General features: G+C 41.7%; 9 protein-coding genes across 10 annotated transcripts; 2 read left to right on the top strand and 7 right to left on the bottom strand.

The window, feature by feature from the left end:
- Positions 1-13,488: 13,488 nt before the first annotated feature.
- LOC306695682 (dnaJ homolog subfamily B member 1-like) lies at positions 13,489-16,022 on the bottom strand. The gene is made up of 3 exons (XM_079158985.1): positions 15,677-16,022; positions 14,352-14,959; positions 13,489-14,230 (listed from the first exon to the last, which is right to left on the bottom strand). The coding sequence occupies exons 1-3, from the start codon at positions 15,894-15,896 to the stop codon at positions 13,997-13,999; spliced, it is 1,062 nt and encodes a 353-aa protein (XP_079015111.1). The 5' UTR covers positions 15,897-16,022; the 3' UTR covers positions 13,489-13,996.
- A 1,806-nt stretch (positions 16,023-17,828) lies between these two features.
- tecrb (trans-2,3-enoyl-CoA reductase b) lies at positions 17,829-29,161 on the top strand. 2 transcript variants are annotated; one of them, XM_079159612.1, is made up of 12 exons: positions 17,829-18,686; positions 21,893-21,943; positions 25,369-25,420; positions 25,531-25,575; positions 25,694-25,797; positions 26,123-26,238; positions 27,084-27,189; positions 27,342-27,414; positions 27,495-27,538; positions 27,748-27,805; positions 28,164-28,252; positions 28,506-29,161. In XM_079159612.1, exons 1-12 carry the CDS (start codon positions 18,672-18,674, stop codon positions 28,677-28,679), a joined length of 927 nt encoding a protein of 308 aa, XP_079015738.1. In that variant the 5' UTR covers positions 17,829-18,671; the 3' UTR covers positions 28,680-29,161. The 2 variants fall into 2 exon arrangements, with proteins under 2 accessions (XP_079015738.1, XP_079015737.1); XM_079159611.1 differs by lacking the exon at positions 17,829-18,686 and having other exon boundaries at positions 21,588-21,943.
- On the bottom strand, positions 29,114-33,015 carry ndufb7 (NADH:ubiquinone oxidoreductase subunit B7). Its single transcript, XM_079159613.1, has 4 exons — positions 32,974-33,015; positions 32,750-32,882; positions 30,714-30,882; positions 29,114-29,711 (listed from the first exon to the last, which is right to left on the bottom strand). The coding sequence occupies exons 2-4, from the start codon at positions 32,859-32,861 to the stop codon at positions 29,624-29,626; spliced, it is 369 nt and encodes a 122-aa protein (XP_079015739.1). The 5' UTR covers positions 32,862-32,882; positions 32,974-33,015; the 3' UTR covers positions 29,114-29,623.
- A 582-nt stretch (positions 33,016-33,597) lies between these two features.
- Positions 33,598-40,658, bottom strand: LOC306696418 (transitional endoplasmic reticulum ATPase-like). Its single transcript, XM_079160022.1, has 18 exons — positions 40,310-40,658; positions 39,816-39,927; positions 39,551-39,723; positions 39,313-39,455; positions 39,050-39,180; positions 38,360-38,491; positions 38,139-38,241; positions 37,788-37,921; positions 37,449-37,584; positions 37,244-37,356; positions 36,173-36,337; positions 35,827-35,949; positions 35,520-35,732; positions 35,246-35,424; positions 35,013-35,142; positions 34,615-34,773; positions 34,090-34,241; positions 33,598-33,996 (listed from the first exon to the last, which is right to left on the bottom strand). The coding sequence occupies exons 1-18, from the start codon at positions 40,330-40,332 to the stop codon at positions 33,903-33,905; spliced, it is 2,415 nt and encodes an 804-aa protein (XP_079016148.1). The 5' UTR covers positions 40,333-40,658; the 3' UTR covers positions 33,598-33,902.
- Positions 40,659-42,948: 2,290 nt separating this feature from the next.
- Positions 42,949-50,177, bottom strand: samd1b (sterile alpha motif domain containing 1b; the record flags this gene model as incomplete). The annotated part of the gene is made up of 7 exons (XM_079159986.1): positions 42,949-43,092; positions 43,217-43,331; positions 44,365-44,473; positions 44,575-44,617; positions 46,956-47,086; positions 47,735-47,975; positions 48,996-50,177. The coding sequence occupies 7 exons, from the start codon at positions 50,175-50,177 to the stop codon at positions 42,949-42,951; spliced, it is 1,965 nt and encodes a 654-aa protein (XP_079016112.1).
- Positions 50,178-53,986: 3,809 nt separating this feature from the next.
- LOC306695678 (cAMP-dependent protein kinase catalytic subunit alpha) lies at positions 53,987-64,089 on the bottom strand. Its single transcript, XM_079158981.1, has 11 exons — positions 63,715-64,089; positions 62,216-62,277; positions 61,153-61,281; positions 59,908-60,006; positions 58,519-58,601; positions 58,186-58,312; positions 56,330-56,425; positions 55,204-55,326; positions 54,453-54,512; positions 54,249-54,353; positions 53,987-54,163 (listed from the first exon to the last, which is right to left on the bottom strand). The coding sequence occupies exons 1-11, from the start codon at positions 63,758-63,760 to the stop codon at positions 54,038-54,040; spliced, it is 1,056 nt and encodes a 351-aa protein (XP_079015107.1). The 5' UTR covers positions 63,761-64,089; the 3' UTR covers positions 53,987-54,037.
- Positions 64,090-65,643: 1,554 nt separating this feature from the next.
- LOC306696631 (histone chaperone asf1b-B-like) lies at positions 65,644-69,661 on the bottom strand. Its single transcript, XM_079160291.1, has 4 exons — positions 69,352-69,661; positions 68,361-68,476; positions 68,043-68,219; positions 65,644-66,738 (listed from the first exon to the last, which is right to left on the bottom strand). Exons 1-4 carry the CDS (start codon positions 69,458-69,460, stop codon positions 66,541-66,543), a joined length of 600 nt encoding a protein of 199 aa, XP_079016417.1. The 5' UTR covers positions 69,461-69,661; the 3' UTR covers positions 65,644-66,540.
- Positions 69,662-73,787: 4,126 nt separating this feature from the next.
- Positions 73,788-105,473, bottom strand: LOC306696526 (complement C3-like; the record flags this gene model as incomplete). The annotated part of the gene is made up of 44 exons (XM_079160177.1): positions 73,788-73,792; positions 73,929-74,059; positions 74,322-74,466; positions 75,320-75,403; positions 75,951-76,043; positions 77,242-77,331; positions 77,516-77,618; positions 77,705-77,794; positions 77,962-78,052; positions 78,197-78,245; positions 78,361-78,436; positions 78,610-78,672; positions 78,789-78,944; positions 79,058-79,135; positions 80,460-80,545; positions 82,138-82,288; positions 83,275-83,370; positions 83,482-83,641; positions 83,773-83,848; positions 84,142-84,348; positions 84,512-84,601; positions 84,705-84,768; positions 84,885-85,097; positions 85,500-85,639; positions 85,788-85,876; positions 85,991-86,111; positions 86,208-86,405; positions 86,724-86,792; positions 88,862-88,991; positions 89,238-89,393; positions 89,553-89,744; positions 89,868-89,962; positions 90,079-90,178; positions 90,455-90,601; positions 93,724-93,839; positions 94,078-94,198; positions 94,433-94,535; positions 94,738-94,825; positions 94,934-95,016; positions 101,835-101,923; positions 102,563-102,657; positions 103,429-103,591; positions 103,749-103,944; positions 105,397-105,473. The coding sequence occupies 44 exons, from the start codon at positions 105,471-105,473 to the stop codon at positions 73,788-73,790; spliced, it is 4,965 nt and encodes a 1,654-aa protein (XP_079016303.1).
- Positions 105,474-106,788: 1,315 nt separating this feature from the next.
- Positions 106,789-142,535, top strand: LOC306695986 (complement C3-like; the record flags this gene model as incomplete). The annotated part of the gene is made up of 43 exons (XM_079159453.1): positions 106,789-106,865; positions 108,323-108,518; positions 108,676-108,838; positions 108,932-109,026; positions 109,338-109,426; positions 116,053-116,135; positions 116,244-116,331; positions 116,532-116,634; positions 116,869-116,989; positions 117,237-117,352; positions 118,616-118,762; positions 119,039-119,138; positions 119,255-119,349; positions 119,473-119,664; positions 119,833-119,988; positions 120,261-120,390; positions 121,093-121,161; positions 121,610-121,807; positions 121,898-122,018; positions 122,133-122,221; positions 122,356-122,495; positions 122,898-123,110; positions 123,294-123,357; positions 123,461-123,550; positions 123,714-123,920; positions 131,136-131,211; positions 131,343-131,502; positions 131,614-131,709; positions 136,657-136,807; positions 137,376-137,461; positions 137,842-137,919; positions 138,024-138,179; positions 138,297-138,359; positions 138,527-138,608; positions 138,724-138,775; positions 138,920-139,010; positions 139,152-139,241; positions 139,328-139,430; positions 139,615-139,704; positions 140,775-140,867; positions 140,976-141,059; positions 141,913-142,057; positions 142,300-142,535. The coding sequence occupies 43 exons, from the start codon at positions 106,789-106,791 to the stop codon at positions 142,442-142,444; spliced, it is 4,983 nt and encodes a 1,660-aa protein (XP_079015579.1). The 3' UTR covers positions 142,445-142,535.
- Positions 142,536-143,033: the final 498 nt, after the last annotated feature.

The following is a 143,033-nucleotide window of genomic DNA, read 5'->3' as shown; positions in this document are numbered from 1 at the left end:
GAGGTGAGGCTGTCCACCCTGACGATGAAGAAGGCTCCGCTGGTGTTGTCGTACAGAGAGAAACGTCCTTCTTTATCCCACTGGTCGTGTTTTTGTGTCCGTATCAGGGAGGACATATTGTCGTCATTTTCATAGCAGAAGTACTTAGCATTGTTCTGCTGGCCGTCTTTATATTTACATGTGAAGTCAAATCCCTGGCCTTCCACACCGTGAACAGCCGTGGTTTTGACACTGATCCGAGCTGTCATTTAGAAAAAAAGCTGTTAGTCATGTAATCATGTATTTTAACAAATGGTTGAAGTAAAGTCTATTACGTCAGCTTTAATGCGTAGCATGTGGCCCACCTTGGATTTGTAGTATCATAATGATGACAGTTGTAGTGGTTCTCCATGAGATCCAGGTTGCTCCCATCACTCCCAGTTTACCTTCGGTTTGCAACACACAGATTCCTCCCCAGCTGCACAATGAGGCAGCAACCTGGACGAAAGACTGTGTCCGTGTGTTCAATCTGGTGCTTTCATGTCCCTGTGTTTAAACCTCTTCCTCTTTCAGGAACAAACCAGTCCACACATAACCTTCAACCTATGAAAGTGAAATCATGGCGGCTTAGGTGACTCAAAAAGTTACCGTCACAAACTTTCTTTTAAAATCAGCACATCTGGAGTTCACCGTTTTCTTAAATTAAGAAAATAATTCTGGGTTTAATTCACTGCATCCTTCAAGGCAATCTCATGGTCCTCTGTAATCCTCCTGAGTCGTCACACTGTACTTGTTCTTGACTCCAGTGTTGCTATCTGGTACTGTACCACTTCCTATAAGTAGCTGTGATGAGGTTCAGCTCCAGTTCAATAGAGTTTTCGTGCTGTGCTAACACATGTTATTACTGTATAAAGGATACATAAATGAGTTGTGAAAATCAATCTGCACCAATCAATGTTTTTTATTAATAATGGATCAAATGATAACTTATAATGTGAATGGTTTCATTCGTAGTGACGGACCCACAGAGAATTATCACCAGACTGAAGTTAACAGCAACAATTGAGCGTCCCAGCTGATTGTCTTGGTTTTATGGCCCACAGCTTTACTGTTGCCAATTATTCTCACAGCTCACATGAGATTTGTTTCCAGCAGCCGCAGGAAGCCGTTTCAGTTCTCTTTAATAACTTAACTGTTCCCTAACTGTCGAGAGCTCAACATGCAAACAGACACAGTTAGTGACTACGTGGTGAACATAGTTGAGCATAAAGCAGCTAAAGAGCCAAGTGTTGTCGTCAGGAGATGAGAGAGATTTTAAAAAAGAGCTGAAGTGAATATTGGACTTATATTCGTCGGGTGGACACAACTACAACTGGATGATAGTGTTGCTCTGTGTTTGCTGGATGTGTAATTAAATAGCTGATACTTTCGCCACACCGATTGTTCCCTCAAGTGATCCAAAAAAGAATGATAACACTTGCATTGTACAAACCATTTATAAAGTATGCTTTATTAAAAAAAGGCCACCTGTTATCTATATGTTGACACATATTATTATTATTAATAACACTGATCTGTGTGACAACAGGCTGCAATACTTGTTTTTAGCTTCCACTGAAAAGCTCATGAAGAGTGATATTAAATTAGAAAATGTTGAATGAAATAAAACATTAAAGATAAGTTCAAGGCTGACGCCAAAAAACATATTATGTATCCAATTGACAAATGTCGTACTTTCTCCCTAATCTATCAGATGAAAATTCATTACATTATTCATGAAAGTAAGCCTTAAACATCCTTTCTTTCCACTTCATTATGAATTATTCATCCATTAGATAATGCCCAACAGTGCACACACACTAATAAGTTTAAAGGTTTCACAGTAATGTGCTGGAAGTTATAACTTTGTGGGTTGTTTAAATTTTCAGGCCACAGTGTCTTTATTAATATGACCACTAGGAATCGCCAAAGGCAGAAGCTTTATCATACAACACATAGAGGCATCTGTGTTTATTTTATTTTAAGGTACAGACATGTCTTAATACTTCCACTGACTTATAAAACGTTATCCCCCGATCCATAATTACACGCTCTCACTAACTGTAAAACACATTCATATATGTATTTGTGTCCTGACATAATCCGACACAAACAGTCACACCAACACACACTTATTTGTATCACTGGTGAAGACTACATGTTGACTAAAGTCCACTGGCGTACCTTAATCATAACCTTACCCAACGATTAGCCAAACATTAACCAAAAACCAAGTGCTAACCTTAAAATGGTCGTTAGTTGACCTTGTGTGGACCAGCTTTTAGTCCTCAGTTTGGAGGTAAGTGAGATTCACACACACAAACACACACAGACAGTGACCTACATACTTAGGGTGGACACAATGAAAGAAACAGTATTCTGCCCTACTAGTGATGTCGTTAATTCACGATAACCTACAATAAGAATTTTGATCGATTAACTGCTGAAAAACAATTGAATTGTTTTTTTTAAAGACGAGAAAATCTGAGTGGCTAACCCCTCTTCTCTCCTCTTCCCTCATTTTGATCAGCAGGTATAGCAAGCAAGACACGGGGACTTGGCTTGGGTCTTCAGGAGTTGTAGCATTTATTCACCAACAAATAAACTGTACACACACTGCACTGCTATGTTCATAGCTATAAAGTTGCCGTTAACTTCATACTCGCAGTCACACACACCTTTGGGCTTGCATTACACACAGCTGACAACCTCGTAGCTAAACTAATTGATGCGGTGGAGATTTACTGAGAAAATAGCTGCATGTGTCCACGTCAAATCACGCAACATTGTGGCCACTATCTCTCCCTGACAGGTGGCGCCACATTATGGCTAGTCAGGGCTAGCTGGTGAGATAACTTCTAATTTAATTTACCCAGTTCCCTGTAATTGAAAAAGTACTTTTGATACTTAATAAAAAAGGCAGAATTCAAATCTAATCACAATGAAAAAAAGAAACTTTTCCTGTTTAAAGGTAACAAGCTTAGCTTAGCAGAGTAGCATTAACTGGTTGAGCCTTTAAATCACTAATGTATTTTAGTAAATAGTTATTATTCACGTAGCTTGTTAATTCAAATGAACAAGAAAGCTGAAGAAACAAAGATATTTTGTTTGTACATACTGCGTTTCCTTGCGCCCTTTACATTGTTTGGTATTTAAACTCTCCTTTTTATCTTAAGTCTGGGATGATTAATAATCATCCTAAAAAGACACAAAGGTTTTACCATCTATATACATATATATGTTACACAGTTTGGTTGAGAGCCTTCGAACTTCAATCCCCTTTTTTCACAACATCACTGTTTCTGTTATTACTGCTCTCTGCCTTTGTAAGGCAGAACAATGTGGAATAACAGTGCTACAAGTACCACTCCTGTGAACTTTATAATGAAAACTTATTGTTGACACTGTCATAGAGGTTTCTTTTGTGTATACAGGTCATATTCCAGTTACAATCTTAAGTCTCTCCTCTTTCAACAATAGCAATTTCAGCTTTTTATGAATACATTCTAGGACTGTAGATCAGATTTAATTTTATTAATCTATCTGAGATTGGACTGTCAACACCCTCACCCAGCCGTCCTTTCTCACTCTACTCAGTCGTGTGCTATCAAGGAACAAATATTCAAAAGTATGGAAAGTAACTCAGTGAATCTAGGAAAACATATTCCTTTGTTTGCTTTTTCCAGTTAAAAGTAAGATTGTCTTTTCTGTTGGCACACAAATAATGACTCTAAATCAATGCAAAGACAGAACATGTCTACAACCCTCAGCATACCTTTGTAGAGGATAAAAATGTAGTTAAAGTGAAAACGTTGGATTAACTGAGGAAGCATCGTAGGAGGTACAGTTCAGTTGTACGTCAGTGTCCATACAAATCCCACCAATCATACTTTGATACATAACTCACACTGTTTCTGATACATCCAAACCAAACCAAAGTGATCTTGGCCTCACTCCTGTGGAATCACTGAAAGATCTGCAGTGACAGGCGGATGCATTGCTTGTACAGCTCTCTGTTGGTTTGCTTGTTGCATCTTTAGTTGCCGCCGGTTTATTTGTGTGTTTTCCAAGACGGCCTTTGCCAGTTCTTTCACATAAAGGTGGCAAAGGTTTGATGTAGATCACAGAGCTGGTGTCATGTTTGTCTTGGACATTTGCAGCTGAGTGTCTTGAATGTTCGGTGCCTTTGGCGCAACAGATGTTTTCATAAATGTGAAGAGGTACGCTACATTCGACGGCTGTGGTCGCATCTGTCGGTGGATTCTGCTCTGGGTAGTGAGAACCAGAGTAAAGCTCAGATCTTTCTTTCATCGACTGCACGTCCTCGCCAATGTCATCGTACTCGCAGTCAGCCTGTTGAAAAGTGGCGAAGGAAAAACAAATCAGCATTTATTAGTTCAAGTATGTTCTTCATTTCACTGGGCTGAATTTAAAGTGTACCTCTGAACTGAATCTACTCAGTAACACATATCTAGATACCACGTTAAGTTTACTGATGTAGTTCAATATTATAAAAAATTTGCATTGTAAATATGATGTACTGCAGACTCAAATATGAAAAAGTCGCGAAATCCTTTAACCCCACCTTTAAGGCTCACCAAGGTGTCATATTTAACAGAGAAATGGCATCTATATTCTCATCTAACTCTCAGCATGTATGCAAATAAGCATCTTTCCTAAAATTACAAATTACAAATGGAAACACCGATTAGGTGTGGGTTTTATAGCAGCTTAAAGAGAAATATGAACTGACGGACTTTTGGGAAAACCCTCTTTGTAAATTGACCTCTGAAACCAGGAAAGGAAACTTAATCGTCGTCGGCTTCATTTGATTCGCTGCCAAGACGATCGTCATGTTTCTCCAGGAAGACAATTTCTGTGTCGTGAAGAGACTCGTACCTCCGTTTCATCTGCACTGACGCGGTCTGTGCTGTTGGAGCAAACCTGTGGTTGAGGTTTGAAGTTTACTCTGCGTTTCCTGATGATTACTGCCAGTATCAAAATAGTGAGCATGGCAACAGCCCCGACTGTAGCGTACAACACGGTGCCTGACCAAAAACAGGAGACATGGCTCAACAATTTGACATATCCACAAGCGACTGATATTCATGCACCAACTGCACACACCAAATGATAAGAAACTAACCTGTGCGGTTCTGTTTTACACCATTGGTGTTGTTTGAAGCTGTGAGGTTGGAAGGAATATTACTTGTACATTGTGTTTTTATAATCTCCTTTATATTTATAAGGATTCCATTTTGATGATATTTTTCTTCCTACCTGTCAAAAGGTTTGCAGGCCTTCTGGTGTCCATTCCAGGTGTTAATTCTGTTGAGTTGGAAATATTCGGATACGTCCATGTGGGAGAAAGTTCAGGTATGGTGATCGTTTTCTCATTTGCAAGAGCTTTAAGGGAACAGTAATGGAAAAAGTATTTAGTCTTTACTTAAATAAAAGTACCAAAACAACTATGCAAAAATACTCGTAAACGTCTTCTTTAAAAAAAAAAACCTACTTGAAGTACCAGTGTGTATTATTTAGGGGGGTCATTAGTGTTTAATCACCTGAATTGTTTTCGTATTTTTGTTACATTAGAATGAGCCCTTCATATCTATATCTTCTCCGACATGCGTTATTATGAATCCCACTGCTTTTCTTGACAAGACCCGCCCTGTGCAGCATTCAAGCCCTAGGATTGGCCAGGTGTCCATGCTCGCCGAGGTACTGGTAACCTGATTTGTTCAGGTCCTATGCTCTGACCAATGAGCTATACTGACTCTTACTACTTGAGGTTAATATCTAATAATCATCCTTGCTTCAACCAGCTACACAGGGCGGGTCTTGCCAAGGGAAGCAGTAGGATTCAGAATAACGCTTGGAGATTGAGGGGTGAGTAGAGAGGTATTCAGTCGATTATTACATTTTCATACATTAATGTCTAAAGAGTATTTTACTGTTGTAGCGGGTCGAGGTGGAGCTAGTTTAAATTACTTTTTGTACAGTGAGGTAGTTTAGTGCAGTGGATTCAAAAACCTAGGGGTCACAAGATGAGTCTGAGGTTCATGAGATCATGAATAGGGATGGAAAGAAGAAAAAATAAGATGAGCACATTTGTATTCATTTTTTGGACATTTATCTCATCTTCTTTTTTTTTTAAGTAAAATATATTCTCATCTTTGAGCATTGAACAGTTATTTCAATAAAGTCTTCCGAGAAGTTTAAAGAGGAAATCATTCTTTGATGGAACTCAAGGTTTTGTGAAACATGTGACAAAGGGCCCCAAAAAACACAGCTTTTTTTTCTAAGGCGTCGCAAGCGCAAAAAGATTGGGAACCACTGGCATATAATACATTATTTATTTTAAAAACTTAAAAAGTCACTATTTTGTAAAGAACTCCAGCTGCCAGATAAATGAGTAAATGTACTTCGTTACATTCCACCACTGATGGGGAAATGTGTATACACATATGTAGAGACAAAAATAAAAGCAGTCAGTGTAAAGATGCATCCAATTCAAGGAGTAATAAGATCATGCACGTACCTTCCTTTACAGTAACATGTACTACAGTGAATGTATCCAAACCAAGCCTGTCCACTGCACACCAGTATTTCCCCAAGTCTGACAGCTGGAGGTGGCTGAAGGTCACAGTGAAGACTCCGTTCCCCGAGTCCACCAGAGTTATCATCCCTGACGCGGCTCGTCCACCAGCTTGTACTGTAACCAGTATATCTCCTCTGTCTCTACATGGATCCTTGCAGAGGTATTTATTGTTTTTCATCGCTAATCTGTGTGAACACTGGAACGAGACCTCTCCCCCCTCGAATCCCTCTACTGTGATGCCTGAAACCTCTATCCCAGCAGCTGCCAAAATGAAATCACGTGACAAGAGTTACAGCATCTTTGAGTTGTTTAGATTGTTTGCATGTAATTAATTAACACACTTACCATAGAGAAGACAGCAGAAGATATAAATGGTCTTCATTCTGATTGATAAAGTGCCAGCTCTGTAGTAGTTTCCTCCCTCCGGGCTCTGTACTTTAATTTACAATCTGTCTCTTTAAAAACCTAAAAAGTAGTTCAATATTTCATCAGGCTCTGCCGCTGCACAACCTTGTGCAAATGAAGTAACATCGAGGTGAGCTCTCAACTATCGACCTTCTTCCTGTGGTTTTGACTGTATGAGAGCGGAAAACGATGAGCGTAGACTGGCATTAACCTAAGAGAAGAGAAACATGCGTGGGCAAAGGTGAAGTGAGAAGACCCGTATTTCCAATGCAAGCCCACACGTCGTTTCAATTTCTGGTATCATAATGTGGAGCCTGTTCTTGAATTGAAAGCAAAGATCTGAAACTCGATACAGACGCTTTTCCTCATGTCTACTACAAAAACCTTGACAAACAACTCAAATTAAGCATATGTCAATTTAAAATAAAGATTCAGTTCACTTTGGTACGACAGCAGGCCTGCTAATGAAACGTTCCAGTTGCTTTGGCACAGCTGTTTTAAAGTGGCTATAATTTCCATTTATATAATAATGTATTGAATGACGATGTGAAAGGGCTCACTCGTAATGATGAACCCAGAGAGAGTTATCACCTAAAGCCGTAGCTCCCCCTCAGCTGTATGGAGTTGTATAGTGAGTGTCAGCTAGCTGTTCATCTGTCCAGCCCATAACTGTTTGGGATCACTCTCACACCTCTTATAGCGTCATTTTCAGCCACAGCAGGCACCTGTAATCAGTGGGAAAGGCTCTAAAACCTGATGTACACTACCTGCAATTAGCTGGTGAACATAGTGGAGCGTTTAGTAACTAAAAAGCCAAATATTTCCCACAGGAGTCAGTAAAGAACAAAAACGGAGCTAAAAGAGACTAAATATTGACGTGGACAGAAATAGGACTCTAAATAATGTTGCTCTTTTAATAAAAAAAAAAAGTCCCATTGTTTGGCAAGGAATTATAGATTTTGCTTTTAGAAATAGACAAGATGGTTTATGACACATGTCTCTCTGTTAAATATGAAGCTACAGTCAGCAGCTGGTTAGCTTTGCTTAGCATAAAGACTGTAAACATGGGGGAATTGCTAGCATGGCTCTGTCTGAAAGTAACTAGGAATTTCTGTTTTATATTTAGTTACTCACTTTAGATGACTTTAGGTGGATTTGGTTACTTTTCAACAGAGACGGTAAGCATGTTGCTCCCTGGTTCCTGTCTATATGCTAAGCTAACGGGCTGCTGGCTGCAGACTTACACGTATCAACTGTCTGCCAAAAAAGCGATCCCCAACTACTGCTTCAGTAGTTCATTCACAAACACCTACAAGCAATTCTAAGCACAAGTCTTGACCCAAAGGACACCACAACATTGCAATGTTCTATTTTAGTGCTAACATTTGGGAACATCTAAAGGTGAGTCATTGTTTTTTGATGCTGTGTCTATAAATGTTTGTGGCCAAAACACTCACCGAGTGGGCCTTCAGTGACACGAAGGCTACGTGTGAAAGGCAAAAAATGACTCTATAGTTATTAAAAGAACAGGTGGCAGACGAAGAGACTTTCACACAGTTTGTAGTTATAAGACTTGAGCTTGAATGTCTCTGGGTTGTCCACTAGTGGGTGAAGGTGTTAAAACCATATGTTGTAAATGTGACGATAGAATGTTTATTTCTCTCACTTCTCCCTGACCGTCTCACACCCTCCATGGAAAGTTAGTGACTCAGAGTGACACTACACAGGCAGCAGCATACTGCAAGCTTGTGCATGTGCAAAGGAAATAGAGGTGTGATTAATAATTGTTAATGTGGTCACTGCATAAACTCACTGCCCTCGTTTGAACATGAAACTAGATCTTCTAAACCGACACTGGTGGAGCTAATAAAAGCAAGATATTATCAACACCATTTAATTCTATATTTATGCTTTTAATTGCCTCCTATGGGGTCCAATTCCAAAGTGAGATCAAATGTGTGTAGCACCCTCTGCAGGTCTAACTGCACCACTACCTTGAATTTTATGAAGCTCAGCATCCCAGAAATCTACGGATGTAGCAAGTCCAGTAGGGCTTTCTGTGCAGTGTACTTTATTTAGTTGTATTTCTGTTCTTGTACCATTTTCTTATTTATTTAATAGATACTAATATATGCTTTTTATTTTTTTTATTTTTTTCACAAGGGTCAACACTGAAATGCATTACACCTTTTCAATTTCAATACATCACAATGAAAGATATTTATAAGGAGAAAAAGCGAAGTTATTGTCATTTTTACATGTGCTTTTCATCTAATTATGATACATTAAATGCATATATTGTGTTTTTTTTCTAATTTGTTTTAGGCATTCTAAATCTTCCATACATGCGTGCGCTACATATCAGCCTTGTCCTGCAAATCGACTGACCCCGTTAACAACACCTTATTCACTTTCATCAGGCCGCACCAGATGTATCTCACTGAGTTGTGTTCAATAGGTTAAAATCGTACTGACCGCATTCCTATTCTGGAAGATGACGTCACCGATGATTATCATCGCAATGAAACAGAGAATTAACTTTACAGACATCCAAAGGAAGAATATGAACATGCTATACAAAGATGTGTCCTTTATTTGATTCATAATACAGGGAAAAACAAAGACCGAATGTACCCTGTTCAGTCCAGAGTTTTGGGATTGAGTGCCTGGTAGACTGAAGCGTACTGGGAGGAATTGTGAATACTGGACTCTGGATCGGCATCTAAAGACTGCAGCCTCACTGCAGCCTGAGTAGAGGCAACATCTGCATTTTCCTCACAGTATTCAGGCTGTAAGTAAATAAGAATTGTCATTTAGAATGATTTTATATGAGCAGTAAACGTATTGTTTGAAACAGTCATAAGAGATGAACATTTAATCAACACTAAAGCCGATTAATGACAAAATGGTCACTCACCTCACCCTTGTTCTGACCTTCGGAAACAAACGAGCAACAGGATTCATTAAAACACACGTGAATGCTCTGCTTTGGTTTCAGATCACACTATGGAATGAGAGTTGTGTGTGTGTTTGTGTGCGTGTCACTTTACCTGCATTGCTCCACCAGTGTCTGTAGAATATAAGAGGTATGATGGCACACACCAGAAGAGCCAGGCTCACCGAAATAATGATGACCACTGTGGTGTCTGCAGAGTCAGACATGCGTTTGTGACAATACAGTTTACTTTACAACAACAGGTCATCCAAACAAAATGACAATATAGTCCTTGATATTTATATTCTTAATAGTTTTGACTAATTTTCACTTGATTTTCTGCATAAAAATACAAAATCCTGATATGTTCTTCAAGGGAACATGTGGGTTAGGGCGAGAGCAAGACGGAAACACATTTCTTCCAGTTGAAACTGCACTGGAAACTCTGCCTCTTCTACAAATGGAAAGTTTCCACATCACACATTGGCTTCCAGGCAGATCTATCTAAAAATCAACGCTCAAATTTAAGAAATACATTTAGAAACAGCCCTCTATTGTCACTCACAGTGAAGATCAAACATCAAAGTGAAGTAACAATAAGTAAAACACATTTTGGGGTGCAGAGGGGGCCTTTTAAGTTCTTCTCCAAACTGATCACAGCACTATTAGTTCCAATAGTTTATTGGGAGTTCGAAGCTTGCGAGAAAGGAACAGCTTCTGACTGTGGCTGTAAATACCTTTGAGGTTGGTTGCTGCTGTCTGGTTTGTCTGGTTTGTCTTGTCCTCTGTGGCGGGCAGCGTTGATGCTGCTGCTGATGGCTCAGTGCCGGTTGCAAAGCTACCTCGGGGCAGAGTTTTGGCTTCAGTGTGAAGGGGGGTGGTGGAGGGAGGAGATCCGAGAGAAACAGTGGAAGCTTTGGATATAATAACAGGACAAACTTGAGTGGCAATGAATTCTGTGTGCTCATGTGACATTGCTGAATCACAAGATACACTACATAGAATATTTTAAGACTTTCCAACGCAAAGCAACACCCGGCTGTCAGCTTCATACAACTGTGGTTGATTTTATTCTGAAGGCAGAATCAGTATGAGACACTGTTTGGTTTATTAACAGTCCGTCCTGACAACATGACCCAATAATCGTAGAGTAACCTACAGTCAACACGAAGAGATTAGTTTCATAAAAAATCCTAAATAGAAGATTTATTGTTCATTATCCCAAAACGTCCCATTTCCTGCAAGAACTTTAATGCTATAGCCATACATTTACCATCTAAAACTACGAGATTGACCTCCTGGTGCAACACATTAAGAGTTTCCTCCACTCCACAGTGATATGTCCCTGCGTCTGTCCTCTTCAGCCCTTTTATGGTCACACTGAAGGCTCCATCTCCTCCGCTGGCCTCCATGCCGTATCTCCCTCGCCACGTGGCGTCCGACCTCTTGCTCGCAGTTTGAATGAGAATGCTTTCTTTGGAGCAGACTCCTTTGCAGAAGTACATGTTGTGGTGTTCGGAGCTGTTGTTTGTGGTCCAGCTACCAGAACAGTGGATGGAGACCTCTGCGCCGACATGGCCGGTCACCTCCAGCACTGCTGAAGCCTCCGCACGCGCAACTGCAGCATAAAGCAAGTGCCTGGTTACAGCTGCTGACCACAGTATCTACTGAACTTAATGTGGAGATGTGGATGAATTGCTGAACAGGGAAGCACATTAAAATGAATGAACACATTACTACTGTACCTCTGCTTGCATGTATGTATGTTTCTGTGAAGTGATGCACACAGTACAAATCGTATCTCCTGTGTTCATCGTTTTTGGTTGATTTGATTTGAGGCCGTTCACCTTTTGGGTTCACCCAATATGCAATGAGCAATTTATACAAGTGATTTGTATTGTTGTTTTTTTAGATATTTTTGGCATTTTGCCTTGATTTTGAATAGTAGAGACACAGACAGGGAATGCAGGGAGAGAGGAGGATGACATGCAACAAGCCCCGGCCGGAGTTCACCAAGAACGTTTCAATGTTTTTGTTAGGCTACAACTCTCTGTGTAGGCTATTACACATTTTAAAAAAAATCTGTAGCCACTAATACTACCACGCAAAAAAACGCACTTTGAGTCAATACATTCTGAAACAACATCATAGTCTACTTGTATAATTCAATAGACATGTTTTCTGTCAATAAAACAGGTGTTGGTGACAATTAGAAACACCAAATTTCTCCTTTTGAATATTGTCCGTGCAGCTCATCAATATAATTACATTTAAACAAAGTTATCATCAATAACGAATTAACCATTGAGGGGTTGAAGATTTCCTCTCATTCACATCTAAGTTAATACGTTCAGAATGTAAATTTGACAAATAAAACCTGTCTATATGAATGTTGATGAAAAAAAGATGCATCAAAACTCACCGGAGAAGCAGCAAAACATGACGACGTGAAGAATCCTCATTCTTTATCCAGGTTAAAAACCAAGTAGATGAAAAGTTTAGTCCAGCAGTGTTGGGGGAAAAATGCAGCGGGCTGCTCCGAATAAGTCTTCTGATTCAATGCGATGAAACATGAGTGCCTTAATGCCTTAAAGATGCAGAAAAGCTACAAAGCTGTGATTGTGCAGCTGGGTTGTACTTGAGCCATTTGTTTACATTTATTGTTCTCTGGCATCTGGCTCTGTGTGCAACAGTGCAACCAGAGTGCAACCACAGCACATGAAGCTGGAGGGCATCAAACGCAACAAGCTAGATGTCTATTGACGGTGTCACGGGGACGAGAGCCTGAGGGTCAATCAGGGTTATTTCCAGGGAATGTTGAAGCAGGTTTGAGCTTGCTCTAAGCTGCCATGGCAACACATCGCTCCTGTAAATTTCCCCACTATGGGAATAATAAAGGATTATCTTGTCTTGTCTTATCTTATCTTAGCATTTAGCTTGGCGTCAGACAATATTCCAGCCAGACAGTTCAGTGCTCGGGGACAGTACAGGAATTATTTGCGTGAGAAGGGGGACTGAATTTGATATTTTGTTTTATTAAAAAGCATTATTAAGACTTTTCTGTGTTGCTTCACTTGGATGTTTGAACTTCATGGAGCAGAGGGCAGTGTTCACACTCAACAACTGAAGGGGGAAGGTCTCTCTGTGCTCAGCTTAGAGCCAGTTGACACTCATTCCACAAAATCTTCTTTCTGGCAGAAATTTAGAAAACATTGACACCACTCATATCTCACTGTTACAAAGCTGTAGCTAGCAGACTGTTGGCTTAGCATTGAGACTGAAATCTGCCTACGAGCATCTTTAAAGCTCACTAATTAACATGTTAGATCTGGTTTCTTTAATTCAGATATGAGAGAGGCTTGTCGTCTTGTGTCGTACGATGTTTTGAGACATCAAGTCAATCACGGTCCATTCTGCACAAGTTAATGTGTCGACATGGTTCAGCTTTCCAGCACCAGTTTCCATTTCTTCTTTCATAGCAGTGCTTGAAAATTCAGTGCAACAATAAGTACTGCCTGTTGTCGCATCATTAGTTTACAAACATTTTTATTTGAATGTAAAGTTGAATTTGAGCTGTGACGCTGGTCATTCAAACAAACATAACATCTTTCATGGTTTCTCAGTACAGAAATCTTTTCCTCTTAAGTTGAACAATTCAATCTTTATGTTGCAACTTCATACAATGTGTTCTTTTAGGGAGAACCTTGAATACAAACAAACAGAATATATGCACATGTATTTTTTTTACAATACAGTACACGGTGTACTTATTTCCATCAAAATAGAATCTTATTCAGTATCAAACACAAAACAACAGTCATATTTACATGTTACCCTGTCAAATGCTGCAGTCATTCTCAAAAAGCATTTTTCCAAGGTGCTGTGTTTTTTTTCATCTGTCTCACAAGTCTGTCCGTTATGGTCTCGTGTGATTTATAAAGCCACATGAATGTAAATGCGATGACTGACAAAAGAAAATAAAAAGTTGGCAGCTTAGTGTGATAGTTCTGACAGTCCTGGATGTCCGTTGGTCGTGTTTAGGAGCGCGGGAGGACCTGAGCGATGGTGTCCCGGGCGCTCTGGCTGAGCCGCTCTGGGAACTTGACCTCATACTCCACTAATAGGTCGCCTCGACGATCGGGGCGTTTTGGATGAGGCAGCCCCTCGCCATTGATGCGCCGCTTCGTCCCCGGCTGCACGATATCTGTCGTTGACACGGTCAGCGATCTGCCGTCCAGTGTAGGCGCCTTGATCGTACAGCCACACAAGGCCTGATGGGACAGAAGGGGAAATAACAGAGAAAGAAAACAAAAAAAAAAGCATGAATTAAGATCCTGAAAAGGCAGCGACAGGAACTTTATTCTACTCATGATTTTCACAATCTTAACTTACATCTCTGAGTGAAATCGTTGCCGTGTAAACGATGTTCGAGCCGTCGCGTTTGAATTTCGGATGAGTCTTGTCCTTTAAAACAAAGACCACGTCCGCTGGAATGTTTGTGGGAGTCTCGTCCCCCTCTTTGGGAAACGTGATTTTTGTGCCCTCTTTCCACCCTTTTTTGATCTGCACCTCCAGGATCTTATCCTCAATCCGTATCGTTCGCCCATCGGGGTTCAGCCTTTTACGAGAGACCTTCATCTTCTTTAAGCAACCCGACAGAACTTCCTCCAGGGTCACGTTGAGATCGTGAACCAAGGGGGGGTCTTGAGGCTTCTTCACAACACTGCTGTGAGGGCCCATTCCTCCCATACCAGAGCCGAAGGAGCGAGGGAACCCACCCATTCCACTTCCCCCCATCCCAAAGCGAGCAAAAGGGTCGTCAGTGTCCATTTCCTCTTCCATGCCTCCATTGCGGGCACCGAAGAACTGCTCGAAGGGGTTACGTCCACCGAAGAACTCTGAAAAAATGACGTGAGGGTCGCCCTGGAAGCTGTAGCTGAAGTTACCAGGACCACCACTACCACCGCCACCACCTGGGGGGCCTCCTCCGCCTTTCAGACCTGAGTGAGAAAAACAACCAATTAATACAGTTATCACTAAAAAGAAGAGACTTTTTACAGGTGTGTGTGTGTGTGTGTGTGTGTGTGTGTGTGTGTGTGTGTGTGTGTGTGTGTGTGTGTGTGTGTGTGTGTGTGTGTGTGTGAATACTGATTGCTGCCCAATACAAGAACAAGTCTTTAACTATGATCTCAAGTTTAATTTTCTAATGCAGATGTAATGTTGTAAGACGTTCACAAATGGGGGTTGCTTCCATTCATCTACAAGTCTACGTCATTGCTAAAGTTACCACGGTTACTAAACAGGTAAGAACACTAAAGATAAAGTATTTCTGTCACGCGGCCCCACCTCTCTGGTTTCCATGCACCAAAATCAAACACTGACAACACCATTCAAACATGCTCACACAAGCACACTGTACACTGAGCCCCGCCCCCTCCTCGTGACGTCAGATACCAACCTCCCAGATCCTCTCCTGAACTCACGTTCACATATTTTCAGTTATACTTTTTCAGGTCTTGTACAAACATGAAATGTGTGATATCCTGTATGCAGAGCAACGCCTTTCTTTCTTGGCTCACAAACAAGGCGTTACTGAGGCGAAGAGCGCCATGACATTGAACAGTTTGGTCCCATGCATGTCAGACACTGTCACCCGTTTAATTAATGTTGACAGCCATAGAACCAGCTTCACTGTCAACTGTCATGTGAATTCTTACCTTCTTCTCCATAACGATCATAAATGTCCCTTTTCTGTGGGTCGCTCAGAACGTCGTAGGCCTCAGCGATTTCTTTGAATTTGTCCTCGGCTCCCGGTGACTTGTTTTTGTCGGGATGAAAGCGCAGCGCCTGTTTACGATACGCTTTCTTTATATCGTCCTCGGACGCTCCTTTCTGAATTCCCAAACTGTCGTAGTAGTCTTTACCCATTTTGACCATGGAGAGGGCTGTTCAGTAAACGGCTGTTTATATGTTTATAACGCTCCTCCTCGGTCCGCCCTCTGGATCTACTCAGACGGCTGCGCCTCGAGTGTTGTCTTTATAAACCGCGTGGAAACTTCCAGAGTTTTCCATACACAGCCCGAACAAGCTCAACTGTCACAGTAAGTCCAGGACACGCCCATCAGGACGTCACGTTGTGCTGCCTTCAGGGGCTGTCGGAAATGATCATGCACAGTAACATACCATGCCTTATCAGTCTTTTTAAACTAGCTTGCCTATGTAGGGATGTATGGCTATGAACATTGGTGGAATACGTTTTCAGATCTTTCCTAACTTTCTTTACAAAAAAGTACCAATACTACAGTGTAAAAGTACTCCATTACAAGTAAACGCCCTTCATTCAACATCCTATAAAGTACAGATGTTTTATCAGTCAAATGAAGCTACTTGTTTTGCCCCTCTGGGTGATATATTATTTTAATAGGACATTAATAGATTGTTGTTACCGTTGTAACTGGTGGAGTGTGAGCTAGTTTTAACTGTTTGTTTAACTATGTACGATGTTGAGAGTGAAGACCACTCTTTGGTGGAACTTCTTATAACTCCCCACCCTTATTGTAAGGAGTTACAAGTGCAAACAAGTTTGAAACGGCTGTTTTAATCTTTAACAGTGTATTACATTATATAAATTGATCGTGTTTGTTATGTAACATCTCAATCTATAGTCTAAAGTAATTAATAGCTTTATATGTCCATTTCATTCCTAAATGTACATGTTCCATGGACATTACCGAGATGCCAGACCATATCACAAGCAGCTAATCCCATGAACAATACACAACAACAGTAGCCTAGAAATACTTGTGCAAGTCTTTTTGCAAGATTAAAACAATAATAAAAAATACATCCCTCATGGATCCCTATCATAACAAAATGAAATATTATGGCACTTTACTTATAGGCTACTATGCGCATAGATACGCTGTAGGAACATTACCATTAGCTATAGAGACCAGTAGGTTGAATTCCACTCTAGAAGAGGACAGAATCTGTTTATGTGAGCTAGGTGAAATTGAGAATGAAGTGCACTTTTTGTTTTACTGTCCTATCCACGAGGACATAAGGGATGTATTTTTTCGTAAAATGACTTCCATTTATGTTGATTTCTTTTGCCTGGATGATTATGAAAAGCTTGAGTTGTGCTTCAGGAAAGGAACCTCTTTTTTAGGCAGAATGTTTTGTTTAAGATTGAGCGGTGAAGTAACCTGTAATTGAATGAAACTTAATGAAATGTTTGTCCACTGCAGCTGTATTTTTAGTGTCTTATAAACCCATGAGGGCTGGGCACATTAAGTTCATGACACAAGGAGCATTTGTAGATGTTTAAACAGATGTGAGCATGCAGTGCAGTGCAGTACAGTAGTTGGACCAATATATTGCATGAGATGATCTCATTTATGCAACCAGTCGGACATAATATCACTAAATTAAGACTCAGGAGGCAATACTTCCACACCTCGGGAAGGGTGATACATTCAGATGTGTTGAAAATGGTTTTATTAAAAGAAATCCTATTTGATTTGCTTTATGTCCTGTAACAAGGCTTTGCGTGACTTACAAAAGGTGACAAGAGTAGCACTTGAAGGCAGCATTTCAGATTCAATGCACAACACAATAGACTTCATGCTTCAGCTCTTACTATGGATTTTACACAAAGATGTCACTCTGAGATTTGATTGGGCAGGTAACAATGTGCCATCATTATCAGTGTTCTCATTAAAAATAGTGCAGCTCAGTCTCTGTCTGACAAGTGAAACGAAACCGTTGTGTCAGGGATGAGAGAGGGGTTGCCAGTTTTTATATTTAAAATAACTCTGCAGGTGTTAAGACTTCCACAGACCCACATACACTACAGCGGATTTTGAAGGTGGAGCTCACACAATATTCTTTTGGAAAGGCTATAATTCCTAGTTATGCTTTTGTATATTAGGGTATCCATTCAAAGTATTTACTTACACATGTCCCTGTGTATGTAAGTGTGTTGGACAACAAGGCTTGAGACAATTATGGTGCCTTCAGCACAAGAACAATATTTTGGGTCAGTGTGCCTGACGAATACAAGCATTTCATAGTTTGACAGTTTCCCTTAGAATAAGTGTTGCCTTTGGTTTGAGATTACAAAGTGACAACATACCAGGCAAATGGAAAACTTTATTTTTGCAGGACAATTTATGCACAAGGAAAACACAATCTACACATAAATGCATTCAAACAAGAGAAAGCAAATAAAGATATTATATATTGTGCAGTGGAGGGGGAAATGCATACTGTAGGAGCATAACATTGAGTAAGACTGCAAAAAGAAATTGGAAAAATAATAGCATTTAGTCTGCAAATTAAATTGGGAAAAGTCAACAGATTGATAAATCATTTTCGAAACGGTCTAAGAGATTGGATGGTTGGTGCTGGTTGGATCAGTAAGCCTGCATACAAACAGAGAGAGCTGCTACTCAAAGAGCAATTCATCCCAACACTAAATCCAATTACGTTAGCATCGTCGTATGAACATAAGACGGTTAGCATAGCCGCGACCTCGCCATCTGCTCAAATCTCATTGGCTACGTCGCTGACAGTGTCGCCAGTTTTGATTGGCTGCGGGACGGACGTCGGGCCCGCCTACGGTGGCCTCAGCAGTCACACTTCACTCCGCTGATTGGAGACGGCTCTGTCACTCATCTGGGATATTAAGGAAAGCGGGTGCTAACTGCCAAGATGAAGCACTACGAGGTAAGTAGTGTCTGTGGATCTCCAAATTATCAATGGAGCGATGTATGGGGCCAGAATGGTCTTAATCAGACTAATTCGGATTTGTTCTGTGGTTTCTGTGAGGATGAACTCCACCAGAAACAGTCACGTTTAGAGCTTTAAAACATGAGCAGAGAGGATCGCATTCTGCAGCAACGCCGCCTGTCATGGGCTGGCTGCTATTACCGGGGATTTAACGGCCTCGTGCACGGAAATGAACGCTTCTATCGGCACACGAAAGTCAAGCAGCTGCCACATGTACGACGAATTAGACCTGCGTTGTGTATTTGTTGAGTTTTCGATGTACGCTGAACGTCTCTGTTGGCTTAACACGGAGTCCTCTGTTTGGGATAATGCTCGACATCATCGCCATCTGTGGCTGGAGCGACGCATGGCGCTTCTTATCTTGTTATTTCCCAATAATGCAGGTGAACAGTCGAGCGTTCAAGACTTGTTAAACTTGCTCAGAAAGAAAAAAACAGAAACAATGTGTTGGCTAACTGTCACCAGAAACATCCATACTCCTGACACAGGCCTGTTTCACTCTTTTACCATTAATGTGAGAGGTGTCAACTGCCACTTAACAATGGTTAAGCCTTCTGCTGCAGCTACTGAAAGCTTCTCTAAATGTAACAGATGAGCACCAAAACCCATCAGACAGGATTTGAAGTCGTCTCGACAGAAACTGACCCAACCAGTGGCTGCTCCAGTTCTCCTTCCTTCTGTTGCTCACAGATGAGGCTGTTGCAACCTATGAGGGGGTGAAAAAACACTTCAGATATGAAAGATGTTTGCCATGTTTTCATTCAGTAGTTGCATAGTTATACAATTTAATGTCCAATGTGACAGTAATAGTGATCCCCAATCCATCAGCTTGACTCATCCTTCCATGGCCATTGAAACACATGATAAGGCTCTAAATAAGCATTTTTGCAGCATTAGCTCCGACAGGTATCTTCAATTATCAGCCATCCTCTTGGCTGCATTTCAATACCACTAGCTTGCACATTTTGGAAGTCTGTGTAAAGCCACTATGAGGCCAATGACGTGCGCACATTCTAACTATAGTGTACACTTGGAAGAGTGCCAACATAATCTGTGTCACATAAACGGACAGGTTAGCCACGTATTGGCAGATGATGGGGGGCTGCACGGACAGTAGCCACTGCTGGCCACTATTCCTTAACGCTATTACAACTATGAAGAGTTGTGATCATCACAAAATACCATGAAGTCACAATTTGCATGAGCAATTACCAAGTTTCGCAGTTGCAAAACACCTAAAGTGCTCGGGTCAGAGAATGGTATGCAACCATTTGGGTGCAAAGGTGTTTGTGTATGTGGCCAATGAAAGTGAATTCCAATAAATAGGCATTGGTACAACATTATCTACTGTGCTGGGTCATTGCTGGGTGTGGACTATACCTGACATATGTATTACTTTAATGTTTGTAACAAATGAAGTTAAAATGTAAAAGCAAGTTTATGGATTAAATCACAGTGTATTTTATTATTTATTTACCTTGTGCATGCTTTATAGGGCACCAAATATCAATCTAAACAGATAAACTAAAAGAGTAGAGTCGAGATTGTTGCATTTCTTTCATCCTGGGACATAAATCAAACTGTAAATGTTTTCCATTAGTGTCAACAGAAAGTCATTAGTCAGCATTGATCCGTCTTACTTCCAAAGAGACTGTCCATGAGTATCTGGAATGGAGCAACGAAACATTTCCAGATTGTCTGTTAATCTGCCTAAAAAGAAAAATCCGTTCCAGATCTCAGAAGTGGTGTCTTACCTTGCGATGGGAGGTACAGGAAAACCCAGCAAAGAGCAGCAGAAGTCCACCGGCACAACTAAAGCCTAGCTCTCCCCGCTTCACCCTCACCCCAGAGAGCCCTACCGGGACAGAGAGTCACTGCCAGACAGAAGCTTTATATAGATGAGATGGGGGAGGTACAGTGGCAGAGGGTATGCCTGCCGTGGGCTTATTTACCCCTAAGTCTCAACTGCAGTGTCCTGTGTCCTGCTTTTGTTTAAGCTTACATGCATGTTTACGTTTGTACAGTAACACGGCAGCAAGTAAAAAGCACGCATTACAGTTTTAGAAAGTCGAGGTGGGGGGTAGGGGGGGGGGGGGGGGGGTTTCGCCTAGGGGAATGCCCCGACTAAGCCCTCTGAATCTGGAGTATTATCACCCCTCGGTGGCAGGAAAAGGCGGCTCCCCATGTGAGTGACTGAGAAACCGGCCTGCTCGTGTAAAACGTCATGTGGTTTGGTTTGTGCGCGTGAGACCCTGAACTGGTCGGATCAAAGGTTGGTGCTGCACATCGGGGGGGCTGGACAGATGGACAGTACTGCAAAGGGCTTTAAAGAGCGAGCCCATGACTTCACCGCATAGGCGTAGACGGGTGGGGTCTGTAGGGAGAGGGCTGGTCGTGCAGAATTAGCAGTAGACATTTATATTTAGCCGTGGAGGGGAAGACAGGGGGACAAACTATAAAAGGGGGGGGGTTGCTTTTTTCATAATAACCCTCCTCCATCCTCCCACTTAGCCAGGGGTTGAGAGGTGCCAGGGGGCCATCAGGTGTCCTTTTTTAGGGAGGAGTTATGTTTCAAATCCAAGTCCCCGCAGCACTAAAATATAGCTCTCCGCTCTAGAAGTTTCCTTCATGAGGTACAACACAGATGATCTACTGCAGACAGTTTGCCAGGGGGATGCTGGGCATTCCTGTGTATGCAACTGTGCACACACAATGTGGTATATGTCCACGCTCCACGGGTCGGTTAGCAGTTAAATAAAGCAACGCACCAGAAGTGAAGGAATGACAAGAGGGGCAAAAGAGGGAGGGAGAATGAGGTGGAGAAGGGGAGGGCCGGAGACAGATTTATTTGCACAGCTGAGTGCTGCCCCTCTCCTCTGTGGTTTGGCATGGGTCTTGGATAGACAGCTGAGAGGTGAAGAGTGACAGGAGAACCGAGAGGAAGAGTGAAGGGGGTGAAAAAAGGAAGATAAACCGAGTGCAGGAGGAGGACTGTGGACATGGATGCCCTAGCACTAGAGGCCACCGGCACTAAAAAGCCAGCAAACGGGGCGGCGGCGACGGTGGCCGTCCCATTGCTGGCTCAAGCCCCGGTCAAACGCAAACCTGCTAAAAAAACTAAAAAGGCTGTTGTTTTCTTTGAGGTGGAGATACTGGATGCCAAGACCAAGGACAAGCTCTGCTTCCTGGACAAGGTGAGGACGCATTTCTTTTGTATCACTTTCCGTCTCGGTTTTAGTTAACTTTTTTTTTTTTTCTAATATCATCTCTGCAAAAACATGTTTTTAATCTCTATATGTGCACATGCAACTGTCCTTGTGCCTGTATGTTTACTAAATGCAACAGGTGCAGTGTGTCCGGTCCTGTTTCACAGTAAAAAGTGTGTGTGTGTGTGTGTGTGTGTGTGTGTGTGTGTGTGTGTGTGTGTGTGTGTGTGTGTGTGTGTGTGTGTGTGTGTGTGTGTGTGTGTGTGTGTGTGTGTGTGTGTGTGTGTGTGTGTGTGTGTGTGTGTGTGTGTGTGTGTGTGTGTGTGTGTGTGTGTGTCAGGCGTGTTCTAGAACATTGTCGAGCTGCTGTGTTCCTCGCTGTCAGTGCGTGAGCGTGTAAATGAGCCTCTTCATGCAGGCGACGCGACTGTGTTCTGGTATCTGGGTAATAAAGCTTTTTTTTTTTGGAGCACGCCCATACAATATAAACACTAGTCTAACTAAGTACAGTTCAACACCACCACAACCTCTGAAGATGAGACGTCCTACATGATGTTCCTGGTACATCACTTTACATCGATATTGATATACTAGATGTGTCGTCATTTTGGATATCGTTTGTCTCCATACCTTTCCCATGTAGGTTCCTGGTACCTTTTTTCGTTATAGCCTGAATAGATGACACTACTGTAGTCATGCTAGCTGATCTGTTTTAGATGGTTGCCCCCCCCCCCCCCCCCCTACATTGTTTCTGATTGTGCGTAGCATGTTGCTATTTCAAATCCCTTGTCAGGCGTTCTTTGATTTATTTGGTTGGAGCGATTCTGGGGCTGTGATGGGAGCGTGTGATGAGGAGGAGGAGCTCATGTGCCTACAATGAGTACGGTTGTTGTAGAAACAGATGTGAGGTGCTTGTCTGGAAAACCCCCTCTCTTAAGTTCAATCACACTTCATCTTACTTTAATGTATAACCTGCTTGTATGAATGCAACACATGGTCTTATATATTGTTGTGTAGAAGTCCCTCATAGCAGTGCTAGAGAGAATGTTTCTTTATGTAAATAAGATTGAATTCTCTGTTTTGGAAGTAGAAATGAAATGTGACATTCTTACTCATTTTCCTTGATGGTTTGCAGGATATTTAACTAGAAGTATTCTCCTTGAGGTTGAACCATGTTGTGTTTTTACAGATGTAATACGACAACAGGCTCTGGATCACAGTATAACAGAGATAACACAAGCCAGCGTGTTACTGATGAATGGACTTTACTCGTGCTTACAGTTGGGATTTAAGAGTATCACTGCTGTATTTGTATGGGACGTTTAAGCTCATTGGTTTAGGTATATTGACAGTACTTTGTACTTGGCCTGCACTTTGTTATTATTGTGTTTAGATGGCTTTCATGTGTTACTGACAGGCCTGTGAGTCAGTGCTGCTGCATTAGGAGGGTTCAGCATGTTGTTGCTGTGTGCATTAGTGGTGTTAGACTCTTATCAAAGGCTGCTCCTCAAGATCACAGAGTGTGAAGTTCTGCCCTTGTTGGATTACACCCTGTCGTCAGCTTAGCAGAGTTTCTATGGCGATAGCGTGCAGGATCTTAACACCTATTGGAGAGGAAGCTTCACTGGTTTGACAGATCTGGATCTGGATCTGGATCTGGATCTGGATCTGGACAGAGAGCCCTTTCGGTGGACTGGTTTCTTTAGTATGCTGACAGAGCTAAACGAACACACTGAGTTGGATATAAAACTCAAGTCCTGCATCATCTCGGGGTTTATGAAACACACTCTGAATACAGCCTGTAGAAAGAGAGGGCGGGGCAACGGGGGGTCACAGAGGGTTGTTTCTCAGTGATGTCATCCTGCTGAAAATGGCCTTGTGAATAGAAGCCAAGTCTATAACAGCAGCAGCAGACCTCTTCAGTCTGCTTCAGATGGGTCACATGGTGTTTGAGCAACCTTTCCTCACAGCTAAATACCAGTTCTCTGAGTTCTAGAGTTGCTCAAATAATCTGGCACTACCACACTGTTTTATACTGAACGGTGCTGGCCTTGGTAATCAGATGTATCTCTTGGCCTTAGATTGTTTCAGACAAGCTTGAACACTTTTGTGCGTGTGTGTGTCCTTCCTTCCTTCCTTCCTTCCTTCCTTGTGGCTCAGGTTCCGATGCGGTTCAAAGGTCGAAGCACATGATCGTAATTTGCAATTGCGCGTTTGTGACAGGAACTCGCTGAAGGTTAACAGTCTGTGTTATTTTGCTCAGTGCCATCTTGGCGTTCACACAGCGACATAACGGCTTCTTGCAGCACACATGAAGAAGAATATGCTTTCACACTCGTTCTGTGTCACACCTGTGCTTGGGGACGGTGTGATTGCATTCAGGCGTACATTTCACAGAAGCATCTCAGCTCCCATATTCCAGGCCAGCGGGGGAACACAGGCTTACTGCTCAAATGTTTTTGAGAAGCCCGTCACCAACTTCATAAACGTCAGAGAGAAGCCTGATGTGGACGGCCGAGATGTTCTAGTGATGTAATGTGCAGATGGTGTTGCGGAGTTTGTTTTCCGACCAAAATGAAATTGTCAAAATGTTCGGTTTCTATTCATTTTCAGTTCAATAACTTAAGACAGACAATCTGTCACTTACTAAATAATGAAGGAAGGGATAATATTCAATAAGCTCAGTACCCTCATACTGCGTCCCTAGAGTCACTGAGCTGAATCCTCAAAGAGGTTCACTAAAAACTATTTCATTTCACAGTGCTTCCTGTCGACTCAGTATTCAAGTCCAATCTCAGGGCTCAGATGTACAACATTTCAAACGAATCAATAAGAGGTCGAGATCCTCCACCTTTAAACAGTGGCTTTCTTAGTCCATTAGAGAAAGGGTCTGATGCACACAACTCCATGTGGAGTGGAAGCTGCTTCAACTCAAACCGACAAAGACGTTTCATCAGATATTTAAAATGTGGCTTTAAGTTCGCTGACCCCTCCTCAGACCAGGAGGTTTCACTGCTCCATCATCACGCCTGGAACAACTGTGCGTGTCCACATCTTCATGTTTCTGTTGTGTTGTCATTGTGTTTATATTTGGGCTAGTTGTTTGGGACCATTGCTGGCAGCCTGACACAAGGTTGTGTACTTTGGCTGTGGTTATGTGTGTGTGTGTGTGTGTGCGTGCGCCTAGTACCAGCTGTTAATAAACCACATCCGTGGGGTATGTGAGCTAAATTTACCACTAATCACCATCATGAATGGAAAACAATGTGTGTGTGTGTGTGTGTGTGTGTGTGTGTGTGTGTGTGTGTGTGTGTGTGTGTGTGTGTGTGTGTGTGTGTGTGTGTGTGTGTGTGTGTGTGTGTGTGTGTGTCACAAGTCCCTCCACTTACTTATTGTGGCGTCATTTATTGTAGGTCGAGCCAAATGCCACTATCGGAGAGATCAAGTCTATGTTCCACAAGAGCCGTGAGTGCCGTCTCTCTGCAGCCTCATGCATGTGATCATCAAGCTGCACATACAAATACTCACTCGATGTCCCGTCTGAAGATGCCTGTGTCGTATCTTATCTGTTTCAGATCCTCAGTGGTACCCGGCCAGACAGTCCATTCGCCTCGACCCCAGTAAGTCAGCCACAGTGTGATCGTCTATCCGTCTACTCAAAGTGAATGTAGTACTACCTCCCAACTCATGATTCACTGTGCATCTCATTCAGTAAACGTGTGTGTGTGTGTGTTTCAGAGGGGAAGTCTCTGAAGGATGAGGATGTTCTGCAGCATCTCCCTGTGGGAACCACGGCGACCTTCTACTTCAGAGACCTGGGAGCCCAGATCAGCTGGGTCACGGTGAGTGCAACCCGGGTGCCGTCTAAAGACAGACGTGCTGTCAGTCTAACGGTCCTGACGAGCCCACATGCACCAGATTACAAGTGGGATCAAGAGCAGCTATATTGAGATTTCCCGCTGGGTAAAAAGGGCGGGTGTGTTTCTGGGTAAGGTGTGTGTGTGTGTGTGTGTGTGTGTGTGTGGGGAGAGACAGAACAAAGCGAGGGAAGATCATATATTTATCTTTCAACACGGCACCAAACCGATATATCAATGATATGACACTATGGCTATAGTGTAACTGAGTTTCCGAGGCTCTAATAATGCTCTTAATTTTTTTTTTCAGGTCTTCCTGACCGAGTACATGGGTCCACTGGTCCTCTATCTGATGTTCTACTTCAGAGTTCCCTTCATCTACGCACCCAAATATGACTTTACCACCAGTAAACACTGGGTCGTACAGTGAGTGTCTCCTACACGCCTTCACACACTTTATATAGTCGGAGCCTTCTTGAGAGGACCAGCGTGTCCTCTTGGAGTCGAACATGTCTCAACTTTAAGGAAGAGTGTGGACGTTTTCTGTCTTGCCATGAGTGAGATGATAGAAGATCCAGACCGCTGTCGTGTCTGAAGGTAGAACATGAAGCTCCTGGACTGGATGTCTTCCCTGCTGAAGTTCTTTAAGACACTTCAATCATATTCCTGCTGCTCAGTGGAATGAAATTCACTCTCACCGCTGAACTCGTTAGCAAGGCTCTTGCTGCCGTGCATCCAGAACAGACCGGTTTTATTAAAGGAAGGCGTTGATTCACACAAAAAGCATTTGTTGAGGTTAACGTGTGTGATTCCTATTTGCAGCCCTTTAGAAACTTAGCAGTCGCATATTAAATGGTGTTAAAGCCCGATACATGTCCTCTATGGCCTCTTCTAATGGTACTAATCACAGTCTCACTTTACACAGAGGGGGACTGGGAAGAGGGGAGAAAGGTGTCTTTAGCTTGTAACAACAAAGGATGAGGCAAGTTGCTGCACTAGATCTATTACATTTCTTTTAATCAAAGATGTAATAATAATAATAATAGTAGTAGTGTGTGTATATAGCGTCATGTTTATCATACAGACACAAGTATTATTCTACTTCTCTAACTCTCAGCAAGAATGCCAACTATCAGTTCCCCTAACTATTCCTTTAAACCAGACTCTTTCCTTATCAATGTGGAAATGACCCTTCAAGTCCTATGAGATGATAGAACATAGAAATATAGATAACATAGAAAAGCTAACGCAAGCGTCTGTGCTTTCTCCAGTCTCGCCTGTATGTGTCACTCTTTCCACTTCGTGAAGAGGCTGCTGGAGACGCTGTTCGTCCATCGCTTCTCTCACGGTACGATGCCGCTACGTAACATCTTCAAGGTGAGATGCATTCCACCACTCGCGCTCTGACCTGTTCTTCCTCACATTAGCGAAGGCAAAGGAGTCCTGGAGGTCTTTCATGGAGTAAAAGGTCAATTGATCAACTGTCAAGTCTCAAAGTGACAATGTGCCGGTCTTATTCCCCATTTCAGAACTGTACCTACTACTGGGGCTTTGCAGCATGGATGGCCTATTACATCAACCACCCGCTGTACACACCACCCAGTGAGTATGCATGCACCGTACACTCAACACCCATCTACCAGTGTGTCACTGTAACTCCTGTTACTTGTTTCTTCTTGCAGTCTACGGCGAGCAACAAATCAGACTAGCCCTCATCATATTCCTGGTAAGAATATTTCTACCTTCACACTTCTGTAATTTATCGTGCACCATTTGATTTTGTCTAATAAATAGAATAAAACATCATTTAAATTGTATTTCTTTTACAACTCTGTGTCATCCTCAGAAGTGTACAATACGTTTATTTTCCAGAGACAGGCCCTGCTCTTCATACTCTCTCTATTAAATCACTTGTGTGACTGTTTTCTTCCTTAGTTCTGTCAGATCGGCAACTTTTCCATCCACATTGCTCTTCGGAACCTCCGTCCGCCAGGTACACACACAGCAATACGTTGCTTCTATGTAATTGATTTAAAGGATGCAATATTTGATGTGGTTCCTGGGTTGTCTGCACATGGCTCGTGAACCACAAAGAGAGATTCAAATCAGTTCGTATTGAAATATATTTGAATGCTTTTCAATTAAAGAAAACAACATTTCACGCCCCTATAACAGTAACTGTGAATAAACAAGCCACAGTCCAATTTAATTTCAAGAAAAGACACTGAAGATAATTAAGATTATTGGTTTTCACAGCATTTAAGGCCAAAATGTAACCATAGGAACAAGTAGATGGTTGAAAATAAAATACATTTCTTTGACATGCCCTTTGTTTTGCTTCCTTCATCCAGGGTCTAAGACCAGGAAGATTCCTTATCCAACCAAGAACCCCTTCACCTGGATCTTCCTGCTGGTCTCCTGCCCCAACTACACCTACGAGGTAACATGTTTCATTCCGCCTCCGCTCATCAATTCATATGATCATTTTTACACAAATGTCTAATAGGACAAATTGATGAAGTGATGACACTTTGGACAGAAACATTTGTGGAACATTTATGACATACTATAATGTGATTTTTAGGACATACTATACACTATATTGTACTATTGCACTGCACCTTTTGTAAGTTAATCTCTGCTGCCCTCTTGTGGTATGAATGTGTGTAACGTCCCTCTTCTTCCTCGTTCAGCTGGGCGCCTGGTTCGGCTTCACCCTGATGACTCAGTGCCTGCCGGTGGCCTTCTTCACCTTGGTGGGTTTCATCCAGATGACCGTGTGGGCAAAGGGGAAACACCGCAGCTACCTGAAGGAGTTCCGCGACTACCCTCCTCTGCGCTCACCCATCCTGCCCTTCATCCTCTAGAGGACTCCTTGACCGCTCCCTCGCCCATTCAGCTCTCCTCGCTTGCAGGAGTTAAATAACCCCCCGCCCCTAAATGAGAGGGTGCTCTCCTGTTTTCCCCCCTCCAAACTCTACACTGGAACTGACTGACTCTAACCATGTCCCTTCTCCCCTCCACAACCAAATCTTCTTTCACCTCCTGTCTGTGATCCCTGTAATATTAATATTGAGTGCAAATTTCTTTTTATCGCCCACATTCATTGACTTAAGTGTGTTTGAGCTGCTCAGTGGAAACTGAATGACAAACTGTACATACATGTTAAGATGCCCAACCACTCTGCCATCTAATACTGCTGTTTGGAGGCTGAATCTGCAGTTTAGTTTTTATATCCATTCATCTAAATTTCAAATCATGACAGCATGTCATTTTGTTGATGTCGGAAGTAATTTATTAAAAAAAAAAAAAAGGTAAACCAAACTGTTGTTGCTTTGCTCCATTATTACAGATCACCTGTTTGTTTGTAAGACTTTGGGGCGACCACTCCAGAAATATTGGAGCTTTGTACGAGGATGTATCGTGTGAAGTGTCACCAATAGAATAAACGACATTTTACTGGCTCAACAAGGGTTGAAATGAGCACTTTGTTTAAATTTGTTTGCAAATACACATTTTGTCGGACACACCTGCAAGAATTTCGCAACCAAATAAACTACCAGAAGTGAATAAACCTTTTAGACTTCCAAATACTAATACAAATGCGTTTTAAACAAAATGGGGATGGAAGAAATCTTTAGCCAAACACTGAAAATGTTGGATGAAGATCACACGTTTTTGGTGAAGTTATCCAGAGGACTACCATTTGTGTGGACATTAATAAGACGGAGGGTTGTAGAGCTTAAACCATATTGTTTATTGTGAACAGAAGCACATATATACAGAGAAGGAGTATCCGAGGATACACTGATCATGCAGCTTCAGCCTGAACCTCGACCCTCTTTTTCCTCAGCTGGAGCCTCCTCTCTCTCTCGTACTCCTTCATACGCATCACGTAGCTGGAGGCAGGAAAAGACAAGTTCATACTCAATGACGAGCTGGATACAAGATTAAAGTCCATTTGTCGAATCTGAAATCGAGGATCTTGAATATACTCGTGTGCCATTAAAAGTCAACAGTGATTCCATCCTAACGTTATGAGATAACTTGGTCCTGTTTTTAAATACGTCAAGGTTCCTTTGTGGAGTCCTAACATTCAAAAAGAAAATCTAGCAACTTAGTTGATGCAATTTTAGAATATTGACTAAACTACGACACTTCTGACATTTCTGAGCTTTTGGCCACTAGATTTCATTTCAACTTTATTTTTCATGATTATTATTATGAACTAATTACGCAGTGTTCGAGTTAGAGCTGCTTACACGTCTGATAGTGCTGCAGGTCTTCCAATACCAGTGGTTTTAAAAAGGTGAACCAATCATGTATTAGCAACTGCAGACTGCAGGAAGCTTAAAGTTTTCCATCTTACTTTCATCCAGAGCACTTTCTCTACCGTCGGCCGACATTTTTGCTTCTGCAACCACTTGGTTTACCCAACCGGTAAAGAAGGCAGCGCCTAAATACCCTTCTTTTAACATTTAACAATGAACATGTATTTAATTAGTTAATAAAAAAAAGAGAGACATCTTTGTCATTTAAAAAGCAAGAATATACCTAATAATAATTTGACAAATAAGCATATTTATATGGCAGTAAAATCAGGGTAAATGAAGTAATTTGGCAAACAAAATTTGTGTCGCTGCATCTGAGGGACTGTTAGCTCGCAAACTGGAAAAACATGCAAGTCTACCTGATGATGTGTCGTGATGATTTTCAAATATAAATTAATTAAAATGATGCATTTCCAATAAACAATATTGTATTGATCTGAATTCTTCAGCACATTTAGATATAAAAGTAACTATCTTGATTTTTTTTTTATTTGATCTCAGTAAATGGTGCTCTGAGGGCCACGGCGGGAGGACCTGGTCTAGGAGAGTCCATCCTACATAAATACTCACTCCTGGTGTTCGCAGTAGTCCCAGCCGTGTCTCTCATGTTTGCAAGCCAGGAAGTTGGGCCAGTTGTCCCTCTTGCACTTCATGAGTTTCAGGAGGTGCTGGGCACAGTAGTCCCTCTGCTCCAAAGGCAGCTGGGCCAAGTTCATCTGCTCCTGAGTTGCTACCATCTCTGAAAAATAAATACAAATTATTATTGTCATCTTTGCACATAACAGGACCTCATGAAGGATGCATCGACACCAATATCTGCCTGATACGGACTCAAATAGCTGGATGAGGTATCGTGACACCGGAGCCTATCTATTCTATGTATACTGGAATTTTAATTCCTGTTTACATTTTCATTTAATTAAATGTCTGTTAAGTCACTATCGCAGGTAACACAACTGAGGCAACGGCCCACTGACTTCTGTATTTATATATTTGCAGTATTATCAACAGGGTGTCTGTGGTAATTATGTATTACAGCTTTTCTCCACTGTAACCACACAAGAGTGGGAGTATGCAGCACACAATTCTGAAAAACAGCAAACGCTAAACTGCTAAACTCGGAGCACAACTCCTTTGTTTTCACTCAAATAGAAATTCTATATGAACTAGGACTGAAAGGGTTTCTACTTTTATTACACTAGGTTTTAAAATGCTTTACTAAGTGGAGGATTGTTACATTATGCTTTACAGAGTTATAAAAGCATTGTTTAAGTTAAGCCTGATGTTGCCACACACATAAAACAATGATCCCAGTCACTTTCACACAGTTTATTAAACACTGGTATCGGATCATACTCGGTAACAGCCGATACCCAGAGACCAGGTATCTGGACTGAAGAGTCAGTAAATGGTTGGGCTGTGGGAGTCCTAAGGAGTGGACAAATACTCTGTTATGCAAATCCTGTACAGGGTACATGGTAGAGGTTCTGTATATAAAATGTTCTAATTCTTCTACACAGACAATGACAATGTTTTTCATGACAGAGTGTAATTTGAATCTGCTTCACTAACTTCCATGCATGCACCATACTTCCCCACGGGTTCTCTAACGTGTATACTGAGTTGCTGCATCATTAATTGCATATGATTTATCTAAACTGTTCAGACTTTAAACTTGATTACATGTTCCACAGTAAAATTAGTTTCCAGCAGAGACATAACGTATGTGAATTGTAGTTTTAAGGTGGATTTCAACTTTAACCTTTACATGCATCAGAGGTCTCTGCGGCCGGTCGACCCGGTCACGGCTGTTTTCTGTCTTGGCCCCACAGTGGTGGAATGAACTCCCCACTGACGTCAGGACAGCGGAGTCGCTGCCCATCTTTCATCAGGCTGAAAACCCATCTCTTCAAGAAGTACTACCCTGAGCCTTCCACTTAGCACTTATTGTATTCATACTAGTTTGTTGCACTTATTGTATTCGTATTAGTTTGTTGCACTTATTGTATTCGTATTAGTTTGTTGCACTTATTGTATGTGTTTGTTTCTGCACTGTACGTTTGCTCTGGTTCATGCTCTTAGATGCTTGTTTAACAAGGGAGATGCACTTATGACTTCTGGTGACTAGTAGTTCTCTTGAATATATGTTGAATACGCTTATTGTAAGTTGCTTTGGATAAAAGTGTCTGCTAAATGACTGTAATGTAATGTAATGCATCTATTCTGCACAATGTACTGCCTCAACATACTACAGAAACACACCTGTGCAGTAATGTCATATCTACATAGTGTGTATTGCATATTAGCATAAACATATATAATGTTTTGTCTGCAAACTGTGCTACAAATCAGGTGTCTCCCTAAATAATTGAGAAAGTCATCTTAAAAGGCAGATTATGAAGTGACAGGGCAAACTGCAGCAGCTCACTTGACACTGAACTCCTCTAACAGCAGCTAGTTAGCTGGTGAGCTAACCGGTGTATTCTGCCAGTAGAGCAGAGCTAGCTCGGCTAACGTCATAGCATGGCCGAGAGGGGAATCCGTTTCACTGGAGGTGATTATAAACATATGGTAGTATTCCGTTAGAAGTGTGTCTGATGACAAACCTCGCTCGTTCCTCTCTGGAAAGCCCAACTGAGGGTCGAACTCGTACTTCCTCGCTGGGTCCGGCTCGGTGTCCGTCTCCGTGACATACCGTCTGACCAGGTGAGCTCCCATGGCAGCGACGATGTTCAGGCTCTGTTACAGAAAAATGTATATGTTTAGTTTGCTGCTGAACCGTGCTACTGTAATATTTCCAAAAGGAATCTGCTGCCTGCCATTCGGTCACCTCCACAAGCCCCTTGATGCCACTTCCGCTTCTCAACGGAAATAAACAGCCTAGCGGTACGTCAGAGAAACACCTTCTTTCTAGCCAACTAACAAAGGTTCCGAGGCTGCGGTTGTTTCCGATAACTTAGCGTTTACTAAATACTGGTAAAAACTACTTATTCAGTTTTAAGTATTGAATAATGTTAACCGTACAAAAACATTACTGTTTAGCTCAATATTCAATATTTTCTAGCAAAGCTGGCTCACCAAGCCAAGTGGGCAACCGCACCAGAGCCCCAGACCCTCAGTGGCCATGAAGGCCTCAGAACTAAATTGTCCACAGTTAGATTACAAAAAGGACAAAATGCATTGCTTTCACACTACTAATATATATATATATATATATATATATATATATATATATATTGATTTATTTTGTTGGGGTGTATTGGTACCTTTAAAACTTTAGCAGATCAAACTGAGACTATTTAAAGCTGTAGTAGTGTTATTTACTAATAAAATGAACACGAGTTGTATTCAAGTGTCCCATTAAGCCATGACAGTGTGACAGCGAGCCACGTACCTGTAAAAAAAAACTGCAGTCAGTATCCCAAGATAAACCTAAGAGGCATGGCATTTTAATGTATTTTTATTCATCACATTTTAAACACAACTTACATAACTTTCATATTGCAAACAGATTACAGTGTGAAAACCCAAAGCTCTGATGTTTTGTTTGACACATTTATTCTTTCATCACTGGCTCACATTGGTTTTTACAGTGACTATAAAGATTCTTTATGATTATTATAACTGTGATTTCCCCAAGTTTCCCTTTGTATCTTGTTATTTCCACTCCCATTATGCATCACTCCTATAAGGAAGCCAGGCTCAGCAGGGGAAAAGGAAAACATTTAGAAGCTGTTCAACTATATGATGAGTTTTCTGTCACTGGTAGAGATCGTCATTGCCTTCCTCACTGGACACATCTGGCCCGCCTGACCCCTGACCTCCAGACTGGGCGCCAGTAGCAGAGGGGAACCTAGGTGGGGGGGAAAGGGTTGAGTCTTGAATGTATCTTGAAGAATCCAAGACTACATCTTCTGTGACACAGTTGTTCTATCATAATATGTACCTGAAGTTTCCAAAACCTCGGCTCTGCTGCAGAGTTTGAGCGAACATTTCATACTTGCGGATGTCATTGTCACTGACAGAGCGACGAGCAAATCGCATCGCCTCTTCAAAGTGGTCCTTTCTGAGCTCTGGGACTGGATCATATTCCTCATCCTGCAGGAAGAGAAAAACATGATGTGGACCTCATATCGAAACAGTACACCGTGTGTGTGTGTGTGTGTGTGTGTGTGTGTGTGTGTGTGTGTGTGTGTGTGTGTGTGTGTGTGTGTGTGTGTGTGTGTTCCCAGTCTAAGGGCTGAGAATCACAAAACCCACAGCCGCCCATTGGGGAACTTTTTTATCTTCCACAGTCTCTTTATGTACCAAGCACACACACAGCCTGGTACTGCTTTGAGGAGTGATGCGTGTGTGTGTGTGTGTGTTTAGAAAAAGCCAGAGAGACACAACTATCAGTCTCCTGTTGAATACATTATAGTACAGTGTAAATAAGCATGTATGCAGCGCCGTAACAGCCCGGCAGTCTGACCATGGGGATGTCTGGTTTGTTCTGCCTCTGACGCTCAGCCTCGATCTCGGCCTCGATGGCCTCACGGATGGCCAGCTTACAGGCCCGCTGGCAGATCTCTGTCAGGTCAGCTCCGGAGAAACCCTCTGTGATGCCAGACAGGTAGTCCAGGTTCACGTCCTACAGGAAGAAGAGAAAGGAGGAGCAAAGGCAAAGAGAAAGAGCAACACTCCTCACAATGAATACTTACATACATTTTACCACCATCATCTAAGATAAGATATAGACTTTATTGTCCCAAATTAAATTTGTATAAAGGGGCAGACCAACGTTTCATTTTCTGTTCTCTCTCTCTTGCGTACATGAGGAAGATATGTTACAGAGAAATTCATCTCCATATATGTGTGTGTTTCACCAACTTGTGCGACAGGGGACTTGCGCAGGTTGGCGTTCAGGATCGCTGTGCGAGATAGTTTGTCTGGGAGCGGGATGTAGATGAGCTGGTCTAAGCGGCCCGGCCGCAGGATGGCAGAGTCGATGATGTCTGGTCTGGTGTGGCAAGAGGAGTAAAGGAAGTGAGATGAGAATCATTACTTCCAGCGTGCTGCCCTCTCAAACCACAGTCATTAAATACAAATTCCCACATGTGCACCTGTTTGTGGCACCAATGATGAAAACATTTTTTTTGTCCGACATGCCGTCCATCTCTGTGAGTATCTGGTTGATGACTCTGTCAGCTGCACCACTTCCATCCCCACCTCCGCCTCCCCTGGATTTGGCAATGGAGTCTAACTCGTCGAAAAACAAGATGCAGGGGGCTGCCTGTCTGGCCTGGAGACAGAGAAGGTCAGCAAGGTTACAGTGAGAAACAAATGTCTATCCTCCAACAATCATCCTTTTTTCTTTTTTCATTTCTCTGCTCTCACCTTATCAAACACGTCTCTGACATTTGCCTCTGATTCTCCAAACCACATGGTGAGCATCTCGGGTCCTTTGATGGAGATAAAGTTTGCCTGGCACTCGTTGGCGATGGCCTTAGCCAGCAGGGTTTTCCCGCAGCCCGGAGGGCCGTAGAACAATACTCCACGAGATGGAGTCATACCGAACTTCAGGAACTTGTCCGGATACTCAACAGGGTACTGAGGAGAGTGAAGAGATGGGATTGTTGACGGGGCTTGTGTTTGGAGGTACGTGCAGAGTCTGGTGGTGTGAGTGTGCGAGTGTTTCTTCCACCTGAACAAGCTCTTGCAGTTCTCTCTTGACCTCGTCCAGTCCTCCGACGTCCGCCCAGTTCACCTGAGGCACCTCTACAAGGGTTTCTCTCAGAGCTGAAGGGTTGCTCTGACTCAGAGCCCACTGAGGGTGGACACGATGAGTGATAAGGAAAGGACACGAGGAGTGATGAGGAAAGGACATGGATCTCTCTTTAATCATTTAGAAATATTCACGTCTAGCTTTTATTGTTTGGTTACAAATGACGAGATGCACAGTTGTGTTCTTTGAGGAATTAATACACCCACATACGGTCTGGAAGAACAAAAGTCAGGATGTGTGTATTTGCGTGCATGTGTGTGCGTACCTGGAAGTCATCCATGGTGACAGCCATTGAGTTGAGCAGGTCAGCATCGATGGAGTCGTCCTCCAGGTCTATGAGGGTCATCTTCTTGCGGATCGTTTGCAGAGCAGCTTCTGAGCACAAAGCAGCCATGTCGGCGCCTACATGGCCGTGGGTGTCTTTGGCAATCTGAGATATGTTAAATAGCACTGATATAAATGCATTAAACAGCACACATGCATATCAAGATTGGGATGGACGCCATCAAAAGGTAGTGTGATTGCTGAAGGTAACGTTTTTGTTTATAGCTCCTTTGTTCAACACTGAAACCAGATACAGTGATGTTAACGGGACTGTGCTGTTAAACGGCAACGCCACCAACATGAGAGTGAAGTCAGTTAAACTCAATTGAATCGGTTTGCACTAAAAGGTGAACATTTGCATTTTTACATATAGTTATATTAAGAATAAGTCACAATTCCCATCTTACCTTTTCACAGAGTGGTTTTATTTTCTCACATTTTTTTGTAATTTAGGTTATACTATTTACTGTCTAATTATATAATGCGCAAAATACAGAAATATAGTGGATTTAATTTTTTACTAAAATCATTTTTCACTAGAAGAAAATACTAATTTCAAATTCCCTCTCACTTTATCTCAGTGAAGACAGTAGTACAGTTACTATAAAAACATTATCATGGGGAACATATATTACAATAATAATATTCTCGTCTTTGGCCAAAAGCTAATCCTGTTACACGAGGATATCTCAGCACACCTCATTATTTCTATTTTCATTAAAGCTGCAAATAACGATTATTTTCATGATCGATTAATCCGTCAACTATGTTCTCAATTAATAATAAAAAAAATGTTAAAATCCCTTCACAACACAAAAACAAAGGTGGCAAAAGCACTATCGCATAAGACAAAGAAAAAAGAGCTGGAACTACGTTATGTTTGGTGTTTTTGCTTAAAAAATACTCTCAAAAATAACTTTTTCTTGACTAACTAATTGTTACAGCTTGTTATTAGACAATGAAAAAGTAGTTATTTCTGTTGCTTTTGGCCCAGGCTGTTACACTTCCTCACCCTCTCCAGGTCGACGTCGTCAGACAATTTCATGTTTTTGGTGTGAATCTCCAGAATCTCCAGTCTCCCCGTCGAATCAGGGATTCCAATGTCAATCTCCCGGTCAAACCTGCCTGGAAAGAGACATCACCATTTGTATGTGATTGCTTTTGTGTGTGTGTGTGTGTGTGTGTGTGTGTGTGTGTGTGTGTGTGTGTGTCCTGACCAAAACGTCTCAGAGCGGGGTCCACGCTATTTGGTCGGTTTGTAGCTGCCATGACAACTACATGAGCTCTTTGCTTCAGTCCATCCATCAGGGTCAGGAGCTGAGAGACTATACGTCTCTCCACTTCACCATGGGTCTACACACACACACACACACACACACACACACACACACACACACACACACACACACAAAGTTAAAGACAAATGTTTTTCATTTTTCCTTGCATTTGTTTGCATTCAGAGAAAAGAAGCGCACACTTGATTGTACAGTTGTTACAGAGAGTTTATGCACATACAGATCTGTACATGCATTTTGTAGCCATTCTCCAATGTTTACCTTCTCTCTCTTGGGAGCGATGGCATCCAGCTCATCAATAAAGATGATGGCTGGAGCGTTTTTCTCTGCCTCCTCAAACGCCTTTCTTAGGTTGCTCTCTGACTCTCCCGCCAGCTTACTCATGATCTCAGGACCTTGTCACAGAATAATGCACAGCATGTACGACATATTTCCTCCCACACAGATCTATAAATAAGAACACCGATGAGGGAATTGGAATTTCCAATCAGTAACTCTGTAAGCCTTTTTTTCAAAGTTTTTTCACTTTGCAAGAGCATGATCAGCACCTTTTTCCTCCCTTCGTGTGTACAAAGGATCTCACCGTGTCACTGCGTGAAAACAAAGCCTTACCATTGATGAGGAAGAAGAAGGCACCAGTTTCATTGGCTACAGCCCGGGCCACCAGGGTCTTCCCTGTGCCCGCAGGGCCGTACAGCAGGATACCTCTGGGGGGCTGAAAGAGGGAACAACACACTGAGACATTATAAGATAATGTAAGAAATAAAAGAAGCAGCAATAAGAGTGGATGGGGTCGGTGTTTCTGTGTGTTTCTGTGTGTATCTGTATGACACCTTAACTCCTATAGCCTTGAAAAGGCCAGGGTGTCTCAGAGGAAGCTCCACCATCTCTTTGATCTGGGCAAGCTGTTTCCGACAGCCTCCGATGTCGTCGTAGCCGATGTCATTTAGGCTCTCCTCCTCATCCTGTCACAAGGCAATATGCAAGAATCAGACCTGGTTGAGTTCATTCTCAGTCCCGAATGTGGTGTACACTCAGCGGTTCCCGATGCCAATAAGGTTACATGAAATCACAAGATAACCAGCTTTAGTTTACTTCATTAGCCTGCAGATGAGATTCTAGTTTTCAATATGTAGATCTTTCACAATAGAAACATGACATGAATTAAGTACCATTTAAAAGACCATCACACAAATGGAAATTCCCACATTTTTGAGTGTGGTGTTCATGCAGTCGTTCTGCAATGTAATGTACTATGGATAAGAGAGGAGTGATTGATAGTTGGGGAAAAAGTGACAAAATATAGATGATCATGCAGCGAATTTAGCTATTAAATACTAAATACTTTTTCAAATTTCAAATGAATGTCTGTAGGTATGTGCCTCGGATCATTTCCTGTTATAACAAACAGCACGTTACATTTCTTCCACTTTAACTACCAAAATAGTGCATTTAGTACATTTGTTTGATGAAATTAGTGTTGTAGTATAGAGCTGGCACACAATCTTAAATCTCTCACAGACCTCTCTTTTGATTGGCTCCCCCTCGCAGTAGATGACAGTGTCCGGAGCAACGATGCAGTGAGGGCTGGGGTCAGTCTCCACCACCTTGAACTCCACCGCCCGCATGCTCCCCCTCACCAAGAAGATGTCATCTGGCAACACGGGTAAAAACAAAAGTCACCACACAAAGGGACATGTAAGGGTGCTCTAGATGACGGTGAGGTGATGACCCGATCATAGTAGGAACAGAGCTGTTTTACTGTGGTATGATGGAGTTGCAGTACCTATATGTATGGGCCGGTAAGCCTCCAGAAAATACGGTTTGAGGAAAACGTCATAGAGGTTTCCTGTCAGGCCCTGGATGGTGTCATCTATAGGGAGGACATGGATCCTTTTCCCGTACTTGATGTCAGGGCAGGCATGAATACTGTGATAACACACACACACATCTCGGTCACTTCATGTTGTCAAACCTCACATGCAACTCCATACCGCACACAAAGGCACAGGTGCGAAATCCACCTGATGACATCACCGAGCCGGACACGCAGGTTGCTGCGCGTCACACGAGTCATGCGTATTCTTTCTGGTCCACAGGAGTCATCATTCAGGACAATGCACACCGTCTCGCGGCGCTTCCTCCCTCTCAACACCACCGTGTCCCCCCGGAAGAGCTGCAGCTCCTCTGTCTTATTCTAGTGCAAAAACAAAATTCTCAGAAGAAATACAAACATACCAGGATATATATGTTTGTAACCCCCCCCCTCCACAACACACACACACAGACCTGTGACAGGCTGACAATGCTGCTGTCTTCATTGAGAGCTTCGTCCACAATGAGTCTGTTCGGTCTGTGTTTCTGCTTTAGGATGGCAGTGGAGAAATCTTCTCCCTTTGAGCTTCGAAAACAAGAGACATATTATGACTCTCTGAACATGCAGTCTTTGCACTTGTAGCTCTTATTTCCTCATGTGACACTGAGCTGTATTTAGACCCTCTTTGGCTCAGCACGTAGCAACTCTATGGGCCTCTACACGTAAACAAAATAGTGTTAACTTATCAATAGTTTTGAGGCGATGTCAAAAATATTCTGTAGTTTTAAAAACCTGTTCAACTGCAGATGCAATTTGCATAGTTTATAAGTTGGAACCAGATTTGTGAAGCAAACATATACTGGATAAAATATGCTAATGCTAAATATTGTAACGTATGTTTAAATATGCATATGGACACACACATCCACGCACACACACAAACTGTACACATGCAGCTGTCACTCACTCTGCTCCTCCTGAGCCTGGCATGACTGCTCTCCTTTGTCCCGTCAGATATCCTCCTTCACACCAAGATCTGCTCCCTTACTGTCGTTTGCTGTGTTGTATTCAGGAGCCGATCTTGTGTGGTCTGATTCCGGCTGTGATGGGCGTCAGCGGTTTCAGGTTCTGCCAGATCTGAACTGCCCTGGTGGGGTTTTGGTCTTCCTGGAGCCCTGAAGTTCCCAGCAGAGTCTCAAGTCTTTTTCTTTCTCGTCTGTTGCCTATACAACCACCATGTTTGTGGGAGCTGCAGTCTATCTGTTTATCAGTGGCGGTATAAATATGCCCGTCTTATTTGTAACCCCATCGTGTGCACACACAAACTTTCATACACTCACACACACACACACATATCCCAAGCACTTACCTTGGAGAGTGTCCCAGGACAGATATAGAGTGATATTTCCTCCTCCCCCTGCTTCTTACCAGCAAATGAACACCTTCCGACTTACTGTGAATTATTTACTGTCAAACTAAGTGGTGTATGGAGCCTATTTTCCAAAAGAACAGACTCATAGTCTGTCTCGTCTGTTCTCTTCTGAAACACAGTATGGTCTTTCCTCCTTCGACTTCTTGTCGTTGTGACTGAGGGGAACCCGGCTGCTGTGTTGTTGGATTCCCTCCCTCACACATATGCACATTTGTGTCTGGTACACAGAGACACACACAGCCCCCAAATGAGCACAATCATACACAAACACTGTTTATACAGTACGTGCAACACTTGTTCACACACACACACACACACTCAGAATGGACACATCGTGGTGTTTTGATTCAAACTTTTATTACTGAAATTGTCCTTTCACATATAACTTCAGACACGCAACAAGCGCGTAGACGCACTGTACATTCCCCTTGTGAGAATCCGGACTCAAACACAGCTGTCCCCCTCCTACAGATTTAACTAATGACAATGAAATTATCTGAATGCTAACAGGGGCAGCAAACACTGAAACATGCGCCGTAGACTAAGTGTAATAACCTGAAAATAATGTTCATGGAAGTTGCAAAGAAAATGAAGGGACAAACGAGAGGAGAGAGGTAGAGGAGGTCAGTGTGTGGAGAGTGGATTGAAAACATTCACAAAATGAAACCAATATGCTGAACACAGAAATATAAACATAGAAATATGAGGGGGAAAAGTCATTTGATAATGCATGCACAAAAGAGATGCCGAACCTGGAATGTATGACGTTACAGTGGAGGTGGGAATGAGATGTGTGATCATTGGACAGCATTTGGTTTTTTAAAGTTTGACCGGTAAAAACTGTTCAAAACTGCTGGTGGGATGAGATGAGTTGATTGATTGACTCAGCTTTACCCTGCGACAGCATCTTTCAGTTAGATAATTGTTTTTAATAATTTACTGATGGAGGCTGATTAAATTGACTTACTTTCAATATATTTACACTCAGATGAGAGTTGATTGTTCTGCTGATTTCAGACCAGTTAGCTGGCGTGTCTGATAGAAATTCCTGCACCAGACTCTGAGGCCAGTTTCACAAAGATATTTCAGACCTGTAGTGTTAGACTTTACATTAATGCATATTTTAAGCCTAAAATCTTAGCCACGCTAACCTCAGGCCATTTTTACATGGTAACAACCAGTGAAACCTGCTGACCAGTGGCACCAAACGACAGAAAAATGTACCCATAAAATGTACCCACAATTCATTGCAAATGCATCCCTACTTAAGCTTCGTGCAGCGGATGAATTGTGATGTCCTTCTGGAGTCTGACTGGTTTGATCGCAGCCACCGTCAAAGTCTGTCTTTGTGAAACCGGCCCCCCTATGGCGATGCATAGGCCGGAACAGATCACGGCTAGCTCTGCTTAAAAACATTTTTAAAAACTGAATGTCACTCAGATACACAAAAACAACCTGTCGATCTGAGAGCTTACAAGATTCAACAACCTCTCAAACATCTAGGAGGAGCTATCAACTTATTGCGTTGACCAACAACCTGCACAGGATTTTATCTCGATATATACAGGACGACTATGACGGGTCCATCCAGCTAGAATGTATTTAATCTGGTCAATTTCTAATACGTTTCTGCTCAATCCAACGTGCTCCGTGATGCCTCCACACACATACAGTCTGTGTTCAATGATAAACCCTAACCCACAAGCGAGAAACCCTTGAATTAAAGCCTCAAAAAAAGGAAATGTATTCTTCCACACAGAATAACCACGACCTCTTTCAAAATGTGCATCAAGGTCCGCACAAGACAACAGTCGAAAAACAAACCATTTTGCACAGTTTAGTCAAGAAATGGCAAAGTGCTTGATCATTGTAAATAAAAAAAGAGAAATTGCATTACTTTTCTAGTTTTTTTAACCTCTGCATCTTAAGATTGTATGAGTCTGCTTTCTCCCTCCGACTTTTGTGCTCTGTGGTGGTAGAAAATCCTCGTTGTCCATCCAGTCTCATTTCTGTGTCGTTTCTGGACCAGAACAGTTTAGAGGGCCAGAGGAAGAGAAACAGAGCTGTGTGTGTGTGTGTGCTGGTTGACATGAGATGAAAAGTGAAGCGTATATATCATACATGCATTTTTATAGGATTACTTGAGCTATATGTGGATACAGACATAGCAGTCATTAACAGTCGTCTTCCTCAAAGTGCGTTTTCTGCAGAACCTTTACATGACGCTCATAGATCTTGAGGGCGGGCCCGAGTCTGATTGACAGGCCAGTCAAAACATCGTTACGCTGCATGAGGAGAAGAGACTTGCCATCGATTTCCTAATGAAGAGAGCAAAGCAATGTGGTAGGTAGATGAAGGTTACAACTGATAAAAGGTTCAAGTACAGCCATTAACGCTGTCTCTGGTGGCCTCTAGTGTTTGTTAAAGGGATTACAGGCTCACCTGGGTCCTGAAGGCAGCAGCCTGTTCAGGGAAACCTGCTGCTGTGAAATAACTGACCACATCAGACACTGTCCAGTCCACTGGGCCCCCACTGGCCCCCTCAGACTTCATAAACCTAGGGAGGTGAGGAAGAGGTGCGGTTGGCCCATTACAAAACCTGCAGGGGATGTTGAAATCGTGAACTCGTAACGTCATGTCAGAGCTGACATTTTAATTAGGAAACGTTGTTTTTTTTTATGTCGGGTTTAATGGCTGTTCATTCCCTTTTTTATGGTATTTAGTGCTGGTCTATTAGAATGGGACACTGTGATTTCCTTGTTTTCACTGATGGATAAATCAAACCATGAACCTTGAGTTTACACTGCATCATTGTTAGTGTAAACAGGAGGTATTAAGTTCTAAATATTATTGAATGGCCGGACTTTGTTTCACTTCATTTAAAAACGGCTATAATCAATATTTTCACATTACGCTCGTAGAAATGAACTTACAGAATCTGCAGCTCCCCTCATCTTTACAGAGCGTTATAGAGAGTTTCAGCTCACTGTTTTGCTGCAACTTTACTATTTTGGTTCACTGTCAGCACTTCATAGCATAAAAAACAATCTCTTAAAGACCCACCGGACACTACCCGCTGAGCACCAAACTGCAGACAGACACAGTTAGAGACGAGATGCTGAACATAGTGGAGAATGAACAGCTAAAGAGACAGATATTTCCCTCAGGAGTCGAATCAGAGGGATTACTGTACTTCATCAAGTGGACACACACACACGACTCCAAATAAATGGTGATGTTGCTCTGTAACTGCAGGGTGAGAAAATAAGCAACTCTTTGCTAACAACTTCGCCATATCAATTGTAAAGGTGATGAGATGTCAATGATGTGTTCCCGACTTGTTTCTTGCAGGTTGAAGGTTATACAGTCAGGGAAAGAGTTTTCTTGGATTTCACGATACGGAGAAAACATGAAATGCCTGATGGTGATTTATTGGATGTTAAGATGGAAATTAACCTCACAGAGCCAGACTACAGCGAAGTGAGAACCTCTCTTTACTAAAACAGACATTGTAACAGACCCAAAAAGGCAAGCAAGCCAACTCAATGAACCTGCGTCTCCAGTGTCTCCAGCGTCTCTGCTGTACTCACCCTCCTCCTCCGTCCATCCCTCGTTCCTCAGACATGCCGGAGTCTCTCGGCGACGCGGTGGGTGTGAGCAGGCAGGACGACACGCCGACTTCCGTTTTAGACTCCAAGCCTATACGGTGGGAACAACAAAGCACAGTCTGATTACCTGTCGCCACCGCTAGCCGGCAAAACACACAGACATTTTGAGCTGATCTGTAAAGCAGCACTCACTATTGAAGTCTGAGGAGATGTGGTTGATTCTGTCATGCTGCATCTGGCTCTGTATGTAGAGAGAAGAGAGAAGGGGGGGGGGGGGGGGGGGGGGGGGGGGGATTTCAGATCGTCACTTAAACACAAAAAACCTGGGAAATGAAGGTCCAGGTTGAAAAGTACAGAAGTTACCCTTTAAGGGGAGAAACTGCAGGCAAAATCCTCATTTTCTGTTGCACTGATTCATTTTGAGATTTTGTTCTATTTTGCTTTCATAAGATGTCTTCTTTCAGACTAGTGGGAGAAAAAAAACATCCAAAATACACATTCAGGGGTTTATTTTATTAATTTGTCTTTTTGCGTCTGTAGATTTCCCAAAAAGTCACCAACAGTTAGCATTGGATAATGACTCAATTGCATTTTTAAATATAAAATGGAGAAAGTGGGGAAGTTTCATTTTCTAGTTTCATTTAATTGATCAGTTATTTTACACTATTCAGCATAGTGGACTGCAATGTATGACATGTTACAACACGTGTCTTTAAAGGCTGATACATCTCCACTTCAGTAGCACTTACATACACAACAATGTTCCAGTTTTTACAGAAGTGTTTGTTCGTATTTCAATTAATTCATAGTCGGATTAATGAAACATTTTATTCCCAATAAATAAATGTTTTTTTTAATGGCTTTTGACAGTATTTTCTGATTTATGGAGTGGTAAAAAGAGATATCCCAAATTCTCTCAAGCATATCAACAAACCATTGAACCTATCCAATGCTCAGATTTTTTATTTTGGAAATGTATGTAAATTAACACATATTTGATAAGATAATGCCTCACTTGCATATTAAACCTACAATTTCAGAAAATGTGTAATACAAAAAAGATTTGCCCGGTTTCATTTCTTACAGTATTCACCTGTGGTGTCTCCCGTTAAGTTAACACACATGTACTAATTTTCATGAGCTGGGGATTTAAAACAAAATAGTATCACACAGAACACTGCATTTTAATTACTTAAAGATAACCTTGTAAAATTCTGACGGCTAGTAGCGCTGTCCCTGTTTTGTTTGTATTGTGCACACGTGGGGGATTCTATTCACAGTTCTGGTTTCACACGATTGATCGACAGTTGGTGGAAGTAAATGTAGCAATGCAGCAACAAAAGCAGGGAGGAAAATGACTGCTAGTAAACGTGGATGTAAACAAAAACAAAGAAAGGCTTGGCATGTGCTTTATGTGTAAGGAAATGCAACCAACGGAGTGGTAGGCCTCATGAATACACACAATGCATTTTGGTGGGAAACAGTTAAAGTCAGCATAACTACGTTTTTTTTTGTTGTTATCTTTTTGTAAACTCCACTGGGTACCTGTCAATATCCCAAGATGCATTTTGCTCACATTTAGTTCCACACAACATTTGAGAGTGAAACTGTCACGGATTACTGACAACAAGAACAATATTGACCTTTGGCATTAATTGAAATGCATTTCTAACATTCACAAGCCCAATCTGTGCTTATGGATTCAGTTTTAAAGTGTGCATGTGAATGAGGTTCAGGCATGCTGTGTATGCTCACACTATAGAGGGAACCCTTTGATCCTGGTTATAGCTAATGCGAGCTAAGTGTACCACTGCAAGTGTGCAGAAAATCATAATCAAAATATCAATGATGTTTTGAAAAGAGCCCTTTGAAAATCATGTCATTTACACAAAATACATCTTCCAAGGCTCACTTTGCCAACAGCGGTGGAAAATAACTAAATACATTCACTCAAATATTGTGCTTCAGTACAAACTCACAGAAGCGACAATTCATTTGAGTATTTCTCTACATTTCATGCTACTTTGTATTCCTACTTTACTACAATTTTGGAGAAAATATTATACAAATAGTATAAAGGTAAAATAAAATACTTGGCACTGCCTTGACCAGCTACAATATCATACACATTAATGCATAATTAATAACAATATAGTATGTAGCATATAATTATACAATATTAAAAGGGCTATTCCGCATAATAAGTACTTTTTTATACTACCAAGGAACATTTTTCTGTTAGTACTTCTCTACTTCTACTTGAATGCAGGCATTTTACTTGTAATGGAGAATGTTTTCATCGTGGCATTAATTAATAAGGTCAATGGTCTCACTACCTCTTTCCTCACTAAAGGAATTGAGATGAGACATGGTTTAGCGTATTTTGGGAGAGTTTTTAGCCTTTATTAAAGACAGAAGTATTGAGATGACAGGAGAGATGCAACAAAGGCCAGTCAGACTCTAACATGATGGTGCATTTCATGGTTGGCTTCTGACTAATTTTGATGTGAGTTTTGATAATGCATCATCCAACAATAAAAAACATCAGGACAGATGCACATTCTCGCACTTACTTGTGCCTCCAGATGTAGCTGATCAGAGACGACAGCTCTGTCCTCCAAGTGTGCGCTGTTACATTGTGACAGCGCAGCTCCCTGAACAGGTAGACGTGGCGTCCTGGTGACGGAATCAAGTCCGCACATCCCTGTGAGACCAGCAGCCAAACCAAGATGGAAGAGGGAAAAGATTAAAGACTATCACTTTCATTATTGTTATTGTCATTATTATCGTCGTTATTAATATCATTATTACTATTATTATTATTAGTAGTGTTGTTGTTGTTGGTAGCAACAGCAGTAGTAGTAGTACATTTGTAGTTTATAATAGAATTAATGTCAAAATTATTTAGGTCAATTATTTAGGTTTTCTCCTCAGAAATAGATGATAAAAACAACAGTGATATAAAAAAGCATTAATAAAGTTAGTGACAATAGTAAACTCATTATTTATATAAAAATCGAATATATTAGTTAACGTTATTAATAATGTTCTTACAAAAGAGCTTAATTCCAATTAATAGGCAACAAATAAACAAAAGCACTCGTAGTACTTGTAGGTAAAGCAGCAGTAAGCTGTCATGATAGTGGCCTTGTGATCACCAGCGGAAGGTTACCAGCGATAATTAGGGCCTTTAATCAACCATTCCCAGCCGCAAGTTCACACACGCGTTCACACACACGCACGCGCACACACACACACACACACACACACACACACACACACACACACACACACACACACACACACACACACACACACACACACACACACACACACACACACACACACACACCTTTTCCCCCGTGCTGCTGCTGCTGAGGGCTCTCGTGCTTCGATGCTGTCTGGATCTCAACTTCTTCTGTGGTTTTCTCAATGAGCTCTGGTTCGGTAGTCATGGCTACCGGGGATAGTCCTCCCGCCTCCTCATCAGAACTCCGGGGATCCTCCTCCTCTTCCTCCTCCTCCTCTTCCTCATTCTCTTCTTCACTGGCTGTTTCCATCGGCTCATTCTCCCGGAGAGAGGGGGACGGCGGCTGCAATGACAGATAAAGTTGTATGAGGGCAATTAAAGCACACCTTGTTCCCCCACCGGACAGTGGGCAACACCTGAGTCAGGCTCTGAGTTTAACACAGAGAGAGTGGGCTAGAGGACAAACACCGCCCACTTGGGGAAACAGAAATCTGAAATAACGATAGCTGACTACTGTAGCCTACTCAAGTCTGCACCCACCATGTGAGGGAGGAGAGTATCAGAAATGATACAAAGGATTTAATGAGGCACGAAACGAGAGATGCGGGTATGACGAGGGGTGGAGAAACACAAAGCTCCGGGGTTACAGGAGTGGTATGAGGCTAACAAACACGGTGCTCAGCTGTTTGGGCTGAGTCCTCCGCCGGCCTGCGCGACAGAGCAGAGCAGCGCCCACATGAGAGCGGCAGCGGCACGTCTCAAGTTTAGACAGACACCGCCTATACCGCGCGGCAGGCCCGGACACCCCGCGCTCTGTTCCGCGCAGCTAAAGTTCCTGAGAGCAGAGATGAAATGTAATGAACCCTCGTATAGTGATGTGGCAACGGCAACTCAACCAGCTCGCGCCACGCAGAAGACGCTCTTTTATGGTGTGTGCGCGCGCTCATCCTGGGTGCCAGGGGGGAAGCCGCTCCGGAGCCGTCTGCTCCGGCAGCCCTGTGTAACCCGCACCTTTTGTGCAGGAAGCGGAGCCACGCGTACACGCGCGCACACACACACACACACACACACACACACACAACACAAACGCAACACAGGCACGGCCACATCCCGCCGACAAATTGCAGAAACAACAATTAATCTTCATTAATGTGATCTCCTCAAACACTTTTGTATGTCGCCTAAAATATCGTGGTTGACCAAGAAACAAAACAAAAAAATGTGGTAAAGGAAGCCGAGCGCGTCCTGGTGCCGTGCGTGCGATTTGAACAGCTCATGATGTCTCAGCAAGCCGAGACGCCGGCGCCGTTCGGCGCCCTGTATAACCGGGACGTGTTGGACATATTAAGTTAGCGGTGCCCACCTTTCTCCCTGCGTGCTCGTCCTGCAGTGCGCTCTTTACAAGTCTGTCAGCGGACGCATTCTTCGGCTCCTCCGCCACCATCCCCCTCAGAGGAAGAGTAATGTTCCCGCAGCGGGTCCTGCGCAGTCTGCCCCTCGCCACCTCTCTCTCCATGACCACTTTGACTTTGCCTCGGGTCAGCTTCTCCTCCGACAGCCGTTCCTGGCTGCTCAGATAGCCCAAAATCTCCTTCCGCCCGAGCGGCTTCGTGTGGCCTCTGGTCGCGGCGGCGGAGCCCCCTCGGGTGCTTTTCTCGGACAGGCTGCGAACTGAAGCCACCAATCTGTCGCCCAGGTCGGAGTTGGCGTGGTTCCCCGCTGTTGTGGTTCCCCCTCCTCCGACTCGAAGTTTGGGCTTGAGGGGCATAGTCTGCTTCTGTCTCTGCTGTTGTTGCTGCTGAGGGAGGTTGCTGACGCTCCCAGAGCAAGTTTTGTCCTGGGTGTCATCTCTTGACAAACGCGGCTCCGTCTCTCCAGGAGCTGCCTCCGCGGTGCTCGGTGTTATCCCGCTTGCATCACCGCCGTCGCGTGCGTTTGTTCTGTGACTGACAGCGGGCGACGGGCAGTCCCCCGCTCCCTGCGGTCCTAATCCCTTGTCTCTCGGTGCACTTGCTTTCTCCCCTTTACAGCCGCTCCCGACAGCGCAGCCCGTTGTTGCGCCACAAATGAGGCACCCGTTTCCGCTACTCGGGCTGGAGGCAGGCTTGAGCTTGTTCTCGGTGGTGCTGGCTGATGTTTGGGTGTGGGGGTCCGGGCTGGGCTCCGAGTCCTCCTCGCCCTCCTCCTGGTCGGTGAAGCTGTGCGCACTGTCGCCGTTGTTGTTCAGATGGTCGTGTTTGGTCCGCTCCCTCGCTGCCTCCGCGCTGCTGCTGCTGCTGCCAGCGGCCGTAAACTCACTCTTCTTTCTGCTTTTCCTCTGCACCTTCGCCGCATTCCGGTACGATATGGACCCCTTGTAGCTAACTTTGAGCACCGTCTGCTCTTGAATCAGTTTTTCCAGTTCTGTCCTGGTTCGGTCCGGGTCTGACCCGTGTCGTCTCCGGACCATTCGACAAATCCTCTCCAGATCCGGACGGGCTTTCCTCGAGCGGAGAGAGTCGATTGTTTCCAGGATCCACTCTCGGTACTTATTGGGCTCGGACATCTTCTCTTGCTGGTGGGGTTTGGCCCGAGTGCGTCTTTTTTCTCTTTTTTCTTCTCCCCACTCTGCTGTTTCTCAAGTGACGCTGTGTCAAAGCTGGGAAGCCAGAGTGCGATCCCCCGGCTGGAGAATGAGGACGGAAGCCTGGCTGGTACGCTTTCGTTCGTTGGCCACATTGTGCGCTTAAGGTGGACCGAAGATGGCGCCTAGGTCTCCGCCACAGACGCAAATGACATTTAAGGTGGAATCGGCTGGTTTTTACTCCATCGGAGCTCTGTTCTTTGTTCGCAGTCTCGATTTGATCAGCCCGCAGATTATAACATCTGATTTCAACACAAAGAAACAACGATACACAGTTCAGACAGGGTGCGGAGGAGACGATTTTGCTATTGAATGTCGTGTTTTTAAGCGTTTTGGTGAATCACATTGAGCCGGGCGGTCAACAGATGGGTTGGTGACGGCTCCATTGCGCATCAGGCGGCAGTGATGGATGTCTGACCTCCAGGCAACACTCACGCTGCCTACATTTAAAATATGTCATCATCTACAATTCACTCTTTCCCAAACTTGCAGCCGCTGAACAGTCAAATGAACAGACATCCAGGAGGCACACATAAGTTCAGTCGAATTTTACAAGTAAAACTTTATTGGAATGATACTCATGTTGCAAAATATTACACTTCGTGTTTTTATGTCACTGTTCCCGTGACTTTAGACGCTTCCCCTTGCAGTGTGTCTGTGTGTATGTATGTATGTGTGTGTGTGTTGCGGGGGTTAACATGGTTTACATCGGGGTCTCGTTTCCCTAAAAAGTGCGACAGTATGTACCAGCATTGTGCCTGCATCGAGAGGAAGTTGTATCACTGCAAAAAACATCGAGGAGACGGGGATAATATTGTATCATAACTTCAATTTTTGTCCATATAGTCAACATTAAACTCGACATGGAGAAAATACAGCGAATGTGAAGTCTCAACAAGTGGTTTACAACAATGTAATAATAATAATAATAATAATATTAATAATAATAATAATAATAAAAGGTTGGAAAAATAGTCCATCATATCCAATAAGCCAGTATAACTACAAGTGGGTGTGCATCCACCTTGTAGCTCTTGCCACCATCTATCTGCCGATATGACTTCAGATTGATCAATGAAATGTTTTCGCCTCTCTCAATGAGAAAGAATACGAAAAGTAGGGGTGTAGAGGAGAGGGGGGGAACCCTTTTGGTCACGAGGTGGTTGCCTTGTGTGTGTGTGTGACTCTTTCTTTGATAGAAAACCAATCAGTCTAAAAACAATTTTTTACTGGACATTGCCGAGGCTGGATTATCAACCGGGCAAAGAGGCCAACTGACAACTCCCAATTGATTGTACATGCCAGTGTCAGTTTACTACTCAAGTGGACTACTCCTCAGCCTGTGAAGTTGTCAAACCATCCATCCCACCTGACGTGAACATGGCATAATCTTTAGGATATCTAGGCCTCTAAGTCTCTTGCAGGTGCTATACTGAATCACTGGCCCTTTAAGGCCATAAGTCTGCTAATGCTGTGCTTACATGGTGCATATTCCTCAATTAATTTGTTTAAATCAAATTAGCACACAGTACACCTGGGGCCATGTTATATTCCAGCATGGTGATACTGTACATACTGTACAGACAGAGGGAGGAATGGTGGGGTACTAGGGGCTTGTGGCCCCCTAGCTGGTTAATCCTGCTATGGACGTTGGGCCACATGGATCTAAAAATGATCTGAAACAGGTCATTTAAGCCCACCTTAGATATTCCTGGATGGTAGGTCATTTTAAATTCCATGAGACTATAAATTGAATTGTGTGTGTATCATTTGATTTATACACACACACACACACACACACACACACACACACACACACACACACACAATAACACATGTGTAATTTTGAGAAAAAGCTTGTTACCGTTCCCAGTATCTGAACTTTGTTTGGACAGGAAGGACTCGTTCCAATAAAACCAGAGAAAAACCAGAGCGCCTGTTTGAACCAAAATAGATTATCTTCATTATGGTGGCACATTAAAATACAGCTATGAAGAAGGCATTTGAATGTTTGAAATAGACACTATTTATAAATTCTGAAAGACCAAATCCTACAAGTACTTTTCCATCATAGCTCAGGTGCTAATTAGGCATTGAACACCTGAAGTGCTATGTGTGGTGCACTTCAAAACAGGCAGCTTGTACACTGAGCCCTGAGATCTTTCTCGTCTCTTCTCAGTACTAGCTCTATTCAACTCTTCTACCTTTTCCTAACTTCTTCAATGGAGTCATCTTTACATCATCACCACATGAAAAAAAAAATGAATTAAACAAATCTGTGCATTTAAACACAGCGATGGGAATAGAGCTGCTGGCACACGTAAGACTGCCACATGGAGTGAGAGTGCTGTGGAGATGAACACAGGTGTCTATAAAAGACCATGAAGCACACCACCCAGACCACCTATACAATGACTGCTCAACGTGCTCCAGTGACCACCAGCCAGGAGCAGTTTGAGGTAGTCCGCCTCGCATGGTCTCTTCTAAACTGGAGTAGGCAAGGGCCAAATGGTTAATTCGAAATGCTGCATCAGCTTGACTAGTCAATGAGCTCTGAGCAGAGACAGCGAGTGCTTTTAAGACCGGACAGAGTTGTCGAGTTAGCAAAACCAAATCCTCTGGAAGGGAAAATTGTGGAATACCCTAACTAACTAAAAGTCTCAATATTCCCTTTTGTTCCTCTTAGTGCTAACCAGAACTTTAAATTCTAAACTCTATATCATAAGCAAGTGTCTCACACATCTTCTTGACCTGCTAATCCTAATGCTTAATGTTGATAAAATGTCTTATTAAGTGATATGTTCAAACCTGAGATACCATTATGTTATGGTGTTCCTTCACAACACTATTGAAACTGAGATATTTACGTTCCCTCATCCAAATTTCCTTGTTTGTCTGCGTGACATGACATACTTGGAGCGACTAGTATCTAGTAACATTTAAAAATGTAGTGCACAAAGCCTGGCTATGCTAACAATGATAAGAAGTATAGATGGAGTTACACAGTAAACTTAACTGACTTCTTCCCCCTGAAGTGTCATCTGTCTCTGACCCCAACTTGTTTGAGTAGACAATGCATCATCTTTATGTCTTTCTTTTTGGCCAATCATGCCGGTGACTCGAGGTACGATGTCTACGATATGAAACAGTAAAAGTTGAAATACTTAAAGAATAAAAGTTATTTAAGTGTATATGAGTGGGATTCATTCAAATGTTCACTTAAATGCTCCTCCTGCTCACCAGAGAGAGAGAGAGAGAGAGAGCAAACTAGCCGGTTATCAGTTTAAATTGAAGAAACTTTTGTGCAGACTGAGACCTCAACTTGATCGACTCTATGGGCTTTCGAAGATGTGATGAACAACAGACCGCAGGAGACTCGGACAGACGGACTGATTTCTCTGTGATGTGGCCCAAAAGTGATTAAATGATGAATGAAACAATAAAAGAGCCGGGAAGATCTTGGGTGAAAATGTGTAGAGGCAACTCTAAATAAGAGGGGTTCCCAACACCCTTGAATCTGAAGCACACCTTCATTATAAAGGGATCCATAAATAAGACAGAATCATAAATAAAATACAACAGAAACGCAACAGAAAAGGCAACACTGCTGGTTATCAGTCTCCTTGCTCTTTTTCCCCGTCTCTATCCCATTCCCCCCCCCCCCTCTTGTTGTAGCTGGTGCTTGTGATTGGACAGGAGACACTCTCCTTACGTCTCCCACTTGACCAGCCTACCTTTGACTCTCCCTACTTCCTTCTTTCTTCCTCTCTCGCTCGCTAACTCTAGAACTCCGCAAACTCCTTGGCACATTTCTCATTGAAGGAGACGCGGATCTCCTCCTCCTCGTAGTCGTCAAAGTTGCTGGTGTCGCCTGGTCCTTTGAACTTGGGGACGAAGGGAGCTTCCACCTGAAGACGATGACAAAACACCAGGTGAGAAGTGAACTTTACAGAAGGGAAGTCAACGCATCCATGCACTCACAGACACGCTTACCTTTTTCTGGTAGATGGCAATCCAGTCAGTGGTTGCAAACCATTTGTGTCCCTTGATGTCGTTGACCCCGTTCTTGAGGTTCCCGAAACGTTTTGTTAGATCCACCTGAGGATAATACCAATACATTTGCCTCACTTGTTCAGCACGCACAGCAGAGTAACGGTAGCCTCAACTTCAGAATGACTGAGGTAGCAACTATCTCACCTGCAACAGGTTCCTCAGGAGGTCCTTCAGGTCTGAGCTGAAGTGAGAGGGGAAACGCACCTGAGACAGAAGACAAGAAGAGGTTACGAACATGTCCAAGTCTGCTTCTCTAACCTTCATGTGGTGGCCTACAGAGGTGATGCAGTAGGAAGTCATATCTTGTATCACTAGCAGTATCCAACATGGCTGAACAAAAAAAACTCAAACTTTACCACAGAAAATCCTAAGAAAGCAAACTTCACAATATTGACACCGATAGGAAAATGATCTATGGAAGTATAAAACAATATAACAGCAATCACAGGGGGGGGGGCACCATGCAAAGTGCACCTTTTGTGTGTGTGTGTGTTACTTTTGTGCATCAGTGTCTGTGCGCACCACTGACACGCAACACACTAATTACAAAGTGTCTCTGTAAATGAAAGCCTATTATAAGGACAGAAAAAAGATTAGAAGGAGGGTAGAAGAAGGGAGAGTATGCTGTGTTTATCATATAGTGCAAAGTGCCTGCCTTCAAAATGTACAGAGGTAGGCTTGACCTAATATTGAAAAAGCCACTGCGGAGTAATTCCAACAATTCAGTTTATTCCAAAAATGGAAGCGATAGTGTAAATATAACCCAAACTGATTCATCTTTCTGAAATAAAACCATCAGAACGAAGTCAGGGAGATGGATGAGGGGCGGGAGCTCCACAGGTTACAAACGGACACTGAATGAAGCACAAAGTGGTAATCAGAGAGTCCGACTCACCTTCCCTGATACGATCTTTTCATAGATCTGAATGGGCTGGTCAGCAAAGAAAGGCGGGTACCCTGCTGCCATCTCATAGACCAGTACGCCCAGCGCCCACCAGTCTACGGCCTTGTTATACCCCTGGTGGATATAACAAGGGCGGAGGAAAGTAGAGACAAAAAGAGAGCTTTATAGACAATTACTTTTTTTGCGTTAATTCATCATTCATGCATCCATTCCTCAGTTACGTCTTATTTTTTTTATCCCATTCAGATGTACAGAAGGAAGAGATATGATTGTTATTTACATGTCAAAATGTTTTTGTGTCTGAGGATGAGAACCATTCAAGGTCGTCTTACAGAGAGCGTTCTGTCAATACAGATGTCATGATGATTGTTGTCACGTGTTACATTTAAACAGTAGGAAAGAATATCTTCTTCTTCTTTATAGTCAAAGCATCTATTGAGGTTTTTGACTAAAGCTTTGAATTTCTGTCGTCACATATTAAGACATAATCCCCCTTAAAAAACAAGAAAAGAAAACTAATAAATAAATGTTCACATTGGGACATTACATCATTCTGAGTTACTGGAAATGTTTGAATAACAGGAGTCGGAAACAATCCTACAGAAATACTGTGTTTAAACAGAATTTTAGAAAAAACCCTGTGCAGCATTTGATTAATAATTTGAATGTCGGCATTAAGAATAAAGCTTCAAACTTCTCGGTACAGTCCTAAAATATAGCATCAAACAAAAAAAGTGCAGTAGTTAATAACAGCATGTGACTGGTTTCAGGCCACATTAAGATGTACTTAGAGTTGTGCTAGTTTCACTGTTTACATCTTGTTAAGAGTAACATTTGAGTTGCGTGTGCTCTATAGATGCTCCGCTTGGCTTGAAAAACCCAGGTGATCAACACCAACATCCCTACATGCATGCCCTCTGGCTGGTAAGAGCATAAATACCAGCAACCATGTGTTACAACTCTGCCAACTCACATGAACAACTATCCTGTAAAGAAAGTGTTGTAATGTGTTTTTACTCTACGCAACATGTTGGTGTCATTGTTTGTTCAAATGCAGAATAACTTGTTTTGAAAGGAAAGTTCACAAGATAAAAAACGAGGAACAAAGGTGGCTCACCTTGCTGAGAATAATCTCTGGGGCCAGATATTCCGGGGTGCCACACAGTGTCCAGGTCCGGCCCTTTACGCGTTTGGCAAAGCCAAAATCTGTCACCTGAGAGAGGAAATGAAAGAGCATTGACAAACAATGAGAAGAGTGCCCAGCTGAGTTTTAGTGCATGACAGGCAGAAACAGACCGAGCCAAAGAGATGGAGCATGGCAAGGATCTGTGGGGCAGCAATGGGACTTTTCACCAGTCTATATTTTACTGTTCACCACTAGAGGGCAGCACAATCTGTGTCACAAGAGCGACTCGGTGTGATGGCACACTGCTCGGTAAACACAGATAATTGCAGAGCACACACTGCCATCATAGGTGCACTCTCTGGGTAGTTGTTGATAGTTTCTAGACTCATCCATGTCTGTGTGACATCACAAATAAAGGGGTGGGGTCAAGCCTTTTTTGGGACAGCCATCTTTCTAAATATGCACCAATACATGTTCTGTTTTTTTAAATGTCTTGTTTTATTTGTATGCAATCGATTGCAAAACTGCTTGTATATTTGTAAGATAAAACAGAGCCGAGCTCACTTTCTTTAAAACCCGACTGTTTGATGTTCCATGGACTCTGGAGCGAAGCTTTGTGAAGTTCTGTCCTTGCATCCCTATGACTCTGTAACGACTGTTAAAATAACCAATTCTTATGACGGAGAAATTGCAAAAGATATTATCCGGGTTGCTCTTTTTACCAAATTCTCCTCAGTCTGTCCTGTTACTGTATGTAACTGTTACAGCATATTATAACCATGGCAACAATATCTCATACTGAGCATAACACTTCATAACCACCCTGAGTTACTACACATTACAGTATGAGCCGACTCGAGCTAGCAGAAAGTGCTAAAGTGCTAATGTTGCCTTACATTTGCAGCTGTATCTGTGCACTTTATATAAAATAAAATATAAATTCACATAAATGTAAAAAAAACCCCAAAAAACTTGACACCACTTGTACTACTGCTTTTTTGCAATATTTTGATGAATGTGCTTTGTTGCATCAACAGCAAAGATTAGCTAGCTAGCTTATGTGGCTAATGTTAGCTGCTGTACATCAGAATGTGATTACTTGGCCAATAAGTATTAGAGCTGCTACAGTTGAGTTGATTAACCAATAAGTCCATTGACAGGAAATGAGTCAGCAACTATTTTGATAAACTATTCATCAATTGTGTCATTTATTCAAGCAAAGATTTCATGTTTCCAGATTCTCAAATGTTAGAATTTGCAGCTTCTCTTTGTCGTGCATTGTAAACTGAATATCTGGTTTTGGTCACACGTGTGATGACATCCCGTTGGGCTCTAGGAAATTGTGATGGACATTTGTTATAGTATTGGGATCATTTATAGATTAAATAATTAATCAATTAATCGAGAAATAATCCTGCAGATGAATTGATAGTGAAAATAATCGTAGTTGCACACCTTATGAATAGGAATTAAACATTTAAGTTTTTCACTGTTCAACCCTCCCTCCATCTCTCAAATGCTGCACAGATGCTCACTTAGGTTTTAGACAAACTAAACCACGGGTACAGTGCCCAGCCGGGAAATCAAGGGGGGATTTGGCTCTAGGCTGAAAATCTGAGGGGTGAGGAGAACTCCCAGCAAACACACACAGCTGGGCCAGTCTGCATGTTTAGAGAGCCCGAAATCTCAACAGCCACCGAGACTTCACAAGAGGGGCCGACCCTTTTTCAACTCCCGCCGACCTTCAATGATTAATTTAGGCTTTATGTGTGCGTTTGCAGACAAAACATGCAAATACATAAGTTATTATTAGCTTTTTGTATATCACTGCATCAAGTGTCCGTTACCTGTATGTAGCCCTGTTGGTCTATGAGCAGATTTTCAGGTTTCAGGTCTCTGTAGATCAGGTCCAAAGCGTGAAGATACTCAAAGGTTAGAACGATCTGAGCGGCGTAGAACCGAGCGTGAGGCTCACTGTGCACACACAAACAGAGAGCCGTTTAGAGGAGTGTGCAGTTCAGAACATAGCTAAATAAAACAGAGCAGGGCTAAAAGAGAGCTGAAGAGAACAGAGCTGTATAGAATAGAATAAAATAAGAGAATAAAATGGAGGAGAACAGAGATGAATTGAGAGCACAGAGCGCCACAATTGACCTCTGCATGTGCCTATGAACACTAACCTAAATCTGCCAATTCTCCGTAGATGGGAGAACATCTCTCCACCTGGTACATACTCCATCACCATGTAGAGGTTAGTGTTGTCCTGGAGAAGGGAAGACAGAGGGCCCGTTAGTGACACTCGCATACAGACTATTAACGTACGTAAACACACACAGGATGGACAAGTGGACGACATGAAGACAGTATTTTGTGGGTGAATATAAATAAATGAACTGACTTTTATTTCAGGTATTACCATAACAAAAGGCCAAATGAAAAAGTGCCCGTAACTGTGTCCATCACACATTTATGTACGTTGTTTTTACATCCTTTAACAGATATAAGTACTGTAACACTAGCTTTACATTATTCTCGGTTGACTTAGTGTCACATAACCCTAACCGAGCTCATAAGCGTTTGTTGTTGACTCTTCCATGAGTGTGAAGGACGGGACATGTGGACAGGAAAATTTAGTTAATAGGTTTATTTGAGGCTTAACCTGAATGAGGCTTTAATTGGAGTATGGCCATCAGCTGGGTTAGTCTGTACGAGCACAACCAGCCTCCGACAAAGCTGGGCTGTGACAATGTTGAAGACCGTGTGGCTCATTTCACTCCATATTTGCAGATGGCAAACACCTGATAGGATCCATTGTCAATGACAATGGAAGTGATGATATGGATGAGATTGTAAATGAACAGGTCATTGCATCAGGATTTACAAGTTCACACAACTTAAGAGAGCAGTTTATTTATAACACTAGGTATATATATATATGTACTGTAGTTCCTTTTCTGATCACACAGATCATTATATATTCTGGTCTTTAACCAGAAGAGATCATATTTTATTAAAACTTAAATGATTCATTTGGAGTGTTAAAATTGCATTGTATGCCTGTTATATATTATACAGAGCTACTGTAAACTGGGATGAAGTGAGAACGTTAATTAAATGTTTTGATTTTAGAAATATGACGATGTTTCTAGATTATGATTTTATCGTCTCAGTTTTGGTTGTTCTTTCACAAATTAGAAAAGAACAAGTATTTGATATGACACAAAGAAGCTTAAACTTCAAATGCAATGCTTTGGCCCTTAGTTTAAATAGTTAGCAATCCACCACATTACCGAGGAATAAACGCTTTCATACAAACACACAAAAAGAGTCATCAGCAGTACGTGATTCTGCACACTCATGTCAACTGGGTGAGCTGGGATATCTTCTTTTTATCTTTTAATGGACCACTTTCATATAAATGTAGACAAATAACAACTTAAAAGCTGGAATGGGGAAATGGGGCTAAGTAGATGAGTGGAAAGAAGGAAAATCTATCCAGTCACTCACCATCAACACACAGCCACACACACACACACACACACACACACACCATCTAGCATTCCCCGTACCTTGAACGAGTACTCTAACCGCACCAGAAAAGGAAAGCTGACAGCCTGAAGAATCCTCTTCTCATTCAGAGTGTGCTCTATTTGTTTGAGCTTCACCACCTGAAAGCCACAAACAGAGAGAGGACAGTTTATATTGTGTGTGTTCATGTAGCTCCCCAGGCAGCCCATCCATTTGTATTCCTGAAGATGAAATAAATAAACAATAAATTCAGTTATATGATATTAGTCTTATCATAATCGTTTTGTAAAAAGTACCTGCTGATAACGTTTTTTTCCACCATCATAATCTATACTCGTGTATTAATACCTTATATTAATACATGAGTTTTCTTCCAATGTCATCTCAACAGCAGCTCTGAGACAGTCGCCCTCCTTCAGGTTTGGCCAACATCTGCGAGCGTCTACATTCAAAGTACATCTATCTATTTTGTTTGTTTTTGTTCTGCTTATGTTCACCTGGGACTACTTATCCAACACAGAACTGCTTCTATGGTAACTTCATACACCAGAAGTCTAACCTATACTGACAGGTACAAGACTTTCAAGATGTTTGAAGATTCATTCTCGTGACATTGGCAAAAAAGTACAAACACAAGCTGAAACTTTGGAAACAAGTCAAGATGGGTGTTGCAAATATATATATTTTTTCCCACTTTTGGTAATCAGGTACACAAACATACAGCCGATTAAATTTGAAAATCCCGATAGATGCTTTTATCCAAACGACAATAGTGTCACGGTCTCTCCTTTCATATATTTGGTCAGGCAGGTTGCCAGCACACACTGGATATACAGACATTAGCAAATTGTGAATTTCTCATTCAAAATATATTGACCATTTGTCCTAACATGCATGTCTTTGGGCTGCATCAATGTGATAAAGAACATTGATTTTTCAAGTGTTAAATTCACTGGATTAGCCAATGAAACGGACATTCTCATCTGTGTATTTTATCTATAAAAATATGTATCTATAATATGTGAAACGCAGGCGCAAATTAATTCTACATTGGTTACTAAAATGACGCTACTTGATGTGCATTAAGACAGCCTCAGCTCTGCCACTCCAGTCGATGTCTGCTTCAGCACAAGCTCGTTCAAAGAGGTTCAGTGGGGAAAAGGTCTGCACCTGTATTTGAATCTCTGCATCGATGACATTTCCGTATATTTTCAATGACCAGGTGTCCTTAAACGAGAGTCACGTTCAAACAACCTCCCACCTGGACCCTCCTGACCCAGACTGACCTTCTGCTTGTTGAGGATCTTCATGGCATAATGCTGTCCCGTTTCTTTGTGCTTCACAAGCATCACACGGCCAAATGAGCCCGTGCCGAGGGTTTTCAACCTCTCAAACTGCTCCAGGCCAGAAGTGTTCTGAACAGACAAAACAAAAAAAAGGTAGTTGATTGTTGGGAAAATGGGATGGTGACTTTTTCCTAATGTGTCCTATGTTCACATTTACTATCTATTCTTTGTTATGTTTGTTTTTTTGTACAGGCAAGCAAATGCCCGAGTGTATGATTTATGTTCTTACTACGATCACAGAGAATATAATGTATATCAAGCATTCGTTGTAATATAAATAAGTATACTGGGTACATTGTACATACACTGCACAGAATATCTATATAGAGCCCAGTCATATTTAAAACTATTATGTGAACCTGTAAAATCTATCCTGATTCATCTACATGAAGTCATACCGTCACATGTCAAGTGTGTTTTAATTATTTTGTAACTACTTGAGTCAGAGACAAAAGGTAAGTACACTCTACAATGTAAAGACCGTTGTTGAGGAACTATTATATCTAATATTATGATCTGTGTCTGTGATATATGCAGAGCAGCACAGAACTTTTTATCATATTTCAAGGGCTGGATGATACAGTTGAAATCAATACCACAATGCAAACAAGAAGAAAATAGTTTTTTCAATATATTTACATAAAAAGGTATACAAGCACAACAAAACAGGAATTTAAGAAAATATAAGACAATATGAATTTTATTATAAATGATCAAACTGAATCATCACGCTACATATTCTACAAGCCACTTGCTTTATTTCACTGTCCAAACATATATAAATGTCCATTTACCAACAGTGGTGGCTGGGGTGCACATGAACATGAATATGGAAAACAAGTACATTACAAGAGGAATAGTAGAGAACACACCACACATAAATGTGATGCGTTTGGTCACACAGCATAGGAATGTGCACGTTTGTATGCACCCAAGAGCATTCACAAAACATTCACATTCCTGTTGCGTGCGATGAACGTCACACAAACATCTAAACACTAACCTGTGCAGGGCTCTCCCACTTCTTTAGAAAGTCCTCTTTGGCTTTAACAAGGAACTCCTTGACTGTGGAAGGCAAGATCACAAGAAAAGCTTTAGAGGTGTGAGCAAAAAGTGAAAGAATACAGAAAACACAGGAGGATAGCCTGTGTTTTCTGTAATCGATTGCAGGGAGGACATGTCTTTTCAGGATTATAGCGCAGTTAAAAGTACATAGAGGGAGGGAGAGTAGAGAGGGAGAGTAGAGAGTGAGACAAGCTGGCATGCACCTTAGCTCACTGTGACAAACTCAGCTGTATTGTTTGAGATTAAACTGGCACCTGTTGGAGGAAATATGTAATGCAATGCCTCAATGTTAACCAATGCGATATTTTTCATGAGAGCCTCACTTCCTGTTAAATGCTTTGATCTTCCAAACTCCACAGTCCAGGTTTGTACCATGGGGTTTCTATCAAGTGTCAAGTGAAGATTATTCTGGGTTCCGTATGTAAAGAATCAGCACAGTATGTGGTATTGAGGCTCATTTCCCTGCATTCAGAAGTCAAATATAGTGGAGTTAACTAGTAACACTTACTCACCCTTGAGCAAGGCACCAAGGCAAAGATGCTCACTGACCACGGGTACATGACATGTGTGATACACTCAGAGCTTCTTAAACCATAATTCATACACTCTTTTGTCGTCCCTGTCTCCTTTTCTTGGCTGTTTGTGGAAAAGTATATCTGGTTGATAGAAAACTGTTTGAATACCAATGCATGGTAAAAAAAGTCATGGTGAATAGGAAAGCCCCAGGAGAGAATTACAGTCCAGTGGCCTCTGACATTAGCATACTCTCATCCCCGTGCACAGCAGCAACTTCACATCAGACCGACAGACAGGCTGAGACCAGCTCAGCCAACCCTGCACACTTCCATGGGTTCACGTTAATTAGATTCAGCTCACCCACACACCGTTTAAGCAGCATCTCTTTTCCAAAGGAGTGGAGCAACAGGCCTGGAGTGTTTGGGGGAATATCTGACACTTAGTGTGTTGTTGTGATACTGGCAATATTTCAGTACAGTGAATATTCCAAAATGCGTGCAGTGTACAACTGCTGCTGGACGTTGTGCAGCTCACACAGAGCTTTGTCTGTGAAAACAGATCCACATCCGGCTTCATTCTACCTTAGCATCCACTCAAATCAAAGCCAAAGGTCCAAAACTGAACAGTACGTCTGAGCCTCGACTGAGGAGAGACTCCCGATTCATCTACACGTACGTACATACAATGCTTTAATTTAAATGTATGACATGTATCATCTTGGGGACTTGTCATGGACGTGCTAGTGGATCTTAATTAATGAATGGGAAAGCAGGAACAGGCCTCTAATTAACACCGTATGGCTTGTTATGTAAAGCTACCACAGCCTGTTGTATCACACCGTTCTTTGATCATTTCATGAGGCTGCAGCCGAGCAGGTGTTGCTGAAGAGTGATGTGAAACATTACTGGCGATGGTACCCACCGCTTTCCATCTCGCTGCCCTTCCTGGCCGTGGGCGCGTTGCCCATGATGACAACTTGTCAACGGGCGATCCGTGGCTTTTTGGCCGCCCTACAGCCTTGTCAAGCCGGTAACTCGATTAGGTCCGAACGGTGTTTCCTAAATCCAGCTGTAGCAGTCACCAAGCGTTGCGAGGTCTTGATCTTTAATAGCCTGACAGCTGCTGATGCGGCGAGACGGTACAGTGGAGCGGGCTCACGCGCTCCACGGCCATCAACCACCGGCGAACGAGCTCGAGTTTAAATCCACGGGGAGCTATCGTTGTGGTGTCTCGGTCGCTGGGGCTTCACTGGACTGCCAGGCCGACCTTGTTGTCCTGAACACGGAGGATCCAGTCTTCTCCTGTCCCTCCTCGCAGCCCCCTCCGCGCGAGGCCCCCCCGGCTCCCCACCTCTCCCCCAGCCCACAAATAACCAGCTATACCGACGGCGGGGATGCACTGTTCTCAGTCAAAAGACTGCCGCTTTTCGTCACCGAACCCAGATTTCAAAAATTAATCCTCGGCGGGGTCCGACAACGACGCGAATTTGCCCAAATCAACATTGGCCCCCTGTAGCCTCGGAGACGGGCGAGATGACGGAACTACAGCCGAGCGAACATCCCGCCTACTCGCCAGAACCGGGGTTGATTGACAGCTAAAGCGAGGCTACTGATTGGCCACCTATCTACGATGCTGCCCCACGGAGCGCTCTGATTGGCCTTTGAATCCATCAACGACGGCAATGTACCGCCGCCCTACAAATAGCCAGCGACGGGAACGTCAACGATTATTTTCCTGTCGACGACGTCCGCGCCCACTTTCTCCGGTTGCTTTCCTCCATTGGCCTGTCGCGGCCGAACCGTGGGAATCTCGGTGAATGCGAGGATATCTATTGGCCGTAAGGAATGGCCCCCTCCTTCCAGAAAAAAAACCTCCCTCCCCGCGCGCTATCACCCCCCGCCGCCGAGCGACTGATACACGTTTGGCTAAGTGACGTCAACCGCGAGCTATTTTTAGAAATGTTGGTCAGAATACAACGCACGCGCGGCGCAGTCTGGTTGGCAGGACTTCTAAACAGATCGCAGACGGCCGTGCATGGAAGGGAGAGTTTATCTGATGGGAAATGAATCACGATAAATTTATATATATATATTACTATCGGTTGAGAATGAAAACACGCAGAGCCTCATACTATCTGTGTACCAACAACCTCTACAGTCAGAATCTCTGTCTTCCTCGCCCCACATCTGGTGTACCTACAGGGCGAGTGCAGCAGATGCCCAAGGGCCCCTATTATCAGGATCCTCGAAAGGCTACATTTCATAGATTTGCATCTGAATATCTTATTTCAATAATTCAATAATTAACTTCAGCTTGTTAGTAAAAAAATAAATAAATCAGAATTTAAAAAGGAAATAGTACATAAGTGGTTAAGCACACATTCACATATTTAAAGAACCAAAAGTTAAAGTATTCATTGTGCAGAACAACCCATTTCAGAAAGAAAAAAAAATGACATTGGATTATGATTAATAATGAACTCTAATATGATCAATTTAATGTTGCAGCTGGCAACAGTGCAGATGAACAGTGTAGACGTGTGCAGAGCAGACCGAGGTAACAGACGGAGGAGCTGGTCGCTTCAACTAGGAGGTGAAATGGGTGAGAGCAGACAACCCCCCTCCCTTGTGCTTCAGTTGCCAAGCAACATGAGGCTAGAGTGAAAATGGTGGAGTGAGGCTGCTGCATTTTATGAATGAAATTGGAAAAAAGAAAGGAGCCAGGGGAGGGGAGGGGAAAGAGTGGGCCAACACACACACTATCACACCGTCTCGCTAGTGTGCTTCCTTCCTCACTAGTCAAGGTGGAAAGCAGCTGTGTAATTAAGATGTGGCGATTAGTAGCACTAGGTCCACAAAACAATCTTTATTAAGCCCATCACAACCCCCATTGTTACAAATACGGAGGCCGAGAATATATAGTAAGTACAAAAAGAAAATGTGCCTTCTCATCTTGGAGACAATATAAGCGCTGAGAAAACATTATTTACAGTAAGCCTAAACCGTAACAACTTGACAGCAATCCAGAATCCATTTCTCCTTCACCTCCATGTTTTTTTGTATCATTAGAGACAGACATTACATGTCACATTTTTAAAGAACAATAACTGAACTGGGGCCTGTTTGAAGAGGCAGGTTTGAAGAGTTATCTGGATCACTCAAGGTTAAAACTCTCAAACACAAGCTTATCTAGCCAACAGTAAACAAAGCTAGTTCTTGCAACAGGCCCCTGAACATGACACACATTTCAAACCCAAAATTGTCCTACTCCAAGATGCTACACATTCACAACAATGAAACGCTTTATTATAAACAGCTAGTGCTCCGTACAGAGCACTGCCCATATCTTTGATCAGTGCTCAAAGAGGACACAATGAACAGCACAGTATGGGCACCAAACAGGTGGACATCAGTGTGCGAGTATGACTTGCAAATCTCAGGGCTGTGAGGATATGGCGGTATTAAAATCGCCCCACCCCGATGACTCAAAACTTTCCCTGGCTCAGCTTTGACATTGTCTAAGACGGAGATATAGTAAAATAAGGCAAAGCTGGTTGTGCGGGCCTGTGTGTGGTGTGAGAGAAAGAGAGCACAAGAGACAGAAATTCATCCCATTTGCGTATGCTGTATAAAAATAATGTCCTCGATACATCCATGGCCTTCTTGTCCAAATGTGTGTTTGAAATATGGATGAGTGTACATACAAGAAGAACCTCTTGTCCATTATTTTAATCTGATGATTTTCTTTTTACATGCAGTCCATGGAGTTGTCCGGCATCAGTCCAAGAGGTGGCATCTTTCCTGGTATACAGGACGGAGGGAGCATGCCGCTGATGTTGGGGGACGGGTCGACATTCTCGCTGTCCTCCACCTTGTCTGCCGAGCCCTCCCAGTTGATATGGAAGCGGGTGACACGGGGGTTGGAGGCCAAAATATTCCTCAGGAGCTGAGAGAATAAAAGCAACATTGGTGAAATGTCAATGTAACCGTGCCTGGTTAACACCCTCGTCATGGCCAGTTTTGAGTTAGCTTCTGTTCCACTGGCGTACATAGACCCAGCTGGGATCTCATACAGGGATCCTTTTATCAGGCTTTCTAAAAAGCTGAAACACGATACCAGAGTTTTACGGTCTATATTAGAAGCTAAATAAGTATCTCTCAATTTCAGAAAATGATATAAAAGGTGTTAGGCTTGGGCGATTGAACAAATGTATCGGCTATTGGCTGAGTACATCGCCGGTAGGCTTTTAATTTGCAACGATTTTTGTCAATGTACTTTGCTAATTTAATGGTCTGCCTCTAATGAATAAGTGCAATGCGCTGCTCAGCGAGCAGAGAGAGACAGAGACATACATAGATACACTAACCAAGATGGTTTGGGTGAGTTCTATTTTGTGTTGAGTTTGAATGAAATGGGTTTTACGATAAGTTAACAACACAATTAAGCCAGTTAGTCCGGTGACAGAGAGAGAGACGTGAATTCAGAAGGCGTACAGACAATTGTATACAGGCAGGGCCTGTTGGGAAATTCTAACATGGTGTTGTCTCCAAATTGCTATTCTGTAAGGGTGCACGGATTTATCTGTCCAACATCGGTATCAGCTATCTGCCAAATTGTTATTTTAAACATCGGTAACGACCCAGAATTTCACAATCGGTGCATCCTTTATATTTTGTTTCACAAACAGTACAAAACCAAAAGATATTTAGTCTTTTCCTTTAGAATAAAGAGATAACAACTAGAAAAATAAAGGACAAATACAATGAAATATATATATATATATATTTACAGCTTATGTTAGTCTATTTTTAATGCTACTGTTGCCTGTAAATTATATTTCAGATCACCAGAGGGCAGTAGAAAACAGTGGCTGTTTCAACAGACTCTTATTTCACGAGGATGGATCATGAACTGTGGCTATTATGTGTTTAGTCATTTAGTCTTTTTTTTCATGCTGAATGACTTATTTTCAACTTCTGAACACATCTCTGGTAAACACAATATTTTAAGTGGTGATTCTTTACAGATCTGTCAAAAAAATAAACGTATCTATTACTTGACAAAGTTGTACGAGTGTTAGTCGACTAAGAATTCCTTTGGTCAAGGACAGGCCTGTACTATACATGAAAAGGAAAAAAAATAGAAGAGAAAAAGAAGCGCTAGAAAGATAAAATGTATGACTATTAATATGCTACTACATGTAACAGAAATCAATGATGGTCATCTCCGAGTGTGTGTGTGTGTGTTACCTGAGCATAGTCTGGTTTGAGGGGGGGGTTTTCCCGTAGTTCAGGGTCTGTGTATTCATTGTTGACATAGTAACCGATGCGGATGAACTCCTGTCCACGGTAGGTGCAGGTTATAAGGACTACAGTCACTCCTACAGCGTCACTCTCTGGAATCAGCCCTGTGTTAGGAGCATCCGCCTGAGGGGCAGACAGGAACACAACAAGGAAGAAATCAAATACAAGTAACCAGGTTTCTTTGATTTTTAGGCCTAGTATTCAAAGGCTTCTGTGGTCTAGCAGTATGACATGAGCGGTAACATGTGACCAAAGCTTACTGACCTGAAACACAAACATGTGTCTGCCAGCCGGTACCGGGCCAACTAGAACAGAGTCCAGAACCTGGTCGTATTCCTCGCTCTCAGCCGAACCCACATAGATGATCTTCCACTCCAGATCTGATACCACATACACACAACAGAGAGACATACCATGCATTTATTTCTGTTTGTAAGGAATACGAGTTACACACAGTATTGATTACTGTGCATTAGCTCCATCTCTACACACTGTGCTTGGACAGCAGCTTTTTATACATACGTTTGAAAGCAGAACATGTAGACACTTTGAATCACTCAGATTGTGTTTAAATTATCTATAACAGAACATCAGCTGATAGCTGTACACTTATATTAATATTTTCTATTTCCCTAAGTGTAGTTGGAGATTACAAATCAAACATACATTGGTTGTGTATGGATGCACTGATGTCAATTTATTAAGCCTTAAAACACTTTCACATACCCTAACAGTACCCTAAAATGAATGTAGTGACACAGGACACCGTTAAATATGTGTATTGGTATACAGCCCCAAAGGTTAAGTGGTACTCCCAGTAACAGACACATGCTACTGCTTCCTTGTTGTCTCTGCCCGGGGTTCGCGGCAACTCGTTAAGCTGGTCTGTTGCTACAGTAACATAACGAGATCAACCAATCAGCTTCACGCAAAAAAACTCCGAAGAACATCCACGAACCAATCAGCGCAGGCAGGAGGCGGGGCGCTGAGCATAAACGCGCCAGCGCCAATTTTCAACAACTTGTCAAATGAAATATCACTACCCAGCACACAAAGACAGCTAACACGTTGGTATATCGTCGAGCTACACGGCATGCTATCTATTACTTACGATGCACCCCATCTACCCTCAACGTATATGTTACCACTGAAGCAGAATACGCACTGAGAGGTAGCTAGTACCCAATAGCTAACATACAACAAAGAAGAATGAAACTGTCATTACACGTTAACGTCAGCTGAAAACTATACCCACCTTCCGGTAAATCCTCCATGCATTCAAACGTTATTTCAAACTGGAAGGGATTTCCAAATGGGCTCGGGTTGTCCAGCACTGCAACATTTAAGACTTGTACCTTGGCCATAGCGGTATCTTCTGAGGCACCTCGACCTGGAAAACTAATGTGCTCTTCTCTTACGTGAACAAGGTTTAACGAGTCACTCGGTGCTTTAATATCGCTGTGTTCCCGGGTTGGCTGCTCTCCCACGCTTTGACGTTGCCTGTCTTCAAGACTGTCAGTTAAAGTTTGATTCTCTTCTTCTCTGAGAACAGTAACATGACCTGGTGGCTGGAATACAGGAAGTACGTCACTTTTTTCTTCTTCGCCGTCTTGTTTTGTAGCATTTAGCTACGCGCTGCTGCCCCCCAATGTTAATTTGTTAAACAGCAGATACAAATCAATTACTCACTGTCACATGACCTCACCAGGATGATCAGTGTGTGTCACTAAGAAGTTCAAGAGTTAAAATTAAGGATAAAGCTGTATAAGGAACTTTCCAGGATATTTAAAGTGTCACTGTGGGTTCTTATGGGTTGAATATCCAAAGGTGGTTTAATCTTTCAGGATGAATCTTGAATCTTTCAGTTGTAGATGATGTAGTTAATGATTAGTTGAGTCATAAGGAAAAGAAAAAACATAAATAGAAGGAAGTCACAATTCTAACATACAAGACTGAAAAAGATAAATTGTAGATGCACATTACCATACAGTGGATATTTACCGTCCGATTTATAAATGTTTTTTAATCGTCATGTGCTTTATATCGCCACAATTTAAACAATTTCATATCTTATGTTTTGGTGTCTTGTTAGTTTATTGTAAACCACTTCATACCTTTGTTTTAAAAGGTGCTATATCAATAGTTATTTAATCAGCATCATCTCACAATACAGTGATATGAAAATGTTCTCTCTTGTTCGTCAGTAGAGAGGTGTATCACCAGCTGTTTATCAGGATGGCTTCCCAGCCACTTCTAAACCTCACAAGTTCACAAATAAACTCCAAAGTACCTGAATAGTATAGATGAGTGTAGTGTCGGTAAGCTTATGTGCTGAAACATGTTGCTTTAGGAGAAGATATATCAACCAACATACTGTTGTCTGAGGTCAGGATCCAACACTGATCCTCTTAACATTAATGACATCAAGAAGTTCATTAAATGTCAAAATGAAATAAATACATAAACAACAATGTGACTAGATCCTGTGTGGGTAAAATATTAATTCCTTCAGATATTAGTATACATCACCACAAATATGAATATAAAGCAACCCGCATTTATTGTATGCATTTATTGTACACCCCAAAGATGCTTTCCAGGGCAGATCAGAGTTGAATCACTGAATCCATGGCAATGTAATAATACATGTTTATTTCCTATATTTTGAATATTTTGAACAGTATCCCACAAATATGAGTTGCTGTCAACCTTTAAAATGTTAAAGTGACATTCAGAGATTTCTTCTTATTTAGAGTTGTAATTGTTTTAGCCACATTGGTTAGTGCCAATTATTATTGGGGATGATATGTATAGATATGTTAAGTTATTATAATCTTCTAATAAATTAAGTTTATTAAGTGGTGAAGGGCTCAGTTTGTGTTTTCTTCAGGATTTTAGTTCAGAGGTCAGAACCGCGGCTGTGACAAAGAGTCGCCGGCTGTGCTCCTCTGGCTGAGAGAACAATCTTCCAAACTCCAGCGCGACGCAGAGGATCTTAATCTGTTGTTTTGGAGGATTTCTTTCGTTTTGTTTGCTTTCTCTCTTCTTTTACAAACCCACACACACATAGCTTTAAGCTAATGTAGCTACGGGGTGTGCTAACTGCTCCAGACACGTGTAGATAACGAGGTCTCTATTGTACGCCATTGTAGAGCCTTGTGCCATCTTTGTGGTCTCGTGAGAGACGTCGCCACGTTTCAGATTACTTCATACGTTGTCTGAGCTGTTCTCTCGCTCCTCCCCCTACACACGCTACATGCGCACACACACACACACTCTTCCCCCTCTTTCCATAGTCTGTTGATTTTAGATAGCATGCTCAAAATGTATAGTTGTTGTTAGTTTAGATATTAGTTGACTAGGTCATTATTATTAGAACGTAATAAACTGATATTTTAAAGAGCAGCTGCCTGTGATTACTTTGTGCATGTATTGTGATAATAGCTGGATATGTGGTCTGTTGCTCGAACTTAAACCTTCACTTTCACTCTGAATGTGTAATAGTACTCAGGCTATTGACATTGTGAGTGAAAACTAATTATGAGACTTAGTTTATCATTTGGTTATTGGTCCCTGTTCGCAGGGTGGTGCCCCGTTATTATTAATAATAATCTTACTGACATTAATAATTCTATTGATGTCAATAATTTAGTTTTCTTAAATGCTGATAACTCAAACACGCTCCTTTACGTTCCCAACACCCAGTGGTGGGCCGTGGATTTTATACCTGGGCCTTCAGTGCTGTTCTACACTTCTAATAACCTCATTATGACGTCAAATCTACGGGTTATTATTTGCTTTGTGTAAAAGCCGCATATTCACATAACACTGCAACATTTGACAAATGAAATAACATGTTACATGAAGTTCAACACCTAGCATACAAAACACGAAATGCAGAGTGCAGATACATGAATACGAGCATGACGGGACGCTGCGTCATTAACGGACAATACAGTCCAAATCAATGTAACACAATGACAAACTCACAAGAGCAGTCGCATATATTCGTATGACAACAAAGCAACAAATCAATCCAGCAGACCTGCAGCGGATCCACGCATACCACCACACGAGCACGAGCCATTCAAATATTATTCATAAAAACGCCACGATAGACAAATGAACAGTAGTAACTGTCGAGGTAAACAAACGAACTTCACTTACCAAATGCTGTCTATCCTCCTTTCTTTGTTGACAAAGAGTTTAATCCCAGGACATCAGTTCCAGTAAGAAGTCCTTCTCGATTCAACCGGATCCGCCGCCGAACGGTTGTCCGTGGTCCGCCGCTGTTCAGTCGTCGTCTTCGACCGACGTTCGGTTGTCTTCCGCTGCCGGTCGGTTGTCCGTCTTCCACGACCGGTCGGTTGTCCGTTTTCCGCCGCAGTTCGGTGGTCGTCTTCGGCCGTGGACTGGCGAAGGGCGGGCCGCGGTTGTGGAGCTGTTTCCCTGCGAACGTGATCGTTGAGTTGTAGATCCACTAGAGTCTCTCCAAAAGTACCGACGCTCAGTTAAAATGAAACACATTCACAGCCATAACATGTGCAACGCTTCTCCGACGCTGCATACAAATCCTTTTCCTGGCTGGTCAGGGCTGCTAGCTGTGGGGTCGTTTCTTACTGTCCAGTTTGTTCAGAAATGTCCTTCTTGAGAAAAGCGTTCCCAGTAACTCCGCCACTAAATCAGTTTCTCCTCCTTCCGCCATTTGATATTAAAAAAACAAAGCTAGGTAAAATGTCTTTCAAATATTTCCACTTGAACTCTGTCTGCTACAACCAAAGCTCTGCTAGCAAGCATTATGTTTCGCGGGCACATAGTCACGTGCCCGCCCACTGACAGTAATGCTGACGTAACTAGGCCTGCAAACCGCTCTGGTGCGTCCATGAATCTCAAACTAAAGATCTGATTGGTTGAATCAACAATATCGTCCCCATTCAACTTAACCTGCACATGGAAGCACTGGGTGAGTCTGCAGGCCTGGGCCTCTCTTCTTACTAGAGACACAGAGGTGAAATCTGATTGGATAAAAGCTCTACTTAAAACAAGCTGCACTGGAAGCAGAGCAACTGAGGAAGACAGTAGCTGTGCAATGAGAAAATAAGATAATGGGAAAAATATTTTTATAAATTATAATACATATAAGAAAAAATTAAATGTATTTAAGAAAAATTACATTATAAAATAGCTATAACTTTGTGATTCTGTTTAGGCCAGCAGAGAAGGCTTTGCAGGCCCTGACGGCCCGCCACTGCCAACACCACATAATTAAAAAAACAGGGCTATGACTAGATGAGCAACTGCAAATAGATAATTTAATTATGCACCATAAGATGAAAGGGAAGCTTTTCTTCTTGGGAAATTGAACAGCTTTTTGTGCATCAGTAGGAATACATCTGTTCATTGATTATCATCAAATCCATTTTTTGTCAAAAAAACTGTTGGACATGGATAAATTGATACATTTTTGATAAATGACAGCTTTATTACTGCTGCCGTTCTCAATAATTGATTTATATGAGCCATTATTTATTCTGAATCACAAGAGATTTCATTTTATTTCATTTTTTATTGTTTGACTTTCTATGCATCAGCCCACTGAGCTCGCTGAACACAATCAAACTTTATTAAACTTCTACTTCAAGTTGAACTTTTTACTATACATTTACCATAACCAACATAACAGTAATTACTTTAATCTGTAAAGAAGACACAGAGAATTATTGAGACCTTCCGGTTTTAATCAATACAGTGCAATATTGTAGGTCATTATATCCCATTGCAGGGAAGGTTTTACAAAAGAACACTATTTTGTTTGCTTTCACTACGCCTTACATCCAAAGTCTCGGTACTGGTCGACCATCTCCTTCATGCCCGAACAGATACGTGTTTGTTCCTCAGTTTCACACTCTGCGTCTGTGGGCCAATACTCAATCCAGGTTCTCTCTCCGAGTACATACTGGAACCTGAGGAGAGCAAAGTGAAAAATGCATTGGTTCTTCATGTGAACAGCTATCTGTGATACGCTGGAACATAACATGAAAAAGCCTCCTCCCTCCTTCTTTACGTTAATTTACTCTGTCAATAGCAACATAAACGCAAACAAGAGAACAAGAAAGGCTGACTTGATTTAGTAATAGAAAGCAGTAAAACTGTAAAAATATTTAAATACACACACACACACACACACACACAAACCACACACTTTCACATAAAGAACAAGCTTACGATTGTTCTTTGTCATCTCTGTAAATATCTTTGGATGCACCCATGATAAGGTAGTTGTTGCCTGTTCTCAGATCCAGCGGCTCCCTGCAGTGTGGATAACTGAGCAATGTGCGCACTTTATTCAGAGGACCCACATCCTTGCTTCCTGTAGTTAAAATATAAGAGAACATAGAAAGGTTAAGGATTTAATGCATAGCTAAAGGTGCAGTACAACACATTAGTGATGTATTGTCACATATTCCCAGTGCCACAGTGGAATCATGCTTCATGATATAGTTGGACATACGCTTATTTGATTTCTTGCAGAGAGTTAGATTGATACCTCTATTGATACCACTCTCATGACTGTACAGCAAATGTGCAGACAACAGCCGGCTAACTTAGCTTAGCATAAAGACTGGAAACAGTTAGCCTGGCTCTGCAAAATGGTAACAACATCCACCTACTAGCACCTCTAATATACTCTGTTTAATCAATACAAAAAATGAATTGGTAAAATTACAATTGACCTTTTTAAAGGGCCAGTGTGAAGCAATTAGGGGGATCTATTGGCATTAATTAGTATATTTTCTTCAGAGTATAATCACTTTTTTGTTACCTCCGAATGAACCGTTTACAGTATATCTACATAGAGAACAGGTCCTCTTCATTGAGTCCGCTATGTTGCTCTGCCATGTTTCTACAGTAGCCCAAAATGGACAAACCAAACACTCCAGATGGAGCCATTCACGTTGGCCACCGAAGTTCTCCTACACGCTTGACACACGGGAAAAGTTTCGTTGGTTGCAATCTGCAACATCACTGCTAGATGCAGCCAGACTGTACTGGAATATTTCTTGGCTAGAACCAACCAGTAACTTCCTGGAGTGTCCACTTGTTACCTTGCAATGCGAGCTAATTTGGCTGGCTACTACAAACATGTGAGTGTTACCAGTATTCTCATCCAACTCTCTGACAAAAAGCAAATATGCACAAGTCCCAAAATGATAAATACCCACCTTCTTTGATGACTTGCAGTACCCGCACTTTGTAAATATCAGTTGACAAACCGTCTCTATACTCTTCCAGTCCCACTTTGTACGCTTAGGACAGACAAGTTGCAGATTGTTAGTGGAGTTGCTAGTCTCTTACTCACACCAACATACATTTTTTGTATAAAAGTTGTCACGATTAGGCTTTGCCTCTGTGTTCTGTGTGTCTTTGTGTTACTCCACCCTCCTCACTCTACCTGTCAGTCAATCCCTCAGCCTAATTCCCTTCACATGCCTCTGATCACTAATCAAGCACTTCCCCCTCATCAGCACAACTCCTCTCACCTGTTCTTCCCTCTACATAAACTCCTGCCCCTCAGTCACTCCTTGCCAGATCCTTACCATGTCTACCCGCCCATTTTGGCTTGTCCTGTTCCCGGGTTTCCCATCTGCCTGCCCTGTCCTGCTGGATTTCCCCCCCCCCCCCCTCGTCTCTTGTCTTGTCTGTGGACTCCCCGTTGTATTTCTGTAAGTCTCCTGTTCCGATCTTATCATTGATTAAAATACCTGCTTCACTCTACTCTGCCTGGTCTGCGTTTGAATCCTCCACCATGCCCCGTGACAAAAGTGCTTTATCAATGCAGTCACGCTCACTTACCAAAATCTATTTTATTGTTCAATTCAGTCTCACAGACCTTAGCTGTGCGCTGATCATCGCTGACTTTGTCCTTCTTCTGCATACTGCAGTTCTCTGGAAATACACAATGCACAAAGTAAAAACATGACTGATGACCCTATGAAATAAACCCATGTGAGAGGGAGAGTCGGTGGGTGAGTGAAGCTGTATCTAAATCCCAATTTAAGTAATTCTTTAGCTAGACTGATGCTCTGATCCGACAGGATCCTGCAGGTGCTTGTTGCCTCTGAAAAAAAGTTCTGATCATTATGTTACAACCTGGTGATTTACTGTAAACCAGTGTTCATTTTGAAAGCTGTTTTATATTTAGTCTTATTCAGCATTCACATGGAATCAGGCAGACCGTAGAAGCAGACGGACGCCTTCTGGACGGCACTGGACAAACCAACCAACAGTCATACGAAATATGTTGCTATGGTGATGGAATAAACTATATTAAATAAAACTATTTCATGTCCTCTATTTTACGTAGTTATCCTTATAATGCATGTAACTATAAAATGCAGCTTTCTCTTGATTTTCTATTGGAAACTTCGACAACTTTGTCACTCTGTGAGGGAGCTACACAACATCTGATTGTAAATTCTGTCAAAAGGTTAAAATGTTTTATCTTTTGACGGCAATGCTGTCTGCTGTTACCGTTCTCTGCAGGCCTCACCTGATTTTACTGTCCTGCTCTTGTCCAGTAAAAATGATTTCTGGTTTGTCATTTACCTTCTACCTGATTGCATGTGAATGCAGCATCTGTCTTAGTCTTTAGATGAAAATGCTTATTTGTTGAGATCACATTTTAGGCATTTTCATCCTTCACAGTTTTAGTCGACGACAACTCAAAATGTTTTTGTCCAGTTTTAGTCGACGAAAAGTCATTACATTTTAGTAAACTTTTAGTCGAAAATGTTTCTCAGTCAGTTATTTTTATATATAAGCAAAAAAACAATAATTTTGTAATTTTTGCATTATCCAAAGAAAAACCCAGGTCGAATGATTAATAATGCAGCTCAGTCCAGTCGCACCCACCAGGCCCATTGTGGGAGCCAATGTGCCCCGCCCAACATGCAACATGCTGTGTGAGTGTGATGTGAGGGTTCCGGGACAGAGGATAATGTATGTGTAGAGATTGTAAAGCCCTCTGAGGCAAATTTGTAATTTGTGATTTTGGGCTATACAAAAGTAAATGTAATTTAATTGTGTGTGTGTGTGTGTGTTTGTCTGAGAGAGAGAGAGAGTAGTTTGATATCATCCTGTTTACCTTCAGCACATGTGCATTCATCATTTTGACAGAGCTGCATTAACTTTCCAGCTTTCCTCTCTGGATGGTAGAATTTCACACAATGTTTTTCTGCAATGGAGAAGAAAGAAATATGAAAAGGAATTTGTGGCAGATGCAGTACATCAGAAAATGTACATTAAATACTTTGAAAATGTAATATCGACTGCTTATCCGCAGTGTTGTCTACTCTGACATCTATTGGCAGCAAAGTACATGGAAGCATCATGTGTGTCTAAGTGACTCTGAGACTCACGGTCATAGTATTCATAAACAGACACAGCAGCTGGTTGAAGGATGCCCACTTTCAGCTTCTGATGGACCCTGAAAGTGATCTCCTCGGGTCGTGTGTGAGAAACCTGTGGACAAAGGTAAGATGGAGATAAACACACAAAGAACAAGGCAGAGAGAAAAATGATAAAGGCATGAAACAGGGATGTCTTACCTTGTCCAGGTAGATGATGAGTGAGCCTCTTTCCGACAGGTCTTTGTTCATCTCATATTTCGCAATGGTGCGAGCATGTCCTTTGGACAACTACACGCACGCACACACACACACACACACACACACACACACACACACAAACACACACACAAACACTGTCAGACAACTTTCTAAACCATAAAAAACAACTTGTTTCTCCTAATAAACACAACTTGACTGAACTGTCTGTGTGTATACATGTATCTGTCAGTTCTTACTAGGTCCAGGTCCTTTGTGTTAACAGTGAAGCCAGTTAGCAAGCCAATATCCAAGATTGACATGGATGCATCGCTGTCCTTGTCCTTATACCTACACAAAGAATAGACAGAATAATTAAATAATGGCATTAAGGAGATGGAGAGAAAGAATGATGTTAATGATGTTAGAAAATGTACTATATATATAGCCATGTTACTGTAACACTGGTCAGTATGACATCTTTATTGTACTCACAAAACCTCTATTTTCAGCGTGTATATCTTCTCATCCTCATTCATTTTCTCTGCAGGAGCAAAAGTATTTTGTTTATTCGTTTCTCATAAGGTAAGGAACTTGGCAGAAACAAACTGATAAAATGATAACAAATAAACAGGAAGAGAGGGAGCGCACCACATTACCTGGGAGGAGCTGCACAGACATGTTAAACTTCTGACAGTCCTTTTCTTTAGGATGAGCGTAATACAGCGACACCATCTGTCACATAGATAAAAGTGTGTCGCAAAATGTGATAAACTGATAGCAATGTGTCTAAAAAATAAAGTCCACACAAGGTTAAAAATGTATTTGGTCTCATCTGAGATTCAAAAAGGACAAATCAACAATCAGCAGATGATAAAACTCAGAATCTGAAAACATATCGTGCTTACTGTCAACGTTGCTTCTCCTGTGCCGGTGGCGGTCACTGTCATATTCTGGTGTATATCATTGATCTGTGGGAATTTAAATATGCACACAAACAGTCAGGGATCAGCAGAGAAACCTACAGGAAACAACAGGAGTGGTGATATTAATGAGCCACAGAGAGTTTGTTTGTGTGTCTTCTCACTTTAGATGTTCTGGTGGTGTAGTGGTTGTCCCTGTTGAACTTGAACTTGTCAGGACTTGACCTGCCCGTGAACATGATGTCCACATTCAGATCATACTCTGGTTCTTTAGCATTGGCCGAGTACTCTGCTATTGCCTGGTGCACTATTATGGTAGCCTAGAGAGAGAAAGAGTGAGAAAACACTCAGACACTTATAACAACAATAGCAACACAATAATAAAGTAAACATAGGATGGAGGTATCAAGATGCAGAGAGAGGTCAGTGTTACCTGAGTTGATCCATAGCCTCCGCCCACTTTCTGCTGCTTGTTGAACCATCTCATAACAGGTCCGGCTTCTTCAAAGGCCTTTAATAACAAAAGGAAAGTAAATGGTTGACATTAGCTGTAGTCTGTAGTTCAGGGGTGTCCACACTTTTTCGGCTTGCGAGCTACTTTTAAAATGACCAAGTCAAAATGATCTATCTACATTAAAAATGCTAAATATCTATTTATTTATATATATATATATGTTATTATTATTATTTATATATATATATACTGAGTATACTTTATATTTACAATATATGTTGGCGCACCTTGCATAACTGCATGAACCCTTATGGCACAATACAATTCTGTACATTTTTGGTCATTACCTTACTCTGATGACTTGCACTGAATGGAATCAACCAGGTTTAAATATTCCGGACAGTATCTGCTGGTAGCCAGCCTCAAGCAGACTTCTATGATCATCAGTCATGGTGGAACGATATTTGGACTTAATATTCTTCATGTGGGAAAAGGCTGACTCACATAAATAAGTAGAGCCGAATAATGCAGTCAAGAAGGTGGCACATTTTCCTCATGTTTTGGTTACTAAAACTGTCCATGACAGCGTTGCAATTTTTAATGCGAGTGAATCAACCTCAATATCTTACTGAAACTTGCAGCACATAAATGTAGCGACTGGCTCGAGTAAAGCAAAGTCTTGAAAGCGTTTGTCAAACTCTGACAGACACTTGTCAATCTGCTCTGTGTAGCGCGCGCTGTCAAGTTGCGCACACGCCTTCCGTAGCGTCTCCAGCTCTGACGCGAGGTTTTGGAAGTTCCCCAAATCATGGCGCTGCAGCTTTAGCTTCTTTCGTAGAAATAAATTGGAAGGCTAACTAATTAGCTCGCGGAGTTTTGCAGTAGCTCACGTTGTTGATCGCGCATACGTGGTGACTCGTGTATTAGAAAAGACGTGATCTCAGACTGGCTGCACTGTACGTCAATCAAGTGGCAAATGCCATGAGGACATCACATTTATTTTGAATGGCATGCGATCTACCGGCACTACCTCGACGTATTGGGCACCCCTGCTGTAGTTGCATATAGATTAAAAAAACAACAACATTTAAAATAGAGAGAAGTCCTGATTCTAGTACAGTTGTATTTTAGATTGTAATCTGCCAGTTTCCAAAGTTTCCAAGTCTACCATAGAGCTTCTAAATCTGTTTTTCCTAATATGGCACAACCAAACAGCAGCTACTTGAAACCATCATTTCAATGCGTTTGCATTACTGAGACAAACATTTCATTGACTTTTGTTTCCAAACCCTCCACCCTTTTAGTGAGGCAACATGACTGAGTTGTATGTTTTTTGTAGCATGACATCCTGATGAAACCCAAACAAGTGGGACATGCTCACCTTGGCCTTGACCAGAGCAAGAAGAGCATAAGCTGTGGCCTCCAGAGTGTAAACACGTCCCTTAGGTGTCAGCCAGTAGGATAACTCTGAAGAAGACGCACACAAAAAGTTCTTTTTTTACAATGCTGTACCTGGAACAAAGCTTAATTTACTAATAATAAGAGCCCGACTGAGAACAGACTATTAATTAAGAACAATAGCGATTATTGATATTACAGATATTAAAAAAATCTGATAATTGGTTTTAACACAAACAAGCATTTCTGATAAAAATCCCTTAAATTTGTAATTCAAAAATTGTTCCGAAAATATGTACTGAGCAGGACACTATATAGCTGAAAAATATCAAATCTGGTGGACTATCTGTGTAAATGAGACACTGTTTCTAAATCACTTCAAACATATATTTGAGATTTTTTACCCAATAATATCGCCCAACACACCGTTGTGTTGGTCGGGCTCAAATACATTTCTTATAGAAACTGTTAGTAGATGTGTAATATCCAAACACTACAACATGCAATCTGTTTCTGAAAATTGGTTTAAAACCCTGTGAAGCCTGAACCATCAAATAATATTCAGAAAATTCTGAATTTTTGATATTGAATTGTTTATTGGACCTTTAGTCCAAAAATATATATACATATTTTTTTTTTATTTACCTATATATTTTTTTGGTATCACATTTGCTACATCAGGTATATTTGGAAATTTATTTATCACAACAATTTTTATTTTACAAACAATAACAAATGATGTTCATTGCTTTTTGAACATTTGGAACAACTGAGAAGCCAACTGAGAGTCCAGAATGTTTTTATATTGGGTGCTCTGGCACACAGGGCCAGTGTTGCTAATGGCCTCAGGTGTTTCCACTCTGCCTGACGACCCTCTGCCACACCTGCAAGGAAGGCAGCCAAACGAACAGGCAGACAGGGCAGAGAGGGTTGTCACACATGTCCCACAACACTACCTTTTTGCCATCTAAAAGTAAAAACAAAAAAATTGTCTACTCTGAGTTTCTTTTTTTGAAACAAGCAATATAACAAACGATTTTGATAGCCAAGGTAGATAGACATTTGTTATTATATATATATATAAAACATAAATTTCCACTCAATATATCTTACTATGACATTTCTACCTTAATTATTTTAATTAAATAATCAAAACAGTGTATTTGGCATTGTGATATGGCATAATCCAGATTGCATGATGAAATACAATACAAGGATTTACAGGTGAATTCTTACTTTATATACCTGCTGTCTCATATTTGATACCTATATTTTCAACATGATTTTACTGTAAAAAAATAATGAAACATTAATTAATTATAGGTTGCTTCAATACAGTAAATATTGATATTGAAATATTAGTAACACTATCAATTTTATTCTTACCGTAACTGTTTCAAAATTAGCAATGATTACCCTGCCGAAAATGGAACGAGTCACGTCATGACGGCTGCCATTTTGGAAATGGAATTGAAATACCTGCTACTGCCTGCAGTGCATTGAAAATCCACCAGATGGCAGCAGACATGTATAGGATTGTATACAATACGTTTTTCCAGGAAAGTATTGCTCATGTTAATTACATAAAGGTCTCTGAAACTGTTGTAACAAATATGATACAAATGGCGCTACAGGTTAAGAATATTGCTGTGTGACGACACCTGGGGAAACAAACTTGAAGAGGATCTCCTTGTTCAGTTTGTCTTCATTTGCCAGGGCATATGACGTCATGGCAACAGCATATGGGTTGATGAGGCTAGGCAGACGCCTTTCCAGATAGACCACTGCTTTGCTTATACTGTCTGGCAGACTCTGGATGAAAAACAGGAAGGAGAATGAGGAGAGAACAGTCGGATAACAGTAATCCATCCATTTTAAATATCCCATTCTGTACAGGAATGTTGTAACATTTGATCCTGGGACATTAGCTAAGACTGAGTTACTATTTGAGTGTGGCTTTAATGCTCCATGGACATGCCAAACTAAGGGTTGGCAGCAAATGTTGCCAATTTCAATATGTCCCATGCTTCGAAAGAGTCATTTTAGAACAATTGACCATTCGATAAACCCCTCCCCTCGAACAGCAATTGCTATTTTGGTTTACCTGAAGCAGTATTCAAACTTCTTTTTTAGCCATTCTAAAGCAAAGATATATACGCTGTAAGGAGAGTGTAGCGTGTTTGCTGCTATTGTTTTCTGCTAAGCTAGTTTAGCGTCGTGAGCATAATGTTTCTCTTCCGGGGTGGGAGTGTCAGACAGCTGTCTGTTACGTTATGTGGGTTGCCAGTTTGAGCAAAGTCCACAGAAAACATTATATTTCCCACAATTTAAGCTTCTGCATTTTCCAAACGCACTAGTATTATTCAAACGTATTGTTCGGTTTAACTGTTTAATACGAATATGTGTATTGTTACATCCCTAAAAACAAATAATAACCATAGCTGTGGCGTCATGATGAGGTTATTAGGAGGTGCAACTGTAGTCGGACAGCACCAAAGGACCAGTTGACCAAATCTGCCAGTGGCTAGAATTGCAAACTGGATTTGTCAACCTCTGTGTGAAATGAAGAGCCAAAGTATTTTGAATAGTAAACTCGCCCCTGTCCTTACTGTAAACTGCATGTGCAAGAACAGAAAGCTCTATAGGAGTCGCGACAGTAACTAAGAGAGATGGCACTTCGCAAATGGTGAGTTGCTTCATCATCAGAAAGCGTTGTTTGGTCAATCACTTGTGTAGAATCTGAAAATTAAGAAATAAAAGCAGTGTAGGGAAAAGAAAAAAGATTGTATCATACTCACATTAACAGTGGCAGCGCATAGTGTGCGTGACTCCTGCATGGCAATGAGGCAGAAGGCCGTCATGGAGGCATCTGAATCTGAGCCGCGAACATCACCCTACATGTACGGACACAAACGTGTTGATTTATACAAGGTTTTAGCCGGTGACATGGAATTGTTTCCATCTTGTTATTTTGTTATTGACGATAATTAAATCAGTTCACGTACAATCATCTCTCTGTAAATAAGCTTTCCAATTTCTCTAAACAAGCCGTCAGGTTGCTGCGCGTTGAGAATCAGATACTTAATAGCGCCACAGATGTCATCGCTTTGCACTTCCACCAGACTTTGGGCCATGGCAAACACCTTGGCAACATAGGCTGTCAGCCTTAGAGAGGAGAGGAGACGTTTAGTTTACTTTATTTGCACATGAAATACACCATCGCCACATAGTCAGAATTTAGGTTAAAGGAGAAACATTTGTGTATGCATGAGTTCTTGGATATTTGAAAGCCTCACCAGGTGCTACTTTTTTCGTGGGTCCCCACAGCAAAAGACCCATCCTTTTTACGGTAAGCAAGCTGGTTCAGGTAGCCTGGACACAAACAAGAACACACAATCAGTTTGAAGAGCCCTGTTACATTTTTTTCCTGTTATAATTGCATCTTTTAAATGATTCTGCTGGCATACGTTTTTGTTTGTAGTCAAACTTTGATTGCATTCAGACCACTAATATTTAGTGTCTCTGCTTGGGTCTGTGGGGCAGTGGTAACATTGCTGTCTGCCATACTGTTTTTATTTTTGATACCACTTCTGCAACGTCAGAAACTTAAAAATCCCACATAGAGGGGCATCAATAAGATTCCTGGTATCTGTGCCAATACCTACCAGTCTTGATGTGTTGGAGGGCTTCGTCACGTTTCTGAAAGCCCACAGCTTCCCACTGGTTGGTTTTGTCCAAATAAGTTGCTGCAATGACAGGTAGAGTCATGGAGACCATGTTCTGCTCTCCACATCCCCCGGGTTGTTTGATCAGACTAACCATAGACGTTCCGCTAACGGCATTCTCCACCAGTGCAGAAACTTGTTCTCTCGCTGCATTCACACACACAAACAGAAACAAAACTAAATGTTACAAATCAACACAAAGAAACATCCAAAGAAACATGCAAAGGTCCCTCACAACCAGAGAGGTGGTCAGTTCATTTTACAAGCACTATAGTCACATAACGTGCTCAAATATGGCATAACATCTCACCTGTCACAGAGATCTGTATGCTAGTAGGTGTGTCTTGAACCAAATCTTTCTTAGGAATTCCACTGATGAGAGTTTCTTCTTGTTTACCAGCTGAAGGATAAACAGTGGGCAAGTCGGGGGATCAATTTGCAAGTGATGAAAACACAATGTTACCAAATTATTATATAATGTAGCTGTTTATGGGTAAACTCACCTACATCTTGAGTAGAGGGGTCTAGAATTATAATCTGAGGAGATTTAACCAGTACACCTTCAGGCTGGAACAACAACAGTTGCTTGTTCAAATCTTCTCTTCATTTTGAGAAGACTGATACAGTACACATATGTGTTTCCCTATGCTGACTTTAACACGGGAGATCGCTGTTTCTCTTACCACCACACGCAGCATCTTCCTGATTCCATCATGGAGCAACGAATCTTTAACATCTGCTTTGACCTCAATGAGGTATTGTCCTTTTTTCATGGGAATAATAACGAATGGCACAGAGAGTGCAGTATGGGGCTGAACTCTGACCTCCTGACGATACTTCCCACGTTTAGAGGCTGCACTGCACACATCCTGCTTCTCAATCAGATCCACACGCACCTTGAAAACAGAAAGAGAGAAAGACAGTGAAGTGTGTGTAACTGTCAAAGATGAAGACCCCCATTGAGCGGATAAAAGGGATCATAGTCATCAGTTTTATTTTAGGTCACCTACTAATGATGCATCCCTAATTTGAAGTAATGTAATGCTTAATATTGTTTCCTTTGGGATCAATTTGAACTTGAGAATGGAAAGGTACACTGTCCCAGTTCTGGGGACCAACCACCATTCATCAAAGACTAGAGTAAGGAGTTAATTTGTTCTATTTAGTTTTTGTGCCGTTGTATGGCAGTCCAATATTTACTGTTGTTTTTTAACTTTTGTTTGAAATCGCTTAGAGAACAATATCTTGGTCTAATTGGCTCCAGCATGAAGCACCAGAGCAGAGGAACACAGACTTACGGTGGCAGGATCGTCGCTGTAGTTGTGGAGGATTGCCTTAACTTCCACCTGCTCTCTACGGACAGCAGAGTACGGCAGCTTAAGATCAACGAAGAATTCCTTAAAGACAGTTACCTCTAACGGATCGCCAACACAGATTCCTTTAAGATAAGAGGGATAAAAACAAACAAACAAGAGATGAATGAGGAAAAAAGGGAGAGAGAGAGAGAGAGAGAGAGAGAGAGAGAGAGAGAGAGAGAGGTTTAAAGGATGGGAGAGGTTTACAGATTTAAGTCACTGAATCCTCACCATGAGTTTTTGACAGACTAATGCCAGTGAACTGCCAGGTTGTGATTGAGTCTTGCAAAGGAACATTTCTCGTCAATGATGTGGTGAGACTGAATCAAAGAAAAGGGTTAACACTTTGAGAGGTAAAGGGTAGCTTTAAATCCTAGTGGTGTCAGTGTGAAGTTATCAGTATATTTTGTCTGTGCATATTTCAGTTGACTCACCAGTTAGGTGTTTGTGGAGGACAAGCAGGCAGTTTGAAGTCTGTCCACAGCCAACTTTCAGGGAAGTTGGTGCGAGAAACTATTTCACTGCTGTCCATGTAACTGTTGTCATCCACCTCACCTAAAGTGTCATTAAAAATGTTACTATTTTCATTCAGTATGACCATGAATAGTAACAACTCAGAGCATCACAACATCCCCTGTCCCCGTCTCTTACTGCGAGCCAGTAGGAGGCTATCCTCCTTCCTGTCAGCTCGCTGGTCTTTCATCTCCTTGCAGCAGTGCAGGAAGGCCTTGACACAAGCTTCACCATCATTGATGTACTCGCTGCGCCTCTCACATGTGTAGTTGAGAAGGGTTTCCTTCATGCCATCCAAACAACAGTCACTCTGCAACTGGTCTTTATATTGACTCACTGGGAAGAAAGAGGGTTATGGAGGAGAGACAGAGGTAAGAAGATACAGACCACCAAGAAGAATTGTGAACTGGAAAGAAAAATTAGAAATCAAATAATCAAATAAACAAAGAACTAAATGGGACAGGGAGGGGGAAAACTGACAAGAAAAGACGGCTCCTTCAACTTTCAGTATGACGTTTATCCGTCTACGAATACATTGCATGGCAAAGACGAGAACAGTGAAAGTCAATGGAACAAGCTGTCCAACGACACTGAAGAGTGACTGAAGATGACTGATGATGTGTGTATTGGGTAGTTTAGAGCTGTGGTTCTTACGTAAGCTGGTTGTGACGTCCATAATAGTAGTGGCTCGTTTCCTCCTGCTGGGGGCCGGACATTTCAATTCTGGAAACACAGACAAGTTTGAACTTTTAACCCCTAAACCTATTTTGAGGCCTCTGCTCGAAAATGTCATACCCATACTGAAAAGAGCTTTTCTCTCTAACTATAAGGTCTATTTGAATAATTTAAATGGCATAATAACACAAAAAATGTGAGCTTTGTTAAGATGTGTACATATCAGTGTATATGTTACCGGTTAATGCTGATGAAGATAACACACAGCAAAAATTGAAAATGTTCAGGTTTGCCTGGGAAAAAAACACTTTTATTGTTGATTTGTATTTGAAACAATGCAGCAGTAAGCCTAAACAACTCCACAACCATAGTACAACATGTCAGTAGTCTCTACATACTGTTTTTACTTTGATAAAGTGAAATCACAATAGAAAGGCTTTTGTATGGAAAAGTTCGGCTGAGATCAGGCCAAATTCTCATTTTGGATGCAGCTGCTCCAGGTCTCCCATGCTAATTTTATTTACTATATAACTATATATTTCACTTGTTTTATCACTAAAACAATAGTTCAATAGTTCAATCTATCTAATACAGCAGTTTGGCATCATTTTGACAGCCTGGGCCCTATAATAACCTGTAAAACATGGCTCATCCTCATCTGAATTTCAGTTTCACAGACTTCAATAACCTCACACAGCCTGTGATTGGCCGATTTGCGCATGTGACACAGATTTGAACCCGGAAGAGTCTCACACATCTAATGGTATGTTCTTTGAGTTGATTGACAGAATTTTAAGCCTATAAAAATACAAAAACATGAGGCTCGCCCCCAAGGGTCAAACCCATTGGCCAAAAATGAAAAGTTTACCCATTCGTCATAGACACTCATAGAGACTCAGTTTTTTCACAGAACGGAGAGAGACCGGGAGCACATGGCTGCAAGGATTAATTTTTTTTTTTGTCGATTTTCATCCAGAAAACCATCTCAAGGTGCGAAGCGTTTACAATTATTTTGCTGTTTGGCTGTGTGTTGATCTGGGGCAGATCAATGGTAACTTTTGAATGGTTTGAAGGAGAAGAATTTGGAAGATATTGTTAGATTCAGTGTGGAGTCTTCGTGCTCTTTGATATGCGATTTGTCTGTGAAAGTGCCGTAGGTCGTGCCTGGGATCGGTAACGGAGAACATAGCTCGCCGTCTCCTGGCGAAAAATAGGTGAAATTGTGGTAGTACTTGTAGTACTTTGTGTATATACAGTGTATGTTTTTGAGTGATTAAAATAGGTTACATGATCCATTTTATCAGAATTTCTTCATTACGTGGGTATATGATATGTCATAAAAAACACTTTTATGCGTTCTCAGAAGTACTTTGTACTACATGTGTACACTCTGTCGCCCCCCCTCTGGGACCAAATTGGCTCGTTTCCTCCTGCTGGGGGCCGGACATTTCAATTCTGGAAACACAGACAAGTTTTAACTTTAAAAGTTGGAACTAAACTTGATTTGTGCTTCGTATAATTGATGTGAAACTCTTTATATCAGAGTGAGGTCATTAATGTGATTGGAAAAGTGGAAAGGGCGAGGCTGTGAGAAAATTGTATCTACAATTGCACATCCATTTGTTGAAATGTTAATAAAGTGCTGAAGGCAACATTCTAAAACCCCTAAAATAAGGGAGGGACCATGATCACCTATGTGGCAGTCACAATAGTTCAAATGGAAATGCCTCAAAGTGTCGGTTCAACCAAAAACATATAATCTCACTTACGTCCGGTAGTATTTGGCAGATAGTTTTGGTTTTATGTGCCCAAAGTTTAAGATATCAGTTTGAGGTTTTTGGCTCTTTGCTCTTCACTCGCAGCACTGAAGAATTAAAAAAATAGAATGCAACAAGAAATCTATCTACATGTCAAAATACTGAAAATATAATGCTATTTGGTCTATGATGCTCTTCTTCTAGCTGTCTAGATGCTTACTCCTAAAAAACCACTAGACTTATGGTGATGAAAAAAGTTCTACATGTGCCCACTTCCCCTTATCAGAGATATTTCATTGATACAATGTTAAAACCTAAAGGGGGGTATGTTCGGGGAAGGTGAGAGTAAAGTAGTATCACCTAGTCTGTAGGGTGTCCCAGAAGCCGTGTCGGACTCAAACATCAGCCCAGCATCGTAAAACACACCCATACTGTCCTTCCCTCCACCTGGTGTGCAGCCTGTGTCGTACTTCTCTACAATGTCCCACACCTGAGCAGGTCAGAGGTCAATCACACACACACACACAGACAAACAAGACATAGGGTTACAGTATGCAAGTTAAACAAACAAATCTATAAACTCACGTGACAGATCTCATATGTACACACAAACTCATGCAATGTGTTTTGCTGCAGGACAAATTTACGCCAGATATTATTTGAAGCAAAAAGCTAACAATTTTCTTTTAAACATATTAATTTATTTTCTGAGATAAATATTAAATAAAGAAATTGCCTTTTTCTGGGTGAGCCGGTGCTTGTTGTTTAGGACGTAGACGCCTTTGTCAACTGCCACCAGTCCCACTGTGGCATCTGGATCTCCTGTGACCTTCAGAACAAACATCTTGCGGGGCTCATAGGAATTTTTGGCTGTTGCTGATTCAAGCTTCAGCTGAATGTGAAGGGCAGGTCAGTGAATGAGACGTGCAGTTCTGTATTTGTTTCATACATAAAAATATGTCTGAGAAATGTACAAATTACTTCATCAGCTTGTGTGTGGGTGTTTTGTTTGCCCACATAAGCTCTACTACATCAACGCTGCGTGTCTCACCGAGCCCATGCAGGAGTCCTTGACATCCACCCAAACAGAGTCTGATACCACTTCATTGCTGTTTGTATGGTAGTAGGCTATGATGCGGAACGATGGCAGCATTTCTTTGGTAACAGGAACTATCAGGGAAATCAGAACTTCACCTTGTGTCCTGTAACGGCCGTTGTTCACCAGCTGACCTCTGCTCAAGATCTAGGGACGCAGATTTGAACATCAGCACTTATCAGACATGCATGTATATTTTACACACGACGTGGGAGGCAACCAAAAGAGTAAAACATGTGCACACATGCGCTGGTGTAAAACAGCTCTCACCAGGTATGTGATGTCAGTGTGATGGCTTTCCACCCGGTTGAGGATGAGGTTGATTTTCATGTTGTCTCCTAATTTCAGCTCCGCTGTATCCACACCTGCAAATGTGACATGTTGTGATAAAACACCCAAAACATGTAGTGCATGGTGCACACTTTTCCACTGCTATCTCCTTATGTTGTACCATCTGATGTTATTTCAGGATGTCCCTCACCTATGTGGATGTAGTTTTTGCTCGTTGTTATATATGGGAGAGCTTCCATGGAGGCTGATGCTTGTCTTTCAGGGCTAATGTCAGGATCATTGGTCCTTGCCTGCAATTAAAGACACACACAGGTAAGCATTCACACACAGTTGAATAAAGAATACTTGAAGAGTCCCAAGTCTATCCTATCTCAACTCATCTTGGCTGCTAAATAGAATGACTAACAGATATTACACTGACAAAAAGTTCACCATTGACATACTGTACAGTAAATGTGCGGATGAACAACGACATGGAGCTTGATTTCACCTCTTCAAGTGAACGTCAAAAATGTTTGCCAACGAAAGCGGAAATTCAAAAAGAATAAAATATTTCAGAGACTTACATTTATTGTCAAGCTTGGGTTCTCTGCCACTGTATTGATGGTAAGCTTTGCGATGCCATTGTCTTCGGTCACGGCCTGCACCTGACCTGGATCCACCACCACTCTCAATCTTTGTGCCGGACTGCCGTCAGGATTCACAACTTCAACCTGCCATCAGAAACACAAACAGCTGAACCATCAGAAATCGACTAACTGACTCATTGAAACAGATCTTTTTAAGGTCAAACTCATGTTATTAGATTGTAGTTCTCAGTATCATGATTTAGTTCATGGTGATCTAATGGGTTGATAGACAAATTGCTTTTTTCTGTTTATCAAAATCTGCCTGAACATCACAATGAAAGTACACAACAAAATATTGATCTAATCAATAACAGTTATGAAGAGAGCATGAAGCAGTGACTTGCACATTAACGATATACTGCCATCTGTGTTCTGAGAGTGGCTGTATTTCAGTAGTGTAATGTTTTTTTATTTAAGTAGAAATATAGCCATTTGATCAAATTAATTCATTCCAAACATGTAACAAATAATAACAAAAGAAAACAAGAATAACCAATAAAATAACGGTAAACATATACAGTTAACTATGAATAAATACATATTATATGTCATATTATATGTTAATGTCAAACCGGTCAATAGCAGGCTTATGAAGATCAGGCTAAAAGGAAAACAAATCAACACAACCATCATCCAGTGTTATGCTCCAACAAATGATAGTGATGAAGAAGCAAAAGATGAGTTTTATGAGCAGTTACAAGCTGAACTTAACAACACACCAGATACAGATAAGATTGACAACAAATGGCAAAGCAAAACAAGCATATGTAGAAACCAGTAAAAAATGTCTGGGCATCAAACAGAAGGATAGAAAGGAGTGGATGCCCTCTTGCGCCATTGAAGTACGCAAGAGGGCAAAGAAGAAAGTCATGGATGCAAAATCAGATAGGCTAAAAGAAAGATACAAAACTCAATATCGAGATGCAAACAAGACTGTGAAGAGCATATTATTACATTACATTCATTTAGCAGACGCTTTTATCCAAAGCGACTTAAAATTCTGATTCTATTACAATTCTACACCATAGGCACAGCTACAGGAGCAATTTTGGGATTAAGTGTCTTGCTCAAGGACACATCAACATGCAACTAGTGCCTGAGAACTAGTCCTCTGATGGAAGGACGGCCCAGCTATCCACTTCGCCACAGTCGCCCCTGCATATATGGATGACCTTGCAAAACAAGCAGAAGAAGCAGCCAAAAAAGGTGAGCAAGGAAAGGTCTACAAGCTAACCAAGATTATTAGCGGCAAATACAGGGGGACATCTGATATACCAATAGAAGATAAACAGGGAAAGCTTCTTACAACTGAAGCAGATCAAGAAGCTAGATGGGTGGAGCATTTTAGCGAGGTGCTGAACAGGCCTCTACCAACAACACAGGCTAACTTCCAAGATGCAGAAGCAGATTTGGATATCAGCATTTTTGAAATTATAAAGGCAATTAAATCCTTAAAAAACAGGAAAACCCCTGGTCCAGATAACCTCAATGCAGAGCTCTTCAAGGCAGATATATATGGGCGGTATATAAGAATATACCTGATGACTGGTCGGAGGGGATCATCATCATAGTACCAAAGAAAGGTTCTGGGGTGCCGTGGAATTACTCTTCTGTCAATACCAAGTAAGATCATGGCAAAGATCATTATTAATCGATGAACAGATGCTGTATACCAACATCTCCGAAAAGAACAGGCAGGTTTCAGAAAGGGTAGAGTTTGCAACGATCACATATTCACGTTACGAAACATCATAGAGCAGTGCACAGAGTGGCAATGGGAACTGTATACAAACTTTGTTGACTTTGAAAAAGCATTTGACTCCATTCATCGTGAAAGCCTTTGGCGTATTTTGCGGCAGTATGGGATCTCTGAACATATGGTTCTTGTGATCCAAAGTTTTTATACCAACTTCACATGCAGGGTTGAAAACAGTCTCCAAAAATTCCAAGTGAAGACAGGTGTGAGACGAGGATGTGTGGTGTCAGCCTTGCTCTTCAAAATTACTATTGACTGGGTAATGAGACAAACAACTGAAGACAAAAATAGAGGCATTCGATGGACACTCTTTTTTCATCACTTGAAGATCTAGACTGTACAGATGATCTTTCTCTTCTTTCGCATACTCATCGGCACATGCAGGAGAAAACATCCCGCCTCAGTGATTTTGGTCAAAAGATTGGCCTGAAGATCAACAAAGAGAAAACAGAAGTGATGACTCTGAACATTCCAAATCCCTCACCAATTCAGGTTAATGGAGAAGATCTCCCCAAAACTGACGAGTTCACATATTTGGGCAGCACTGTCAGACACAATGGGGGCACAGATAAAGACATTAACAATCGTCTTAATAAGGCAAGGAACGCTTTCAAAGTACTGAATAACATATGGAGTTCAGAGCAGTACACCATCGAGACCAAACTCAAATTGTGTCAAAGCAGGGTTTTATCCACCCTATTGTATGGTTCTGGATGTAGGAGAATGAGTCTCAACAGACTATCAACCTTCCACACAAAGTGTTTAAGGCGAATACTTCACATTTTCTGTCCAAACACCATTTCAAATGAAGAACTGTATGACAAATGCCAAAAAGAATGCACGGAGACCATCCTAATGAGAAGAAGATGGAGATGGATAGGACATGTGTTGAGAAAAGACCCTGCTGATATTACAAGAACAGCCTTACATTGGACACCAGAAGGGAAAAGAAAAAGAGGCCGACCAAGAAACACATGGAGAAGAACTGTGGAGAAGGAGTTGCAGAGCCTAAACCACTCATGGGGCTCCATCCAGCAACTCGCCCAGGACAGACGGGATTGGAAGAATTTTGTTGCTGCCCTACATGCCAGGAGGCATTAAAGGGCAGAGAGATGTTAATGGCAAAAACAATAACAACAACGAGTGTCAAAGTCCCGACAGAGACAAGGCCCCTTCCTCATCCCTGTACCTTTGAAAACAATTCTTGAACTCATTTATATCTTTACTTTGCTTAATTTCTTCATCGAAACCATTTAATAAATTCACCTTACTTATTAAAACACACATGCTCTTCCTAGTAGTACGAACACAATTTTTTTTTCTTAGATTAAATCTTCCTTTTATAATCGCCTTCTCTGTCTGAGAAAAAAATGTGTGTGTTGCCCGAAAGTGCCATGCCATAAGCCATACATATGCTGTCAATTCATATAAAAGTAAATAAGTACTTTACCGCAACATCGAAGGACATTCCTGGTTTGAAATATTTTGGTGTTTTCCTGAAGTGGATGGTGTAAGGTGATGTGACGATCTGGATGCTTCTCAACTCTGCCTCCACCATTTCATTACCTGTGTGTTGATACACAAACACATTCACACAAAAACTGATGACAAGAGTATTTAATTTTATCTATTATACATCTCTTGATTTTCATTGTGATTAACTGATACAAAAATGTTATCTAAATATCTTTATTTTCTATTCTCCTCTCGTTCTTGTTTGGGGCTTTTCAGACTCTAATAATGCTGGTAGTTACTTTGATCAAACACACTGAAAAGCCACGTACACACAGTCTCTCTGTCTTACCGGTCTCCGTCAGCACACTGACGGCCACAAATATGGAAGTCCCCACCAGTTCACTGATGTTTGGGAAAGTCTTTGTGATGTGCTCTTTCTTCAGTGTGACCACTCCATCACCTCTCTCGACCTAATGTGACACAATTTAAACATGCATCTTCAAATACAGTACAGTGGAACAGTCAGTGAACAGCCTGGTTTAATTCTGAACATCCTAAATAAATAATATATGTAGGTAGAAATGTAGCAATTCAGCTGAAATTACTGCAGATGTTTGAATAACAGGAAATTATAGACATTTGTCATTTTCTAGAGTCTTGCAAAACATTAAAAAAATACAGCAAAAGTGTAAGAATGTGCTCACCTGCACTCTCTGAAGAGAACTTGGGAAGCTTTTCTTTTGACCGTCTTGCATAACTCCAAATACCACATAGGCGGTCCCATCCACCTTTTCACCAAACAGATACCTAATGCCACAAGACAGGGACATGTCAAAGCCCACAATGAAGCAAAGCAGAAAAATCAAGAACAAACAAACACAAATCAGACTAAAAAAAAAGCAAAAGCCCCAAACACAACCTTTGGACAACACCCTTTATTTTTCTTCACGCAATCAATCTACCAGTCAAACCTGATTTCTCAAACCACGAAACAAAAGCCTTCACATACACAGCTTTGATGTTGACGGTGAGCTCTTCACTGTCCACGTAGAAGAAGGAACTCCTAGGTGTCAGTTTAACCTCAAAACTGGGCAGCACTGCAAAATGGAAAACATTTTATTGTGTGTCCAATCAGGTAACAAAAAGAGTGAATGTTGTAGGTTCATAGAGGTTTTAAATAGAAGTGCAGGTAATGAAGGACTCGCCGTATTCTTTGACCTCGAAGTCTGCAGAATAGCTCTGCTGCGGGTTGCTGTTGAACTTTGTCACCACCTTCCACAGTCCTGGACTACACACACACATACACACACACACACACACACACACACACACACACACACACAGACACACACACACACGCATACAAAATTAAAATAATCATTTAAAGACTGAAAGTAACAACAGACTTCAGATTGCGTGAAGTTATACATACATATTTACACAAATTGAGATGTAGGCCTACACAACAGAGCTGCTGCACAGAACTTGACATTTACATTACTTTCCTACAACACTGATGTTTACAAGAAAAAGTTTTACGTTTTCAGGTTGACTTTGTATTAGATAGAAAGGGTGCACTTGTATTTTATGCCTTTGTGATACATTTTTTTTTCTAGGGATTAAATGTATTTCCGTTCATTAACAATTAATATTTAGATCTTAAAAGACAAATTGATCTACAGTTCAAAAGGAATAGTTTAAGCTTTCGTTGGAGAGTTAAATAAGATTATCGCCACTGTCAGAATCAGAATCAGAATCAGCTTTATTGGCCATGTATGTGTACGCATACATGGAATTTGGCTCCGGTTTCCACTCCGCTCTCAATGTACATACACTATTTTACAATAAAGAATAAAAAATATATAAAGAATAAAAAAGGGCAGCAAAAAAAGTAGAAGAGATGTAGGTATAAACATTTAACAGTATAAATATATGTATCCCAAAGTATGAAGTATAAATATATATCCCCCCCAAAAAAGGGTATATATATATACACACACATGTGAACATAAACCTATAAACAATGGCAATGGAATTGAGGTGATGGTGGTGGTAATAGTGCAAATAGAGTAGAGAGTAGTAGTGCAATATGACTTATTTATTGTTCATCAGAGTGACGGCCAGTGGAAAGAAGCTGTTCCTGTGTCTGGTGGTTTTGGCGTACAGAGCTCTGTAGCGCCTACCAGAGGGGAGGAGTTGGAACAGCTTGTGTTCAGGGTGTGAAGGGTCTGCAGTGATCTTTCCTGTCCGTTTTCCTGACTCCAGGAAGGACGGCAGGCTGGAACCAATGATTCTCTCTGCAGACCTGACAATCCGTTGTAGTCTGTTTCTGTCCTGTTTGGTGGCTGATCCAAACCACACAGTGTTAGAGGAGCAGAGAACAGACTGGATGATGGCTGAGTAAAACAGGATCAGCAGCTCCTGAGGCAGGTTGAACTTCCTGAGCTGGCGCAGGATGTACAACCTCTCCTGGGCCTTTTATCTGATGGTGTTGATGTTGGGAGCCCACTTCAGGTCCTGGGAGATTGTGGATCCCAGAAACCTGAAGGTCTTAACAGCAGACATTGTTGTTGAGTATGGTGAGGGGAGGAGGTACTGTTGGGGGGCTCCTCCTGAAGTCCACTGTCATCTCCACAGTTTTGAGCTTGTTTAGCTCCAGGTTGTTCTGACCACACCAGAGGACCAGCTGTTCAACCTCCCGTCTGTACGCAGACTCATCACCGTTCAACTTCAGGAGTTTACGTGCTGGATGTGATTTTTTCCAGCCTCACCTGCTGCGTCCTGTCAGTCAGGAAGTTTGTGATCCACTGACAGGTGGTGGCTGGCACAGTGAGCTAGGAGAGTTTGGGTTGGAGTATTGCTGGGATGATGGTGTTGGACGCTGAGCTGAAGTCCACAAACAGAACCCTTGCATATGTCCCTGGGGAGTCGAGGTGTTTCAGCATGTAGTGCAGTCCCATATGACTGCATCATCCACCGACCTGTTTGCACGGTAGGCAAACTGCAGGGGGTCCAGCAGGGGCCCTGTGATGTTCTTCAGATGGGTCAACACCAGTCTTTCAAAGGATTTCATGGACACAGACGTCAGGGCGTCGGGCCTGTAGTCATTTAATCCTGTGATGGAGGATTTCTTGGGAACCGGGATGATCGTGGAGCGTTTGAAGCATGATTGCACTTCAAACAGCTCCAGTGATCGGTTGAAGATCTGTGTGAAGATGGGGGCCAGCTGGTCAGCACAGACTTTCAGGCAGGAGGGTGACACACCTCCTGGGTCTGGTGCCTTCCTGATCTTCTGTCTGTGGAAGAGCCGACTCGCATCCTCTACGCAGATCCTCAGTCCGGTGGGGGGTCGGTTGGGAGAGGTGAGAAGGAGGCAGGGGGTGTAGGTGGTTGTTTGATGATGGGGCAGGTGGGGGGGGGGGGGGGGGGGGGTGAAAGGGGGCTTATCAAACCTGCAGTAGAAAACATTCAGGTTGTCAGCCAGTTGGTGATTGGCCTCAGTGGGGGGGGGGTGGTCTCCTGTAGGTAGTGAGTACTTCCAGGCCTCTCCAAACTGAAGAGGGGTCGTTGGCTGAAAACTCTTTCTCCAGCTTTTCAGTGTAGCTCCTCTTTGCTACCTTGATCTCCTTCGTCAGTGTGTTTCTGGTCTGGTTGTACAGGATCCTGTCCCCACTTCTGTCGGCCTCCTCCTTGGCCCGACGAAGCTGCCTGAGTTTTTCAGCAAACCAGGATTTATTGTTGTTGAATGTGCAGAAGGTTTTTTTTGGCACACACATGTCCTCACAAAAACTGATGTATGATGTCACAGTGTCAGTGAGCCCATCCAGGTCTGTAGTAGCAGCCTCAAAAACACTCCAATCAATGCAGGCAAAGCAGGACTGTAGCTCCAGCTTTGCCTCGTTGGTCCATCTCCTCACAGTCTTTACCACAGGCTTTGCAGATTTTAATTTCTGCCTGTATTTCGGGAGAAGATGAATCAAACAGTGATCAGAGAGTCCCAAAGCTGCACGGGGTACTGAGCGATATGCGTCTGTTATGTAAATAAATTTAATCAGAGCTTTATGTGCTAATTAGCGGAGTTGCGAGTTACAGGTTATGAAGGTTTAAAACTCCAAGCGGGGCGCTCTAGCACTCGCCTGTACAAAGGAATGAGAAAACTGTAACTCTGAAGGCCACGCTTGGGCAACTATACACTGATATCAAATCTTGGAGTAAACTGCCAGCTGAGAACAGTACGTACCACAGCTTGGGATAGCAAAACGTAGATTACACACTTTGGAGCCTGTTAGGCTAGGCTTTCACAACATACACACACACTGATGACGCATCGAAGGAGGATCCCGGACGAGAGCCGGTGCAAGCGGATATGCTCAGTGCTCCAACCAGGCCGTCGCTCTGCTAAAATCGATCCCGCCTGCACCTTGACTTTGACCAATGGCTCCTTTAAGGAGAACCAACAAAACTTACTGCACTGCCATGTCCAAGCGCCTTTTCACGTTGCTCTCAATCGGAGAGGAACTGTTAGGACCGTGCACGTTTAACTGCTCGGCTAATATCTCTGTGATAAATAAAACTATTGCTTGAATCTAAGTAAACGCCTCGAACTCAATTCGTTAAGTTGCTTTTAGCGACAAATTGGTAGCAGAGGATGGTTTAAAAACGATCGGAAAACCAACAGATTGATCGAGTGACGGACTTCTCTTCTGTTCACAGAAAAAGGCATTTTCCCGTGAGGCTGGAATCTCCGGTTGCCGCCGGACTGATTCTACACACAGCTCGGGAAACTGATCAACAGCGCTGAACAAAAAAAAAAGGGTGAGCAGAGCCCATTTCACTGAAATCTGCATATTGTCGATAGTGAACCAAATTAAATGATCAGTAGTACCGAACTGTGAGTATGAATATTTAGCATAAAGTGTAAATCGTAGAACTTTGACAAAGTATCAACAGAGATGTTAGACCTGCAGTGAATTTTAGAAATATCTGTACACATGAGTGCGTGGATCTAACAGAATTGATGGATTGTGAAGACTGAATCGAGGCCGCATATGCATTCTACGAGGCTTAACAGGGCAGTTGTGATCGCTGAAGCATACGAAAGTGTGAAGTAAGCAATACGACGCTGCCTGCGGGTCATTCGAGTTGCATTGTCCCCACGATTTGGTTGACACAAGCCTGAGATTAGATCACGTACATAGAATGTTGCAGTACATTTGGAATTAAAAGAGAATTTAAAAGGAATTTAAAAGAGATACCACGTGAAGAGATACCACGTGGAAAAAAAAAAGAGATACCACGTGAAGAGCGCTCCCTGAGAACGTCATTTCCTTCGGGACTGAGTTCGTGCAAGGCACGTACTGTAAAACACTTAAATCCGCAGAGATTTTTGCTAGACGTAGTTTGTGCGTGAGTATTTGCAGAATCGCAGCTTTAGTATGGCGGTCGTCAGGGAAGTTAGAAAATAAAAGCGCTAGAAAAGAGACGCGTTACATTATCTGAGAACGCCATTTCCTTCGGGACTGAGTTCGTGCAAGGCACGTACTGTAAAACACTAAAATCCAAAGATTTTTTCTAGAAATAATTTGTACGTGAGTAATTGCAGAATCACAGCTGTAGTATGGCGGTCGTCGGTAATAAGTAGGCCTAATAGCGACATAGATATAGAGAACGAAGCTGAATTGGCAGAGGTTCCACAGGTCCAGGTGTTCTCAGGCTTTGACGGTCAGTGGAGCAGCGCACACGCATCAGACACAAGCCTTGCACCCAACACAGCACATACAGGAAACATCAGGGTGACAACATTAGGAGAGCGAGTAGCGAAGTTGAAATAGCGGATGAGTAGGTTACTGGTAGTGAAAGTTATGAAAACGGCACTTCTCATAGGTTTGTTGTAGGTTTGGGGATACATGCTGTACCAGAATTAAACTTCAAACAGAGAAGCGAGAGAGAAAAGAAAGGGCGTAGTCCCTCTGCAGAGTCAAAAAAAACACAGGGGGACACTGAGTGAAGACAGAAGGTGATAAGAAAGTTGAAGCTCGCAGAGCTGAGATAGGAAGGATAGAGCGAGAAAGAGAGATTGGCAGCGTTTGAGGAAGTCAAAAGACGGTAGTAAAGTGGCTACAGACAGAACTGATTCCCCGTTATGGCGTACCTCGACGTATACACTCAGACAACGGTACACACTTTAACAACACCATGCTCGCTAAGGTAGAGCAAAGCCTGGGGATCACCCACCGATTCGGGTCAGTTTACCACCCCCAATCACAAGGACTTGTGGAAAGAGCAAACCAGACCCTTAAGGCAAAGATAGCCAAAGTTTGAGATACATTTCTCTCCCCACATGAAATCCTGACAGGAAGAAGCCTGCCAGGCCCACCCAGAGATGGAGGTCATATGCCATCTCTGGATGTGCACCAGATTGAAATGACTGACTGTATGCGTGCCCTAACTTCTCTTACTGAAGCTCTCTCCAAACAGATCCAGAAGGTTCGAGCAGTACCAGAAGCAGCGGTCGCAGAAGCAGCCATAAAAGTAGGTGACTGGGTCAGGGTCAAGGTTCACAAACGCAAGTGGACTGACCCCAGGTGGACTGGACCGTACGAAGTGAAGGAGGTTACTTAAAACTCGGTCCAGGTCAAGGGCAAATCAGGCGCCCCTTGGCACCATCTGACACACTGTGCCCTAGCACCGGAACCAACCAGAACTCTTGGTGAAATTCGTACTGATTTAAAGATGCATCGTAACAAGAAACGATGTTTCGGAGACCCAGACGGCCCGCAGCCACTAGGGCGTCATAGGTCTCAAACATGGAAAGATTGGGGTTGTGGGAGGAAGACGATAATATTCGTGGCCGCCCTGGGGCTAGTAGGATTAGTATTGATGATATGGGGCTTAGAGGTGGTATACCAGGTGCCCCCGGTTGCTCACAATGCCATTACTAATTAAAAAGTCTAAGGGACTTAGTAAACAAAGAGACTGGGTTCGAGTCCCATGAAAGTGTAAGATGAATCAAACAGTGATCAGAGAGTCCCAAAGCTGCACGGGGTACTGAGCGATATGCGTCCTTTATTACAGTGTAGCAGTGGTCCAGTGTGTTTTTGTCCCTGGTGCTACACTTAATATGCTGTCTGTATTTAGGCAGTTCTTTGCTGAGGTTTGCTCTGTTAAAGTCCCCAAGAACAATGAGCAAGGAGTCTGGGTGTTTGCACTCCATGTTGTTGATCTGCTCAGCCAGGTGTTGGAGCGCCTCACTCACACAGGCCTGTGGTGGGATGTAAACACCGACCAGAATGAACGAGGAAAACTCATGTCTAACGTAACAACCTTCTCATCTAAGTGACCCTCTGCCAAAAAGCACATGAGCTATTTCCCAAAATGTCAAACTCTTGCTTATTACATTCAAATTGACTACACCCTGATTTCCAAAGTAACACTAGATGTTCTACTCAAAAGCAAAGATGGCAGCTGCTGCTACTCTGCTAGCTAAGCTAGTTGACCTTTTAGCAGATCTGGTTTATCTTAGCTGTTTGCCTGCTGTCTCATTTAATTACTTTATGTAATATATTTTATATACCAAAATGTTTGTTTATCAAATCAATATTTTTCAATTATATATTACAGATTCAGGTTGGGTCAAAAGTATCTAGATCTTGCTTAGTGAAGACGAGCAGTGAGATAAAGTGCAGTAATGACTCAGGGGTTCCAGAAACTACTTACCAACCAAGTAAAAGATCTATTACTATCACAGCCAGGCTCTCATAACATTAGCAAATGGAGTTACATTCACAAAACTCTTATCTCCAGGTCATGTCTTGGCCTTAATTGGCTCAAATGAAAAATCTCAGTATTCAGTGTGTCTTCACGCTTTATACACCGTATGACTTACATACTTTTATTTAGTTGCTGTCAAAACACTAAATTAGCAACATGGTCATTTATTGTAAAAAACGCAACATAAACATGTTAAAATATAGGCTACTATATAGACATTTTGAGATGAATTTACCTGCCATCCATGTGTATCCAAAGTGTAAATAAACCACTTAACAACAAAATGTATAAAAATGCAATATGGAAAATATAATTGAAATCAGATAAACTACTAACCTGACAATTTCAGCAAGTTTGAAATCTCCAGAGTGGATCCCTGATTTCAAAGCGACTGAATTAATTGGTAAAATGATGCCTTCAGGGGTCTAAAATGAACAGTTTTAAAAAACCGTTAACAGAGAGCCGTGGTAAGTTACAAATTAATTCAGTAAATCCATGCCACATTTTAAATATGTCTTTTGTCTACAATCTGCCATCCTCATCAATGTCTACACCAGGGGTGTCAAACATACGGCCCGCGGGCCGGATCCGGCCCGCCACGTCATTTTATGTGGCCCGCGAATCCGCCAGCAAAAAAAAAAAAATGTAAAAGTCGGACAATTTACAAATATCCGTAAATTATTGTATCGCACACGGCGGAGCTCCTCCCCAATCCGCGCGCGCACACCTCCACCAGCGTATGTGGCAGCAGCAGCAGCAGCCCCCCTCCCCGCCGACGACGAAGAAGCAGACCCCCCCCCCCCCCCCCCTTGCCGACAACCGGCATGATGCTGATGCTGCCCCAGAGCGACAATGAGTTTGACACCTCTGGTCTAGACTGTATGCTAGTGACACTTATTTCAGCTATTTCTAAAAATGTATTTGTCTCCAAATCAAGGAAAAGGCTGTCTTTAATGCGTAAATCCACCACTAGAGAGAAACATGGATTTATTTTTACTCCCAGTTACAGCTTATTATATGATATCAATTTCAATTCTGTGCTTATCATAGATAAATCACAATACCACAATCTCAATGGAAATAGAAGGATCAGTTTGAGTTGCATTATCCCTCTCTACTGGCTCCATACGAGGCGTCACTGCAAACATCCTGTAATGGACTGACATAGAGAGAGAAAGAAGTTAATTTTGCTGCTGAGGGTTGAAGGACGGTGATGCTTTTTTGGGTCATGTGACTGTTGTAATGGTAAAATATATATATCAGTATCATGAAATGGTTAGAAACATTAGAAGAACAGAGTTAGACATTTAGCTCTGTCCAAACATGGCGTAAGAACAGATAGCTCTGTGTAAACATGATTTATGATCAGATCAGGAACTGAGAGTTACTGTTTACTTTAGAGGACCGTAAAGACAGACACAGGAAGATGATCAAAGGGTCACACAGGGGGTTTGTTCCTGTCCTGGGGATGTTTAGGTTAATGTAAATGAACCTGACAATGAGATCAAGGGAAAATGGGGGATTAAATCAACCAGCGTAAGACACCTTTGACCTGTCTAAAGGAGGAGACTGTTCCTGCTTTAGTATATAGTGTGTGAGGATTTGAACTGATGTTGAAGAATGCTTCCAGCAGACTCTGTGTGAAGAGCTGTGTTGGAGATTCTCCCTCTTGCAAGAGAATAAATGGAACAGGACAACTTTGAATAATTTGGAGATTTGGATTATTTTGATTTGCGAATAACACTCTCTTCTCCCGATTAACATAGAAATATTCTACGACACTGTTTAAAAACGTTTTGAAAAGAAGGGTTCTATTAACTTCACAGTCATTTACAGTAATATAATTTTTTGGGAATTTGGAAAATAGACACTTAAAGACATTCTCACAGAAGTAGGTGTGTTTTTCATACTGATGCAGATTTGTACTCACCTCTGCTGTTGGGGGTGTAGAGGGTCTTATCAGTCTGTATGAAGATGTACCCGGACTGAAAGGACACTAAGACCACTTTCTCCAGCAGTTGGTCAGGAAACTGAGCTTGCAGGTACACATACTGCTTCATGGTGGCATCCTTACTGAAGTCTCCAGCAGGGATCTGAAACCAGTATGAAGAGACGCCAGTAGTGCATCAGTAGCAGGGTAGGGAGGTCTAAATCCTGTTCATTTCTGGATTCATTGATAGATTATTTGTGGCCATGTAAGTTAGCAACAGTCAGAGATAATTACATACACAGTGACGGTATTTAATTTACCGTTATTTCTCCGAGCTGCTGGAAGTTATTTGCAGCATTAAGTGTCACAGATGTAGTTGTCAGCATTTGTTTTTTGGTTGGATGGTTCATCACGTTGATTTGGACATTGATGGCTGCTTCAGTGCAGTCTTGACACTCCACAAAGATTTTTTCTGCTGTACCTACACGCAACAAGTTGGGGGCAGACAGCACCTTCCTGCAGAGCAGTGGGGAGAGAGGAAGATATGGAGTAATATTAATATTCTGTATTCAGTGTGTAGAAAACCTCTTAATTTTATGCATTTCAGGCGCCATAAAACACACACACATAACTATAAGTGCATTCTGTAGAGTGCAGATCTCCGCCTGGTGTGTCTCCCTCTTCCCTCCCAAACAAAGAAGAGTTGAATCTCACTCAGTTGTCCTTCTAGGCTCCCTCAAAGTCACAATGGTGTCAAAGATTTTTAAAAAGGGGACTTATTCATCTTGTATATGGCCTAACTTTATTGGATCATAGCGTATAACGTGTGGTATGGAATTAATCTGCAGATGCTCCAGTTCAAAATTAGATAAACATCAGTTTTCATACCACGAAAAAAGACAAAATGTCACCTGCAAAAGTGAGGCCTGTTTTTGGCCTAGCTGATTTGTGGAAATGCTGTTTGCTTCTGAAGCAGTCATTGATCACTTGCAGCCCCTAGTGGCCGGTTAACTGAGGTGTCAGCCGTCAATGACGGTATAAAACAGTCAATAAAATATATATTTTTTGTATTGTGAATCACGGTAACTATGAGAGGTCCTAAAACATACAGTTTTCTCCTACACGCTTCAGTCCCGGTGGAGATAATTATGGACGGTTGTCACCGTTACAGGTTTGCTTATTTGTCCAAAGATTTTTAGAGTGGATCTCTCACAGAAGTGGTTCCCAACCTCTCTTGTGTACGACCCCTGACTTGTAACCCCTCATCACAGCTATCGGCCTTACTGAGAGCGTGAGTGCCCTTTTCTTGTGAGATTTTTGTGTGCTTGATGAAGGAAACCTTTTCAGTCTAAGAAAAAAGTCAGAAGAAATAAACATGGTTTTGTGTAACAGAAATGTTTTTCATCTTCTGACTTCTCAGATTTTAATTGGTTCCAAAGCCTCAGGTTGAGAACCACTGTCTTAGAGGCTGTGAGTTTAAGTTTAATTTTACCCAAATCACCAAGATAAACAAACCTGTTTCCCAAGATGAGGATCATGACTGCATAGACTTCACCCACAATGAGTAATGTATTGATTACTTTGATGAAGATCCAGCACTGGACCAACAGAACATTTCATCATGGCTCTAGACTCTTGCCCTGTCTGGCTTTAGGTATCATTGTGCAAACTCTGAAGCAAATTTAGGGCCAACTAACTGGCCTCATTTGAAAGTCCACACTACCTTGTGACACAAATGGCAAACTGGACCATAGCTTCTCATTATTTAAGACACAAGTCAAACCAATATTTATACACTTTTTAAATTAAATTTAAATGCAGATATCGTTGTTGCTCCCATTACATTTCAACCAATAATAATGTGAATACCAGGAAGAAGAACAAATGAACAAAGTGCATAATTAAGCTCTGTTTTTGATGAAATTCAAGCCCAGGGGCAGTGTGTAAAGGAAAGGCAGGTCTACTTACAATGGAGCTCCATCAGCCAGAGAAGTCATGGAGGCCAAGGCCACAGAGGCCACCAGCCACAGCAGAGTCCTACTCATCCTCCTGACTGATCCTGATCTGCTGTCAATGGAGACACTGTACTGCACCCTCCTTTTGTACTCCCTCCACCCTCCTCCTGCACCTCACCAAGTGTTTCTGCACGCATGTATGAACACAAACACATATCATTATTTCCCAGCGGCAGTTGAGAAACTGTTGGGCTCAGAAAAAGGAGGAGAAAAATGCAGATATGGTCCCCCAAGTAACCAGGTTGCCCCAATTATTCTGAAATATTATTTGTGGAGTGACAATTTGTCAATTTACATTATATTTAAATCCTTCCGAGGCAAAATATGTGAACATGTACATGTTTTGAACATTTTCGTATAACTGTGTAAGCTTTGAGTTTTTTAGGAGCTATTGTTTAAAATTAAATAAAAAGCTAATTTAAACTGTAAATATTTTGATTGTATCTTCTGAATGTAGGCTTGGGAGATGTGGTGATTAATACAAGAAGTTATTAACCCTTGTCAACCGTCAGGCAATGGGGTAAATCTCTTAGTTTAACAGCTATATGGAAATACTAGAAATTATTATGATTTTAGCTTGGTGTAGTAAATTTGCCAAAGTAGCCATAAACTGAAAAACCTTTGAAAGTGCAACAACAAAATGTAAAGCCTGAATTTTAGTCCATAAAATGTGTATTTCGCAATGAATGTGATTTAAAATTACACAACAGTTAAGTGGAGTGAAAGTATCAATATGCCTACAATCTTAAAAATACAATACATTATGTTTGAAGAAATAGTTGGACATTTTGGGACACAGGTTTACTATTATTTGCTTTCTTTTTGTGGATTAGATGAGAAGATCGTCGCTATATTTTTATCTGTTAAATATGAAGCTACAGCCTGTTAGCTTAGCTTAGCTTAGCAAAGACTGGAAACATGGGGAAACGGCTAGCCTGGCTCTGTGTAAAGGTAACAAAACTAATCTTTCAGCACCTCTGAAGCTCACTATGACATGTTATATTTTTTTCATTTAATCAGTCAATAAAAACGGAAGCAAAAATGTCACAATGTAGTTTTGTGGGGGTGTTATGTGTAATGTGTAACTGTCTGACTATAGTAGTACATTTTCTGAAAAAGTTATTCAGAAACTGTAAATGTATAAGAACTTCTTTTCAGTTTATGGCTACTTTGGCAAATTTACTACACCAACATCTCAACTGCCGCTGGGAAATAATGATATGTGTTTGTGTTCATACATGCGTGCAGAAACACTTGGTGAGGTGCAGGAGGAGGGTGGAGGGAGTATAAAAGGAGGGTGCAGTACAGTGTCTCCATTGACAGCAGATCAGGATCAGTCAGGAGGATGAGTAGGACTCTGCTGTGGCTGGTGGCCTCTGTGGCCTTGGCCTCCATGACTTCTCTGGCTGATGGAGCTCCATTGTAAGTAGACCTGCCTTTCCTTTACACACTGCCCCTGGGCTTGAATTTCATCAAAAACAGAGCTTAATTATGCAGTTTGTTCATTTGTTCTTCTTCCTGGTATTCACATTATTATTGGTTGAAATGTAATGGGAGCAACAACGATATCTGCATTTAAATTTAATTCAAAAAGTGTAAAAATATTGGTTTGACTTGTGTCTTAAATAATGAGAAGCTATGGTCCAGTTTGCCATTTGTGTCACAAGGTAGTGTGGACTTTCAAATGAGGCCAGTTAGTTGGCCCTAAATTTGCTTCAGAGTTTGCACAATGATACCTAAAGCCAGACAGGGCAAGAGTCTAGAGCCATGATGAAATGTTCTGTTGGTCCAGTGCTGGATCTTCATCAAAGTAATCAATACATTACTCATTGTGGGTGAAGTCCATGCAGTCAAGATCCTCATCTGGGCAAACAGGTTTGTTTATCTTGGTGATTTGGGTAAAATTAAACTTAAACTCACAGCCTCTAAGACAGTGGTTCTCAACCTGAGGCTTTGGAACCAAGTAAAATCTGAGAAGTCAGAAGATGAAAAACATTTCTGTTACACAAAACCATGTTTATTTTTTCTGACTTTTTTCTTGTGAAATACTGAAAAGGTTTCCTTCATCAAGCACACAAAAATCTCACAAGAAAAGGGCACTCATGCTCTCAGTAAGGCCGATAGCTGTGATGAGGGGTTACAAGTCAGGGGTCGTACACAAGAGAGGTTGGGAACCACTTCTGTGAGAGATCCACTCTAAAAATCTTTGGACAAATAAGCAAACCTGTAACGGTGACAACCGTCCATAATTATCTCCACCGGGACTGAAGCGTGTAGGAGAAAACTGTATGTTTTAGGACCTCTCATAGTTACCGTGATTCACAATACAAAAAATATATATTTTATTGACTGTTTTATACCGTCATTGACGGCTGACACCTCAGTTAACCGGCCACTAGGGGCTGCAAGTGATCAATGACTGCTTCAGAAGCAAACAGCATTTCCACAAATCAGCTAGGCCAAAAACAGGCCTCACTTTTGCAGGTGACATTTTGTCTTTTTTCGTGGTATGAAAACTGATGTTTATCTAATTTTGAACTGGAGCATCTGCAGATTAATTCCATACCACACGTTATACGCTATGATCCAATAAAGTTAGGCCATATACAAGATGAATAAGTCCCCTTTTTAAAAATCTTTGACACCATTGTGACTTTGAGGGAGCCTAGAAGGACAACTGAGTGAGATTCAACTCTTCTTTGTTTGGGAGGGAAGAGGGAGACACACCAGGCGGAGATCTGCACTCTACTGAATGCACTTATAGTTATGTGTGTGTGTTTTATGGTGCCTGAAATGCATAAAATTAAGAGGTTTTCTACACACTGAATACAGAATATTAATATTACTCCATATCTTCCTCTCTCCCCGCTGCTCTGCAGGAAGGTGCTGTCTGCCCCCAACTTGTTGCGTGTAGGTACAGCAGAAAAAATCTTTGTGGAGTGTCAAGACTGCACTGGAGCAGCCATCAATGTCCAAATCAACGTGATGAACCATCCAACCAAAAAACAAATGCTGAAAACTACATCTGTGACACTTAATGATGCAAATAAGTTCCAGCAGCTCGGAGAAATAATGGTAAATTAAATACCGTCACTGTGTATGTAATTATCTCTGACTGTTGCTAACTAACATGGCCACAAATAATCTATCAATGAATCCAGAAATGAACAGGATTTAGACCTCCCTACCCTGTTACTGATGCACTACTGGCGTCTCTTCATACTGGTTTCAGATCCCTGCTGGAGACTTCAGTAAGGATGCCACCATGAAGCAGTATGTGTACCTGCAAGCTCAGTTTCCTGACCAACTGCTGGAGAAAGTGGTCTTAGTGTCCTTTCAGTCCGGGTACATCTTCATACAGACTGATAAGACCCTTTACACCCCCAACAGCAGAGGTGAGTACAAATCTGCATCAGTATGAAAAACACACCTACTTCTGTGAGAATGTCTTTAAGTGCAAAATTAACTTCTTTCTCTCTCTATGTCAGTTCACTACAGGATGTTTGCAGTGACGCCTCGTATGGAGCCAGTAGAGAGGGATGATGCAACTCAAACTGATCCCTCTATTTCCATCGAGATTGTGGTATTGTGATTTATCTATGATAAGCACAGAATTTAAAGTGATATCATATAATAAGCTGTAACTTGGAGTAAAAATACATGCATGTCTCCCTCTAGTGGTGGATTTACGCATTAAAGACAGCCTTTTCCTTCATTTGGAGACAAACACATTTTAGAAATTGTGTCACTAAAAGTGTCACTATCATACAGTCTATAGCTAATGTATAGTGACGTTGATGAGGATGGCTGATTGTAGACAAAATACATATTTAAAATGTGGCATGGATTTACTGAATTAATTTGTAACTTACCACGGCTCTCTGTTCATTTTAGACCCCTGAAGACATCGTTTTACCAATTGATTCAGTCGCTTTGAAATCAGGGATCCACTCTGGAGATTTCAAACTTGCTGAAATTGTCAGGTTAGTAGATTATCTGATTTCAATTATATTTTCCATATTGCATTTTTATACATTTTGTTGTTAAGTGGTTTATTTGCACTTTAGATACACATGGATGGCAGGTAAATTCATCTTAAAAAGTCAAATATTTTAGGATTATGCATAGTAGCCTATATTTTAACATGTTTATGTCGCGTTTTTTACAATGAATTACCATGTTGCTAATTTAGTGTTTTGACAGCAACTAAATAGAAGTATGTAAGTCATACGGTGTATAAAGCGTGAAGACACACTGAATACTGAGACTTTTCATTTGAGCCAATTAAGGCCAAGACATGACCTGGAGATAAGAGTTTTGTGAATGTAACTCCATTTGCTAATGTTATGAGAGCCTGGCTGTGATAGTAATAGATCTTTTACTTGGTTGGTAAGTAGTTTCTGGAACCCCTGAGTCATTACTGCACTTTATCTCACTGCTCGTCTTCACTGAGCAAGATCTAGATACTTTTGACCCAACCTGAATCTGTAATATATAATTGAAAAATATTGATTTGATGAACCAACATTTTGGTATATAAAATATATTACATAAAGTAAGTAAATGAGACAGCAGGCAAACAGCTAAGATAAACGAGATCTGCTAAAAGGTCAACTAGCTTAGCTAGCAGAGTAGCAGCAGCTGCCATCTTTGCTTTTGAGTAGAACATCTAGTGCAGGGGTGGCCAACCAGTCAGAGACCAAGAGCCACATTTTTTACTGTGTTACCGCAAAGAGCCACATCATACACATGGGCACACATGAACATCACCCTATCCCTTCCTCACACACACACATACCTTTGCTCAGCCAGATTTATTGTAAATGTCACACACCAATATGATAATGACAGAAATTGACTCCTAAGACCACAGGCCAGTCATTTTCAACAATGAACATTGTGTACACCAGGGGTGTCAAACTCATTGTCGCTCTGGGGCCACATCAGCATCATGGTTGCCCCCAAAGGGCCGGTTGTCGGCGGGGGGGGGGGGGGGGGGGGTGCTGCTGCTCCTTCTTCGTCGGCGGGGAGGGTGGCTGCTGCTGCTGCTGTCACATACGCTGGTGGAGGTGTGCGCGGCGCGTGCGGATCGGGGAGGAGCTCCGCCTTGCGCGATACAACGGATATTTGTAAATTGTCCGACTTTTACATTTTTACTTAAAGCGGGGCTTTCAAACAGTCCGTCTCGGCGTTAAATGGGTCGACGAGGAACGTAATCTGTGGCCGCACATGCGCGTTTGACGAAAATACCGTATTTAACTCAAGCGAAGCGAACACGAACATTAAAAAAACACAAATACAAACTTCGATATGAACGTAAGAGCCGCATGAAACCGGGCAAAGAGCCGCATGCGGCTCGCGAGCCGCGGGTTGGCCACCCCTGATCTAGTGTTACTTTGGAAATCAGGGTGTAGTCAATTTGAATGTAATAAGCAAGAGTTTGACATTTTGGGAAATAGCTCATGTGCTTTTTGGCAGAGGGTCACTTAGATGAGAAGGTTGTTACGTTAGACATGAGTTTTCCTCGTTCATTCTGGTCGGTGTTTACATCCCACCACAGGCCTGTGTGAGTGAGGCGCTCCATCACCTGGCTGAGCAGATCAACAACATGGAGCGCAAACACCCAGACTCCTTGCTCATTGTTCTTGTGGACTTTAACAGAGCAAACCTCAGCAAAGAACTGCCTAAATACAGACAGCATATTAAGTGTAGCACCAGGGACAAAAACACACTGGACCACTGCTACACTGTAATAAAGGACGTGTCGCTAAAAGCAACTTAACGAATTGAGTTCGAGACGTTTACTTAGATTCAAGCAATAGTTTTATTTATCACAGAGATATCAGCCGAGCAGTTAAACGTGCACGGTCCTAACAGTTCCTCTCCGATTGAGAGCAACGTGAAAAGGCGCTTGGACACGGCAGCGCGGTAAGTTTTGTTGGTTCTCCTTAAAGGAGCCATTGGTCAAAGTCAAGGTGCAGGCGGGATCGATTTTAGCAGAGCGACGGCCTGGTTGGAGCACTGAGCATATCCGCTCGCACCGGCTCTCGTCCGGGATCCTCCTTCGATGCGTCATCAGTGTGTGTGTATGTTGTGAAAGCCTAGCCTAACAGGCTCCAAAGTGTGTAGTCTACGTTTTGCTATCCCAAGCTGTGGTACGTACTGTTCTCAGCTGGCAGTTTACTCCAAGATTTGATATCAGTGTATAGTTGCCCAAGCGTGGCCTTCAGAGTTACAGTTTTCTCATTCCTTTGTACAGGCGAGTGCTAGAGCGCCCCGCTTGGAGTTTTAAACCTTCATAACCTGTAACTCGCAACTCCGCTAATTAGCACATAAAGCTCTGATTAAATTTATTTACATAACAACTGCACTTTATCTCACTGCTCGTCTTCACTAAGCAAGATCTAGATACTTTTGACCCAACCTGAATCTGTAATATATAATTGAAAAATATTGATTTGATAAACCAACATTTTGGTATATAAAATGTATTATATAAAGTAATTAAATGAGACAGCAGGCAAACAGCTAAGATAAACGAGATCTGCTAAAAGGTCAATTAGCTTAGCTAGCAGAGTAGCAGCAGCTGCCATCTTTGCTTTTGAGTAGAACATATAGTGTTACTCTGGAAATCAGGGTGTAGTCAATCTGAATGTAATAAGCAAGAGTTTGACATTTTGGGAAATAGCTCATGTGCTTTTTGGCCACTTAGATGAGAAGGTTGTTACGTTAGACATGAGTTTTCCTCGTTCATTCTGGTCGGTGTTTACATCCCACCACAGGCCTGTGTGAGTGAGGCGCTCCAACACCTGGCTGAGCAGATCAACAACATGGAGCGCAAACACCCAGACTCCTTGCTCATTGTTCTTGTGGACTTTAACAGAGCAAACCTCAGCAAAGAACTGCCTAAATACAGACAGCATATTAAGTGTAGCACCAGGGACAAAAACACAATGGACCACTGCTACACTGTAATAAAGGACGCATATCGCTCAGTACCCCGTGCAGCTTTGGGACTCTCTGATCACTGTTTGATTCATCTTCTCCTGAAATACAGGCAGAAATTAAAATCTGCAAAGCCTGTGGTAAAGACTGTGAGGAGATGGACCAACGAGGCAAAGCTGGAGCTACAGTCCTGCTTTGCCTGCATTGATTGGAGTGTTTTTGAGGCTGCTACTACAGACCTGGATGGGCTCACTGAGACTGTGACATCATACATCAGTTTTTGTGAGGACATGTGTGTGCCAAAAAAAACCTTCTGCACATTCAACAACAATAAATCCTGGTTTACTGAAAAACTCAGGCAGCTTCGTCGGGCCAAGGAGGAGGCCGACAGAAGTGGGGACAGGATCCTGTACAACCAGACCAGAAACACACTGATGAAGGAGATCAAGGTAGCAAAGAGGAGCTACACTGAAAAGCTGGAGAAAGAGTTTTCAGCCAACGACCCCTCTTCAGTTTGGAGAGGCCTGGAAGTACTCACTACCTACAGGAGACCACCCCCCCCACTGAGGCCAATCACCAACTGGCTGACAACCTGAATGTTTTCTACTGCAGGTTTGATAAGCCCCCTTTCACCCCCCCCCCACACCTGCCCCATCATCAAACAACCACCTACACCCCCTGCCTCCTTCTCACCTCTCCCAACCGACCCCCCACCGGACTGAGGATCTGCTTAGAGCAGGGGTGGCCAACCCGCGGCTCCCGAGCCGCATGCGGCTCTTTGCCCGGTTTCATGCGGCTCTTACGTTCATATCGAAGTTTGTATTTGTGTTTTTTTAATGTGCGTGTTCGCTTCGCTTGAGTTAAATACGGTATTTTCGTCAAACGCGCATGTGCGGCCACAGATTACGTTCCTCGTCGACCCATTTAACGCCGAGACGGACTGTTTGAAAGCCCCGCTAATCACAGATGAGGCTGCGGCTGAGTTAGAGATGATCGATCTTTGTGAGGAGGACCAACTCAAACCTGCTTTAAGGGAAGGGACCATTGAGTTCTGGAAAAGTGTGCCAATGAAAAAATACCCCAATGTCAAACGGGCTGCGCTTAAGATACTGTCAATGTTTGGGTCAACATACGTCTGCGAGTCTGTGTTTTCTACCCTGAAACACGTGAAATCAAAGCATCGATCTGTTCTGACTGACACCCATGTGAAAGAATTGCTTCGAGTGGCAACAACGGAATACAAGCCAGATTTGAAGAGGATTGTTCAAGGCAAGGAATGCCAGAAGTCCCACTAAGTAACATGCATAGTAAAAGAAAAACACTATTGTAAATTATTATATTTTTGTTTGTGGACTTGGTTGAACTGAGAGTTTGTCTGTGTGAGACAGTGCACACAATGTTCATTGTTGAAAATGACTGGCCTGTGGTCTTAGGAGTCCATTTCTGTCATTATCATGTTGGTGTGTGACATTTACAATAAATCTGGCTGAGCAAAGGTATGTGTGTGTGTGAGGAAGGGATAGGGTGATGTTCATGTGTGCCCATGTGTATGATGTGGCTCTTTGCGGTAACACAGTAAAAAATGTGGCTCTTGGTCTCTGACTGGTTGGCCACCCCTGGCTTAGAGGATGTGAGTCGGCTCTTCCACAGACAGAAGATCAGGAAGGCACCAGACCCAGGAGGTGTGTCACCCTCCTGCCTGAAAGTCTGTGCTGACCAGCTGGCCCCCATCTTCACACAGATCTTCAACCGATCACTGGAGCTGTTTGAAGTGCAATCATGCTTCAAACGCTCCACGATCATCCCGGTTCCCAAGAAATCCTCCATCACAGGATTAAATGACTACAGGCCCGACGCCCTGACGTCTGTGTTCATGAAATCCTTTGAAAGACTGGTGTTGACCCATCTGAAGAACATCACAGGGCCCCTGCTGGACCCCCTGCAGTTTGCCTACCGTGCAAACAGGTCGGTGGATGATGCAGTCAGTATGGGACTGCACTACATGCTGAAACACCTCGACTCCCCAGGGACATATGCAAGGGTTCTGTTTGTGGACTTCAGCTCAGCGTCCAACACCATCATCCCAGCAATACTCCAACCCAAACTCTCCTAGCTCACTGTGCCAGCCACCACCTGTCAGTGGATCACAAACTTCCTGACTGACAGGACGCAGCAGGTGAGGCTGGAAAAAATCACATCCAGCACGAAAACTCCTGAAGTTGAACGGTGATGAGTCTGCGTACAGACGGGAGGTTGAACAGCTGGTCCTCTGGTGTGGTCAGAACAACCTGGAGCTAAACAAGCTCAAAACTGTGGAGATGACAGTGGACTTCAGGAGGAGCCCCCCAACAGTACCTCCTCCCCTCACCATACTCAACAACAATGTCTGCTGTTAAGACCTTCAGGTTTCTGGGATCCACAATCTCCCAGGACCTGAAGTGGGCTCCCAACATCAACACCATCAGATAAAAGGCCCAGGAGAGGTTGTACATCCTGCGCCAGCTCAGGAAGTTCAACCTGCCTCAGGAGCTGCTGATCCTGTTTTACTCAGCCATCATCCAGTCTGTTCTCTGCTCCTCTAACACTGTGTGGTTTGGATCAGCCACCAAACAGGACAGAAACAGACTACAACGGATTGTCAGGTCTGCAGAGAGAATCATTGGTTCCAGCCTGCCGTCCTTCCTGGAGTCAGGAAAACGGACAGGAAAGATCACTGCAGACCCTTCACACCCTGAACACAAGCTGTTCCAACTCCTCCCCTCTGGTAGGCGCTACAGAGCTCTGTACGCCAAAACCACCAGACACAGGAACAGCTTCTTTCCACTGGCCGTCACTCTGATGAACAATAAATAAGTCATATTGCACTACTACCTCTATTTGCACTATTACCACCAGTTACACCATCACCTCAATTCCATTGCCATTGTTTATAGGTTTATGTTCACATGTGTTTGTGTGTGTATATATATATATATATATACACTTTTTTTGAGGGGAGATATATTTATACTTATATTGTATATAGCTGTTAAATGTTTATACCTACATCTGTTCTAGTTGTTTTTGCTGCCCTTTTTTATTCTTTATATATTTTTTATTCTTTATTGTAAAATAGTGTATGTACATTGAGAGCGGAGTGGAAACCGGAGCCAAATTCCATGTATGCGTACACATACATGGCCAATAAAGCTGATTCTGATTCTGATTTTGAGAGTGGGGATAGTCTTATTTAACTCTCCAACGAAAGCTTAAACTATTCCTTTTGAACTGTAGATCAATTTGTCTTTTAAGATCTAAATTGTTAATGGACGGAAATACATTTAATCCCTAGAAAAAAAAATGTATCACAAAGGCATAAAATACAAGTGCACCCTTTCTATCTAATACAAAGTCAACCTGAAAACGTAAAACTTTTTCTTGTAAACATCAGTGTTGTAGGAAAGTAATGTAAATGTCAAGTTCTGTGCAGCAGCTCTGTTGTGTAGGCCTACATCTCAATTTGTGTAAATATGCATGTATAACTTCACGCAATCTGAAGTCTGTTGTTACTTTCAGTCTCTAAATGATTATTTAAATTTTGTATGTGTGTGTGTGTGTGTGTATGTGTGTGTGTGTGTGTGTGTGTGTGTGGTGTGTGTGTGTGTGTGTGTGTGTGTGTGTGTAGTCCAGGACTGTGGAAGGTGGTGACAAAGTTCAACAGCAACCCGCAGCAGAGCTATTCTGCGGAGTTTGAGGTCAAAGAATACGGTGAGTCCTTCTTTACATGCACTTCTATTTAAAACCTTTATAAACCTACAACATTCAGTCTTTTTGTTACTTGATTGGACACACAATAAAATGTTTTCCATTTTGCAGTGCTGCCCAGTTTTGAGGTTAAACTGACACCTAGGAGTTCCTTCTTCTACGTGGACAGTGAAGAGCTCACCGTCGACATCAAAGCTGTGTATGTGAAGGCTTTTGTTTCGTGGTTTGAGAGATCAGGTTTGACTGGTAGATTGATTGCAGGAAGAAAAATAAAGGGTGTTGTCCAAAGGTTGTGTTTGGGGCTTTCGCTTTTTTTTGTTTGATTTGTGTTTGTTTGTTCTTAATTTTTCTGCTTTGCTTCATTGTGGGCTTTGACATGTCCCTGTCTTGTGGCATTAGGTATCTGTTTGGTAAAAAGGTGGATGGGACCGCCTATGTGGTATTTGGAGTTATGCAAAAAGGTGAAAAGAAAAGCTTCCCAAGTTCTCTTCAGAGAGTGGAGGTGAGCACATTCTTACACTTTTGCTGTATTTTTTTAATGTTTTGCAAGACTCTAGAAAATGACAAATGTCTATAATTTCCTGTTATTCATACATCTGCAGTAATTTCAGCTGAATTGCTACATTTCTACCTACATAAATTATTTATTTAGGATGTTCCGAATTAAACCAGGCTGTTCACTGACTGTTCCACTGTACTGTATTTGAAGATGCATTTTTAAATTGTGTCACATTAGGTCGAGAGTGGTGATGGAGTGGTCACACTGAGGAAAGAGCACATCACAAACACTTTCAAAAACATCAGTGAACTGGTGGGGACTTCCATATTTGTGGCCGTCAGTGTGCTGACGGAGACCGGTAAGACAGAGAGACTGTGTGTATGTGGCTTTTCAGTGTGTTTGATCAAAGTAACTACCAGCTAACTACCAGCATTATTAGAGTCTGAAAAGCCCCAAACAAGAACGAGAGGAGAATAGAAAATAAAGATATTTAGATGAAATTTTTTTATCAGTTAATCACGATGAAAATCAGGAGATATCATAAATAAAATGAAATACTCATGTCATCAGTTTTTGTGCGAATGTGTTTGTGTATCAACACACAGGTAGTGAAATGGTGGAGGCAGAGTTGAGAAGCATCCAGATCGTCACATCACCTTACACCATCCACTTCAAGAAAACACCCAAATATTTCAAACCAGGAATGTCCTTCGATGTTGCGGTAAAGTACTTATTTACATTTATATAACTTGACAGCATATGGTTTATGTTGTGGAAAAAAATTCTATACCCGCTTTGCGTGAGTCTTTTAATGCTGAAATAAGGAATACCAAAAACCAGGTTGTCTTTTTCAGTATTTATTCTCTGCGCAGAGAAGGTTCAATCATCACAACAGAATGTGTACAGTCTCAGTGAGGAAGAACCAAGAAAAAAATTAACAAGCTTTCTTTATTCAGAATGAGCATAGGTGGGGGCCGATGGCCAATGTTCCAGACTTTTGTTCTCAGACTGATAGGAACAACAATGAAAAACAAACGGCCAGCAACCAAAACAAGCGTCCCAAAGGCCTTGGTGCTGGAACATTCTCATACAACACAGTTAGTTATCTTTGTGAACAGGCAAGGGAGAATTCTTCTTCTGCAGAACAGAGACACGGTGAAGTTCAACAAAGTTCAGAGCAAAATAACTTATGCATGAATACAATATACTGAGTAGAAATATATACTATGTAAAAAATGACCATTACCATTACACTTAAGGCTTGGCCCTTTCGGGCAACATACACCTTTTTTTCTCAGATAGAGAGGGGGATTATAAAAGGAAGATTTAATCTAAGAAACAAAAATTGTGTTCATACTACTAGGAAGAGGATGTGAATTGTAATAAGTGGGGTGATTTTGTTGAATGGTTTCAATGAAGAAATTGATCAAAGCACAGATATAAATGTTTTAAATGTCAAATAAATGTCAAAGGTACAGGGACGAGGAAGGGGCCTTGTCTCTGTCGGGACTTTGACACTCATTATTGTTTTTCACATTAACATATAATATGTATTTATTCATAATTAACTGTAAATGTTTGCTGTTATTTTATTGGTTTCTTCTTGTTTTATTTTGTTAATATTTGTTACATGTTTGGAATAAATTAATTTGATCAAATGGCTATATTTCTACTTAAATAAAAAAACATCACACTACTGAAATATAGCCACTCTCAGAAAACACAGAATGTCACATTCTGCTTCATGCTCTCTTCATAACTGTTATTGATTAGATCAATATTTTGTTGTGTACTTTCATTATTTTTGATGATTTTGATAAACAGAAAAAAGCAATTTGTCTATCAACCCATTAGATCACCATGAACTAAATCATGATACTGAGAACTACAATCTAATAACATGAGTTTGACCTTAAAAAGATCTGTTTCAATGAGTCAGTTAGTCGATTTCTGATGGTTCAGCTGGTTGTGTTTCTGATGGCAGGTTGAAGTTGTGAATCCTGACGGCAGTCCGGCACAAAAATTGAGAGTGGTGGTGGATCCAGGTCAGGTGGAGGGCACGACCGAAGACAATGGCATTGCAAAGCTTGCCATCAATACAGTGGCAGGGAACTCAAGGTTGATAATAAATGTAAGTCTCTGAAGTCGTTTACCTTTTTTTAATTTTCGCTTTCGTTGGCAAACATTTTTGACGTTCACTTGAAGAGGTGAAATCAAGCTCCATGTTGTTGTTCATCCGCACATTTACTGTACAGTATGTCAATGGTGAACTTCTTGTCAGTGTAATATCTGTTTGTCATACAATTTAGCAGCCACGATAAGTTGAGATAGGATAGACTTGGGACTCTTCAAGTATTCTTTATTCAACTGTGTGTGAATGCTTACCTGTGTGTGTCTTTAATTGCAGGCAAGGACCAATGATCCTCTTATTAGCCCTGAAAGACAAGCATCAGCCTCCATGGAAGCTCTCCCATATACAACAATGAGCAAAAACTACATCCACATAGGTGAGGGACATCCTGAAATAACATCAGATGGTACAACATAAGGAGATAGCAGTGGAAAAGTGTGCACCATGCACTACATGTTTTGGGTGTTTTATCACAACATGTCACATTTGCAGATGTGGATACAGCGGAGGTGAAATTAGGAGACAACCTGAAAATCAAACTCATCCGCAACCGGGAGGAAAACCATCACACTGACATCACATACCTGGTGAGAGCTGTTTTACACCAGTGCATGTGTGCACATATTTTACTCTTTTGGTTGCCTCCCACGTCGTGTGTAAAATATACATGCATGTCTGATAAGTGCTGATGTTCAAATCTGCGTCCCTAGATCTTGAGCAGAGGTCAGCTGGTGAACAACGGCCGTTACAGGACACAAGGTCAAGTTCTGATTTCCCTGATAGTTCCTGTTACCAAAGAAATGCTGCCATCGTTCCGCATCATAGCCTACTACCATACAGACAGCAATGAAGTGGTATCAGACTCTGTTTGGGTGGATGTCAAGGACTCCTGCATGGGCTCGGTGAGACACGCAGCGTTGATGTAGTAGAGCTTAAGTGGGCAAACAAAACACCCACACACAAGCTGATAAAGTAATTTGTACATTTCTCAGACATATTTTTATGTATGAAACTGCCTAAAAAAATACAGAACTGCACGTCTCATTCACTGACCTGCCCTTCACATTCAGCTGAAGCTTGAATCGGCAACAGCCAAAAATTCCTATGAGCCCCGCAAGATGTTTGTTCTGAAGGTCACAGGAGATCCAGATGCCACAGTGGGACTGGTGGCAGTTGACAAAGGCGTCTACGTCCTAAACAACAAGCACCGGCTCACCCAGAAAAAGGCAATTTCTTTATTTAATATTTATCTCAGAAAATAAATTAATATGTTTAAAAGAAAATTGTTAGCTTTTTGCTTCAAATAATATCTGGCGTAAATTTGTCCTGCAGCAAAACACATTGCATGAGTTCATGTGTACATATGAGATCTGTCACGTGAGTTTATAGATTTGTTTGTTTAACTTGCATACTGTAACCCTATATCTTGTTTGTATTTGTGTGTGTGTGTGTGTGTGTGTGTGTGTGTGTGTGTGTGATTGACCTCTGACCTGCTCAGGTGTGGGACATTGTAGAGAAGTACGACACAGGCTGCACACCAGGTGGAGGGAAGGACGGTATGGGTGTGTTTTACGATGCTGGGCTGATGTTTGAGTCCGACACGGCTTCTGGGACACCCTACAGACAAGGTGACACTACTTTACTCTCCCCTTCCCCGAACATACCCCCCTTTAGGTTTTAACATTGTATCAATGAAATATCTCTGATAAGGAGAAGTGGGCACATGTAGAACTTTTTTCATAACCATAAATCTACTGTTTTCTTTTTAGGAGTAAGCATCTAGTGGACAGTAGAAGAACAGCATCTTAAACCAAATAGCATTATATTTTCAGTATTTTGACATGTAGATATATTTCTTGTTGCATTCTATTTTTTTAATTCTTCAGTGCTGCGAGTGAAGAGCAAAGAGCCAAAAACCTCAAACTGATATCTTAAACTTTGGGCACATAAAACCAAAACTATCTGCCAAATACTACCTGACGTAAGTGAGATTATATGTTTTTGGTTGAACCGACGTTTTGAGGCATTTCCATTTGAACTATTGTGACTGCCACATAAGTGATTATGGTACCTCCCTTATTTTAGGGGTTTTAGAATATTGCTGCAATATTATTGCATTATTGCATCAGCATTTTAATATAATAAAGCATTTATACAATGTTGTAACATTTCAACAAATGGATGTGCAATTGTAGATAACATTTTCTCACAGCCTCACCCTGTCCACATTAATGACCAAACTCTGATCTAAAGAGTTTCACATCAATTACACGAAGCACAAATCAAGTTTAGTTCCAACTTTTAAAGTTAAAACTTGTCTGTGTTTCCAGAATTGAAATGTCCGGCCCCCAGCAGGAGGAAACGAGCCACTACTATCATGGACGTCACAACCAGCTTACGTAAGAACCACAGCTCTAAACTACCCAATACACACATCATCAGTCATCTTCAGTCACTCTTCAGTGTCGTTGGACAGCTTGTTCCATTGACTTTCACTGTTCTCGTCTTTGCCATGCTATGTATTCGTAGACGGATAAACGTCAGATGAAACTGTTTTTAAATCATACTTCCTTGAGTTAATATGTCAATTTATTTCTTCATGCTCCTACTTTTCCAGACTGAAAGGAGAAGGAGCCGTCTCTTCTTGTCAGTTTTCCCCCTCCCTTTCCCATTTAGTTCTTTGTTTATTTGATTTTCCTTATTAAAATCAAGGGTCTAATGTAAGAGGGCAGGCAAATGAAAGAAGCACAATTTCTATTTCTAATTTTTCTTTCCAGTTCACAATTCTTCTTGGTGGTCTGTATCTTCTTACCTCTGTCTCTCCTCCACAACCCTCTTTCTTCCCAGTGAGTCAATATAAAGACCAGTTGCAGAGTGACTGTTGTTTGGATGGCATGACGGAAACCCTTCTCAACTACACATGTGAGAGGCGCAGCGAGTACATCAATGATGGTGAAGCTTGTGTCAAGGCCTTCATACACTGCTGCGAGGAGATGAAAGACCAGCGAGCTGACAGGAAGGAGGATAGCCTCCTACTGGCTCGCAGTAAGAGACAGGGGATGTTGTGATGCTCTGAGTTGTTACTGTTCATGGTCATACTGAATGAAAATAGTAACATTTTTAATGACACTTTAGGTGAGGTGGATGACAACAGTTACATGGACAGCAGTGAAATAGTTTCTCGCACCAACTTCCCTGAAAGTTGGCTGTGGACAGACTTCAAACTGCCTGCTTGTCCTCCACAAACACCTAACTGGTGAGTCAACTGAAATATGCACAGACAAAATATACTGATAACTTCACACTGACACCACTAGGATTTAAAGCTACCCTTTACCTCTCAAAGTGTTAACCCTCTTCTTTGATTCAGTCTCACCACATCATTGACGAGAAATGTTCCTTTGCAAGACTCAATCACAACCTGGCAGTTCACTGGCATTAGTCTGTCAAAAACTCATGGTGAGGATTCAGTGACTAAAATCTGTAAACCTCTCCCATCCTTTAAACCTCTCTCTCTCTCTCTCTCTCTCTCTCTCTCCCTTTTTTCCTCATTCATCTCTTGTTTGTTTGTTTTTATCCCTCTTATCTTAAAGGACTCTGTGTTGGCGATCCGTTAGAGGTAACTGTCTTTAAGGAATTCTTCGTTGATCTTAAGCTGCCGTACTCTGCTGTCCGTGGAGAGCAGGTGGAAGTTAAGGCAATCCTCCACAACTACAGCGACGATCCTGCCACCGTAAGTCTGTGTTCCTCTGCTCTGGTGCTTCATGCTGGAGCCAATTAGACCAAGATATTGTTCTCTAAGCGATTTCAAACAAAAGTTAAAAAACAACAGTAAATATTGGACTGCCATACAACGGCACAAAAACTAAATAGAACAAATTAACTCCTTACTCTAGTCTTTGATGAATGGTGGTTGGTCCCCAGAACTGGGACAGTGTACCTTTCCATTCTCAAGTTCAAATTGATCCCAAAGGAAACAATATTAAGCATTACATTACTTCAAATTAGGGATGCATCATTAGTAGGTGACCTAAAATAAAACTGATGACTATGATCCCTTTTATCCGCTCAATGGGGGTCTTCATCTTTGACAGTTACACACACTTCACTGTCTTTCTCTCTTTCTGTTTTCAAGGTGCGTGTGGATCTGATTGAGAAGCAGGATGTGTGCAGTGCAGCCTCTAAACGTGGGAAGTATCGTCAGGAGGTCAGAGTTCAGCCCCATACTGCACTCTCTGTGCCATTCGTTATTATTCCCATGAAAAAAGGACAATACCACATTGAGGTCAAAGCAGATGTTAAAGATTCGTTGCTCCATGATGGAATCAGGAAGATGCTGCGTGTGGTGGTAAGAGAAACAGCGATCTCCCGTGTTAAAGTCAGCATAGGGAAACACATATGTGTACTGTATCAGTCTTCTCAAAATGAAGAGATTTTCACAAGCAAGCCATATTGTATTTTGTTACACACCAGCAGACTACGAAAATATAGTTGTGAGTTGTAATGTTTGTCCTAACTGTTGTTGTTCCAGCCTGAAGGTGTACTGGTTAAATCTTCTCAGATTATAATTCTAGACCCCTCTAACAGAGGTGTAGGTGAGTTTACCCATAAACAGCTACATTATATAGTAATTTGGTAACATTGTGTTTTCATCACTTGCAAATTGATCCCCCGACTTGCCCACTGTTTATCCTTCAGCTGGTAAACAAGAAGAAACTCTCATCAGTGGAATTCTTAAGAAAGATTTGGTTCAAGACACACCTACTAGCATACAGATCTCTGTGACAGGTGAGATGTTATGTCATATTTGAGCACGTTATGTGACTATAGTGCTTGTAAAATGAACTGACCACCTCACTGGTTGTGAGAGACCTTTGCATGTTTCTTTGGATGTTTCTTTGTGTTGATTTGTAACGTTTAGTTTTGTTTCTGTTTGTGTGTGTGAATGCAGGGGGAGAACAACTTTCTGCACTGGTGGAGAATGCCGTTAGCGGAACGTCTATGGGTAGTCTGATCACACAACCCGGGGGATGTGGAGAGCAGAACATGATCTCCATGACTCTACCTGTCATTGCAGCAACTTATTTGGACAAAACCAACCAGTGGGAAGCTGTGGGCCTTCAGAAACGTGACGAAGCCCTCCAACACATCAAGACTGGTAGGTATTGGCACAGATACCAGGAATCTTATTGATGCCCCTCTATGTGGGATTTTTAAGTTTCTGACGTTGCAGAAGTGGTATCAAAAAGAAAAACAGTATGGCAGACAGCAATGTTACCACTGCCCCACAGACCCAAGCAGAGACATTAAATATTAGTGGTCTGAATGCAATACATAGACTATACAAGTTTGACTACTGTTGTGTAAAAACAACTTAACGAATTGAGTTCGAGGCGTTTACTTAGATTCAAGCAATAGTTTTATTTATCACAGAGATATTAGCCGAGCAGTTAAACGTGCACGGTCCTAGCAGTTCCTCTCCGATTGAGAGCAACGTAAAAAGGCGCCTAGACACGGAAGCACAGTAAGTTTTGTAGGTTCTCCTTAGAGGAGCCATTGGTCAAAGTCAAGGTGCAGGCGGGATCGATTTTAGCAGAGCGACGGCCTGGTTGGAGCTCCGAGCATATCCGCTCGCACCGGCTCACGTCCGGGATCCTCCTCGATGCATCATCAGTGTGTGTGTATGTTGTGAAAGCCTAGCCTAACAGGCTCCAAAGTGTGTAATCTACGTTTTGCTATCCCAAGCTGTGGTACGTACTGTTCTCAGCTGGCAGTTTACTCCAAGATTTGATATCAGTGTATAGTTGCCCAAGCGTGGCCTTCAGAGTTACAGTTTTCTCATTCCTTTGTACAGGCGAGTGCTAGAGCGCCCCGCTTGGAGTTTTAAACCTTCATAACCTGTAACTCGCAACTCCGCTAATTAGCACATAAAGCTCTGATTAAATTTATTTACATAACAAATCCCCCTTTTCACACCTGCAAGGTGTGAACCACTAACTCTATTCTTGTGTTTCACCGTCGTCTTCATCATCTGAGCTGTCTGTCTCCCCTGCTGGCTGTCCATTAGCTAATAACGCATACGTGCCTTACGGAGGCGGTGCCTTCTCTTTGGAGAGGGCTGTGGTGATCAATCGCCCTATCATTGTTCTAAGACAGGCAACACAGCAACAGCCACAGGTGACGATGATAGCGATGAATACTGCAATAGACTTAATCAGAGCGTTCCATTTTCCAAAAATATTCTCCATCCAGTCATTTAAAGGGATTGTCAATAATTCATGCCTCGTGCATTTCTTGTGATAGTGCACGCAAGCTGTCCAATGCCTTGGTAACAGATCCGTCGGGGCATTGTTATTAGGGATGATGGTGCAACACCTATCCCCAAACATAGAGCAAACACCCCCTTTTCTGCAAGCAACATGTCTAAAGCCATTCTATTTTGCATGGCCACCAATGAAGTGGGTGCTAGCTGCTCAGCCACTCCTTCAATGGCGTCCCGAGTAATATTAGCTAAGCGCAGCAGGTTATAATGCACGTAATTAATGCGGTCAACATTTTTGTTGGGGGTAACTGGGAATAAGGCCGAGATTATGAGTATGTTTTCAAATCCAGCTGCCACCTGTTCGGCTAACTCGTATTCATTAGGGACACCTCGAGGGACTCCTATTGCGTCTATGTAGGTGGGCCCCCCTGACAATGAAAAGGAGGAAGTGTCTGTACTCTTAATGATGTGCCTCCGTCGTCTTTTTGTAAGACTCTGAGCCTCGGATATTTATACCAAGTAAACAATACAGTGTCACAGACAATATGTCACAAAAGCATAACGCACATACAAAATGGCTTCCACGCCATGTAGTAGTCAGGAGGCTATGTTCTCATAACATAGCTCTGTACCCATCTTAACGCTCCCACAGTCCTTATTATCATTTCAATCCAGGACATGCTGCTGAGTGTTCTTTCGCATAGACTAAACAACTGTGGTGAGGCAGTTCACACAACAAGGACACATAAGGACACCAAGCTTTTAAAGCACACCTTATCATTAGTCATTTAGGTTTTCCCCAACATAACCCACCCGTTTATACTATTGTATAACTTCTAATAAAATCAAAATGAATAAACGAATCAACGTCCAACCACCTTCTATAAAATTGAAAAAATGTCCAAGCATAAACAACACATCAACAAGACATCAATGTGTATTTTTGAATATAATGTAAAAATGTTTAAAGCATAAACACAAACAAAAACAAAAACAATAAAATTAAATGTATCAAGAATACATATATATTTTAATGTTATATGAATTATACTAAGAGTACCACATTGAATAAAAAGAATGTTCTAACAAACATTCTGTGTACTGTATTACTGCAATCATCATTTCATCTCTTTTCTCGATTTTCAACATATGAATCATCATTAATTTACAGTTCAGTGTAAACATTTCGTTGAGTAGTTACTTCCCAGTTCCTCGCCCTCCCGCTAGGAATTCTATAAGTACACTGGAGTATGTTCAGTCATGTTAACATCATTTCATCGCTGCATTAATCTCCCCAACCATGGGATGAAAGTTCAATCCAGATGAACCAAACATTTTTGTAGACTCCTCCCTCTTTCCACCTGCAACACCTCCTGAGCGCTCTACCACACTGCCGCTCACCAAAATAGCACTGATTCCAACCCCGCAGCAATTTGATTTCCCCCAGGGACCCCAATGTCATCCATGTACACAGTCTGACTGAAACTGCCAGATCGGCTGACCTTTATGGTCGTGGTCTGTCTCTAGGAGTTTACGCAGGAGTCATCCATAAGTAATGCATAGAATGCCATCACCAACTCGTGCCGATGCACGAGCCGCTCCACTGCTTAGCTTATCTCCACAGAACCACCAGGTGTCAGCTCTGGGCATCGTTCGCTTCCATCAGTTGTCTGTGAGATGTTTACATATTACGCATCATATCAAGGTCCTCACAGGAACTCATTCTAAAAACAAATAGTTTGCTGCATCGGGTGAGAAACAGTGCGATCAACAGGCGGCAACAGATAGCGCAGAGCGACCCAATTGCTGCTACTAGGCAGTTTGAGGAGAAGTAAACAATTGTAAGGCACATTTGAACCCTGTTGGATTATTTTCTAGTTCCCAGCGTGTAATGTTAGTGTAGTTGTCATTTGTATTTATTAATTGTCAATTTAATCTGTCTAAATTCCCACCATAAATTGAAACTCGCTAAAGCAAAGTAAAACATAGTTATGCTTATGCTACATAGCCCTGTCTATTGTTGTGAAAAAAAACCTTCGTAGAGACAACGGAGAAAGTCAATTTGTATTTTAGTTAATCAAATGCTTTATTTCAAGCTTAAACGGAGTATTATATTCCGGCAGTTATACGTGCACGGACCTAACAACCAACACCCAACATAGAGTTGAGATATTCGTAAAAAGGCGCTTGTAACAGAGTGCGCTGATGTATTTAAGGTTCTCCTTAGTGGAGCCTCATAGGTCAAAATCATAGATGCAGGCGGAGCTGGGTTTAGAGCAGCGGCCTGGTTGGAGCACTGAGCATTGTCCCGCCCACACCGGCTCACGTCCATTGATTGTTGTCATCTGTCAGTGTGTGTGCATGTTGTCGAGTGCGTAGATGCAATCAGGGCAAGGGCACTGTTCCGCTATGATTACTAGACAATGTGTTCCTGTTTCTAGTGTGATATGTGATGGCCTTTTGCCCTGATCACACGTTGATCACAAGGGCTGTATGCTGACAGCCAGTGTATGTTGTGTGTGTGTGTGTGTGTGTCAGACATCTCCTCCTTTATGTGCCACTTAATAAACTATCTTTCAAACTTAGAGGCTCTTACTTGCCCTGACGTAATTTCAAACCTTCTACTCAGTGTTTCCCACATTATACAATAAATGCCTGTTTATATGCTTATATACGTGTGTGATTGTGTGCTTGGCTGCATATATTTATTTCCATGACACTATCTACATTTAACAATTTCCGTGATGTTAGTTCTACCACTGAGCTCTTCTGTTTCTTACAAACACCACTAAATCCCTCTGAGCGTGTTAGCATGTTCACTGGTCAGACAAGCGGCCCCAGAGACTTTCGCTTCCCTGCTCTTCCAGACTCACTCAGAGGAAGCAGGTGTCCCAAGATTAAGAGTTATCAGTGGACAATTGATTCACTTTTATATGCTCTTTGCTCTTCAGAGAGCTGTTGGTAATTTCTTTTCTTTTTAACATTTTTCTTTTTAATATATTTTGCTGTATCTTCCCCCATATCTTACAAATGGTTTAGACTCGTTAAGATATGTTTTCTTAATTTTAATTTAATTGTACCATTTATTCTTTCAATCAACCCTGCTAACTGTCGATGATAATAGCAATGATATTTCATGTTTATTCCAAATACCTCAGCCTAATGTTTTATCACCTTGCTTACAAAATGTGTATCATATTCACAATAATTTCTGTCTGAAAGTTAGTATTTCTTTAAGCTTTTGCTTCCCTAATAGCATCTCGATCCATTTAGACCTCTGTCAATTATTGTCAAACAATATTTCTTCCCTTCATATTAGTTTAGTTCAGTGAAATCCATGCAAATGTGTTGAAATGGATTATATTTTGCACATATAATGCCAGAAATTTTTTTTGGGGATTTGTAAAGACCCTGCTTATCATAGATAACCTTGCCCCCTGTTGAGACATGGTTCAAACCCATGACTCAAAAGAACCGTATATCTATATAAGGTCTTAGGTAATATTAGTTTGCCCTCAGGTCAATCCCAGAACCTTTGTTGTTGTTTTTTCAGTTTTGTTTATCCAATACCTTTTTATTGCTGTGGAGCATCTGTTTCCATGTCTTTTAAGATCTCGTAATCTAATTTTGCACTTCAAAAGAAAGTTGGTCACTTGTTTTCTATGCACCCTTTTTTCCTGCTTCATCATCAGCTTTGCTGTTTCCTGTTGAAACAGGTCAGCACCTGTTTTGTGTGCTATGCATTTAAAACCTCAAAGCTATCTTTGCCCTAAGGGTCTGGTTTGCTCTTTCCACAAGTCCTTGTGATTGGGGGTGGTAAACTGACCCGAATCGGTGGGTGATCCCCAGGCTTTGCTCTACCTTAGCGAGCATGGTGTTGTTAAAGTGTGTACCGTTGTCTGAGCGTATACGTCGAGGTACGCCATAACGGGGAATCAGTTCTGTCTGTAGCCACTTTACTACCGTCTTCGCATCCTCCTGTCTGGTGGGAATAGCTTCCACCCATCTAGAAAATCTGTCTACCATTACTAACAAGTATCTCTTTCCCTGTCATAATAACATTCCATTTTACCATAAAAATGAAATCCACAATTTTGTAAATGCCCGCGTGTCAACCCCTTTTAGGATCTGTTTTACAACACGTGTCTATACACAAATGTGGTCCCGAAGGAGTTCTATCCTAGTATTCGTAAATGCCTACGCGTCAACCTTACGGCTCTGTGTTTTACGACGCATATCTTTACACAATCTAGGTCCCGGAGGAATTCTAACTTTACTCTTTGCTCTCCTACTGTTGTCAACCTGATGTTTCCTGTATGTGTTGTGTTGGGTGCAAGGCTTGTGTCTGATGCGTGTGCGTTGCTCCACTGACCGTCAAAGCCTGAGAACACCTGGACCTGTGGAAACTCTGCCAATTCAGCTTCGTTTTCTATATCTATTAGGCCTACTTGTTACCAACGACCGCCACACTAAAGCTGCAATTCTGTAATTACTCGCGTACAAACTGTTTATAGCAAAAATCTCTGGGGATTTAGGGTTTTACAGTACGTGCCTTACACGAACTCAGTCCCGGAGGAAGTGGCGTTCTCGCATAACGGAACTCTCTTTTCTAAGCGCTTTTATTTTACTTTCCTGACGACCGCCATACTAAAGCTGCAGCTTTCTGCAAATACTCATACACAAACTACGTCTAGCAAAAATCTCTGGAGATTTAGGGTTTTACAGTGCATGCCTTGGACGAACTCAGTCCCGGAGGAAATGACGTTCTCAGGGAGCGCTTTTACCTCACGTGGTATCTCTTACTTCAGCTTCAGAAAGTACTGCAACACTCTATGTACGTGATCCAATCTCAGGCTTGTGTCAACCAAATCGTGGGGACAATGCAACTCGAATGACCCGCAGGCAGTGTCGAATCGCTTACTTCACACTTTCGTATGCTTCAGCGATCACAACTGCCCTGTTAAGCCTCGTAGAAAGCATCTGCGGCCTCGATTCAGTCTTCACAATCCATCAATTCTGTTAGATCCATTCACTCATGTGTACAGATATTTCTAAAATTCACTGCAGGTCTAACATCTCTGTTGATACTTTGTCAAAGTTTTACGATTTACACTTTATGCAAAATATTCATACTCACAGTTCGGTACTACTGATCATTTAATTTGGTTCACTATCGACAATATGCAGATTTCAGTGAAATGGGCTCTGCTCACCCTTCTTGTTCAGCGCGCTGATGATCAGTTTCCCGAGCTGTGTGTAGAATCAATCCGGCGGCAACCGGAGATTCCAGCCTCACGGGAAAACGCCTTTTTTTTTTTTTTTTGTGAACAGAAGAGAAGTCCGTCACTCGATCAATTCGTTGGTTTTCCAATCGTTTTCCAACCATCCTCTGCTACCAATTGTTGTGTAAAAACAACTTAACGAATTGAGTTCGAGGCGTTTACTTAGATTCAAGCAATAGTTTTATTTATCACAGAGATATTAGCCGAGCAGTTAAACGTGCACGGTCCTAGCAGTTCCTCTCCGATTGAGAGCAACGTAAAAAGGCACCTAGACACGGAAGCGCAGTAAGTTTTGTAGGTTCTCCTTAGAGGAGCCATTAGTCAAAGTCAAGGTGCAGGCGGGATCGATTTTAGCAGAGCGACGGCCTGGTTGGAGCTCCGAGCATATCCGCTCGCACCGGCTCACGTCCGGGATCCTCCTCGATGCATCATCAGTGTGTGTGTATGTTGTGAAAGCCTAGCCTAACAGGCTCCAAAGTGTGTAATCTACGTTTTGCTATCCCAAGCTGTGGTACGTACTGTTCTCAGCTGGCAGTTTACTCCAAGATTTGATATCAGTGTATAGTTGCCCAAGCGTGGCCTTCAGAGTTACAGTTTTCTCATTCCTTTGTACAGGCGAGTGCTAGAGCGCCCCGCTTGGAGTTTTAAACCTTCATAACCTGTAACTCGCAACTCCGCTAATTAGCACATAAAGCTCTGATTAAATTTATTTACATAACACTACAAACAAAAACGTATGCCAGCAGAATCATTTAAAAGATGCAATTATAACAGGAAAAAAATGTAACAGGGCTCTTCAAACTGGTTGTGTGTTCTTGTTTGTGTCCAGGCTACCTGCACCAGCTTACTTACCGTAAAAAGGATGGGTCTTTTGCTGTGTTTACCCACGAAAAAAGTGGCACCTGGTGAGGCTTTCAAATATCCAAGAACTCATGCATACACAAATGGTTCTCCTTTAACCTAAATTCTGACTATGTGGCGATGGTGTATTTCATGTGCAAATAAAGTAAACTAAACGTCTCCTCTCCTCTCTAAGGCTGACAGCCTATGTTGCCAAGGTGTTTGCCATGGCCCAAAGTCTGGTGGCAGTGCAAAGCGATGACATCTGTGGCGCTATTAAGTTTCTGATTCTCAACGCGCAGCAACCTGACGGCTTGTTTAAAGAAATTGGAACGCTTATTCACGGAGAGATGATTGTACGTGAACTGATTTAATTAACGTCAAAAACAAACTAACAAGATGGAAATAATTCCATGTCACCGGCTAAAACCTTATATAAATCAACACGTTTGTGTCCGTACATGTAGGGTGATGTTCGCGGCTCAGATTCAGATGCCTCCATGACGGCCTTCTGCCTCATTGCCATGCAGGAGTCACGCACACTATGCGCTGACGCTGTTAATGTGAGTATGATACAATCTTTTTTCTTTTCCCTCCACTGCTTTTATTTCTTAATTTTCAGATTCTACAGAGGTTGACAAATCCAGTTTGCAATTCTAGCCACTGGCAGATTTGTTCAACTGTGCATTTTATACCTGGTCCTTCAGTGCTGTCCGACTACAGTTGCACCTCCTAATAACCTCATCATGACGCCGCAGCTACGGTTATTATTTGTTTCTAGGGGTGTAACAATACACATATTGGTATTTAACCGTTCGATACGAGGCTTACGAACCGAACAATACGTTTGAATAATACTAGTGCGTTTTCTGTGGACTTTGCTCAAACTGGCAACCCACATGATGTAACAGACAGCTGTCTGACACTCAGAAAAACATTATACTCGCGACGCTAAACTTTAGCAGAAAACAATAGCAGCAAACACGCTACACTCTCCCCACAGCGTGGGGAAAAGAAATCTCTACCAAGCAAAATGCTAAAAATGTCATGTCAATGTCATTACTTCTTACATATCTTTCAACTTGAACTCTTACTACTAATACTAACTTCTGCAAGCTGCTTCAGCTTCAAAACAGTCACGCTAGCCCACTGACCAATCATGGCGCACGTTAATGCTGAGCCAGCTGCACGTTAATGCTGACATACTTGTAGGCCAGCTAGCAGCTCTGGCACGTCAAAGAATACACCCAACATGTCAAACTAAAGATCTGATTGGTTGAAGACGATGACAATCAACAATATCGTCCCCATTCACTTAAACTGCACATGGAGGCACTTGTGAGTCTGCAGGCCTGGGGCCTCTCTTCTTACCTAGAGACACAGAGGTGAAATCTGATTGGATAAAAGCTCTTCTTAAAACAAGCTGCACTGGAAGCAGAGCAACTGAGGAAGACAGTAGTTGTGCAATGAGAAAATAAGATAATGGGAAAAATATTTTTATTAGACTTGTTTCGTTGTAATATACACACATGCATGTATCAGTGACGTGCAGTGAGGTTTTGTGGCTGGTGAGGCAGTGACTCTTTCAGAGTCAGATTTACAAATATATGAACCCAATAGAGTAGCTTAAATCACCATTCAATTGGCAGCTTGCACATTGACTACTGGTTGTTTTTCATATTTCATATCAGCATTCTTTACATACACATAGGTAAGGTACATATTTCATCCCACCGGGAGCGTGTGCGCCGCGAGTGTCTCAAGAGCGGAGCACTCGCGGACGCCACCTGCGAAAATTGTAAGATCCAGCGATAATCTGTGTAACAACCACGGATGTATAAAGAGAACAACAAACACATTAAAAGGTTACTTTACCTGTCCGATGTTGAATTGCTGTTAATTTGGTCATATTTCCCTTTTGAGAAACTTTGAAGCTTGGATATAGAATCTTCCATTTTTGTGGTCAAAGCAAAATATAAGAAGAAGAAGAGAAGTATAGAAGAAGAGCAACGGCAGAACAAGCATAAACCCGACCCGTGGGCTCTCGCACGCCCCCTTCATTGAGGCAGAGGTACTGTTTGCCTCCCCTCTGTACTTCTTCACTGCGGTTTCTGTCAGATCAGCAAGACTAAATAGATTCTACTGTGGAGAATTACAGTATTAAGAAGCATTATTTAGTAGAATTTATAGCACCCCTAGTGGTGAATAAAATTGTCACAATGATGAGAATGTAAATTATGTTAAGAGTCACAATATATTTACTTATGGAATGTAATATAGGTTTACAGGATGTTTACTTATAGAAGATATTATATGTTTGCAATAAGTTTACTTGTAGGAGTCTTAATCATAATCATTGGAAGTATTGAACCAAAGTACAGTCACATAGGTTAGGGGGTTCTGAGCCATGAGGCAGAGAGATCAAAGGGGAGATAGGGTCAGTGAGGAATGCAGAGGACAGGCTCTTCACGACCATATAGGGGAATAGGTCGAGGACCAGAGACATCAATGGGGACATCAAAGGGGACACAGAGGAGCTGGACAGATGACCAACAGAGGGGGAGGAGAACCGGAGACAACTGATGAGGAGCAGACGGCCATAAAAAAACAGAGAGGACTCCTGGGTAAGACCATGCGGTCCCAGGTCAGAGGTGATGTCAGAGGTGATGTCACAAGGAGCCAGCCACTGAGATGAGCAGCGGATCAATGGAGGTGGGGTCAGATCAATCGGAAACCAATCACTGACCCCGGATGACGGCCTTTATGTTTTGCGACGGCTTGGGGCGCTTTCCGGCCATCAAAGAACATAAAAAGAATGTTTGAGAGAAAAAGTTTCAGTTCTCGGCAATATTCGTTTTTCAGCTAACTGACCAGGTCGGATCTGTGAGTGAAATTGCACGTGGACTCTGTTCTCGAGAACATTACCATGCATGGTGTATTTCAGATTGCATTTGTAAAACATTAGGTTGCAATTGAGTGCATCAGTTTGCATTGTTTACCTTCGTGGTTGCAGTTGTATCTGCTATCTTTTTATTAAATTACTATTTTTGATTTTTAATTGGATCCAGTTCGTTTTTGATTAGTCTCCGTTGCTGGAAGTCAGCAGCGGCGAAAGTTTGCAGCCTACCTCCTCTCGTGAAGTTCCAGCCTCGACACTACACACACGTGAAATAGATTACCTATTCTATGGAAAGAAGGGACTTATAATACATGCTTGAAATAATTGGAATCCTTCAGAAATTACATTTATAGCACAGATCAGTTGAGAAATATTAATATTAATATTATTTTATCAATATTTGTTTTTGCCTCCCCTGCCTCCCCTGACCGCACGTCCCTGACATGTATGTATTCAGGTTTATATATATATACTAATAACTTGGCTGCTTAGCTTAGCTATATTTGTAACGTAAGCTGTCTTCAGTAATGTTTGCTGGAGTTCACCAAAAACAATAAACAGCTGCACAGAGTGGCTTAAGTTACCAAAAACGCCTTCAGTCGGGAAATACTACGTATTATTTCTTAGGTAATGAGAATAATGTTTCTGTAGGTAGTGTTATGCCGTGTTCACACCAAACGCGGCGCGAATTCTTTGCGCAAGTAGATTACATACAAAGTCTATGCACGATGAGGCGATGAGACTGGACTGACGCGAATTTGCGATGGCGCGGCGCGTTTGGCGCTTTTTCCGCTTTTGCCGCTTTTGCCCCCAACGCGTGAGTTGACATTTTTCAACTTCGGCGAAAAAATCGCGTGCCGCTGTGGCGCGATAGCCTATCAGCATTGAGATGTTTCTCCTCTCATCACTGACGTCCTGCCGTTGTTGAATCAGGAAATAAATACTGTAGCCGTCCATGTTCACCCAGAGATACAATACCTCATATCAGTAGAGACCAGACCAAACTATGTATATATAAGTGTGTGTGTAAACCATATGGTACAAACGATGAATAGACACTGCTGTATTTACGTCTAGATGACGTTATATTGAGTGTTGATGGAGCTGCTACCATGTTAGTATAGCCTAGTGTTGAGTTTGAAAGTTTCTCAAACAGAGGAGAAGAAGACCACAGAGGAGAAGAAGCAAGCAGGGCCAGAATCAAATGGTTCAGGTTAAAATCAAAAGTATTTAATATTCTTAACAGAAGCTAAAACAAATGCAAACTGATTTACACTATCGACAGTAAAACAAACGTTCACACCGTTCACACCACAGGACAGAATGGTGTGTCTGTCCCATGATGCGGAGGAGGTCTGAGGAGCTTCTGCAATTCGAAGATCCTTTGTCCCTGCTGAGTCTCTCAAAAGTATCATGTTTCACATTTCACAGCCAATCGATCAGCTCAGCGATTGGCCGAACCCTTCGGACTTCCGTCGGCCATCTTCTTGACCCATTCTTCCCTCCTTGAAGGCTGTGCTCAGAAACCTTTCAAAAACATCCCCCTCTCACTGATCTTTATTACTTTATGGCGGTGTCATAAATTCTCTGGTTTCTCTCACAGTGCACAATACATTCAGTAACTCCTTTTAGTTTAAACCTTCTACAAGTAAACATATTGTAACACATAATATCCATGCTAGGAGCGCTTTAAACTTAAATTCCTCACACTAGCACCATTGAGAAAACAAGTACAAGTTATTACGTAGTTATTTCGGAGTCCCTTTTTGTCGGTTTAATGCCGTTAAATCACAGCCAAATCAGTTTATTTTGTGTTCATACAGCTGTAGTAAACAGCCGACGTGTGACTTGCTAGACACAGTGAACAGCTCGATGAAATCCACGGAGCTCCTCTGGACTATGTTATGAACCAGACATGACAGCGTTTAGTTTCCCGTGATATCTGGGACTTCCACAACATGTACTAAGCAGAAATACAGGTTATTTTTTCGACGGTTAATGGCGGACAGTTGAACGGCTTTCAGGGCAATAAGCCACGCCCCCTCTCCGGCGCGTCCAGCGAGATTCACGCGAATGAACACAAATAGTCCCCGGAGAGACCGGCGGCGCGAATGATGCGATTAACGCGATTCGCTCCGCGCCAATCGCGTTTGGTGTGAACACGGCATTACAAGGACATACTAACAATTGCATTTTACGTTTTACGTCTAAAATAGACACAATGTTTAATCCATTCCTTATATCTTTGCTTTAGAATGGCTAAAAAACTGTTTCAATACTGCTTCAGGTGGAACGACCTGTCGGGTGTAGTTACAGTTGCTAAACCAAAATAGCAATTGCTGTTCGAGGGGAGGGGTTTATCGAATGGTCAATTGTTCTAAAATGACTCTTTCGAAGCATGTGACATATTCAAATTGGCAACATTTGCTGCCAACCCTTAGTTTGGCATGTCCATGGAGCATTAAAGCCACACTCAAATAGTAACTCATTCTTAGCTAATGTCCCAGGATCAAATGTTACAACATTCATGTACAGAATGGGATATTTAAAATGGATGGATTACTGTTATCCGACTGTTCTCTCCTCATTCTCCTTCCTGTTTTTCATCCAGAGTCTGCCACACAGTATAAGCAAAGCAGTGGTCTATCTGGAAGGGCGTCTGCCCAACCTCACCAACCCATATGCTGTTGCCATGACGTCATATGCCCTGGCAAATGAAGACAAACTGAACAAGGAGATCCTCTTCAAGTTTGTTTCCCCAGGTGTCGTCACACAGCAATATTCTTAAACCAATTTTCAGAAACAGATTGTATGTTGTAGTGTTTGGATATTACACATCTACTAATAGTTTCTATAAGAAATGTATTTGAGCCCGACCAACACAACGATGTGTTGGGGCGATATTATTGGGTAAAAAATCTCAAATATATGTTTGAAGTGATTTAGAAACAGTGTCTCATTTACACAGAGAGTCCACCAGATTTGACAATGTTATTTTTCAGCTCTGTGTCCTGCTCAGTACATATTTTTGGAACAGTTTTTGAAATACAAATTTAAGGGATTTTTTTATCAGAAATGCTTGTTTGTGTTAAAACTAAATATCAGATTTTTTTAATAGCTATTGTTCTTAATAGTCTGTTCTCAGTCGGGTTCTTATGTAGAAAGATAGTTAAAAAATGTTTTAATTGAAGATATTTTACTTTCTTTTTTACATTTTATTGCTATAACATAACATATTCTAAGACGAGAGATTGGGAAACTATGAGTAAATTAAGCTTTGTTCCAGATACAGCATTGTAATAAAAAGCTTTTTGTGTGCGTCTTCTTCAGAGTTAACCCACTGGCTGACACCTAAGGGACATATTTACACTCTGGAGGCCACAGCTTATGCTCTTCTTGCTCTGGTCAAGGCCAAGGTGAGCATGTCCCACTTGTTTGGGTTTCATCAGGATGTCATGCTACAAAAAACATACAACTCAGTCATCATCCATGTTGCCTCACTAAAAGGGTGGAGGGTTTGGAAACAAAAGTCAATGACATGTTTGTCTCAGTAATGCAAACGCCTTGAAATGATGGTTTCAAGTAGCTGCTGTTTGGTTGTGCCATATTAGGAAAAACAGATTTAGAAGCTCTATGGTAGACTTGGAAACTTTGGAAACTGGCAGATTACAATCTAAAATACAACTGTACTAGAATCAGGACTTCTCTCTATTTTAAATGTTGTTGTTTTTTTAATCTATATGCAACTACAGACTACAGCAAATGTCAACCATTTACTTTCCTTTTGTTAATAAAGGCCTTTGAAGAAGCCAGACCTGTTGTGAGATGGTTCAACACGCAGCAGAAAGTGGGCGGAGGCTATGGATCAACTCAGGTAACACTGACCTCTCTCTGCATCTTGATACCTCCATCCTATGTTTACTTTATTATTGTTTTTTTCTAAGTGTCTGAGTGTTTTCTCACTCTTTCTCTCTCTAGGCTACCATAATAGTGTACCAGGCAATAGCAGAGTACTGGACCAGTGCTAAAGAACCAGAGTATGATCTGAATGTGGACATCATGTTCACGGGCAGGTCAAGTCCTGACAAGTTCAAGTTCAACAGGGACAACCACTACACCACCAGAACATCTAAAGTGAGAAGACACACAAACAAACTCTCTGTGGCTCATTAATATCACCACTCCTGTTGTTTCCTGTAGGTTTATTCTGCTGATCCCTGACTGTTTGTGTGCATATTTAAATTCCCACAGATCAATGATATATACCAGAATATGACAGTGACTGCCAACGGCACAGGAGAAGCAACGTTGACAGTAAGCACGATATGTTTTCAGAGTTTTATCATCTGCTGATTGTTGATTTGTCCTTTTTAAATCTCAGATGAGACCAAATACATTTTTAACCTTGTGTGGACTTTATTTTTTAGACACATTGCTATCAGTTTATCACATTTTGCGACACACTTTTATCTATGTGACAGATGGTGTCGCTGTATTACGCTCATCCTAAAGAAAAGGAGAGTGACTGTCAGAAGTTTGACATGTCTGTGCAGCTCCTCCCAGGTAATGTGGTGCGCTCCCTCTCTTTCTGTTTATTTGTTATCATTTTATCAGTTTGTTTTTGCCAAGTTCCTTACCTTATGAGAAACGAATAAACAAAATACTTTTGCTCCTGCAGAGAAAATAGATGATGAGGATGAGAATATATACACGCTGAAAATAGAGGTTTTGTGAGTACAATAAAGATGTCATACTGACCAGTGTTACAGTAACATGGCTATATATATAGTAAATTTTCTAACATCATTAACATCATTCTTTCTCTCCATCTCCTTAATGCCATTATTTAATTATTCTGTCTATTCTTTGTGTAGGTATAAGGACAATGACAGCGATGCATCCATGTCAATCTTGGATATTGGCTTGCTAACTGGCTTCACTGTTAACACAAAGGACCTGGACCTAGTAAGAACTGACAGATACATGTATACACACAGACAGTTCAGTCAAGTTGTGTTTATTAGGAGAAACAAGTTGTTTTTTATGGTTTAGAAAGTTGTCTGACAGTGTTTGTGTGTGTGTGTGGGTGTGTGTGCGTGCGTGTAGTTGTCCAAAGGACATGCTCGCACCATTTCGAAATATGAGATGAACACAGTCCTGTCAGAAAGAGGCTCACTCATCATCTACCTGGACAAGGTAAGACATCCCTGTTTCATGCCTTTATCATTTTTCTCTCTGCCTTGTTTTTTGTGCGTTTATCTCCATCTTACCTTTGTCCACAGGTTTCTCACACACGACCCGAGGAGATCACTTTCAGGGTCCATCAGAAGCTGAAAGTGGGCATCCTTCAACCAGCTGCTGTGTCTGTTTATGAATACTATGACCGTGAGTCTCAGAGTCACTTAGACACACATGATGCTTCCATGTACTTTGCTGCCAATAGATGTCAGAGTAGACAACACTGTGGATAAGCAGTCGATATTACGTTTTCAAAGTATTTAATGTACATTTTCTGATGTACTGCATCTGCCACAAATTCCTTTTCATATTTCTTTCTTCTCCTTTGCAGAAAAACATTGTGTGAAATTCTACCATCCAGAGAGGAAATCTGGAAAGTTAATGCGGCTCTGTCTAAATGATATATGCACATGTGCTGAAGGTAAACAGGATGATGAGTAGTCAAACTACTCTGCCTGTCTCAGACACTCAAACATACACTCACACAGCATGTTGGGCGGTGCGCATTGGCTCCCAAAATGGGCCCGGTGGGTGCGACTGGACTGAGCTGCATTATTAATCATTCAACCTGGGTTTTTCTTCGGATTATGCTAAAATTGTTTTTTTGCCCATATTGAAAAATAACTGACAAAATCAAGAGGAGAAACATTTTTGACTAAAAGTTTACTAAAATGTAATGACTTTTCGTCGACTAAAACTGAACAAAAACATTTTGAGTTGTCGTCGACTAAAACTGTGAAGGATGAAAATGCCTAAAATGTGATTACAACAAATAAGCATTTTCATCTAAAGACTAAGACAGATGCTGCATTCACATGCAATCAGGCAGAAGGTAAATGACAAACCAGAAATCATTTTACTGGAAAAGAGCAGGACAGTAAAATCAGGTGAGACCTGCAGATAACGGTAACAGCAGACAGCATTGCCGTCAAAAGATAAAACATTTGAACTTTTTGACAGAATTTACAATCAGATGTTGTGTAGCTCCCTCACAGAGTGACAAAGTTGTTGAAGTTTCCAATAGAAAATTATGAGAAAGCTGCATTTTATAATTGCATGTATTACAAGGATAATTACGTAAAATAGAAGAAATTAAATAGTTTTATTTAATATAGTTTATTCAATCACCATAGCAACATATTCCATATGACTGTTGGTTGGTTTGTCCAGTGCCGTCCAGAAGGCGTCCGTCTGCTTCTATGGTCTGCCTGATTCCCTGTGAATGCTGAATAAGACTAAATATAAAACAGCTTTCAAAATGAACACTGGTTTACAGTAAATCACCAGGTTGTAACATAATGATCAGAACTTTTTGTCAGAGGCAACAAGCACCTGCAGGATCCTGTCGGATCAGAGCATCAGTCTAGATAAAGAATTACTTAAATTGGGATTTAGATACAGCTTCACTCACCCACCGACTCTCCCTCTCACATGGGTTTATTTCATAGGGTCATCAGTCGTGTTTTTACTTTGTGCATTGTCTATTTCCAGAGAACTGCAGTATGCAGAAGAAGGACAAGGTCAGCAATGATAAGCGCACAGCTAAGGTCTGTGAGACTGAATTGAACAATAGAATAGATTTTGGTAAGTGACCGTGACTGCATTGATAAAGCACTTTTTAAAAAAAATGTATGTTGGTGTGAGTAAGAGACTAGCAACTCCACTAACAATCTGCAACTTGTCTGTCCTAAGCGTACAAAGTGGGACTGGAAGAGTATAGAGACGGTTTGTCAACTGATATTTACAAAGTGCGGGTACTGCAAGTCATCAAAGAAGGTGGGTATTTATAATTTTGGGACTTGTGCATATTTGCTTTTTGTCAGAGAGTTGGATGAGAATGCTGGTACCACTCACATGTTTGTAGTAGCCAGCCAAATTAGCTCGCATTGCAAGGTAACAAGTGGACACTCCAGGAAGTTACTGGTTGGTTCTAGCCAAGAAATATTCCAGTACAGTCTGGCTGCATCTAGCAGTGATGTTGCAGATTGCAACCAACGAAACTTTTCCCGTGTGTCAAGCGTGTAGGAGAACTTCGAAGGCCAACGTGAATGGCTCCATCTGGAGTGTTTGGTTTGTCCGTTTTGGGCTACTGTAGAAACATGGCAGAGCAACATAGAGTCCTCAATGAAGAGGACCTGTTCTCTATGTAGATATACTGTAAATGGTTCATTCGGAGGTAACAAAAAAGTGATTATACTCTGAAGAAAATATACTAATTAATGCCAATAGATCCCCCTAATTGCTTCACACTGGCCCTTTAAAAAGGTCAATTGTAATTTTACCAATTCATTTTTTGTATTGATTAAACAGAGTATATTAGAGGTGCTAGTAGGTGGATGTTGTTACCATTGTGCAGAGCCAGGCTAACTGTTTCCAGTCTTTATGCTAAGCTAAGTTAGCCGGCTGTCGTCTGCACATTTGCTGTACAGTCATGAGAGTGGTATCAATAGAGGTATCAATCTAACTCTCTGCAAGAAATCAAATAAGCGTATGTCCAACTATATCATGAAGCATGATTCCACTGTGGCACTGGGAATATGTGACAATACATCACTAATGTGTTGTACTGCACCTTTAGCTATGCATTAAATCCTTAACCTTTCTATGTTCTCTTATATTTTAACTACAGGAAGCAAGGATGTGGGTCCTCTGAATAAAGTGCGCACATTGCTCAGTTATTCACACTGCAGGGAGCCGCTGGATCTGAGACCAGGCAACAACTACCTTATCATGGGTGCATCCAAAGATATTTACAGAGATGACAAAGAACAATCGTAAGCTTGTTCTTTATGTGAAAGTGTGTGGTGTGTGTATTTAAATATTGTTAGAGTTTTACTGCTTTCTATTACTAAATCAAGTTAGCCTTTCTTGTTCTCTTGTTTGTGTTTATGTTGCTATTGACAGAGTAAGTTAACGTAAAGAAGGAGGGAGGAGGCTTTTTCATGTTATGTTCCAGCGTATCACAGATAGCTGTTCACATGAAGAACCAATGCATTTTTCACTTTGCTCTCCTCAGGTTTCAGTATGTACTCGGAGAGAGAACCTGGATTGAGTATTGGCCCACAAACGAAGAGTGTCAAACTGACAAAGAACACGCACGTATCTGTTCGGGCATGAAGGAGATGGTCGACCAGTACCGAATCTTTGGATGTAAGGCGTAGTGAAAGCAAACAAAATAGTGTTCTTTTGTTAAACCTTCCCTGCAATGGGATATAATGGCCTACAATATTGCACTGTATTGATTAAAACCGAAAGGTCTCAATAATTCTCTGTGTCTTCTTTACAGATTAAAGTAATTACTGTTATGTTGGTTATGGTAAATGTATAGTAAAAAGTTCAACTTGAAGTAGAAGTTTAATAAAGTTGGATTGTGTTAAGCGAGCTCAGTGGGCTGATGCATAGAAAGTTAAACAATAAAGAATGAAGAAAATATAATCGATTGTGATTCCGAATATATAACGGCTCATATAGATCAATTATTGAGAACTGCAGCAATAATAAAGCTGGCATTTTCATAAAAAAATCATCAATTTATCCATGTCCAACAGTATTGTTGACAAAAAAATGGATATGACGATAATCAATGAACAGATGTATTCCTACTGATACACAAAAAAAATGTAACTGTTCAATTTCCCAAGAAGTAAACCTTCCCTTTCATATTGTGGTGTATAATTACATTATCTATTTGAATTTGCTCATCTAGTCATAGCCCTGTTTTTTTTATTATTTGTTGATGGTTTTCTCGTG

The sequence above is a fragment of the Pholis gunnellus genome (assembly GCF_910591455.1).
Source record: "Pholis gunnellus genome assembly, chromosome: 5".
Taxonomy (NCBI): Eukaryota; Metazoa; Chordata; class Actinopteri; order Perciformes; family Pholidae; genus Pholis; species Pholis gunnellus.
Note: the sequence above shows the minus strand (reverse complement) of the source record. Positions and strands in the feature narration are given on the sequence as shown.

Excerpts from the sequence above, each read along its gene's own strand:
- LOC306695682 (XM_079158985.1), bottom strand. The coding sequence starts at position 15,896 with ATGGTCAAAATGGGTAAAGACTACTACGACAGTTTGGGAATTCAGAAA. Across the intron at positions 14,960-15,676 it reads TGATCGTTATGGAGAAGAAG|GTCTGAAAGGCGGAGGAGGC; the intron begins GTAAGAATTCAC and ends TTTCTCACTCAG. Across the intron at positions 14,231-14,351 it reads CAACGATTTCACTCAGAGAT|GCCTTGTGTGGCTGTACGAT; the intron begins GTAAGTTAAGAT and ends CTGTCCCATCAG.
- tecrb (XM_079159611.1), top strand. The coding sequence starts at position 21,749 with ATGGATGCCCTAGCACTAGAGGCCACCGGCACTAAAAAGCCAGCAAAC. Across the intron at positions 21,944-25,368 it reads AGCTCTGCTTCCTGGACAAG|GTCGAGCCAAATGCCACTAT; the intron begins GTGAGGACGCAT and ends CATTTATTGTAG. Across the intron at positions 27,415-27,494 it reads CCCGCTGTACACACCACCCA|TCTACGGCGAGCAACAAATC; the intron begins GTGAGTATGCAT and ends TTCTTCTTGCAG.
- ndufb7 (XM_079159613.1), bottom strand. The coding sequence starts at position 32,861 with ATGGGAGCTCACCTGGTCAGACGGTATGTCACGGAGACGGACACCGAG. Across the intron at positions 30,883-32,749 it reads TCCAGAGAGGAACGAGCGAG|AGATGGTAGCAACTCAGGAG; the intron begins GTTTGTCATCAG and ends TTTATTTTTCAG. Across the intron at positions 29,712-30,713 it reads GACTACTGCGAACACCAGGA|CTACGTGATGCGTATGAAGG; the intron begins GTGAGTATTTAT and ends TCCTGCCTCCAG.
- LOC306696418 (XM_079160022.1), bottom strand. The coding sequence starts at position 40,332 with ATGCCAGGCTCAGGAGGAGCAGA. Across the intron at positions 37,922-38,138 it reads CTTCTTCTTCCTCATCAATG|GTCCTGAGATCATGAGTAAG; the intron begins GTAAGGCTTTGT and ends TTCTGTGACAAG. Across the intron at positions 33,997-34,089 it reads CGAGGTTTTGGAAACTTCAG|GTTCCCCTCTGCTACTGGCG; the intron begins GTACATATTATG and ends CCCCCCACCTAG.
- LOC306695678 (XM_079158981.1), bottom strand. The coding sequence starts at position 63,760 with ATGGGCAACGCGCCCACGGCCAGGAAGGGCAGCGAGATGGAAAGCG. Across the intron at positions 55,327-56,329 it reads CAGAGATTATTCTCAGCAAG|GGGTATAACAAGGCCGTAGA; the intron begins GTGAGCCACCTT and ends TATATCCACCAG. Across the intron at positions 54,513-55,203 it reads AAAAGATCGTATCAGGGAAG|GTGCGTTTCCCCTCTCACTT; the intron begins GTGAGTCGGACT and ends CTTCTGTCTCAG.
- LOC306696631 (XM_079160291.1), bottom strand. The coding sequence starts at position 69,460 with ATGGCCAAGGTACAAGTCTTAAATGTTGCAGTGCTGGACAACCCGAGC. Across the intron at positions 68,477-69,351 it reads CATGGAGGATTTACCGGAAG|ATCTGGAGTGGAAGATCATC; the intron begins GTGGGTATAGTT and ends ATGTGGTATCAG. Across the intron at positions 66,739-68,042 it reads TCAAACCAGACTATGCTCAG|CTCCTGAGGAATATTTTGGC; the intron begins GTAACACACACA and ends TTATTCTCTCAG.